This window comes from Lichenostomus cassidix, chromosome 1 (genome assembly GCF_008360975.1).
Source record: "Lichenostomus cassidix isolate B80296 chromosome 1, HeHo_3.0, whole genome shotgun sequence".
Classification (NCBI taxonomy): domain Eukaryota; kingdom Metazoa; phylum Chordata; class Aves; order Passeriformes; family Meliphagidae; genus Lichenostomus; species Lichenostomus cassidix.
Genome location: NC_139479.1, coordinates 85,689,686 through 85,830,749, shown reverse-complemented (window position 1 = coordinate 85,830,749; position 141,064 = coordinate 85,689,686). Strand labels below are relative to the sequence as shown.

The 141,064-nt window shown below is 43.7% G+C and overlaps 5 protein-coding genes across 15 annotated transcripts; 2 read left to right on the top strand and 3 right to left on the bottom strand.

Annotated features, from left to right (window-relative positions):
- Positions 1–2,658: 2,658 nt before the first annotated feature.
- LOC146445085 (homeobox protein NANOG-like) lies at positions 2,659–6,969 on the bottom strand. Of its 3 annotated transcripts, none has more exons than XM_085067286.1 (5): positions 6,812–6,969; positions 5,559–5,642; positions 4,908–5,182; positions 3,631–3,720; positions 2,659–3,229 (listed from the first exon to the last, which is right to left on the bottom strand). In XM_085067286.1, exons 1-5 carry the CDS (start codon positions 6,828–6,830, stop codon positions 2,786–2,788), a joined length of 912 nt encoding a protein of 303 aa, XP_084923412.1. In that variant the 5' UTR covers positions 6,831–6,969; the 3' UTR covers positions 2,659–2,785. The 3 variants fall into 3 exon arrangements, with proteins under 3 accessions (XP_084923412.1, XP_084923410.1, XP_084923405.1); XM_085067284.1 differs by having other exon boundaries at positions 5,559–5,851; positions 6,812–6,828; XM_085067279.1 differs by lacking the exon at positions 6,812–6,969 and having other exon boundaries at positions 5,559–6,133.
- Positions 6,970–26,886: 19,917 nt separating this feature from the next.
- Positions 26,887–43,455, top strand: LOC146445084 (DNA dC->dU-editing enzyme APOBEC-3F-like). Its single transcript, XM_085049708.1, has 9 exons — positions 26,887–27,506; positions 30,950–31,362; positions 31,916–32,034; positions 33,547–33,559; positions 39,637–39,777; positions 41,178–41,202; positions 41,583–41,974; positions 43,130–43,245; positions 43,450–43,455. Exons 1-9 carry the CDS (start codon positions 27,448–27,450, stop codon positions 43,453–43,455), a joined length of 1,284 nt encoding a protein of 427 aa, XP_084905834.1. The 5' UTR covers positions 26,887–27,447.
- Positions 43,456–48,975: 5,520 nt separating this feature from the next.
- AICDA (activation induced cytidine deaminase) lies at positions 48,976–55,465 on the bottom strand. Its single transcript, XM_085067239.1, has 5 exons — positions 55,196–55,465; positions 51,837–51,984; positions 51,094–51,364; positions 50,801–50,916; positions 48,976–50,505 (listed from the first exon to the last, which is right to left on the bottom strand). The coding sequence occupies exons 1-5, from the start codon at positions 55,201–55,203 to the stop codon at positions 50,452–50,454; spliced, it is 597 nt and encodes a 198-aa protein (XP_084923365.1). The 5' UTR covers positions 55,204–55,465; the 3' UTR covers positions 48,976–50,451.
- Positions 55,466–64,226: 8,761 nt separating this feature from the next.
- MFAP5 (microfibril associated protein 5) lies at positions 64,227–76,009 on the bottom strand. 2 transcript variants are annotated; one of them, XM_085067252.1, is made up of 9 exons: positions 75,767–76,000; positions 75,313–75,375; positions 72,563–72,610; positions 71,426–71,452; positions 69,862–69,885; positions 69,050–69,085; positions 68,229–68,316; positions 67,295–67,368; positions 64,227–66,711 (listed from the first exon to the last, which is right to left on the bottom strand). In XM_085067252.1, exons 2-9 carry the CDS (start codon positions 75,371–75,373, stop codon positions 66,593–66,595), a joined length of 477 nt encoding a protein of 158 aa, XP_084923378.1. In that variant the 5' UTR covers positions 75,374–75,375; positions 75,767–76,000; the 3' UTR covers positions 64,227–66,592. The 2 variants fall into 2 exon arrangements, with proteins under 2 accessions (XP_084923378.1, XP_084923390.1); XM_085067264.1 differs by lacking the exon at positions 69,862–69,885 and having other exon boundaries at positions 75,767–76,009.
- Positions 76,010–89,077: 13,068 nt separating this feature from the next.
- Positions 89,078–139,891, top strand: RIMKLB (ribosomal modification protein rimK like family member B). 8 transcript variants are annotated; one of them, XM_085067192.1, is made up of 11 exons: positions 89,314–89,468; positions 90,479–90,987; positions 97,095–97,315; positions 121,442–121,672; positions 123,698–123,784; positions 126,738–126,941; positions 128,410–132,138; positions 132,171–132,978; positions 133,374–135,402; positions 138,629–139,444; positions 139,698–139,891. In XM_085067192.1, the coding sequence occupies exons 3-7, from the start codon at positions 97,141–97,143 to the stop codon at positions 128,871–128,873; spliced, it is 1,161 nt and encodes a 386-aa protein (XP_084923318.1). In that variant the 5' UTR covers positions 89,314–89,468; positions 90,479–90,987; positions 97,095–97,140; the 3' UTR covers positions 128,874–132,138; positions 132,171–132,978; positions 133,374–135,402; positions 138,629–139,444; positions 139,698–139,891. The 8 variants fall into 8 exon arrangements, with proteins under 8 accessions (XP_084923301.1, XP_084923318.1, XP_084923326.1 ...); XM_085067200.1 differs by having other exon boundaries at positions 132,171–135,402; positions 138,629–138,810; positions 139,379–139,444; XM_085067210.1 differs by having other exon boundaries at positions 132,171–135,402; positions 138,629–138,810; positions 139,350–139,444.
- The last annotated feature ends 1,173 nt before the right edge of the window (positions 139,892–141,064 follow it).

Sequence of the window (141,064 nt, the reverse complement as noted above, 5' to 3'; positions counted from 1 at the left end):
CACTCTACCTGCTTGGTATTTTGCCTGTGGGACAGCTGGAACCCAGTGAACTACAGATTAAAACCCTAGGCTACATAATCTGTATAGATCAAATTTATTCTGTTTCGGTGGGATTCTCTGCATCACTGGAACTACATCTGCAGTTTTGACAAAGGAGTTGTCATTAACAGCTGGAGTTTTGTCACTGCAGAGATACTGCTAATGTGCAGTGTATTCCCACAAGCTGTAATACATATGAAGAGTTCCAAATCATCTTAGAGTTTGAGCCTAAAAAGATTTGCTGGCAAGGCAAGTCATGTTTGCAGTGAGCAGAAATCACTTTTACACAGCACACGCACAAGAAGCAGCAGTCCTAGTAGAGGTGTAATGTATCCTAGCAAAAAGAGCTTTTGCTGTCATGCACTTACTTTCTCTGAGGAACTCATACAAATGCTTCTGCAATTATGAAGCTGGAGGCATCTGCATCTCCACCAGTTTTGGTAGTAGTGCCCCATTACCTGTGCAGGTGTTTCACATGGTGATGTGGTTCAGGCATGTCAAGGCAACAGAAGAAATCACCAGCTCTGTGGAAAGGCAGAGTCCTGTTTAATTCCACAGTCTCTAGAAACACTTCCTGAGCTACTAGCAGTCCTTCCAGCCCACCTTACAAAACTCCAACAGCTGCTCCACATGTTCCCTCCAGCTACATGTGCTTGCCAAACTTGCACACAACCCAGGCTGAGCAACCAGGGGAATAACACAGCCATGAGGGAACACTCAATTTCCACAGAAGACTCCCACAGTACATGGAGTAACACAAACCACAACATGCAGAGCAATCAGTCTCAGCCCCAGGGCTGTTTTAGCAACAATATCTGTTTCTGCAGAAGGCTCTCTGCCAGCAGAGTTCTGGCTATCATCTCCTTACCCTTGCAGCAGAAACATGGAAACGAAACATACCCACGCAACACAGGTAAGCTGCAGCAGGCATCCTCTGCAATCATTCTGCAAAGGCCTGTATACCTTATTACTTGAGAACTAAAGATGGCATCTTGAAAAAAAACCCCAAAACATAAGCTACTAATTTTAAGCTAAAAGACATGGCTTAGTATGACTTTTATACGTGTGTATACAGTTCAGCTATATTTTTTCAAGGCGGTTATTGAAACTAATACTATTGCTACAGAATTACCCAGAATTCATATACACTGATATTGGCACATGAAGATCCTGTCAGGATGAGGAAGGATGTCTGTTCTATAATACAAAAAACCATGTGAACTTGGCCTTTCCTCCTCTTCCAGGCCAGATTTACCTTCTGCTGATTTAAGTTTGGCAGCCCACACATATGAGCAACTCATCCTTTTGTCCTCCTCTACATAGGCTCAAGCCTCCACTCTTCTCCTTCCTGTACCGACTGTACCTCACTTCGGGAGCAAAGGATTGCAGTGTTGCAAAAGAGGAAATATAATACTTTGGCACGCAAGCAGATTCTGTTCAGCAAAGGACCTGTGGTACTTTGAGCCTGTGCAGTCAGCTGCCAGTTTAACTAATTGTGCTCAGTGGGAGTACCTGATAAATTGCCCCCATCAGACAGATGAATGGCTTTAGTGGTGCAGTGTACTTTAAAGAACCTGGGAGCAAACCCAAACACATAATTTCTGCTAGTGTAGAGTATGACTCTTAATAGCATCTTGGTTCTGGTTTTGTTTCAGTGCTGGAGGCAGGCGATTCAGTTACTTACTTGCAGAGTTTTGTTGCCATTAGAGGTCAGTGCAAAAGCCCCGAGAGAGCTGCACAAATTATTAGGAGGGATTCCAGACCTCCAGTTGTGACCATCTGGAGCAGCAGCAGGAGGCCACACAATCTCCAGAACACTTTCTTTTGCTCCAGCCTCATTCTTCAATACTTTTTTTGAAGCATCGCTGTTCAAGGGCCGATAGAAGCATGTTACAGGCCTGCACATCACTCCAAGCCAGCAGCTTGTCGAGCTGCCCAGCCCTGGAGCCTCCCCCGCCCTCCTTGCACTAGGCAACACACCTGCATATTAAAAACAGGCTAATAGACTTGTGTGACTTACTCCTTTTGAACAGATGCTTGATCCCACCCCGGGAAGAAACACAGTAGGGTTAGTTTTTTTCCTTTGTTTCCTCAGTACTGCAGGTCTTAACCTGTGTACAATAATCATTCTCGTAGCAAGCTGTTCTAATGCAAGCTGGTGACATCGTGACAACGTTAAAATAAATTTATTTTTAATTCAAACAACTTTGTAAGAACATTAAGAACATTGAACATTAAGCAGAAGTAGTAAAAGACAACATGCACACAACATCAAATATGCTTGGTAAACTGTAAAAAATCCAACAACGAAGGACACCACACTTTATGAAAAAGTATTCTGCAACGGCAAATGTTCACCTCCTTTGCAATGGAAGTTCTGCTGCAAGACACACAGGGCAAGGATCAGAGATCACTTGCTAGAGAGGCAGCAAAAAAAGGTAAAACTCGAACAAACAACAGACTTTAACAACTTCTGCTGCTCACAGCTGTGACATTGCACACTGGCCTCAATGAATGAGGTTCCATCTCACCAATACCCAAAGCATCTTTGCCAAGGGTTAGCTGTGAACAGACAGGCACACTTAAACAGAAAACTGGCCCCAGGCAGCAGGGTGCAGAGCCCCTCCTGTGGTTAAAACAGCAGTAGTGGAGGAGGGGCAACAAAAAGGAATAGAATCTGTATCCCTCAGTCAAGACCCTGAAAATCCCATGGGCAAGCACCAGAGATGGGAGGAAAAAAAAAAGCTTAAACCTGAGACTCATAGCCACTCTGGGTCCCCATGGGATGCCAAGCTACCTGGCATTGATTCTGTATAGGAGAGCTCGAAAATGGTGTGACAGTGTCAGAGGTGCTCTGGAAGTTGAAGGTATCTTCTACCTCTGCGCTGACGTAATCTGCATTGTCGAAGTAGCTGTGATAGAAGTTCATTTGCTGGCTTAATAAACCCATGGTTTGCTGGGTATTGCAGCTCGTCCCAGCTTTTCCAAAGCACCCCTCTTCCTCCACAGACACGAATGAGTACAGGTTCTGCCCACTCCCATAAGTCTGTCCGCTGCCATAAGCCTGGTGCATGGTGGACACAGCCTGGTGCATGGTGGGCACAGCCTGAAAATTTCTGCCAGCGCCAACAGGGAAGCCCTGGTGAAATGTGGGGGCTATGTCCAGGTAGGCAGCTTGATGAACCCCATTCTAGGAGAGACAAAGAAAGTAGTTCAGTAATTCTGAGAACCACACTAACAGCCCATTCTTTTGGATGGGTCCTCATTTCTCCACCAGCCCTCCCTCAAAGCTGAACAATAGCACCTTTTTCATGCCCATTGTCCTCCCAATAGACCAGTAATAGCAGAGATGACAGCCTCTTTAGTTAGTCATCTCCAGCTCAAGGAGAACTCAAGGTGTCTAGGAGCACCACACAGCTGGGGAGAAAACCAGCTTAAAAGAAGTGCCACTGTAAACCCTGTTACGAGAAATATAGCTGGCTTGGTAATATTGAGTCCTGTGCACTGTTTGAATTATCAGGCTGGACAGGATACAGTTTTCCCCACAGACTGGAGGAGCCATGACTGGCGGTGATGGGGAAGTTTACCCACCTGTGGTAGATAAAGCCCTTTTTCCACCCACTGGCTCTCCTTTTGGCAACGCTTAAATTTCATCCGCTGATTCTGAAACCATGTTTTCACCTAAAAGTGATGCAGAAAGGACATAAGAAATTAGAAATTAATTTACAGATTTTACTACACACATCCTTCTGCTACAATGCAGTTTCTTCTTTGCTTCTAATACTGTAAATTTCAGCAGTTAACAATGTGCAGCAGATGCAGGTAGCTGTGAAATCAGAGCTGAGACATGAAAACATTCCTACTCCTCAGATTATCACCGGATCTTTTCTGACTTTAATAACCCTACTTAAAACACTGGCCAAAGACAAATGCAAAGATCAGCTTGTAAAGCATCAGTTCACTGCTGTGCCAAAAATCAGGGCTCAGGACCTCAGAAGTGAGTCGTTCTGTACAGAAAATCACTCTATGAAAAGCCAGTGTCCACAAAGGAGACAGAGGAGTCCTGCATCTTTATTTGAATAAAGGGAGACAGTCCATGGTGCATAAGCCCGCGGGCCTTACTCTCCCGAGGTTTTGGAGGGCACAGCTTCCTTTTATCCTAAACTCCCAGCCTCATGTTGCCCTCTTACTTTCCCCACTGGCCGAGGCACTAGGAAGCTACAGCCTTCCCTAATCCCTTATCACTTACCCCTTCTCCAACCATTCCCCCCCACCAAATTTCAGAAACTCAGGCTTGTGCAGACCCATTTGTTTCAGGACTCCAACTGTCTGGACTCTGTAACAAAGCTGTGGCTTGCAGTTGGTAGAGACACCAAGACCCATTTCAAAGACGCTAACACCCACAGCTTCACCCGTGGAATTGTTTGTGACGACATTAGAACACATCTTTCCTATCAGTTCCTTTGATAAGACACAAGCAGCCGGTGGAGCAAGGACTTTTTCTCTAGGGAGAGACCAAGTTGCCACACTTAAGAAAAGCAACTTGCATAGCAGTCCAGATATCCGACTTTTTACAGTCAGAGACAGCACATGTCCATACAGAACAGTAACCTGACTCTGCACAGCCCTGCTTTGCTGCTCTGCAGGCCCTTTCAAGCACCTGCACGGAGTGGGTGGATCGTGCTGGAACCAAACACGAGAAGACGACTGAGTCATAGATTTGCACACCCTCTGCTCTTACATAAGCAATACGAACAAGATAACGAAAGAAACTTAGCGACAGAAACTTATCTCAGGGGTCTAATAAATACATAAATAACACAAGTCTTCCCCCCCAACCCAGCTGCTGCTCAGAGCAAGATGTTCACCTGTTTGTAGGTGAGCTCAAGGGCAGCAGCCAGCTCCCGGATCTGCTGGGGGCTGAGGTACTTCTGGCTCTGGAATCTCTGGTGTAGGGCTATCAGCTGCTCCTTGGAGAAGGCTGTGCGGCTCTTGCCCGACTTCACCACACCCTTGCCTTGCGCCTTGACCTTCTGCAGAGAGGCGTGGGGAGATGGGCTCGCTGCTGCCGTGGGACTCGTGGCAGAGTCGGGGGTGTAGTACTGGCTGAGAGTGCCAGAGTTGGAGGAAGCTGGAGAATCATCTAGGGAGGGGAAAAAAAAAAAAAAAAAGAACCGCAGTGAGCATAGTAAGGCAGGGAAGATGTAAAAACCTTAAAACTTCAACTTCTCGGGAGAATTTAAGATTGCGGGTGCCCCGGCGACTCACACACCAAGCGGGGCACAGGCAGCCTCGTAGCTGCGGAACCGAGGCGCCTTCCTGCTCGCCCCTTTGGCCCGTCCCGTCTGGGCAGCGGCCACGCCGGGGTCACCGGCACCAGCGCCCGGCCCTGCTCCCGCCGCCCCTCCTCAGCCACCGCAGCAGCGGCATCGCCTCCCGTTCCCGGGGCAGGAGGCACATACGGTACAGCTGCTCGCAGCCCGGGGCTGCCCGATCGCTCGGCCTGGCCGGCAGCGTACCTGAGGGACTGGGCGTCTTGGCCGCGGGCAAGGCGAGGGCGTCCGGCGCCGGAGCCTCCTCGGCGGGCACGCTGTCCATGCTGCCTGCGGAGAACCAGTAGTAGTCCCCATACCTGGCCGCGCCGGGGTAGCCCATGTAGGGCGGCGTGGCTAGGTGGGCGCTCATGGCCGGACTGGGTCCCCCAGCCCCGAGCATGAGGTGATGTGGTGGTCGAAGCTGCCGGCGGCCCGCGGGCAGGAGTCCATCGGGCGGAGGTGGGGGGATGCTTAAATCCTCCCCGGCCTGCCCTTGGCTGGAAGGTATTGTCACGGCCATTGTCATGTTAAAAGTTGGTTGATTGGTGAGGAGGGACTTGGAGGGTATTCAGGGACTGGGGGAGGGTTGGGACACCAGGCCGCGATGCCCAGCTTGGCTTCTGGGTGCCACGGTGGGGATGAGCACATCCCTCCCTGCTGGGGGGTGGGAGGGACATCCTTGCTGGCCCCTCGGGGCAGCAGAGCGGAGCAGAGTCACCTGGTGAGTTGGACAGGGCTTGGCAGACACCTCCCACCCCCACATTTCACACTCTTTCCCCTCACAGCTCCCCACCCAAATAGAAATAATGGACCCGGAGCTCGCCGCGGGGCATGCGGAGACTTTGTGCGTCTGCATTGCAGATCGCAACCATCATTGCAAACAGATAAGCTCTCCAGCTCCCCGCAAGTGATGCAGCCGGGGGCAGGGGGATAGCCCTACAGAGCTGGCTGTATGGCGGGGAAGAGGCCTCAAAGAAAACCTGTCTGCTTCTCCCAGCGGCTCGCCCAAGGCTGAGCCAGGCAGTTCTGTTCTGCATATTTTCCTAGCTTCTTTCCCCCGTCATTTAAGACATTTAAAAAAGCGATATCTTAAAACAAAAATGTAAAAAAATATTTTTGCTACACGGCAGGGAGAGGTGGAAATCACCGGTTCAGATTTGAAAGGAGACAAGAGCACTGCAGCTGTAAAAGAGCTTTACAGATGTTAAGGAAGTTAGGGCCTACAGCCTTCTTGGGGAGAATGAACTGTTTCCCTTGCCATCCTCTTCCCGCCCCAGCTATTACTGCTTACTTTAAGGAAATTAAAAACTTATCGGGAGGATCTCACAGCCCGGGAGTTACAAAACCTGGAAAATCACCTGGAAGAAGTGCAAATGAGGGCATGTGTCACATCAAGCAAATTCCCCACCTCCGCCAGTGCAAGCGAACAGGACACAGGCAGGGGAGTATATACTAACCTGTTGCACTGTTAAACATCTTTAGGACCTGACAGAGAAAGACCTCCCCTGACTTCAATTTATCTCCCTTGACTTCAATTTATCTCCTCCTCCCATCTTGAGTCATAATGAGAAATGAGCCCCGGCTGGTCCTCTGAGCCGGCACGGAAGGGTCCCTTGCCGGACTTTCTTTTGATTATCTCCTAATTAATGATGATTTAGTTTCTCAGAATCCGGACGAGATCCAGTCAGGAGGACTATTACGAATGTGGGAGAAAGTGATTAGAATCCGGCGAGAGGGATGAAAATACCGAGTTAGAGCCAGAGCCTGGCTCTGGCTGGAAAGCAAGCAGAGCCAGCCGGGATTGTAGTTTGGGGCAAGTCGCTTGCTCGGTGCCCGCAGTGCAGATGCACGAACGGAAAGGGATTGTCCCTCGGACGTGAAGCCATCCTGCTGCCCTTTGTGGGGCAGAGAGCCGCCGGTCCCCATGTCTCTTGCTGGCAGGGATGCCCCGGGACACGCTTGATCCCCGCGGGGGCTCTCCGAGTTCGCCAAAACCAGCCCGTTGCAAACGCGGGGAGAAACGCGGGGTCTCTACAAGGCACAGCCCTGGTGTTTGGCTGTCCCAGAGGCTGCAGGAGCCCACGAGTCGCCCGAGGACACACGGCTGGTGAGGATCAACCGCGGCAGAGGGATTAGAGTTTTACAGACGGAGTAACACCGCCTCTGCCAGCAAATCCTCCCTCGGAGAGCTGTGTGTGTGTTTGGAAAGGCAGCAGGACTGCTGATAGTTTGCCATTTTCATACATAGATCAGTTTTCGCACGTATATCAGCTTCTGTCCCAGAGTCAGACCTGCTTTGTAGTGAGCATGGAGCTGATTTAATCTCCTCTCTCTCTTTTTTTATCTCTTTGTTCATATTTTCGTTTTCTCATCCCATTTGTCCTCCATTCCCTTTGTTTTGAGCTTTAACCATCAAATCTCTTTTTCACTGAAAATAATTTGCTCCCTCTTCCCAGCCATACTTCTAATCAGGTGACCAAATATGTATTTTGAATGTCATTGTGAGAGAAATAAGACTCGTGTAAGTGTATAAAATCATACCATCTAAAGTCAGAATTTATTTAGGAAAAGAATTCCAGTTAGTTTCCCCCAAATAAATGATACACATAGAAACATATTGTGAAGGTAAATCCAGAAGTCATACAGACACAGAGAATGCTATGGGAAACATGATGTAGACATTTGGGAAGTTCCCGGGGTGATCAGGTCTGGAACATCTGCCTGTGGCACCACCAGCCTTCAGGCTGGTTATGCTGCCCATGAATCTCCAGAGCTGATATGGTTTTAAAAAAGACATGTTGGGAATGACTCACAGAGCAGATGCAAGTATCCACTCGTGTTTCTTTTGGAACAGTTTTCAGCTGAAACAGCAACACAGGTCAGATCTAGTCTAATCTTGATTTTCCCAACAGGGCCAAATAGCAGGAACAATTTGGTTTTTGACCCTGGGTTGTGTCTCCCTCTCCATTCTGTGGCTAGCCCCTTTTTCAGTTCTTAGCTCATTATGTGCCTAATACCATGGAGCTTTAGTCAGGTGAGTAAGAAAAAGTTGGCTCATTAAGTATGTATGGAAAATCACGCTATGAAAAGCCAGTGTCTATAAAGAAGACAGAGGAGCCCTGCAACTTCATTCGAATGAAGGGGGACAGTCCACTGGGGCACACACCCACAGGCTTTACTTCCCAAGGTTTTGTGGAATGCAGCCTCCTTTTGTCCTAAACTCCCGGCTGCATGTTGCCCTGTTCCCTTCCCCATCGGCTGAAGTACTAGTAAGGTACAACCTCCCCCAATCGCCTATCAGATATTCCCCCCTTGAACCTGTCATTTTCCCCCAAAGTTCAGAAACTCAGGCCTGTGCAGACCCACTTGTCTGTTTCATGAGTCAAACTGTCTGGGCTCTGTAACATATCTATTGCTTGAAGTGGATAGAGACATTAAGACCCATTTCAAAGGCATTAACACCCATACCTTCAACCCGTGCAATTGTTTGTGAAGACATTAGCACACATCTTTCCTATCAAGTATATGGGACTGAATGCAGCCACTCACTGGGCTGTAGCATGCTCTAACAAACCCTTTCTGTTGTGCTTCAGCAGCAAAGACAGAAGCTCAGGTCCGAAAGCAGTCTTGGCCTCTTGGTGTGAGCACAGTGAGGCAGGACTGTGGCTGGAAGACGTTTCATCCAGGAAGTTCTCCCTACACGGATCTCCTATTATTCTCGGTAGGGTCACTACCCTCAGAAGGGCTGAAGCTCAGGCTTGCTCTGAAGTGATGCAAACACACCAGTTTACGTAGATGGAGGCTGGGGAAGCACCAGCTGGCTAATGCTGTAAATCCAGCTCTGGAGCTCACACCACTGGCTCAGAAATGCTGGGGTTTTCCTACCTCAGAGAATTGCTAAACTAATTTTGATCAACAGGATAATGTTATAGTGCTAGAGATCATCTCAGATTTTACATAGATTAGGTGCTTTCCTGCCTCCTGTAGCCGGCTGTAATGTGGGTCACCTGTGTTTTGGTAAATATTGCGAAGTGTCACTGCGTGTCGCTGTGTCATTCTGCGCATGTTGGTGGTGCTCAGCGAGGCAGCAGGATGCTGGCTTGGTATTAGTGATCAGGGAAGCATGGCCTGAGCCCCGCTGCCCCTCGGAGGCTTTCCTGGCAACCACCATCCTCTAACAGGGATGTGTGTGCTTGGGGAAGGCAGCTAGAAATCCTTGCTTTGTGTTCTCTTAAGCTTGTCTGACCTTTTGTCTAAAGGAGGCGCCTTTAATTTTTTTGTTTTATTTTTGTTCAAATTGAACATTCCCCAAGTTAGGCATGCAAAAACACTCCTGCCCTGCAGACCCTCATTACTTGCCCAGCCCTTGGCTTTGGACAGCCTGTCCTCTGTAGCATGGTCATAGCCTGCAGCCTGGACCCAAGATGACAGACTGTAGAAGGAAGAGAATCAAGAAAGAATAACAAAAATTAGGCCCTCATTCATATTAAAATACAGTTTTCCTTTCTCTCGACTCTTTAGGGGAGCAGGCAGAGAGAAGGACAAAGCTTCTCCCTCCCCCTGACAGCCAGTCTCTCAATGCCCTGGGAATTACTGGGTGATGTGGCACTTTGTTAGCAGTGCAGGGGCAGACTGGCACAGGGCATCCCTGGCACAAAGCCAAGTGGCTCCCTGAAAAGGCTGGAAAGCTGCGTGTCAAAAAGCAAGCTGAAGGCAGGCTAGCGAGACAACACAAATTTCTAGGGTTTGATGGGTCTGTTCTTTCTTCACCAATCCTTCATCCATGCCTACCATGCCCGTGATGCCAGAGTGCTGCAGCTGTAAGCACTCACCTCAAGAAGCATTCCCTACCAGTGCCCATCGGCTGGAATATTGAGCAGTCTCCCCAGGGGAGGACTTGCAAGCGGCTTGGAGCCAGGGTTATGAGAAGTCCTGGGGATCATGGAGAGATGGGCATATCGGGCAAAAACCTTCCAAACATCCTGTCTACTCGAATCCTCCCCTCTCCCTGCTATCCCTGTTGTAGTTGTTCCCATAGGCTCAGTTAGGAGTCCTCTCACTAAAAGCAAAGCGTGCAGACATAGCTGTGTTCAAATGCCTTCTGCCATTTCCACCTTAAGGGTGGAATAACAGATCCTGTGTTTCTCACTGTACCAAGGCCCTGTGCATGGCATGAGCCACCTCCCCCACTCTCCTCGAAAGGCTGCTCTACATCAAGCACTTTGTCTTTTGTTCTCCAAACACACACCACTTATGAACTTTGAAATTACACAGAAGCTTTTTTTCTCCCCTCCCCTGACACTTCTTTGTTTGTCTTCCTCATTCTCATAGGGATAGCTTCCTACAAAATCCAGTGATGCCAGTGCCTTCAGTTCAAGTGGGATGCTGAAGCAGTAGCTAAATCTCATGGTCTCTGGAGTTCACTATGTATTGTGGCACCTGCTTTCTTCCACATCTCTCATCTGAGGATGATCCCATGTACGTCCCGTTGTAAATGAGTATCAGAAAAGAACTAATGAGGATTATGTGCCAAGTGGGTGATTGTAATCACACTCGTGCAGGCCATAAGCAGGCACATAGTATGGAAGTGCTGCTAACACATCCCACAACCAAATTCTTCCAAGTTAGCACATACTTTTCAGGCAGGTCACTGTGCCAAATCTGTGCTATCTGGATGTTTGTAAGCCCCAGAAAGTCCCCAAAGGAGCAGATCACCTGTGATGTAAGTGTCTAAGTACAGAGAAGGCTAGGATTAGGAAAAATGATGCTCAGTTTTCAAATCTGTTGGGGGTTGAGGCAGGGATCCCCCCACTGCCTGGCCCTTGCCCCCACCTATAGACCCTCTTCTTTTCTCCAAGACTAGCTCTTGCACATGCATTCAAGAGCGATTAGCAAGTGTTGGAGCCTGAGGCTCCCTGGCTGGCACCCGTTCTACATCTGAATGGTAGAGCCGGGTAAGCCCAGGGCTGTGGAATGGGATCTGCAAGTGGATGTTGTCTGGGCCTGACGGAAGAAAAAGATTTGCCTGCTTTTGTCTGACAATATTTAGATGGCCGACTTGGCTGAGATGGAAAGAGAAAGAGACAAAGAAGAGACCGAACAGAGACTGGAGCTTTTTTAACTGGGTGTCATTTGTCTAGGAATTAAATCCAGTGAAGGGTGGAAAGTGGGTTGGGGAACATAGCATTGCCATCAGTTATTGGTGTAAAGGTTAAAATTGTCTGTACTTCATCTTCTTTAAATTCCATGGAGCTCGAACTAGGCTGTGGAAGCACATCTGGTGGCAGCAAGAAAATACAAAAGAGACCATAGTATGGACTGCACCTCTCCCCAGGGGCAAGATCAGAAGCCACAGAATCATACAGTGAAAGAACTCCAGACCCCAGACTACTGTGAGAAACTAAAAATGCTTTTCCAGCACAGCTTAGTCATGACGGAGCCATGACTGTCTGTTTTGAGAAAAACATTTTGCTAAAAATTCCTTGTCTCACCCCAGTTGTGTCTTTCATGCAAACTCTGGGGCTAAGACAGGCCTGAGAACACTTTCTCTTAACCCCACTCACGACTATATTGCTTTACTGTAGTTGTAAACAGCCTAATAATAGTGCCAAAGTGCCTGCAGATGCGAAGTAACCTTGCAGAATAGTTCATAGCTTTGGTGCAGAGATGCAGGTGTCAAGTTGTGACCCAGCAGGGCCCTCTGACATGGTAGCACCTCAGATGTCTCTCCTCACTCACTGCACCCATCAAACTTCACCAGCTCTCCAGCAGAAATGGTCGAGTCAGGCGTAATTCATCTCTCCTCAGCCACTGCAGTTCACAGACAGCGCACTGATGCAAATCACTGAAGATTTCAGTTTCTGTCAGTATCCACCTGCTCTGTGAACCAAAGTGCTGGAACTCTTTTTCTGTGATTTGATCCCCACAGAACAGGTGTGTGCAGATCACAGGATTCAACACTTGTCCCCTGCATGTGTACTGACCTTCCTGTGGCTTGAGAGAGCTGCTTGGAGCGCCTGAAGCTGTCCTCCAGGTGCTGAATGATGCAGTCATGGAAGTGCCAAGGGCTGCTGGCAGTCTGCTTAACAGCAATCTTCTATGGCATCAGGAAACAGGAGGAAAAGCAAATTCTCAGAATCAGGTTGTTCTATGTAACATCCTCGTCCTATCTTTAAAACTTCCCTTATGGTGAAACACATGAACATCTAGTTTCAGTCTCCTGAAGTCAAGGCCAAAAGAGAGTCATTCCAGTGGGCCAGGTGCTGATTTCTGTTCCCTCTGTGTAACCAGGAGCAGAGAGGTATTTTTGTCCCATGACAGTCAAAGACACACATTGGCTTGGTTAGCACTGAAGTTTGAGATGTTTTCTGTGCTTGTAACAGTGCACCTGTGTGCATAGTCTGACCCTTTATTTACATGTGCCAATAGATGCATTCCCGGACAAAACAATAAAGCGAGACACAGTGAGAAAAAGCTCAGCCACAATAAGTAGAGGGGAGGTAAGAGAAAAAGAGAACAGAAACCCATTTTATTAGGTCCAGGTTCCTAGATTGCCTTCATGGTTATGGTGTCTGAGCATTTTCCGGTGGAGTATTCAGTGGCCTGACTCAGATCTGCCACATGTGGTTCTTTGTCTCTTTCTCATCCTCTCCGCAGGCAGACAGCTGCACATGTTGTGGAAGACTTAATTTTGGCTTAGCAGGCTTGGGTTTGGGGCTTGTTCATAACATGCTGGCAGCTGTGTGTATTTGAGGAGTGTGTTGGAGATGTGCAGCTTTTACTTGAAAGCGAAGCAGTGAGACTGGGGCGTGTTATAGCACGGGCTTCCTACAACACCTGAGACAACTCTGCTTCGTGCTTAGACTAGATTTTCACAGGGTTAGAGAGCTCTCTGCTACAGTACAGTGGAACTGCTGAGACCAGTAGATGTCAGCTGTCAACTTCAGAGCCTTAGAGGAACCTGTGCATACTGGCCTGAGGCCACTGGGTACATCAAGATGTTGAGCTGGGCAGTTTGGTAAGTGGGGGCCAGCCTCAGTTAGAAAACACAGCTGGGATACAAGAAAAAACAAGCCAACAGCGATGGGTGAAACACTCCCCAGTCCTGTCCTTGTGCTGTCCGAAGTCTACTGACTTAGGAGGTTGCCTACACTGTTTGCCAACTGATGTTGGGAGGGGAGGAGAGTTTCACTTTATATGAGTTGTCAGAAGGATAACTGGCCAGCTGCTCTGACACAGTATTTTGGGACATAGAGCACTTAGAATACAGTAAATGTCCAAGCTAACTGAAGGATATCCACTGTTCTACTGTGCTTGATCCATCATAAACCCATGTTTGTCAGCAGACAGCTCCAGGCAAATTTCTATATCAGAGAAAGACCTTACCTTACCACAGGGACTGCTGTTCTAGGGTACATCTCTGAGCCAGCACTTAGCTCTGTGGTTTGGTAATGATGTCGTTTGGACAGTTGGAAGCTAAGAAGCTCCAAAACCCAGCTGAGATGCTGGTTAGACTCTTGGCAGTGATCTGAAGGAGTGGTGTCCAAATTGCAAGAAAATGCAATGCAATAATATTGGATAGTTCTGAGCAAAATGATCTACCCCAGGCGTGGTCTGGTGTGAAGTAAATTATACAGGTATGGGGAAGGACTGAAAGCAACACATCAACTCTTCAGTATAATTGACAAAAGAAAAATACAGCCTTAATTAATTACTTCCCACAAACAGGTCACCGCCTTTCTCTCCACCCTCAGCAGCGCACATAGCAGTGGGTAACTGCAATTACTTTTGTTTGCTGTTTCCTCCAAATGCCAGGAAACTGAGGCACAAGGCAGTGTAGTGGTCCAGCAGTCCTGCATGGCCTGGAGCAAGCATCAGGCAATTCACATGTCTTTGACAATTTGCATTCTTAAGCTGAGCAAGAAGGGAAGATCTGTATCCTAGAAAAGTGAGGAATTGTGCTGGCATAACTTCCTGCCCAGACTGACGTTTGTATTTAAGGAAGGAAGATACAGGGTTCTGACAGTGCTGCTTTCTGTGCCCCAGCCCTGGGCACTGCACAGAGCCAGCAGGAGGCTGTTTGGGTTTGTCACAGACGTGCTATGACAGTGTCTCCCACAGACCTTTGCTGGGACAGATATGCCCTGCCAGGAGGGCAGTGTGGAAGCTGGCTAGTCCCTATCCCAAAACCACAGCTGCAGGGAGCTGTGGAGCTTCCCTTGTGTGCTCCTGCCTTGTGCTGCTGCCCAGGGAGAGGGGCATCCTGGCGTTACCCTCAAATCTCTCCAAACCTCAGGGGAATGCCATTTCAGGCAGAGAATGAGTCACTTCACATCAGTCCAAGTAAGCGCAGTGACCCGAGTATGCAGCTCCTCAGGGGGTTCAGCGTTATGCAATCAGCTCCATCCCACACCCGAAAAGAAGGAAAAGGGATAACCCTGTCTACACCCCAACCCCGCGGTGGGGATCCCACCCAGCTTTGGTGACTGTGACCCTGGCGTGAGGGAGAGCTGGTCCTGGGACACTGTGAGGGAAATCACGCTATGAAAAGCCAGTGTCCATAAAGGAGGCAGAGGAGCCCTGCAACTTTATTCGAATAAAGGGAGAGTCCACTGGGCACACACCCACAGGCTTTCCTCTCTCTCGGTTTTGTGGAATGCAGCCTCCTTTTGTCCTAAACTCCCGGCCGCATTTTGCCCTCTTACTTTCCCCGTCAGCTGAGGTACTAGGAAGGTACAGCCTTCCCGCATCACCTACCACATATTCATCATACCCCTTGAACCTGTCATTTTCCCCCAAAGTTCAGAAACTCAGGCCTGTCAGACCCATTTGTCTGTTTCAGGAGTCCGGCTGGCTGGGCTCTGTATCAAACCTACTGCTTGAAGTGGATAGAGACACTAAGACTCATTTCAAAGCCGTTAACACTCATACCCTCACCCGTGCAATTGTTTGTGAAGACATAAGCACACGTCTTTCCTATCAAGAGCAACAGGTGGAGTAGGACACCTGAAGGAGATCACCCTTCGTAAAAGACAGAGGGGTCGCTTCTGGGAATCCTTAGCCTCCTCCGGCAAGGCCGCTTTCTGGGACAGGCGGAGGAAGGCTGAACGCGAGTGGCCTTGGGATCATCCCTCACCGCGGCTGGGCTGTGCTTCACCGTGCCGCGGCCACCGAGCGGCAGCAGACAGCCGCGCCGGGAGCGGCGGGAGGCTTCCACATCCCGGCCCGCCGGCATCCCGGCCCGCCGGCATCCCGGCCCGCCGGCATCCCGGCCCCCCGGCATCCCGGCCCCCCGGCATCCCGGCCCCCGCCCCTCCGGCGCCGCCCGGCAGTGCAGTACGAGCGGTGCCCGCCTCTCGCGCCTCCCCGCGGGCCCCGAGCGGCTTCGGCGCCATCATCATCGTCGCTGAGGACGTGTCACACGGCAGCCAGGCAGCGCGGTGAACCGGTGCGCGGTGCTATCAGCCACATGAGCACGTAAATCCAGGAATTTGTGTCTACACAGTTTTGCACCCGAAATAGAAGCTTGAAAGCACAGCTTCTCCCCCAGCACAACGTTTTTGTCACTTTCTGTCCTCGCCTGTGCTTGGCACATGATTTCCTGCTGCTGGCAGCAAAGCCCAGACGCAGCGTCTATAAATCGGCGTTTGAACTGGCATCGGTGTAACTCGTTGCGAGCTGGCCCAGCTTAATTGCTGCAAAATGCACATCTTTGCCTGTTTGCACTAGCATACGTGCCAGACTGTAACTGCCTTTTTGCAAAGGAAAGACTGAATGTGACACTAGGAGTTTTGTAGAGGTGTTGTCTTGGCTGTTCTGTTCTCGTTGGCAGCTGAAACTCACTGCCCTTGGGTTTATTTCAGCCTGACAGAGTTACCAGCTCCTGGCTTTGCCACATGTTAGAAATGGCCAAAGGAGTTGACTTTCGTATAAGAATTAATTGTTAAATGTTATATGTTAACTGGTTATTGGGTTAATTATAAGTATATTCAAAGTTGTATGTTTATCAATGAAAGGTTCAAGCACGGTTTTAAGAATTCACACCTCGTGGATCATATTTCACTCGGTTTTAACCTGTTTTTCAACGTTTGTAATGATTTTAAAAGATTGAACTGTAAAGTATAGGGGCAAGATGGCTGCCGGGAGCCAAGGAGAGCCTTTCCAGAAGGTTCTCTCCAGGCGTCCAGCAAGGCGTCAATCCTGGTGCCCACATGGCCCTGACCGTCAGAGGGCATGCCCGGAGAGGAGGAGCCGGGAGAGTCACCTCCGAAGGGCGGCAAAGAACGCACTGGTTACATGTAACAGCGACCCTTGATTGACGCCTGGAAGGATAAAACTGGCTGCACGACCCTCGTGCTTCTGGCCAGACCCGCCAAGAAGCCAGCGCTGTCTGCTTGTCTTGTGAGTATCCCTAATTGTCGGTTTTTCTTTTCTCTCATAAACTTTTCAAATTTTTCTTTTAATCGTGAGGCGTCGTTTCTCACAATTTTGGCAGGCCGTTCAGATTCTCCGCGGGTACTTTTGTTTCGCTACCTGTGCTGCAGGCTAGTGACTCACGCGCTGGAGTTTCCACGGGGCAGATACTCATACAATAAAGGCCACAAGTGGGAGAAATTTCCTGTGCAAATAAGTGCTTCAGCTAAGGGAGTTTCTGAAGATGTTTATCTGTAGGGTGTAAACCCTGGGAGGTATGTGGCCTGAGGTCCTGGAGGGCTTGTTAGCTTGAGAATGAAGCAGGCTAAATGAAAGGAGGCTGAACTTCCCCTGCTTTGGGATGGTGTTGCTAACAGTTCCCAGCAGGGCTGGAGCGTATGCCAGAATCCAGTCTGGCAAAGATTAAGGGCTTCAGTCGCACTAGGAGAAGGATTTCTTTTCCTTCCACCAGCTGTCACAATCTAATGGTCTGTCTCCCCTGTGCATGGACTGAGTCAACTTTGTAGTGTGGACTATCCAGCATTTTCTTCCCCTTGCACAGTCGGGATGGAAGTGTGGCTGTCTCTGGCCCATCACTGATATCCCCTCAGGTTTTCCCACTTATTTTTGTTCTCTCTCTTACTTGCTTTCTCTCCTCTCCTGCATTTTTTCTTGTGAATTTTCTTTTCCAGATGGCCTGTCATTTTAAATTCTCATCTCCCTGTATTTTTTTCCTTCATGGCTGTATATCCTTGTTATATTCCCTTGATTCTGTGTGATGTGCAGCAGTCTGTGGCCAGTAACCAAAGCTAGCTTCATTTAAAGACAAACATAACTGCTGAGAGAGCTGATTTTGAAGCACCAAGGTTTTGAAACCTTGCTTGCAGCTGCAGCTGTAGTTGCCATCATCTGTAACGGTGCAGACACTTTTTTTTTTGTTTGTTTTAGTTTGTTTGTTTTTTTTGTTTGTTTTTCATGAAGAAGGAGAATTCTCACGGTTTTATAGTCCTCCTTCACTGTTGTCCATTTATGTTGTGGGGATAGTTCAGTGCTCTCAGCATGCATGGTGCTGGCACCAAGGACATCAGTGCTGAGAACTTTCCACCAGTTATGCTGCTGTGACATCCTCTCTGGCATGGTGACAATCTGTCCAATTAAACCAGGGAATGGTATCAACTTGGAAGCTTCATCTGCTTTCCAACTCTGCCTCCTAGATCACAGTCAGAATGCATAAGGCTTCTCTGCATGCTTAGAGGAGCCAAATCAACATCAATTTTTTTAATCTCCAGCTTTCATCTGTTTCTACGCTCTTATGTGTGCTGATGCTCTTTTTTTGGTGTCAAAATATGTTGTTCCTTAGATGAAAGCCTTACAGGTATTCCTTTCCTGCCTACTGGTAAAGACGACAGGATCCCAGGAAGGTTCTCTGGCTGTAGCACAGTGACATTTAGGAGCTCACAGCCAGAGGGCAGGAGGATTTCCCACACTATAATGTTGACTATCCATAGTGTGGGTGTTTTCAGTGTGCCTTGGACATTAACCAGCTCAGCAATCTCTTCAGCTCTGACAGTGCTCACTTTTTATTTAAAACTCAGAGACTCCCTCGAGATACTGTCCTGCCCCAGTGGCAGTAATGGTAGGTGTGGAGGACAGCAGGAGATAGCAGACAAGAAAAGGTGTGAGCTTCCTACAGCATCAGTGTCTGATACTGCATTTAGGATGGGCCTCAGCCTTCTGTTGCAGCTGTCAAAATGTAAAATCCACCCATGTGTGCTTAGTCCTAGCTTTGGTCCTCCTCAGACAAAGACAATCTGTTTCTGCAGTCCCTTGAGTTGGTTTCTATCCTGGAGACACAGCACTGCGTGTAGGAATGATAGCTGAGCTGTCCAGGATAGTTTGGTTGTCTTAGGGAAAAGTTGCTTGGACAGAACCATAAGGTTTCTGTGGAAAGGAGATTAGCTGGGTAGCCTGTGTTGGATGAGACTTGGGTTCATAATTCCATTTAAACCTGGCTCTGTAGTATCTCTGCTGCATGCCACAGGCTATCAGCTGTTTTATAGGACAACACAGGGCATGGGGTAGAAGCCAGTGAGAGTGGGTGGGAAGGAGGGACCCTGTTTGTACTGTGAGTCAGAGTAAAAGCATCTCATTAGAGTGAAACTTTTCAGGAAACGAAACTGCTGGTTTATGGCCAGCTGTCCTCAAGCTTGGCTGAAGTCAGTCAGGGAAGGTATTTCTGGGAAAACGGAATTTCCCAGGTTCGTGATGCCTTGTTTCATATCACATTTTGCATGTCCAGTTATTTTTTGCCAAACTTTGCTGGTACTTTGCAGCGCTGCTCTCCAGACTATTTTACTACCTTCTGCAGAACTGACTGGACTAAAACTAAACATTTTAAAAACCTATGGAGGAAGCCATTTATCCTGTCCCTCCCAAGAACAGAATTGCAAGGGTGGCAACTAGCAGCAGAGCAGCAATAACAAATAGCCAGGGATAGCCCTGCTGCAGTCCTGTGAATAGTTTGTACAATAGTAAGTGGAGCTATCCTGCTTCAAAACATCTGCAAAGGTATGATGCAAGCCCAGTAACTTGGACTGTTGTTTTGGGATTTGGACTTGAGCCCGTTTCACAGCTCACTCTGTTCCTTCTTCTTTAGGTATTGCTATAGGATGCCAGTACAGACACAGACTGTTGCATGAAGTCAAGATAAAGCTGTCCTGGCTCATGTTGTGTCTTTCTAAGGCTAAAGATCAGGACAAACTGGGGCCAGAGTGAAGAAAATGAAGTTTCCTCATTCCTTGTCTTACAGTAGATTTCATTTGAATTGGTATTTTTTTCCCTTGCCTTGGGCTTTTGCCCAAACCCTTTGCCCTACCATCCCCTGCACAGCCACTATGCCCTTAGAGAAACTGTTTATCCCCATCTCTTCTTTCACTCACTACTACCCAGTGCTGCAGCTTGGATTTTCCTTCTGGAGGTGCACAGATTCACCAGCTGAGATGGACACAGGGTGACTTGGGGACAGAGATCAGAGACAAATTCCACTGTCCGGATACATTGCCTCTGTGATGCTCATGCAACTGTGTCTGAAAAGAAGCCTGCACTCTTTAGGGTCTAACCACAGGGACAGGGCAGGCAGGGGTTCCCCTAGAGCTGTTATGGGAACAATTTCCTTGATGAGCTGGAGAAGCCAAGGGGAAGTATCACCATTTAGGGCAGTCTCTTGGCAGTGAGAAGTGCCTGGACAGTGCAGGAATGATGCAGAAAAGAGAGATCTCATTTCAAGAGTGAAGGGAAATGCTTTGTGCTGTTGTACTGCTCAGGCAGACTTTCCCCATCTTTCTTTTTTCAAACAGCAGCTTTCAAAACAGAAGCTATTTCACTGTTTTCCCCCATCATCAAAACTCTTTGAAAATCATTAGGGAAGCATATGCTTCATAAAATGATGAAGCAAGCTTAAAAACAGGGATCAGTAATTTTTTTTCTTTCTGGGGTATTTATTTGCCTTTTGATCTCTTAACTGTCCTTCCTGTTCTTTGTCCCTCGGGCCTGAATAAATATATAATGTCAGATGAGTGGCTGTGACGCAGGTCTGAGGCTAGAGGGGCTGACATGTAAGAAAAACCTTCAGAATTTGACAGCAAAGGTCAATAGCATCCAAGAGGCTACAGAGAGATGTGCTGGGGAGTGCTGTAGTTTTTTGATACACTGGTTTTGGTGACAATTATCTCCTATAAAACTCCTGTCTTGTACAGATTCTCCTGTCCTATTCAACTGTGTGAGGTGATAAAGCCTCCTTAACAGGATTTGTAATACATGTGGGGTCAGAAAGACACAGCTTTTGAGGGACCAGGATCTAATACGTACACAGGAAATATTCCCTGATACTCTGCAAGCTTTTAAAAGAGGAAAACAAATTACAAAAATGAATTTATGTTTTGATTTTTATTTGAGTAATAAAGAGCAGCATATTGAATGAGATAAATTGAACTAAAACATTATGACTCATATGTCCCATGACTGAGCTGTCAGAACAAGATGTTTTGTATTTCTGGTTGAGTTACCTCTATGCTGATGACCTCACATCACGTTTTTCATTGCCATATCCAAGCTCTCACTGAAGTAACAAATACGACCAGAGTGCTTCAGAGGCAAAACGACCGTGGGCACATCGTTGGTTTTCATCCTTTCTTTGCTGGCTGCCTGCCAATCTAGTTACCTAACCTGCTTTATTGGTAGCCCCATCAGACCCCTGTAATTAATAATGCTTATTATTTACCCAGCAGACTCCTCAGTATGAATGCCAGACCCAAGCAGTGCTGTTGGTCCCTGGTAGGTGCCGTGGATTTGTTCTGGCTCAGCTGTGGGCCCACAGCAACATTCTGGCAGGGCTCTGCTGACTCCTCCCAGCCATGATTTTGTGCCAGCACATTTTTGTGCTGTGCCCTGCATGTGGGAAGCTGATGCTCCAGGTTGTACTGAGCATGGCTCGTGCTGTGCACTGCAGTGATCCACTCCTGTAGCATGGAGCGGAGCTTTGGGCAGTTTCCCAGCTCCTTCTGAGGGCAGCACCATCCTCTGACACAACCTTAAGTAAAGACATCTCACTCTGCGGTGGGAGCGCTAAAATGTTATCTCTGCAGTCCAGCATGTAATTTTCATCCAGTCCTAGGACACTGCAGCAGCAGGAGGAGGCAGTCCCAGCCCTGGGTGTTTGGAAATTGGAAGCCCTCAGCATCCAGCCTTTTGCTGCCAGCTCACTCAGAGAATCTTACCCTGTGGCTTCACAATAAGATGTGAAGCTGTAGTAGCAAAAAAACCCCATCCCTTTCCCTATGATGTGGGAAATCCAGGTCAGCATGCCATGCTGCTGTTGCAGTTCGTAGGAGATGATTGAAGTCTGAAAGACTGCAAGAGAACCTGACCCAGGAAATGCTATGTTCTTGCATCTCAGTATAGGTTAGTTGTACACTCCTGTGTAAATTTATTTGTTGATGTTGTTGGCATGATGGAGAGCACGTGAGTGAGAATCAATCAGGTAGATTTACTAATCTAAGAAATTATTGCTGTTGCATGCTATATTGTCACCAAACAGGATGAAAGAAACTTATCCAACATCAGTTTGATGTGAATAAGCAGACACTTCTTTATTCAGGCTCTGAGGGTAGAGGAAATAGCTCCTCTGAAAATGTGCTCTACCTAACAAACCAAAGCCAACCCTTTTATATACTTCTGCTAAATTGTTGTGTAAGTTCTTTTACATGCTATGCATACTATGCCCACTCTTTCCATCCAATTCCACCTGCTCCTTCCATCCAATTGCAGGTTTCTGTTCACAATGTGTGGTTTCATTTTTATGTTCTACAATAGTCATATTCATGGTTAAAATTCTCTGTGGAATGGACTCATGTACTGCTATTGGTATGTTTCCTTTTTCAGCCCAGAAATGAAACTTGTGATAATTTTAGTTTAGGAGGTAATATAAAGGTGGATCTTTATTGGAGCTCCAGGGGCAGCTATGGAAGAATATCGACAAAAGCCCACCCTCATATGGGTGAATACAGTTTTATAGGTTTTAGGAAATTAGTACAGTTGATAAAAAGCAGCAGTTAGGAGCACAAGTGGTGATGCAATTCTCCCCAGGTCAAGCTTCCTCTCTGGAGTCCCCCCCACCCTTGATACTAGCTGTACTTGTTTGTGAAAACGTGTCTTGAAGACTTCGTTCTCTGCCTTGGTTCCCAGGAAGAACCAAGATAGGATAGGGGCCTTGTGCTCCCTGGGGCTTCGAGCTCTGGAATGTGTTTAGTCTTCCTAGCTGGGGAAAAGGGTAGTGAAAAGTACTGGGAAGGCTGCAAATATATAAAAGAAAAATGGCAAATATCATCAGGTATCAGTAAACAAGTAAGTAATCTGTGATACTTTCTGTAAACAGGCAAATTCCTGATTAATCCTAACATCAAATTCTCCTCTGGAGTTTTTCTCTGGAGGTAGATTAACTGCTCTGTTTCTGTTTGACTTTTAATTCTCATTTTCCCTTCCTTTTTGATCTGGGTGAGTGCACTTCTTTCCGAATGACTGAGTTGGCAAATCAAATTTCCTTGGTCTCTTTCCAATTCTAAACAACAGCCCTGCTTTGAAGTTTGGTATTCCCTACAAACCAATTATTGTTTTGGTCTTTTTAACACTAAGTCATATCTTGGTCCCCTTTGTTCCTTATTTTCAGTTGTTTGGTAAAAAAAATCATCTTCACTCAACAAATGACACTACTGGCTGCCATCCTTCAGGATGATAAGCATGGCACTGTGCCATTTGCATATGCATTTAATTTTAAAAACAATTATTTTCTATCTCTTTTTCCCAGTTCACTTACAATTTATCAGGATTAAAGTTTGGAATCTGAGTGATATCACACTTCAATTTCAGTGTATCTCCATGTCTTATTGATACTTCTTGTTCAGTTTTCACCTTGCCCCAGGCTCCCAGTAACATTAGTTTCTGAATTTTTGTCACATTGCTAACTAAAGCTCCCCACAGAACTGGATTTTCAGCAGAGGTTGGTGTTGGCAAACAAGCTGTTATGGAAGACATTCTATAATCTGCCCAGATTTTGCACTAACTTTAAAACCACATACCCCTTCCCAAATGTTAAAAACAGTTTCTATTATTATTATTTAAAATATGCAATAATTTATCATCTTCATCTAAATCCAATAAATAATATCCCCCTAGCAAATAATACTCTATACTCAAGAGGATATATATATATGTATATAAACTCCATGGTGTTAGTCAGTCTTGTCTGCTGCATTTAATGTGTGCTTGCTGGTTTTATCCACATGTGAGGAACCCTGGGTTGAATTCCTTCCTACTTGAGTGCAGTGTAGTTTACCAGGAGGACTTGATATGGTCCCTTCCACTTCTCTTGGATTGGTCCAAAATTCCAGGTTCTGATGCACACCGTATCTTCTGGTCAGAAAAAATGCACAGGCAAGTCTAGTTCTAATGATCTGTTGATAACTATGCACTTCTTAAAACTTAAAAGAGTTACTTTCAGTGTCATTAAATTTTAATTTCAGCAAAATCTTTGAGACTCCTTTTGCCTTATTGGTGAACATGGTGAGTTTCTGGCCATCCAAAAAGAAGTATCTACCAATACCAAAATGTACTTATTCCCATTCTGCCCAGGCAATTCTGCAAAATCTATCTGCCCATAATCTTCATGTAAATTCCCATGTTTTATTAGCCCTAGAGGTGGCGTTCTTCCTTCCTTGGGATTATTTTACAAAACAAATCAGATATTTTTCAACAACTGATCTATTAATTTCTGTCATCTTTGTGCTTATTGTATTCCTTTATAAACTCGTTACCATATTTTCTATTTCCTAATGTGCTTCCTGATGTTTTAATTTCATTATCTTAGTTATCTTATACATTAATTGTGGAGGTACAATTTCCTGCCCACATGAGTTTACCAATCCCTTGCTGAGATTTTCCGTAGCTTCCAATGATGTGGCTAACTGCCTGTTCTGATTACTGTAATTTCATTTTTGTTTGCAGACATTCAACTTTTTGCCAGGTGTTAGTGCCATGATACCTTTTCCAGCAACCTCTTTAGCTGTTTTGTCAGTGAATTGATTCCCTGTATTAACTGGGTGTGTATTATTCCAAAACCATATTTTAAATCAGTCCCTATGTTTACCCTTTTTTCTTCAGTGATTTCCAGCACTCGGTGTAAGGTCATTAATTCTGCTTTTTGTGCTGATGTGTTCAAAGGTAAAGCCTGAGTCGAGATTCCCACTGCATAACCAGCTACCCATTTTCTGTTTCATATCATGCACTCCCACTGGAGTGCAGGTCGGGGATAGGATCACTCTTGGGATTCAGTCTGCCAGAACACATTTGTTCAGGGGTTACCATTGTTAGGGAAATTAATCCAAGATGCCAGATGTTCATGTCCAAAAAGGAGACAGAGGTGTCCTGTAACTTTATTCAAATAAAGGGTGAGACCATGGGGCATTTCTCATGGGGTTTCTCAAATTGCTGGAGGATGCAGCCTCCTTTTTATCCTGATTTCCTGGTCGCATTTCTCTCTCTCCTTCCCCACTGGCTGAAGTACTTCAGAGGTACAGAATTCCCGAATCACCTAATACAGACCCTGTTCTAATGAGGATACTCCCCTGTTTTCTTTGTATCTCTGTTCTTTTTCTCCAAGTCCAGGAATTTAGCAAGGCCTTGGGTAAGCAACAGTCTGTGCCAATTAGTGGAATTCCTCTGGAATTTACGGTTCCTCCCACTGTCTATTTCACCTCTCAGTATCTGGCTTTATCTACAAGCAGCCCCACAGTTTGTTTGTAAAAACACATCCCTCTCATTCCTGTCACCAGGCAGTCATGATACAAAGGTCTCTGGGCTTCTCCTGAAGCCTGGGGAAACATGGCTGGGTTTAAGGTAGTGATTACCTTAAGTTCAACATTAACCTGCTCTTTCAGCATCCTGCTGGCAATATCCAGTGTCCTCCTTTCTGTTCCAAACTGGCTGTGCCCATGTAGGGTTCATAGCAGCTTTTGTGCTTTTCTGCAGCTATCACCACTCTCAGGTGTCCAGATCATCCTTTGCTGGCATTGTCCAATTGTTTGGACAGGCTGCTTCCCCAAACATGATCCCAAATGCTGTGCTTGTGTTATGATCCAATTATTAAGGTTCATTGGAAATACCTCTGCCTGAATTAAGGTGCAAACGAGACCATATGCCAGTCAATAGTATGGGTTTTATTTGATAGAAAATATGAGAGAGGGAGGAAAAGAGAGAAAAAGAGAAGTAAGAAAAGAGGTGGGGGGGACAGAAAGAGGGAGAAAAAAAATATCACCATCCGTGGATCCTGACAATGTTGCATTGATCCTCTCCAGCTGGTCTTCTGGGTGGCGATGGTCTCCCCGGAAAGCACAGAATGCCATGGGTTAATATACACTCAGGCCAGGGGCAACGTCCAGGCATGTCGCCCCGGGGGAGGGGACAGTCTCTGGCAGCAGACTCTGCTTGCATCACATGCAGTCCTTTGGTGCCAGGCCTAGCACTTTGGGGGTCTGTGATGGATTGTGACTCCCCCTCAGCTGCCTGTCATGTGAAAGTCCTGAGAATTTCACCGGTGGGGTTAGGGGTTCCATAGCTGGGCTAGTTTGTGTAACAGAGAACCCCAAATGATGGGTGTTTATTGCCTCTGACCAGAGGTGACACCATGCACCCCAAACCTCCTCCCCCCACTCAGCTGGGGGGGGAGTCTGTGTGAACCTGGCTTCTGTGAGCTGTGCTCTGCCCCCACCCCAAACTCAGCCAGGGATGATTCTCAGTGCAGTTGGTGGCTTTGGCCTTTGTGGACACATACCTTTCCCTCAGCCTGAGATGACTGAACAAGAGGTTTCCTTTTATCTAATCTCAGCAGTTTGACTCTCAGTCCAAAGTCCCAACCAGGTATCTTCAGGGAGGCTTCTTTGATTGTAGCTTCTTTATACACTTCTTGTTATAATGAGCAAAACTTTATATCAATGTTTGAGGCATGAGCTATTTCAGTCTCTGACAGCTTGTACCCCTAGTGCCAGCTGCATCCTTCCATGCACAAATAACTCAAGTGGTTTGGGTTCAGTGTGAGAGTCCCAATGCAGGGGTTGGCATTAAGGCTCTTTTAGGGCTTCAAAGACCCTCTGACTCTCAAGAGTCCACACCAAGTATTTTTGGTGGAGGACCATGCAAGGGTTTTGCCAGTACCCTTACCAACACCTGGCAATCCATAACCAACACTATCTGGCTGCACCTAAGAAGGCTTGTAGTCCTTGGCTCTGGGGTGTAGCAAATGGCTTCTTTTCCTCTGCTTCCCAAGCTTCTTTTTACCTGTGAGATCTCAAAACTAAAATGTATTACTGCTTCTTTGTCTATTTGTACCATTTTCTTTAACACCCTCTATTCAAATACTCCCGAGAAATCAAATGCTCCCAAGTAGCATCGAGAAATTTACTTTCAGTCTTGATTGCTGGTAAAATACAGTCTGTACATTGTAGTAAAGTTCTGTCCAGCTTTTCTTTTTCCAGCTCTCCAATTTCTTTTTTTTGTTTCTTTTAATTTTTTTTTATTTTATTGTGAGTGCAGTCCATGTCAGCTGCGTTGTCCAAGACCTCAGGGGAAACCCTACTGGGTTTAGTAGAGAAGGTGGGTAAGCTTTGCTGACACTGTGTGAGTGAAGTCTCTCATGAGTGGTATTTGTGAGCACTTCATCTTTGACAAAGCTGTGAGTTTTCCACAGAGCTGAGCTTCACTTCAGGTGCTTCAGGAAAGGTCTGTACGCCACACAGAAAAGCTGCAGCCCTGGGAGTGGTGTCCTACACAGAAGAATAAATCACATCTTTCTGCCTAGGAAACATTATCATCCTGTTGAAACTTCGAAGCAGGCTTCAGAGAGATTGCTCAGTACAGTGTTTTTTAACTGGAAACGTGTATCAGCCCACTCAGCTCAGATAAGGGGTGAGGAAAGAGCACTGCTAGGGGCAGGCATGTATTGATACGTCATTAAGAGGCAGCAACCGGTCAGAAAAAGTTTTCCTGTTTCTCTTGTTTCCTCTTTCATCGCCCTGTGCCAGCGGAGCCTGGGGGTGTGCTTTGCCTTTGGCCGTCTGCAGGGACAGAAAGGAGGATGGCACCACTGGAGTCCACCGGGAAAGGAGAAGCCATGCGCAGGAGAAAGTTCAGAGGGTAAATTAAATTGCTGACCAAAAAACCACCAAACCACCCCAGCTTCAGCTCTGTGTTGTTGCTGCTGCTTCACCCCAAGGGCACCCCTCGCTTTGCTGGGTTTTCTGTCTGTGCAAAGCCTCTGCCTTGCTTGGGGAAGGGCGAGGGTGATGCTGGTGGCAGCCAACCTCAGTGGGACCTTTGTCCCCAGTGCCACTGCAGGGGATGAGGGGCTGCACTGAAGGCTGAGCCTGTTGGGAAAGTTCCCACTGGTTTAAAAGCTGTTCCGGGAGCCATGAACTGTCGAGGAACAAGAGGCACTGACGAAAACAGGGCAAAGATGGGGGTGTGTTGGGAAAGGGCAAAGGAAGGAACTGGCTTGCCCCAGTGCTGGGCTGCAAGAGAGGCTTAAACACCTCTTCCTTGCTCGGCAGTTTTGAGGTCTTGAGACAGCTGTTCTCACCCAAAATAAAGTGTCTCAGATCATTTTCTGTTCTATTTTCTGTTCCGGGGGCGGGGGGGGGAGGGAGGGGAGTTTTAATGCAAAGCTTAATAAAGAAGCGCCTCTGTTGTGCAAAGCATTAGCAAGGGACAAAAAAAGTGGATTAAAGAAGTTTTGACAAATCTATGCTCATGTATTTTTAGACATTATCATTATTGCTATTATTGTCTTGCAATGAGTTTTAAACAATTTCTAATAAAGTGTTAGCAGAAGGAAAATTATTAAATAACTATAATGATGTTTATTACAGAGTTTTAATAAGAGAGATATTAGTTTTAGGACTTGTGTTTGTAAAATGAGTGCATTTTAAAATAATCTCATTGTATTCCTGTTCAAGTTACAGATGATGGGACAATACTATAGGAAATACATAAATATCACATTTTAAAATGTATTTTGTAAGCAGTCAATACATTTTCAAGGTCTATTGCACATTTACATAGCAGTTGCGTATTAATAGAAAAGAAAAGAAAGCCTAGCAGACAGTTATGTTGGCTGTCATCCCTCTGCCATTTTCTTCCCTAATTCCTCTAAACATTTTAGGGTACAATCCACCTTTCAAATTATTAGTCACACTTTACAATGCATTTCTCTGCAGCTCTCAAATTCTGAAGGGATTACAAGTTCACTTCTATGAGATTGATGAACCAAATTTAGAAAGAAAAATAATACTGTTTTCTTCTTTTTACCTTTTATTATTTGCTAACTATATGTTTTGTCTCACATTTGTATCAATAGCTGTTTTGTGCTTGTTTTTTTCTGGATTAAGCTCTATGTGTATACATGTACCATGCATAACAATGCTGAACAGCAAGGACTGCTGGTGGTAACTATAAAAATTTGAAAAAAAATTGAAGTGATTGCATGGCTTTGGGCAATTTATCTGTAAACTCACAGTTCACCTAAAGTATTCTCTTATCTGGCTTGGGGAGAAAAATGAACCCTGCCTTTCTGCATATATTCTATAGTGTGTGAATGTTTTATCATGATTTTAAAATTTCTCCTCTGTCCTTCTGGTAGAGCTGTTTAAATCTTTGTTAATCTATTATTTAAAAATAGCAAGTTGTAGCCGTAGCAAATGTTTCTAAGAATGCAGACTTTTGGTTACATTGCATAAAGTTGATTACATCATGAATTTCACTTGTCTTAACACATCCTTAAGGTGTCTATATCTTGAAGATTAGTGTATTTCAAGATTGCTCTAAAGAAATACCTTTCTGTCCCTGAAAATATGCACAGGGCCCCTGTTGCAATAGCTTGTCCAAAGTTCAATATTTGATGGTCAAAACACAGGCAAGAGGGTGCTTAAGACCAGTTTAAATAAGACTTGGAAGTTTTAACTTATTTGTATGTCATAATCAGATGGCAACATCTACAAAACACACAAACAAACCAAAAAAACAAAACTTATTTGTATGTCATAATCAGATGGCAACATCTACAGACACCTTTGAATAAATCAGATCTCTGTAATCTGTTGTGATATTGCTTTCCAAAACCTTAAAGGTACCTTCTGTAAAAATTAGATTAACTTTCAAATAACATAATATAAATAGAAAAAAATGCATATCTTTTAACACTTCAAATGAGAAAGCATAAAAATTGAATCTGTGCTTTACTTTTGTCCCTCTTAGTGTTTTTTTAAAACAACATACTAAAGGAGTTATGCTTAATAAAAAAGTTATCCCTGTACCAGAATTAAACCTTTGATGACCTTTACATTTGTTATTACATTTACATAAATTCAATAGAAAGTCTGATAAAGAAATCTGCATGCATGGTTTCTTTACTTTATATAAATGGATTTTACATGTAGATGATAAAGAGAGATACAGTCTGTGGTTTATAAATTGGTTTGTGCACATATGTATTTTAATGTGTAGGAGGCTGGGATGAGGAAGGAGGACAGGGTAAGAAGACAAAGCTTTCTGACTGACTCAGATAAATGAGATTTTTTTTACATAGGTGATAAGTCATGCAGATAGAGAAAATACAACAGTTACTTTTTCTGCAAGGTTTCATTTGTCGGTAGTCCAGACTGGGTTTTTTTGGTGGCTTTTTTCTTTGTTTTGGTTTTGTTTTTGTTCTTGTTTTTGTTACTAATGAGTACTAATCTATAAAATAATTTTCAGGCTTTTTGCTTCTGTGTTCAGAATCTGATCAGTTGTCTACTAGATTTACTCTGAATTATTCTGATGTGGAAAAACATATGTCTGAATTCTCATATAAATCTTTATAAAAGGCAAATGTACAAAAGCCACAAAGAGCATGTTGAGACTTCATTATTTATGTATTATGGATAATTACTGAGTATAAAAATACGAGTATCACAACCAACACTGATAGTCTTTGTATAGGTACTTAACTGACAGTATTTAGAAGTCCTTTATGGACTCAGAAAATATCCGTCCTGGGAGTTGTATCTTTTTGTATAGAACACTTCTTTCTTCTTCTCTCATGTAGGATTGTGCTAACTGTGCTAATCCTTATGAAAATACAAACAGCACGAGAATCCAGTAAGGAGAAATATTCAGCTTCATAGTTTATCAGTGCATTTACTTTCTTTTTTTAGTTTTTAGTTTTTACAACATTTACAGCAGCTCCCTACATTGAAGAGGGCTACCTCGAAGCCTGTTAAAAATATCTGCCACATAAAAAAATGTAGAGAGCTTTTAGAAATACTCCCACTGATGAGGAGGAGGACAGGCACCGGAGGAGGAGGCTGTGAAAGTTCCGCATGCAGCTGTAAACGAGGGGAGGATTAATGGTTCAGGGTTTGGTTCCTTTAGCTCCTTTACCCTGCCTGGTGCCTGCCTCTCCATGTCACTTGTGTTGTTTCTCGTGTTTTGCCCTTCTTAGTTCTCCTCTGATTCCCTCCACCCTCCCCCTTTTTAATGTACTGGAGTACTACTGAAAACAAAGTCGTAAACAGTGATTCCTTGAAGTTTCTCTTCTGTTTCAGCATGTATATAGCTAGGAAGACATTAAGAAAACAATTTGATCCCTCCAATTTTCAACCGGAGACATACCTGCTATGCGAGCTGCGCTGGGGTGAGAGCGTCAACTTTTGGATACACTGGCTCAGAAATGAAGATTACAATTATGATTATAACAACCGCCATGCGGAAGTGTACTTCCTGGAGGAAATCTTTGAGGCGAGAAGTTCCAGGACCTGTCACATGACCTGGTACCTGTCCTGGAGCCCCTGTGAGAAATGCTGCTATAAAATATGGGATTTCCTGCAGCGCCACCCCAATGTGAACCTCGACATACGCGTAGCACGGCTCTACTACATTGACCGCAGAGAATACCGCGCGGGCCTGAGGGCACTTGACCGCTTGCCAGGAGTAACAATTAGAGTCATGGAAATGAAAGGCAAGGCTTCCCATGCTTTGTGGGACTGGGGAGGGGTGAGCTGGTGAGCTTTGTGCTTGGGTGCATTGGGCACGGGCTTGCTTCTGTGGTGCCCTGTGTCCCACCCAGGTTCCCTGGGGGCACAACCATCACCATGCAGTGAATGAGAGTCACATCCAGAAAAAAGATGCTTAAATAGTGCAGGAGAAGAGGGACAGGACCGTTAGCAACCAGATCTGTATGGAAATTCTCGTTTGTTTAGACTCGCCGTCTTTGTGGCACTCCTGAGGGAATGAGAGATAGGGTCCTTCTCCCTTGTCCTAAGGGAATAAATGCAGTTGCTGGGATAAGGCTGGCTGAAGAACTCCTCTGCAGTTAAGGGAGGGAAAAAAATTGCCCAGAGTGAGTGGCATTGATTCTAAATATGGAGTGGACAGCATCCATCAGCTGTCCTATCCCTGGCCAAGCTGTCTCTGTGACATGGACATGAAGAAGAGCTTAAAAAGTCTTTTTCCCTGAGCTTCTTGGGTATCTGAATAAACTCAGGTTAATCATCTTGCTTCTGTTTCTCCAGACTATAAGTACTGTTGGAAGAAATTCAGACAAGGACACGTTGATGATGATTCCTGGCCGCCCAAAAAATTTGAATCAGAGATAGCTAAGAATTGTTCGAGGCTCAAACGTATCCTTGCGGTGAGTACACTGAGAGACAGAGGTGATGCCTGATGATTTTTGCCTTTTCCTTTTTATATACCTTTCATATATTCTCTGTATCCCTAGCCTACATACTTGTAATTTTTGTAGTCTGATATTCTAGCTTAGTGCTGGGGTTCTGCTAGGCAGGGAGACCAAACACCCTCAGTAGGAAGCCAGAAAGCTCTATGCTATCTTAAGAAACTGAGATTTCAACCTTGATTGAAGCTTTCTCTCTGGAATATATTTTGTAAACTGGGCTCAAGCCTCATCTGGGGGAGAAATCTTTAGAATAGAGGGGTATCACACCATTTTATTAAGCTTCCTATTGGGGGATCCTTGTCAGATATGCTGATTTGCAATGTCTGTAAAAATTGTAAAGACGTTGTATAGTGTGTGCATTTCTGTGCTTTCCACCTTGACAAATTGTGTGCCATAAAAATCCTTATTAATAAATACTGAGGTAAAACCCCTTTTATCCCATTAACTGTGTCTAGCTCATAATTTTAGGACCAGAGGAAGGCAACAGAGGGAATCACATTAAATGATTTGCAGTTTAGGGCAACTGAGCTGTAAAGAGCAGGAAAGAAGCTCTTGTTCACATCTAGCTCTAGTTTACACCTAGCTGGATTTTAAAGGGTACTGCAGGAGGCTTTTGAAAAAAGTAATATGGTAAAATGATGGGAACTATCCTGTCCCACTGGGAGAGAAGCACTATGGATATTCTTCCATCATAGTATGAAGGAAAAGCTAAGGGTGCAGTTTTTCCCCTTTGGGCTCCAAAGTGGGAAATTCCTTGATTTTTACCTGGAACTCCAGTCTCATCCCAGAAACTCGCCACAAAAGATTACTTTCTAACCTGGATCTGACCATAGGTTTCAGTTTGCCAAATGATGCTACTCAGCCCCTTTCTGTCACTGTCTGCTGTGGTCTGATAGTCACTGAACCCCTGTATACTTCATTAAAGTCCCTTCCAGATTCCATTCAGTAGCTTCTGTGACTGGTTGGAAGGGTACAGCTTCTGTGAGATGAGAAAAGCTGTTCAAAACGAAATGTCTGTACCCTGGGAAGATTCAACCTTTGTTTTTGTTTTGTGCCAGATCTCCTGAAAGGCAGGAGAGAGAAGAGAGGGTGTGTTCAACAAAAGTGTTGACAGTTTGTGTCCCTGAAGACAAGAGACCCTGCTTGAATGAATAGGTCCACATCCTTGGTCTGGAAGGACTTTTAATTTGTATTTTAAAAACCCCTAACAAAACTAATATAAGTGCTGCAGCATTTTGATTTCAGTGTATTAGAATTTTCTGACAAATGCTATATTTAGTGAATGAGAGTGAAAGAAATCTATGGCTAAATGGGTTATTTGGGAAATCCATTTTATATGGCATATGTGGAAAAGTAACATCCTGGGCTATTACAACTAATAAGACTGCTTCTGCTATGTCTGTTTCAAATCACAGCAGGTTCAAAGTGCAGTTGGAAGATCTAAATGTCGTATCTCTATTTCCATTTCAGGGTGTTTATGTATAGAATCAAAGAACCACAGAATATCTCAAGTTGAAAGGGATCCAAAAGGATCATCAAGTCCAACTCCCTTCTCCTCACAGGCATCGACCTTGACACAATCAGTTTGTACCCATGAGAATTTTAGCATCAACAGAAGCAAGAAACCAAAACAATAGAAGGAGGATGCACAGCTGCTCAAGGGAAGCTGTTTTTTTCCACAGTGTATTTTCCTATCTTTCCTTCTTCCTTTCTTCCTCTGCTTAAAAGTTTAGTTCAGTGCTGCCACAGGCAGTTCCAAGGCTGCTGTCGCCACACGTTGTACAGAAAAGTTTAATCTCCAGGCTGTTCAGAAATGTTTAAGTTGTTGCTGCTACAGGCTGTTGAAACTATCCTAGTTTAAATTGCTGTGGCCTATATAAATAAAACTTTCTAATTAATTCTTGGTGTTGTTTTACCTTAATTTAGCCCAAGGGTATCCCAAACATTGGCTACCTCAGAGCAGGTGGTCCAGGACCACCCTCTCAGGACCTGGTAATTATCAGAATAACTTTCTCCATAGTTAACCCTCTCTATAGTTAGCTGTGTAAATAAGCACTTGTCTCTGTTTTAAACTGATCAATTAATCAGAGTAAGTGTCAGTTCTTGCCATACTAATGTCCCATCATTAATCACTGAAACACCAATCTGCATTTGGAAAACTCTGCTAACCTGGAGGATGTTCCACTCTCTCAGTGGGAGCTATAACACATAACTGACAGCAGCACTTGATTTTAAAAAGCAATTTCAAAAATCCACAGATGCTCTGTTGAACAAAAGCAAATCCTCCATTGACCAAGAGGTATGGAAGGATAATTACAGTATCCATGGTCATTGCATTCCAGCATCTCCACTCAGATAGCTAAAAGGTGTACAAAAGTATTTTTATTTGCAAGTCCATCCTGGACTTGGGCCACTAGATGAATCCTCTGGAACTCCTTGTGCTTTTAAGGTGTTTTTAAAGAGGCAGAGAAAGCTGGTCATACAAGTTGTTACGGGAGGATGGGAAAGAGAAACACAGACAATGTGAAACTGCTGAGCAAAATTTTTAAAGTGGACCAAGTTTGCCCGTTCATTCTCCAGTGTAACTAGTTGTTGGCACAGGCTGCCAGACAAAACAATATCACAGTGCAACCTTCCCAGCATCCTTGGGGGTGGTTCTGTAGCTTGTTGATCTCCTGTCTGTGCCAAGGCTCATTTTCCTTTGTTCTTGTTTACACTGTCCTGTTGGCCTTGTCTTACCACTCTTGTCTTAGCAAAGCAAGCTTGTGACATTCCAAGGTCATGAGCAAGGAAGAACCCAAAATTGTTTTCACAGTAAAAACCAAAAAAAACTACTATGGTCTGTGCTGCTCAGGACTTTTTTTAAAAAAAAAAATTGGTTATCTTGACCGCCCTCACTTGTGGCTTCCACTGACACACTGCCCACAGATGGCCCAGGAGCTAATATGTTTAGTATGGACTGCTATGAAGACAATTAACTCCATGCTTGATGGTGCCCAATAGTCATGATGCCTGGTTCTGGTGGATGTTTTCTGCTTTTGATGGAGGTTTTAGCTCACATGGGAGCTACAGCTTCCAGGTGAATTTTGGGGAGAGTTTAACCATATATGGTTGTCACTGAGCAATCCCTGAGTGCTTGGAAAAGAAAATCTCAGAGCTGAAAGTTTATAGAGCTGCTCTGAACACTTTCCTTGGCACAACCTATAGAAAATCATTGCTTTCTCTCAGGTGAAGTCCACCTGGTTATGTTGTCCCTCTCACATTTAAGCTGAGCCAGTTTTGTGGTGACTGACTCAGGCTCTCAAGCAGACCACAGACACAATCCCCACCGGGTTTGGGGTACTTACTGTTCTGCTCAGTGCTTTGACAAAACATGCATTGAAACAAAGACATAGAAATGAGGTAAAATCAGATAAATACAGAGCTCCTGTGATTCAAAGCAGTGTGAGAAGACTTTTAGAAGGACTGCTTAGAGTAGAAAAACATATTCCAAAATACAGATGTGTTCACTTGCACCTTTTTTTTTTCCCCCACACTGATTCCTTATGAAGTGTCTTTGATGATCTGGGAAATTCTTTGATTTGTACAAGATCACCAGTTAATGTGAAAGAATTATATTACAAGGATATCAGGACGTTTTGTTACTGAAGTCAGCATGCAGGTAAGTCCTTCCCACCAGCCAATTATTTTTCACTTTGCCTGGATCAGAGCTCATCCTCATGGCTGCTGCACATCCTCATGGCTGGCTGCCATTCCATTTCACTGTTCATACTCAGCCTCATAAAACTCACCCAGCAGTGCCAGGGTGGCACCAGCTATCTTAATCTCTTAGTTTCGGTTTCCACGTTGGAGGCTGAGCAAAAGTCCCAGTAAAGCATGGTGACTGTGCAGCGTGCAGAAGAAATGAAAGCAAAGGTACTGGGAGAGAGAAAAGAGCCATGGGTGGGTGTGCTTATCAGAGTTGCAAAGTAATGTGCTGCCAAGGAGATGTATTTGTGTACCTACAAACTTGTTTTTATATCCACTATGGCATTATTGTACGTACACATATATGTAAATATCTGTAAATATCTTCATAAGAGTGAATTCATACATATGGGTTCATACACAGACACATTTTAGCCTTTTTTAAATGTGGAAGTCTCAGAATAAATCTCAAAAGACTCTATGTGGTTTTTCTTTCCATAAAAAATGTAGATACCTACTGAGAAAACTCCATTAAATCCGAGTAAACATACAGTGAAATTTCCTTTTACTGTCAAATGTGTCAGCAGCAGAACACTTGAACTAACACAGGATTTACCATTTCGAATTAAGTCCAGGAGGCAGCCTGTAGGTGGAGGTTGAGACTTAAGCCTCCGTGGTATAAGGCCCAGGCTTTTGTCACATTTAAATTTAACCTTCCTCTTTGCTTCCAGACTTCCACTTGGTGATTCTCACCTCTTTCCAATAGATCATTCAGCCAGAGAATAAAAAGCTCAGAACCTGTAAAATCCTCAGAGATTTGCAAATTGGGATCTTAGCTGATTCAAACCTCGTCCTTTTTCCTCTTCTTTGATGTCTGATTTAACTTTCCTTCTGTGCTCCTCTTTCTTCTCTAAGCTGTCCATCTTCCCTAATATCTTCCATATATTTCCGTTTCTAGGACTCTCTCTCAGTTCAGATTTGTTGCCAGATGCTCATCTTGGGTTTCGAGTGTCAGATAAGCTAAAAGCCCTTTGAGGAAAGGGAGTGGCACATCAGCAAACACCTCTATAACAGTCATGATGCAGAGCTGTTGTGCTGCAATCTCTTTCCTGGGAGACCTCTGCAGGAACTTAGCTCCCTACGGCTCTGTCCACCTCTCTATCACTTAGTGTGCACCCTGGAGGCTCTTTGTGAAGTGTTCTGAAGAAACTGTGAAACTTCTAGATTGTTTTCCCTGGTGAATCTGGTGATATGTATACAGCATGGCTGTACCACCCCCGAAGTGGACATTCCCATGAAGGTCTAAGGAATCTGGTGTTTAAAGGAGTCATGGGTGGGTGTGTGTCCACCGTTCTATTTAAGCTTTGCTGTGTATGCTCCTCCAAAATGCTTTCAGGTTCATGAGGCATTCATATGAAGGTGGTGGTTATTAAAAAAATTCCATTTGCTGGAAGTGGTTGAGATATATTCAGACTTTACCAATAGTTCAGCATCACAAACCACCTTCACATTTATCTCTAACATTACCTTAAGCAACTTCTGTAAGGGGGCATAATTGACTGCATGAGAAGTAGAATAAAAATCTGTGCCACAGTTTTTTCTAGCAATATGGGGCCCCATCTATATAGATAACCCTTGCTATAGACACGCAGCAATTTAAAGATGTACTGGATTACTGCTGGTTGCTCATAAAAACCAAGAAACAGGATCCCCACCTAGTTATATGATCCTTCCAGAGGTTGTTATCCTCCTCTTGACTCACTGAAGTATGGTGTCCATAAACAGAATGTGCAAGTTCTTCTAGAAGTACCAAAATTAACTTGTGTGGCAACCTCGCCTTTCTGATTTTATTAGGGTTAAAGCAACTGCCGAATTTGGAAGGAATTCTTCTTCTCACATTAGGCTGACAGGACTAACAGAGCAATATTTCCAATTTGTGGGGTGGTTTTTTTTTGTTTTTTTTTTTTTTTGGGGGGTGTTGTTTTGTTTTTGTTTTTTTTTTTTTTTTGCTTTGTTTTTGTTGTTTGTTTGTTTGTTTGTGGGGTTTTTTGGCTTTCCACCATCTCATACAGTACATTCAGCTTCCTGGAAACACCTGAAAATGTTGTATTGCTAATTCCCTGCCCCCTGCTTGCATTCATTTTTCTCTCTCCACTTTCTGTGGCACATTGGTGGTTTTCCATCAGGAACTACTGCTGCTGATCAAGCCATAGCTTGCAGATCAGACTAATCATCTCTAAGCCAAATTCACACTTGCTTATTTGTAAATACCTAGTGCAAGGAGAGGGCAGTGAAGAGAGTGCTACAGCATCAAAGCATTCCTGGTCTCACTGAGGACCATGTCCACGAATGCAAAACCACATTAGTCAATCACATTTTTGTTTCAAGAACCTCTGAGTGTTTGAGTTGATCCCCTTCACTTTTCTATGTTGTGATATAGTGCAACCACTCGGGAACAATTCTGTGCTGAGAAGTGAGGAGTGACCTTGCAGCAGCAGAGACCCGAGGGCAGACTCAGTGTTGGCACTGCCTGATGAGCTGCCACAAAGATTCTTTCCCTTGACAGAGAGTCCTGCCAGTGCCTGAATCCCTCCTCCCTCTGAACTCCACTGTTCATGCACTCGTCTGTTTTTTCCTGCCCTGGCAGAAAACTGGATACTTTTTGACAATAGAATACTGCGAGCTTGCTGCAGAGAATACAAATAAATCACTCCCTTAGATTTACAATCCTACACCAGGCTTGGCACCAAGGAAGGCAATGGCTCTGTCCAGGGATCCATTGCTACAGCTTTCATCAGACCACAAAATAATTGTGTCACGAAACCAGAAAAAACTGTAAGACACAGAGACTGATTCTACCTGAGCTATATGAAAAATCCTTTTGTAATCCCGTTCCTCTGCTAGCCAGTTTTGGGTGTGTCAGTCAGAGGAAATATTCTCACTAGAAACTAGCATTATTTCAGTAATTTTTTAGACTAAATGGCAAATATTCTTTTGCTGCGTCTTGTGTGAGTTACAGAACTGATCACAGGAAGGTGATGCCCAGTTCATAATGCTGAGCAGATTTCTCAGGGCACTGGAAAATGTCCTTTCTAGTTACATCAGTGAACTAATATCATGAGCAAAAGCTGCTGCAGATACTCTGCAAGTGGCTCAGGTCTTGTTCTCAGGGTGTCCACGTGAGTACAGAGCTCTTCTCAGCTGTGGTATTTCAAAAATGTTTGGGTGTTCCCTCACAGCAAGGCGTCTCCTGCCGAAACTCTCCTGCATGCTGGGCAGCTTGCTTACAGTTAGCCTGAGAGTGGCTGCCCAGCCGCTGACCACAGCTCACTGGTCACACACTTGGAATATCTTCCTTGATTATGTGAGCACCCAGGCTCCAGGGGGTGTGTGTGATCCTTGGAACTCCACAGGAGAGCCCCCGTGAAGGGAAAAGGCAGTAACCACCACCACCTGCTGGAGTTCCACAGCCTCACAGGCTTTTGTGCATGATGGATGGCTCCTGTTTCCCTCTCTCCGTTGGGTTCTGTCCAACTTCCTCGTGGCATCTGGGTGCCAGAAAAGTGCCATTCCATGCCACAGCTATGTGTCTTGATGCCATCTGTGTGCCTGCTTTTGTCTCCTGTTGCGTTGGGGTGACTAGAGGAGATCTGTTTGCTGTTCTGGAACTGGAGGTAACAAAGAAATGTAATTTCTGTCTGCACCGCAAAAAAGTGGCTCACCTGTTAATTTCAGCTTCTGGAATGTAACTTTGTATTCCAGGCCAGATTTCTGAATGGGATCACCCCCATTTGCAGTTATTTGCTGCCAGAAACTTGCTTTCAGCTTCAGCCAGTGGGGTAGTGCAAGTAAGCATGAAGAAACTTAGATGAGCAGCATTAATGAGGCCCAAAGATCAGTGTTCTGACTCAGGAATTGAAACCGAAACAAATGTAAGACTAATAAAGGCACACCAGTGTCCCAGGAAGCAACACACAAATCCAGAAATCCCCATGGCTGCTGCCAGTGGCAGAGGTAAGTACATTTATGCGAAAGACAGGCTTATTACCCCACATTCAAGTGTAGATATTTACTATAGTTATATCTAAAGAGCTGGAGCTACACACAAATGTGTTTTGTTGGCACGTGAGGATACACAAGGACTGTTGTGGATTTGTGTTTTATGTCTTTGAATACATTACCATATCTTGAGTCTTAGGTCCAGCTTCAAAATATTGATATAATTTTGTTAACCTTGGTATGACAGGAAGAATTCAAAATCCAAAAATAAGTTTACTGTGGAAAGAGATGTCAAAGACTTTTAAGGATGGAGCAACTTAGTTAGCTTTTCTATTCATCTATTTTATTTTCATTGTGATAAATAACTAGAATATTCTTCATAAAGAATCAGGGCAATAAGGCTGTGCAAGGACTTGATCATGTCTCTGTTGATGTGGAAAACTATTTTATTCCTGCTAAAATGTCATTTCACTCTGTATAATTCATAATTTCCCATCTTAAAGAGCTAAGCTGCCGAAAAATGCCTTTAGTATCTTAATTCTAAGTAAATTTAAAAAATTATGTTATCTATAATATATATATAAAAGAAAATTAATTATTCTCATTTTATATACACTTGAAGACTGAAAAAATTAAATTCATTATTTTATCAAATAAAATGATGGTTCCTAGATCCTTAAATTTTCTGTCAGTGGATTTTTACAAAATAAATAAGTGGCCTTGATCACAATTGTTTTCCTCTAGACCCTCAGGTGGGCAGGGATGAATGAGTCATGGGGTCAAAGTTGCTTGCCACCATGAGAGACAAATTGGGCATAATCAGGCAGGTCTGTGTTGCCACCCTGTATGTATTTGTTAGTCGGAAATCACCCTCCTTTCTGTACTGGTATTTTTTCCTTGGCACTGATATTTTTTTAGTTATTGAAAAAGTGAAGAAAGTGAAGAAAGGAAATTGGTTGTGAAAATGCTTTTGTCTAGATTGCCAAAATTATGAGCACCAATGGGAAAATGGCTCAAATTTTGCCTGTCTTGTAGAAGTGGTTTGGAAGATTTAAAGGGATAAGAGATTTGATTCTGATCTTTGATTAGTCAGGGAAAAACAGATGCAGTACTGCCAAAGTAAATTAATTTAAACTTGAGTGTTTACACAATCACCCATAATGCACAAAACTGAGCAAGGGTTCATGCACAACATAGTTTAAACAACCATCAAGTTCAACTTCCAGGTTGGAATCCACACCTCCTGCATCCCAGAGTGCCTGTCTCCCTGTGCAGTGATTACTAATTAGGCTCTTTTAGAGAAAAGAGATTTGGCAGGGAGTGTATAGACTGAAAGGGGTCTGGACAGAAAGTGTAGAGGAAATTTTATTTTCTGACCTGATATTCTCAGTGACTCACAAATTTTTTCTATATAGATCCCTCGAGAAAGAACCACCAAGGGTAAGAGATGTGGCTCAATCACTGACTTCTGCCTGAGCTCCGTGGCTATTCCAGAGAGAGCCTTGTGCCTTGTTTTATTCTTACTGTCCCTTTCCTCAGTCTTCCTTTCCAGTTGTCTTACTGCTTTGACTGGTGCTGATCTCTGAGTGGTGACAAGGTTGCTTACCCACCCAACAGTTCTCAAGGAGCTGCTGGGGGTGTTCTGAAGTCTTCATCAAATTCTAGATTTAGATCGCTAAATGGCAACATTCTTCAAGCTGCTCATTTCTGGGAAAAGCTGGGAGTGGGACGCCTGGCTGATATTGAGAGCAGGCAATGCACAGTGGGACCAAATATCACTGAAGTGTTGGGATCACAGTACTGCTGGTACTCTTCCTCAGGTGGGAGATGGAGCCAGGAGACTTCCTAAGCAGTTATTCACCTAGCCAACATAGGTGGAGAGTGTACCTGCTGTACGAAATCAGGTGGAGTGGAGGACATGCTGTCTGGAGGAACTGGTGCTCAAACAATCCTGAGCAACATGCTGAAGTCAACTTCTTGGAAAATCATTTCAATAACAGGCCACAAGTTCCTTGCTCCATCACCTGGTTCCTCTCAACTAGTCCCTGTGGAGATTGCTCCGAAAGGATTCTGGAGTTCCTGAGGTCACACCCTAACGTGACCCTGAAAATATATGCAGCCAACCTGTTCCGGCACCACGACCCCCGTAACCGACAAGGTCTCCGCAACCTGGTGACCCACAGAGTCACTATACATATCATGAATGTTGAAGGTAACCCAACTACACTTCATCTAAGCGCAGATTAAAAGTTCTGGGATTATGTGCACTCTTGGTTTGTAATAGAGGGGATGACTGGCTTTGGGGAGGACTAGTGAGTGCAAAAATGTCACTGTCTTCTGCCTTGTTTCTTCCCCAGCCCTATACAGCAGCAGGACAAGCGTGGTCATTTCCTCTTGCTAAGCTGAACATGGAGAGTTAGAGGCTTCTCTAGCCATCCACACCTCCTTTATACACAGTGAAAAGTCCTGGGCATAAGACAGAACCTGTCCCTCCTAGAATACACATGCAAATCAGCTTGCCAGCTGCATCAAACAATTGGCTTCCTTTGGTGGCTGGAGAAGAGAAGGAAACTTGTCTAAAGGAGACTTTCAAATGATGCATTACAGAAGACATGTCTTGCACGTGTGCCTTTTTATGTGTGTGTATATCTTGCTTGCCTGGTGACATTTGGCTGTAAAAATAGTCCAGACAAGCAGCTTACAAAAAGGAATGTACATTTGAAGAGATGAACTTACCTCTGGAGTGTGCAGCTACAAAACCCACCAGGTCAAATGTGATCTTAAAGGACATTGCTCATCTTGGGGATAATGTCTCTGGGATTATACCAGCAGAGCACTGACAGATGCTCTGGCCACCCTATCAACAGTAAGATGAATATGAAACTGCTAATGTTAGTGTTCACTCCAGGTTTTCCCTAATCATTGAGATAAGTCAGACAGATTCATGATTGAAGCAACTTGTCTTACCAAAGCTGTGTTCTCAAGCACAAGGCTCCCAAAGGGAGAGGCTGACCTGCTCTGACTGTGTCCCACTTCCCTGTTCAGTTCTGCCATTCCCTAATTCCTTCTCTCTTGGCAAACATGCTCTGGCTTTTTGCCTTGGTATACTATTTGTGATAAGGATTGTCCAAGCCACCACAATGATCAATTTGTCTCTCTGGCAATTCTTTTTTAGACATATTGCTGTCTGCAGAGTTTTGGTTCCCCTTTCCACTAACTTATTTGTATAGTTATTTGTGTATCCCTTGCATGAATATCTTCGTCCTTTACTGTGTTCTTACTGTGAAACAAGTGACTCACTGACATGTGAATGAAGAAAGAGCTGGGCATCCTTTCATCAAGAGTGACTGGGTATCTCTCTTCTTAGATTACACTAACTGCTGGAGAAATTTTGTTGCATACCAACCTGGAGACAATGATTATTCGCCCCAGGACTTCAAGGTAGACATCGATCGGAATTGCAGAGAACTCGATATCATTTTGGTTAGTAGACACCTGAAGAAAACACAAAGAGTGAAAATTTGTGCAAAAAAACCGAGGAAAAGATGGTTTGAATGACCCTGGCAATGGTGTTAGCAGAAAGGATAGTAGGAAAAATAAGCATGGGGTTGATGCTGCATTAGCAGAGGGCCAGAAAGGCGAAAGATTGCCAAAGAACTATGTTGCTACATTGTGACTCTGTGGCAGGAGTAGAGAAGAGAAGAGATTCAGAAGTACTCTCAGATTTTAATTAAGGCAAGGGTACTTATTTCAACCCTTTGCGTGAATCAGCTACCTGTTCATTAGCTTGCTGCTTACCAGAGTTATTTGACTCCAACAGCTCATTCAGCTCTGTAATCATGATTCAAGTATTCTCTTTTTGCCTCTCAGGGCAGGGCCATGGATTTAAGTTCTGAGCGAGTTCAAAAGCCCAGATGGGTGGATTTACTTTCAGGATCAGAGTTTACACATAAGAGTATCATATGACCAAGACCTGCTTTCCCTATTTCTTGCAACCCATGTGACTGCAGAAGTTATTTGTACGGCCTGATATCCTACACTACAAGAAAGATAAGGGGTCTGCTGAACAGGAGAGAAGAGCAGGTCTGGAGTTAACTGCGGGGCTCAGCCACCCTTTGTGGGGCTAGCCAGCTCGGGCTTGAGCTGATCCCTGTCTGCAGAATGGATGGCAGAAGGCAGAGGAAGGGGTGCACACAACTGCAGGAACTCAGAGTCACAGGCACAGAACTAACCTGTTTGTAGGATGTATAAATGCCTTGTTTTATTTCTGGCTGAGGAAAAGGTACACATCACACTTCATTTCAGTTCCATCCACCCCAAACATTACATAGGGCTTCTAGTACCTCAAGACCTGACCTTTCCATTTCTTGTTTGAATAAGACATTCAGGTGACAGGATACACAGTTAGTGGTGATATCCAGTCAATCAGCTGATCTAACAAAGTACTTAATGCAATGTAATGGTTTAGGAGACATTTTCCCCATGGCTTTCAGCCTTTCTGTGTTTCCTAATGCCTGAGATGATTAAATAATTTAGCAGCTTACGCACAATCAAATGCATGGCGTGATGCTTGCTGGGGAGCTGAGCAGAGCTGTCTGCTAAATGCTCGTGAGCACTGACAAACTGCTGCTGACTCAGCACAGCTCCCTATGCAGCAGTACAAGGGGATTCTGCCCTTCAGCTCCTGGCTTTAAAGAGCCAGCTAACAAATTATCTGTCCCAACCAGGCAACCTGGGTGATTACTGTGGAGTCCTGCTGGCTAGGAAGCCTGCTGGAAGTTGGGCACTTGCTGAACTGCTCTGCTGCCTCAGTTAAACACAAGTCATACCTCAGATGAAGGTGAACAGGGCCCATCATCAACAGCTCTGACTAACTACCAACCCTCCTCAGAAGGAATGGGAATGTCTGTGTGCTCAGCTTTGGAGTTAGCCATGCTGCAAACATGATGTTGGACTAGAGACCTCTGGGGGGGCCTTTCCAGTCCCCCCAAAAATCTGCCTTTCCACAGGATCCAACTCCCCCTGCATTCAGCTATGCAAGTTGCCACCTTTTAAATGCTTCTGTTTCTAAATTGTTTGTATTTCTAGGAGTGGTGTACATGGCACAGTAAATTATCAGATGCTACCCTGTTATCTGGAAAAATGTATCCTGAAGGAGATTGTCTAACACACTGAAGGAGAATCAGAGTGATCTCTTGGACTAGATGCTTTATTTTCAAATTCTCTATCATGTTGAAGAGACAGCTTAAGCTTTTGGTATCTAATTTTAATATTTTTATTTCTTCCTGCTAGGGATATCCTCCACTTCCATCAAACTGAATGCTGGCAAGCATCACCACCATGCTTTCAAGCTCACTTGCATCAAGACAAGACCAGAAAAGCCAATCCCTGGCAGTCTTTTCTGCTGCAGCCTTAGTAAGTTTCTTGCTGCTACCAGAGGACTCTTGCCACTGGCTGGGCATTGCTAAGTGTTGGACAGAGCAGAAGGGGCACATGAGAAGGCATCAAGAATCTTGGAAGATGCAGCCAGGCATTCAGGACACAGTGCTCTGGTCTTTACAAAGCTTCCTGAGAGTCCAGTGGGGATGGAGACCATGCCCCATAATCAGGCCTTCCATGTCTGCTGATTCTGCAGTCAGATTCTGCAAGTGCCCCCTTGAGAGGCCAGCATGTAACATTTTTCATGCTCTGATCTTTTCCAAAGAAGTAATCAGCCACGCATTCTTGCTTTCAGAATTTCTTATGAAGATCACTTTTATGGGTACATGTGTATGTTTCAGAAAATACTTCATGCTATTATAGCATTTATACTGTAATACTGTAATCATACTTCATTTTAAGGTTTTACTTATGAGTGTAAGCTTAATTTATGACTGTAAAACTAGTGTAATAAAAGGGAAAATGACAACTCTGTGGAAACTTTGCTCTTCTTGTTCAGCTCCTGGGTACACAACCTTCCCTTGCAATGTTGGTTGTACAGAGATGTAGCTGTTTCTTGCAACCTGGGGGAACAAAGTAAAAAGTCTCTGTTTTGCCATCTGGAAACATGGAGTGGAATGGTGAGGTGGGAGATATTGAAAGCTCTGAGCTATCTCTACAGGCAGAATGCAAAAAGAAGGTAGAGGTGTGTTGGGTCTTGCAGCAGTGTTCAATATGAGCTACACAGAATGTAAAAAATCTGAATGAATCACGTGTGGAGCTCCATGTGTCAGGATTCCCAGCCTCTTCAAGCAGGTGGCCCACTGTGTGATCCTTCTGGGAAATGCTGATGCTGGGATCTGCAACATGCACAAATGAGAATTTGAAGAACAAGGCAGGGGTTGGTGGGAACTATGCCTATCTCTTCTAGTTTATTAATGCTTGTAGCATCCTTTGGCCATGCCAAAATCTCCAGATGTTTAGCAGACCATCAAGACAGCCAGAAAAGCTGCAGGCTGAGGAAGCAGCTCTAGTCCCTGCAGTATGAGAGTGTATCTAAGGCTGAGCACAGCTGGCTGGGGATTGTCTCCTAAGTCAATCAAATAAAATAACTCCAAGCAATGTATAGCACTGCTGAAGTTTTCTTCCCCCTGTCCAGGGCCTCATACTGGATGTCACATGCCCTTTCTGGACGTTATAGTGTTTACTCTTTGTTTCCTTAGGGAGAAATCAAACCACTTGATCAATGTGTGATTGAGTACATCAGGGTCCATAACCATTCATGCCCAGGGCTCAGCCCTTTCCCACTGAAGGCAGGAGAACAAACTTTCTTGGGTCTGTTTGGAAGCTTGCCAGTTCCAAGTCAGCCCAGTGAAGTTTTTCACTCCCGTTTTATCTGCCAGAGTGAATTTGCAATCTGCTATATCCCTGCTGTGCCCCTACTGGCATGTGAGAGCCCAGAGGTGGGTCTACTGCACTGGTAGCCTTTAAAGGTAACCACAGAAGGCAGCTGGTCTGCTCTCATCTTCTTCTGGCCCTCTGGACTGGTAAAAACATTGTGCCAGCTTGTGGAGTGGGATAGTTCTTAACTGTGAGTTAATGACAAGGTTATAGTGTGGAGACATCAACACCCTCCCTGCACTGGAACTTGGGTGCAACAGCAGCAACAACAATGGAGTTTTAGCTGTATCTGATGCAGGTTTGGAAGCCTGAGGGGAAACCTGACTAAGACAGAAGTGTATGAGAGGTTTAAAAGCCAAAGGCAGCCTCCAAAATTCTTGCCACCCTTTAATGCCTCTCCATCTGCTGTGACCTGCTCTTGCAGCAACACACTTTGTCCTTCCCTGGCAGAGGCTCTGCTCATCATGGCTGGCATTGTCTGAACAAGTGGTGTCTTCTCTGACAAATCCCTTCATGTTTCTTCTGTGAACCAAATGTGACTTCCATCACTGTGAATATTCAATACATATGTGATGAAATAATGAAATTTCTGCTCATAGGAATGCTAAAGGGTCAGCACCAGGGAAAGTAGAAAAAAGTACTCGAAGACAATGCTGGACACAAATACATCTAGGCTGAAACCCCCCTGAAGGGACAAGTAGCAAGGGACTGGCCTCCATGACCCTGAAACCCCTTTCTGTCCTGATTTCCAAGTATTAGCATGGGGAGAGGAAGAGGAAGCAAGCGGGGAGAGACGTGCTTGTGTTTGCAAGGGTCTGGAGTGTGTCTTTGCATTGTTTAATGGTAATCTGTTTCTTATTATTACCAAGTCCAAGGACACCGTGTACTGACCTGGAGTAATTCTGTGTGCAGCTGTGGGAATGATGTCAGTGTCCTGCTCTTCAGTGGGCATGTTCTGGGGGTTGTAGAGAAACAGGCTTTGGGAGCTCTTTGCAGCATGGAACAACACTCACCCCTTCAAGCCAACACCTTCCTGCAGGGTGCCAGACACCCCTGTGCACCAGGAGATGGCAGCCATGCCCCGTTTGCCACCCCAGTAGCCACCCCAGTAGCCACCCCGTCCCGATCGTCCTGTTTCCCCTGTAATCAAGGACTGATCCTCTACAGCTACTTGGATGTGCCTCTGCCTTGCTCATTGCTGCAAACCGCGGAGCATTGATCAAGTGAGGCTGGGGTTTTCAGCCAACACCAAGGCCCCTGCTCTGGCTGATCCCCACAGTCTGGGGAGGAAATGTCCTCCCAGAAATCACAAGCCCCCATTTCCCAGGCAATTGGGGCCAGAGGCATATTTGCCACAGTCCCCTTGAGAGCTTAGCTTTTGCCCAGGTGCATAGGAAAGAAGGAGACCTAGAATAGCACACCCACAATCTCCATAAGACTGTAAAGATAAGTGGTCCTCAAGAATATATAAGCAGTAGTGAAATGTTCACTGTATGCACAGTCTACAAAGCAAGTAAAATAGGTTAAAAAAGTAATGTTACTGCATAACAGTCATTCTCCAGGGAGTTATTCTTGGCAGAGCCACCTAAAACATTTGAGGTTGAATTAATTTAGAAAGCCAAATTAAAGAATATCTTGTAACAAACCACATGAATTGGTATTTGTGAACAGCAAAAGTGCAGTTAAAACTTTCTCTGTTGCAAAAGAGCTTAACTCCTCTAGCTGAATCACATGGATTAACTCTAGAGTCCATTCTGAACTTAATCTGATTTATGTTCAGAGGAATCTAAACATAGGATGTAGTCTTAATGTAGTTCATGATCCTTTGTATTTACTCATTGCATTTATTTTCCTCCTGTACAATGCCACCTTTTGCCATATTTCAACAAGTATCTTCAAGTCAGTGGTAGTAGAATTTAAGCAAAAGCCAGTATGTCAACTCCTTTTTTAGAAAATGCTACTTTTCTAACAATTTCACTGAGAAGGACAACGGTGTTGTACAGGTCAATATCGAAAGCTGAAAGACAAAGATTTTTTATACACCTTTGCTTCTTTCCTTGTTTTGTGAAGCATGTTGGGTCAGCACTGCTGTGTCCAGTGTGGTCAATTACGAGTCGTGAATGGGGACAACAGGCTGGCCATCAATGAAAGAAGCATCTCAAAAAACTTCAGAGATTTTTGGTAGTATCTCCAAAGTACCTGAACAATTTATCCGCTTCGACCTGCTGGATGATACTGCTAATAACTTCAAAGCTACAAGTAAAGGTATAAAGAGAGTTTAATACGATAGTTCTAGGTTGTCTCTCCAGAAATCAGAAAGATGACACCTCAATCCTCTGTGTCAAATTTACCTCCCTCACCCACGTGATACCAAAAAAATGCAAAACCAGATGCTAGTTTGTAAGACCTTTATTTATATAAATAATATGCACCATATGAAACAAATATACAACACCATGCTTGCAAATTAATGCTTTGCAAAGAACTCTCGTTGCTATTCCTCGTTGAAATTCCTCAAGCTGAGAGTGTCTCAGGAGCCTGAAGTTGTAGGAAGCTTGTGATGCACCAGGAGGAGGCCCTGTAGGAGCTCTCTGCTGTCCTCCTGCAGCTGGCAGAGCACCACAGGAGGTGTCTTGAGGAGCCTCCAGCCTTATCCAGAAAGGGGAACAGGATGGAGCAGAGAACTTGCAGCCATCATGAAGGAAATGAGCACACCCAGAGTGTGGGACACACTTAGCCTTGTCAAAGCGTCAAGAAGTGAGATTGGAGAGGACAATCCAGCTGTAATTCAGGTGGTGGGAAGGTGGTGGTGAGCAGGCATGCACTATGAACCCATGTCTTCAGCTTGCAGACTGTGTCCAACAGACTAGGTGCTAACGGGGTCCCCTAATGGAAACAGTGATTGCCAGAATAGTTTGATTTTTGCCCCTACAGAAGATATGTATCTACAGCCTACAGAGCTTTGCTTATGCCAGGATTTTTTTCTGGCCAGCTCTCAGTACACTCACCAACTAGCCATTGCTGGCCTTATTATGGGCAGTGAAAGGCCTGGGAAAACAGAAGACTGTGGGACTGTAAAGGTGCCTCTGGTAGAGGCAGCTGGCTGGGGGGGGAGCATGTTGCATGTCTGGTCTAGGAGAAAATGCTCAGTGGATGGAGAGTACTCCACACAGTGAGAGCTGTGGTGCTCTGCACACAATCCACTTAGACCTGCTGCCTTCAAGTGAGCTTTTCAAGCTGAGCTGCCTGCGCTGTCAAGGACTCACTTCAACACTCTCAGCTGAGCTTTCCACAAGCTGGCCAACACTGCTGTTAATACACAGGCTGTATCATTTCAGTGGTGATGGTTTTCCACTTCCTACCCACAACCAGAAGGACAAATAAACCATTTCATCAGGGAGGACACAAAGCAGCTGAGTGTAGTGCAGCTCTAAGAGCCAAGAGATGTGCTCCCCGAAGCCCTCATGAAATGTGCAGGTCAGTGCAGTGCCAGTGAGAGCACAGTCACACACACAGCTCTGCAGGCTGTTGCTCCCACCTGGGCAAGGCTAAACCCAGAGCTCCATTTAGTGGATCTCCTGGATTAGCTCTGCAGGGACTGAGGGAGGGCAAACCACTCTCTGGCAGTGTCACTGCCGTCCTGGCTATTCCCAGTTAGCAATGGATAAGGCATGAGCCTGGGGAAAGTCTCTTCAGAAGATCAGCCTAATTCTCCTTGGATATAAAAAAGTAAGGATAGTCTTATCTCTAGACACAGGGCTGGAAGGGACATGTAAGGAGGGAAAAAGAGAAAGATCTGTTGTAAAGGAGAGAGTTGGAAATCTCAGAACAAGTGTTTGTGAAGTCTTCTGATTGCTGATGACTTTCACTTCAAAGTCCCAGAATTTTAAAGGCATCTCGTAAATCATCTACTTCATACAGCGGCTGCAGGACAAAACATAAATGGTATGTCAGCTGTCAAGAGAGCAGGAACCCTTGAATACAAGGAAGGAATGGCAGGAGATGGGATGAAACGTGGAAGAAGGGAAAGTGAATGAGGAGAGAGAGATGAAGAAAGTTGGAGGAAGAGGCATAAGGGATGTGGAAGGTGAAGACACATAAGTGAATGAAATGGCAGATGGCAGGGATGAGCAGTAAGAGCAAAGAGGAATCATAGTGAAGAAGATAGGAATAAGTTGAGGGAAGAGGCACTGGAAGAAGAAGGAGAATTGGCCCTCACCAGGAGGATTCGTCGAAGTTTCCTGGCGAGATGGACAGAGTTTTCATGCAGCCCTTCCCAGCCTTTGAATGTCTGTTCCCTGTTCTCCACAAATGTGTTCCAGCAGTAGAAGAAATCTGTGCAAGGTACAGGGGAGTTACAGGGTGCTCAAGAGAACATTGACCTCTCCTAGGACCACTAAATCATCCCACTCTGCATCATCATCATCTTCTCTGCCTCCTTGTCCCACCCTCTCCCCCTATCCTGGGTCTCCCTCAGCTCACCATCACCTCCTTCTTGCTGGCACATCTCACCTTTGAAGGTCATGATGGCAATGTGTGCCCCAGCCTTGTGCAGGCGCCGCAGCCCCTCGGGCTCTGCCTTGCGGTCCTCGCAGAAGTACAGGCGGGCCATGAAGATGCGCAGGGTGAGGTTGGGGTTGGAGCGCAGGAAGCTGGCGATGTGCTGGGCGCAGTCGTAGCAGGGGCTCCAGGAGGTGAACCAGGTGATCCGGTAGCAGCGGCCAGGGTCCAGATCCCAGGCTGCGATGTAGCGCAGGAAGAGCACCTCCACGTGACAGCCCATCTTTGGGAAACAGGGAGAGACGGGCAAGGCGTGAGGTGGCAGGGAGGGAGCGCGGTGTCAGAGGGGTGAGGAGGGAGGTGTGGAGTGGATGGGGTGTAAGAGGGGGAGGAACGAAGTGGGAGTGTGTTCTTGGGTCAGCAGACACGGGGAGAAGGCACGGTGGTACATAAGGGCTAGAAAAGCACAGGAGGGCACTGATGTGGAGGGATGGACAAAAGGATGGCTGGGAGCTAAGCAGGAAGACACAGACTGGTAAAGCAGCAGGGAGTATGGATGTGTTGCTGGTAACACGCTCAGGGGTAGCACAAAGCACAGAGTTACCTGGAGGCTGCATCCCTCAAACACTTTGCACCAGTACAGCATCCAGTACATCCAGTACAGCATCCATTGCTGTCACAGCCCTTTGTTCCCTGCCCCAGGCAAACTGGAGCTGCGTGCTCCTCAGACCAGGATGGCAAGGTGCTCCCCGTACCTGGTTGCGCAGGTATCCAAAGTCCAGGGAGCACGACGTAGCGCTGTCCCGGCGCTTTACAACAAAGCACAGGTAGGTTTCCCGCCGGCCCTTGGCCTTGCGCAGGTTCCTGAAGTTGTACAGGAAGAGCCTCCTTTCCATCAGGATGCTGCAGGAGACAAGAGGGAATTTACATTAGCCCCAACCTGGAGCCAGCAGTTTGCCACGTCTTTGTTGAGGGCTCTGCACCAAAAATATCCTCTTCACGTCCAAGCCTCTCAGTACGAGAAGCGTGTCAGTAATTTGCATGAAATGCTCTAGGGAAGGGATGCAGACGTGACTCTGGGGATGAAGAAGGTGACCTTGTCAGTGGAAATAGTATGTGAATTAGCAGTGATTAGTCAAACAGCAACTATGGCTGGGTAGAGTGTGAAAATATCTGAAAATATCCAGAACATGGACACCAATGAGGGAGAAGGATGAAGGCGTCTGAGAAGACCTGTAAAGATGAGAGAGTCTGGAGTTCAGTCATCAAGAGAGATTATTTCTGCTATATGAAACCCTGAAAATCCACTGGGGCAAGGGATGGATCAAATTAGAAACTCTTCAGAGAGGACTGCACTGAATGTCTTCCAAGCACTGCCTAAAAGGAGAGCGGAGTTGAAAGTGTGCAGGACTGCGGAAAGACACCATCCACTAGCTGATGGAATATATAATGGGCAGGCATTCTGATGCCTCTCCAGACACAAGAACCATATCCACAGCAGACAGACACCAAGATTGGAGTGGATCTGCTCCTGTGCCCAAGGATCCTGCTGGGGAGAGACAGCAGGAGCACAGGGAGGGTGAATTAGCTCTGAGCCAGATCTAACAGCCTCAGTGCCAAGTGGAGGAGCACAGGCAGCTGGGCTCATTGAGGTGAGATACTCACCTCCCCCGCAGCAATGCAAAACAGAAGTGAATAGGTTAAAAATAATCACGTCCTTTGTCATCTTTTCCCACTTGTTAGGCTGATGTTCAGCACAAAGGTGGGGTAAGTTTAAGAGATACCGAGCTGCGTTTTCTGGAAGGTCTCCAGTGAAGCGTAGAAAAGGGGAATTTGGGTTTGCAAGGCGTTTAAAACACTTAAATCTGAGAGTCAGAGCACATATCTTTTTGCCAAGGTCACCATAAAGCTTGAGCATTGCAGAGCACTTAATGTCCACCTAACAGGAGCCCCCTCTGCTCCTCCAGGAGCTTCTGTCCCTTGTGCACCCTCTCACATGGCCACAGCATCACAGGTACTCATTCATACAGTCATGCATATCCTCTGGCCTTTTGTTACCTAGTGATGCTTTGAGATTGTGTAAGGCTCCCTACTGCTCCTCACATGAAGCAGAGACACATCCTTCCCTCAGGCACACTTGCTCCCCTGATTGTCCCACAGACAGGCAAATGACTCTTTCCTGCCAGTGTCTCCCTCAGCCTGCAATGCAAAAATACCTGTGCTGCTCCCACGGGAAGAGGAAGCACAGACCCTCAGTTGTGCCACACTCTATACAGCCAGGCTCCTGCAGAAGCACATCTCACAGGGACATGTCTCCTGTCAGAAGAAAGCCCAGAGAGAAAACAAGGTTCTGCAGAGCCCTGCACACACTCAAGAGGGTAAAGCATCCCCACTAAGCATTTCATCCAGCCCAACAACAGTCTGAGGCAGTCCTCGGAGGTCTCTCCCATAAGCACTGTTGCTGTCCTGCTCTGTTGGGCTTGCAGGCTGCGTCAGGAGCAAAGCACAAGCTGATCCCACTGCATTTCGTCACCCCTTTCTCTGGCTGTTCACATTGGGTGTGTGTTTCCCATACTCACTGAATGTTCTTCATCATCTTTCTCCACACTTAGAGCTGACTCACTTCCTACCACCTTAGATTCACCCTATTTCCCTGCCTCTGCGCAAACACCTATGAATAAACACCTGTGTGTATTCCTAACACACACACATGTATTGGTCTCCTCACAAAATTATCAACCAGGGGTTCATTGCAGGTTTCCACCTCATAGATGTGTTACTGGGGATGTGAAGCAGACTGTGCCCCGCAACAGAGATGCTGGAGAGGGGACACTTGTTCTGTGGTGACAGATCCTCAGGCTGTCCAGAAAGGATAGCCCAGAAAATTGCACAGGAAATGTGCAGGTGTGATAGGCCAGAGGCTTGCAAAGCTCTTACCTGGGGTGAAAGTGTCACAGCTGAAGAAAACAGAGCAGAGGTGCTGAGCAAAATGCAATTGCTTGCTGAAGAAACATACAAGGCAGGTGAAAACCAACTACAATTATGTCCCTATTTCATTAAAACCCACATTGCAAAATTGTTTCCATCACATTAAAAACATAAGGGAAAAATTGCTTTCCCTTTTCTCTTTCTCTCTCTCTTTTTTTTTTTTTTTTGGTGAAGTTTTGGGCAAAATGTTTATGATTATTCTAATTGTCCCTTTTCTCACCTCATCCCATTTTTCTCTATTCAATGTTTTTGCCCCGGTAGAGTAGCACGTGGATGCAAATAAGGGTGAAAAACAAGAAATTACCCCAAACCACAGAAAAATAAAATTACCATAATTTAGATTATTTTTCAGTTTCGGAACAAATTGAAGAAAATTTGAACCACAGAAAACATGTTTTCAACTAGAAATGTTCATTAGCATCAATTCTTTTTCTCCCCTTCCTCTGGAGCTCATTGTCTCATGGGTTTTTTTCCAGAGAGGATTTCAGAATATGGCTGGTGCAAAAAGAATAGAGAATGAACAGATGTTGTGAGGAGCAACTGAGCAGATGTCTAGTTAGGAATGAACTGCTGGATACAAATGCAACTCCTATGGCTATAGCATTGCTCAAGGGAAAGTAGCAAGGACACGGGAGCTGTGATTATACCTGGGCATGAAGAAGCAGGCTGAACAGAGATCTCCTCAAATAAAGATTAGTGAAATCAGAGTGAAGCCCCCTGAGTGTGTGCATAGTATGCAATTGTGGAGAGTGATTAGTTGTAATAAGCTCACAGAGTAATTGCAGGGCAAGTAGAGGACTGAGGTGCTTAAGCGGCAGATAAGCGGCGTCCATCCTTGTGTTATCGTCCTTTGTTTCTAGAAAAGAAAAACAATGAAAGGAACAGAGAATAGCCACAAGAAAGAAATGACAGAAAGGGAAAAAGAGTACAGGTGGCAGTCAGTCAAAGAGAAAGAACAACAGAGACACAGAGATGCAAGCTGCAAGAGCAGGACAGGCAGGGAGTTAGATGAGTGAGTCAGATGGGGAAAGGGAAAAGGATGGTCAACACCAAAGAGAAAGCAAGTTAATTTTAACAGAAACTCTCAACTCTCATATGACCAAGAAACTGAAGGCACTCATTTTACCTGTCCATATCTCCCAGGCTCTCTCTCAGATGACGGGATCACAGGGAGGTTCTCCTGCAGGCTCTGTCTGTGCAGCCCTCTGACCTGAGGAACAGAAATGTGGACCGACCTGTGTGTCCTCTCCCCATTCACCCCTATTTACTTGTTCTGGCTTTCATCGGGGTGTGGTTGAGGGAGGAGTTAGAAGGGTCTCTGGAGTTGCAGGAGCTGAAAAGTGTTGAGATGCAAAGGGGCATCAGTTCTGAAAGATGCTCAGCACCCATTGGTCACCACCCCCCACTGCACTCCCTTCTGGGCCCCCCTGCCTGCAAAATTACTCTGAGATAATATCAATAGCATGACAAGGCAGGAAACATTGTCTAGTGGTTAGAGGGGGCCTGAGAGTTGTGTATCACTAGCGTGAACATGGGCAAAACCACATCATCCCTCTGGGCTTCACATCACACAGCTGTGCAGGGAAGGTGGTGACCCTGCCCCACTCCTCCACTGAGGCAGCTCTGTGCAGCACCCTGGAGCCACCCTGCTGGAAGGAGCTCAGGGAACACCAAATTGTTGGCAACCTTTCCCTGCTCCTCTGTGACCCCCTGAAAGGCCTGGTAGTTGCGTGAAGCTACACCGAAGCTGAAGGCGCGAGTGAGAGGGACCCAGCTCCCAGTGGGGAGTGTTTGGTGGGGACAGCCTGGCCCCACTTTGGCACCTGACCATAGCCACGGGTGTCTGAGCCCTGTCAACATGCCAGGAGCAGTGCCTGACCTGCACTGCAAAGCTGTATGCAAAGGACCAGCGGGGAGCGACTCCAGGCCTGATCCTGCTGTTCCAGGTGGTCCTGGCACTGGCACTGAGATCTGCCGGTGGCAGGGTGACTGTCAGGACCCCCTGGCTGAGCTCTGTGCTGTCACAGCCAGGCTGGCACTCAGGATGCCAATGTTTCACTTTGTCAGCATGCTCTCTGCTCCCGCCCTGGCACTCATCCCCTCCGCAGGGCCAAGGGTTAGGACAGTGCCTTGGGATGGGCAGGGTGCTGAGGAGGCAGCCAGGGGACATTCTGCTCCCACATTCTGCTGTTTCTGCCTCAAGCTGGGCATGGCTGGAGAAGCAGGGCTTTTGTTTACCTCACGCTAGGGTAGTTCTTAGTTTTTCTCTGCTTGATTTGCTTTCCTTATTAATTTTACTGGTTTTCAGCATGCTAAGGCTTTGTGAAACCAGCATATGCAAAAACATGAAAAGGAGAGGTGAGTTGCCAGAACAGAGTAGACTCTCTAGCCCAGCACTTGGAGAGGGTTTGTTTTTGAGAGCAGAGAGCATGGCATGCTCCAGGAATAGGAAAAGCACTCCTGGCAGGCCCAAGCATGGGCTGTCCCAGTCCCTGTGGAAATGCCTGGCTAGGACACACGCTCAACAAATACACATTTTGGCAGCTGCATTGGTCTCAAGAGCTGTGGCAGTGATCCTCCTTGAGGATCTGGCTCCTTCTGTATGACCAAAGCTAGAAGAGACTGAAATCCTTGAGAATCCCTGTCCAATTGAACAGAGTCTAAGAGGACACTCCTGCTAATGAAACAGCTATCCCCTTTCAGCCTTTGCTCTAAGGAGCACCTTGTGACAAATCTCCTAGGTCAGAGCTACACATCACACTTTAATACTAGCTTTTCTTTCAATAATTCAAAGAGGACATTTGTTACACAGGACATCAAAAAAAGAAAAAGGAAAAAAACCCCAAAACACTCTGGGAAATCTGCTTCTTAGAGATCACAACTGTTTGTGTTTCATCTGATAAATTAAGGTACTTTCAACTTTATTCTTGTGCTGGCTCTCAATTTTCTTAACCAAAAGACTGCAGAAAATTTTACATAACATTTTCTACTTTGAAAGGAGTCAAGAAATATCTCCATGGCCAGCCTGGTTTTCTCCATAAATTAAATTAGTGCAAAATTATTTTCTCTAAGGTTTAACATGTCAAGTCTCATATAATGTTTAACAAGATTCTTTCTCTGGTCTTGCCTGTAAGTGGAATTTTTTCTTCCATGTTTAGAACATTCTCTTCCCCTTAAATGTTGAGAATTTCTTTGGTCTCCACAGAGATAAAAAAGAAAAACAAACCGAACTGTAATTAATGGCAGGGGTCTTAACTCTAAACACTGCTGGAGGCTTTCTAATGTCCTTCATTTAGACTGTAACTTCCCTCACACATGAGGTGCAAGTGCACAAAGTCAGTGGTAGTGATTCTCTGCCTCTAATCCCCAGAGCAGAAACATGTTGGTGTGGATGTGTTTTAGTGTCTTGTAGCAAGTCTAGGGTGACATTCAGTTCCTATGCAGTTCTGCCTAAAGCAGGAGCTGCACTCTCTTGCCATGGTAAGATCTTGCTCATTAGCAGATGTCACTTTTGCTCTGGTTTAAAAAAAAAAAAAGGTAGTTTGGAAAACCAAGGAGAGGTTTCTGATCCCTGATCTAGTTGCTTGTCCGGCTTCCTCCCTGGCTATAAATTGCCAAATCTTTTATATATGTTAAACATACTCTAGGAGCTCATACACAAGGAGATATGCTGACCACTCTAAGTTTCCTTCCTTTCTGCTCAATGCAAACCTATTTGAAGAGGCCCCTGAAGATGGGAGAGGAAAATACTGAAGATGACTCCATCATATTTCTGATCAAAGCCTGGGTCAGTTAAAGGCTGGTGGGGAAGGCTGGAAAGCGTCCCTATCCTGTTGTGTTTGCAATGTAATTTAGCAAGAGGCACTGCTCCAGGTTTTTGGGATCATGGAAGGATCTCCTAGCATCTTTTCAGCTTTCTTGTGCTTGGGGCTTGATGTCCTGTCTTGGAGTGAGAACAGAGAAATAACAGCTGGCTGAAGAGCAGTGGTTGGGTGGAAGGTGGGGGAGAGGAGGAATAACACCATTACTTTTGCAAAAGATTCAGAAAGCAAACTACCAAGAAATTAGACAGCAAAAGTGCAGTGAATAATTAAAATGATCTAGCCCCAAAGCAGAGGAGAGGTTGCTTGTTTAGTCAACAGGAAGTCATGTGTTGGTGCATACAATTATAAATATATATTTATTTTTTCCATTCACCCTGTGCTCAGAAATTGCCTTTTGAAAGTAGCGCCGCTATCACCAGTTGGTTGGTTTGATGCTGAACACAAGAAATGCAGACACCTGCTTCCCCTGGCCTCAAGAGAAAACCTCAAACAGAAAAACTTTCTCTGCTCCACAAGTGCTGATGCACCACCGACACTTGACTTGCACAGAGACCCTGAGCAGGGGAGTGGTGGAGCTCCTTGCAGTTAGGCTCTGGCAGATAGATAAGCTGATATGATTATTTATTATAAGCACATAGAATATGCTCACTTATTATGAGCCTATACTATGTGTAAGACTATATTAAAGTGCTTACTTATTAAGCACACACTGCACTGTGTTCACTCCACTAAGATTCATCGCCCTATTTTGAATGACAGACCCAACACAAAGGTAGTGCACTTGTTCAGACACCTCTGCCAGGCACAACACCCCTGTTACTCCAGTCCTGGGTGCAAAAATCCCCTCTACACTAGATGTAGAGCAGCTTGGTGTCTAGGGCATAGGGCACAGAGCCTTGTCCCTCGAGCTGCCAACTCATCTTGTGATGCAGCTGCAGATGCCATGCCCAGGGAGAAGGTTTCAGCAGTTGCATTACAAAGTGATTTTCAAAGTGTGGAATATGTAACACCATGGAGATATATAAAAGATGTGAGGATGTGTAAGAGATCTCCCTGAGGTGGACATCACCAGAGAGGGATGCTGTGATGGTGGGGGGTTGCAAACACAAAGCTAAAGCACTGTGGGGTAAGTTTCATGGAGGCTGCATGTAAATTAGACAAGAGCAGGAATCCCAGGTTATGAGAGGGAAGGGGGAAGGAAAGAAGGCAGGAGCTCAGGATGTGTGGAAGTACCTCTGGGAGCGTGGGTTTATGAAACTTGCGCTGCTGCATGCTGCAGGAGTGTCAGCGATGCCACTGATGCAGAATTGAGAGCATCTGGTTGCTGGGTGTGCACTAAGGTTATACATTATTGTGTGTTTTACTAGTAATTTAGCTTTCCAGGCTTGCACTGCAAAATCTTTACCTGGAGACTTGACCCGCAGTTTATTTTTGTTGCACTGTTGAGCTTGTTTTGATGCTGGGGGATGAGGCAAATCAGGGTGAAACTTTTGAATTGAGTATATATTTTTCAACCGCAGCCCCATGAGTGCTTCTCATTCCTGCCCTGCAGCTCTCTGCCAGCCTGGCCTGGGGCTCCTTATAGGAAATAATAAACCTTAATCCTGCTCTGTGATCCCACAATTATTTTCTCTCACTGCCTCTTTTAGTACCTTCCACCTTGTCTCTAGGTCACAGCACCTCCAGCCCTTGCTACCAGAGACTGACACCTGCTAGGATCACTGGCAGGAAAGCAGGAAAAGGGCTGGATTGGGTAGAGGAGTTTGAGACCTAACATGAATGCAGGTAAAAAATATGACCAAAATCCACATACTTATGCTAAATGTCCCTCAGTTTGTTTTCTGGCTTGAGGCTGTGGCATGGTTGCGAGCTTATCTCGTTTAGACCAAGAAAAACAGACTGAAATCAAAGCACAGCGTGCTCTCCCCATGTTGAGAGCTGGGGGGTAAAGTACCCACCAGAGCTGCTTGCACCTTGCTGCTTCCCTTAGCATTTTTTAAAATAAATGTGGATAAATAATTTTTTTTAAAATGCAGGCATTTTTTAAAATGCCTGCAGCCTCAGCCTCCAGCTTGCCTTGCCCATCTCCCTTGGCTCCTGACTCCATGCTGCACAGACATGGAGAACACCCTCTGTGTGCCCAGGGAGCTGCAGGCTGCATTCCAGTGTTACTCCATTCTCCTACAGCTCAGCCTCCTGCTCTGGGCACCCCACACCCTGCTTCAGACCACATCTTCCCCCTCCTTAATGGAAGCCACTCTCTCCATATCTCTGCAATCATCTGCTAGCCACAGGGAGAAGTTGGGTTTTGCACTACAGATTTTCACAATGAGACTCACCTTCTAGCTGTGGTTATGGTTTTGCAAACCAGTGTTACTTGTGATCAGCTCGTGTTTGTGCAGTGCTGCAGCTCATGCTACTCAGTGCAAAAAGAGCTTGCACCTGGGGCCTGGGTGGTAAATCCTGATTTTAACTTCCCTGTTGTCTTTGGAGAAGTGCTTTGTTGGAGAGACTGGGACAGAAATCTTAGGAGTTCACTAAAGAACAGCATGTTGCATGTTCCTTGGCTGTCAGTCCTGTGCTGAGCACCTTGCAGTTGTACAAGATTTCCTTGGCTGGAAGTCCTCATGAGCATCTCTTGGTCTTGCATTCAGATACATAGCCAGTAAATTTCCTTTTGCCCACTCTGTGCTCAACATGGGGACACCAGGTCCACTCCTCTCTTTGATAATTTCTGTGCACGTACAGGTAGAGCACAGGCAAATTTACTTAAAGGTGGCTAGCTTGGTCCCATTCCAATTTGGAAAACTGGGAACCAGGCCAGAAAAGCTTTTAGATTGGTGAGGCAAAAATCTACTGTGAAGCAGAGCCCCTGGGAACTCTCAGGGAACAGAAATTGCAAAGAGGTTTGCAGAGACTGCAAAGAGCTCAGATGCCTTTCCTAAGGTAAGCCAAAGGGAGACTAAAAAGAGAGCAGCTAATGGACAATGGAGCCAAGAGAGTTGGTGTGTGATGACAGTGCTGGGCTGAAGCAGAGCTGATGAGAGGGTCACTTGTCACCCCAGCACGGAGAGTCTCAGGAGCAAATACACTCTCACTGCACCAGGCTGAAAAGAAACTCTTTTGAAGGTGCCAAGAAGGCAGCAATGGCCAAGACCCTCCTGGCTCTTGCCTGGCACTGCCAAGGAGCCCTGGTTGGCTGTGGCTGGGAAATAAGTCCCAAGGAAAGCCAAGAAATTGGCAGCCAGCATGGCCAAGAAATAGCTACAGAATATGAAAATTGACAGACGAAATGAGGCAAAGATCCAGCTAAGGGCAAAACTGTGAAACCCAAGGCCACCAAACCAAGGCAGAGAAATTGAAAGTGACCGCAGGGTGTGAAGGTAGTGCAAAAGAAGTAGATGCTGTGTGAGCATAGAAAAAGTGGCCTGCTGCAGGGACACACACTGCAAATCCTTTAATTGAACCACTGTTTTTTGGTCATGTTTTGCATTTTTTAACACAATTTACCCAAAGGAAGAGAATTGATTTTAATAATTTTATGCCTTGTTTTGCAATAAAACTCACACTGTGTATTAATTAAGAGTTTCTTGTTATTTTCTTCAATTGCCTGCAGCAACATTGTCGGGGAGACAGAATTTGCTCAGAGATGCACAGCAAAAAGAACAGAGGGAGCAGATGAAAGATGCAATAAAGGAATTTCTGATCTGACATCAGGCAACTATTTTCCATCTTAAGCATGGTGCCGCGTTGGAACAGGTTGTGGATTCTCCATTGCCTGCTGACTTTTTCAGAATTCACCTCTGAGGAATCAGATTAGCTTTGAAGGTAGCTCTGTGTGCTAACTTTCAATGTAATTTTATCTGTTATTTAGGTGATCCTAACTGGGAACATATACTTTCTCCATATCTGTATCTATTTTAAAAAATGCCCAGCTTCACATATATTTATTCTTATATTTAAGCAAGTGAGATCTGACATGAATTGTTAGACGCATTGAATTGCATATGCTTGTCTATCACACATTTTTGCTAATTTGTGACCCATTGTATTTGTATGGAATTTGCAATCTTAGTAAAATGCCCAAAATAGCATTCTGATAGATAATTTTTTCATTAAATGATTTTAATGTCTTTCACCAATTCATTTTAATGTCTTTCACCAACATATTTTTAAAAATATATTTCAACATAGTAGCAACAAGCACATGCTGTTTGCACTTTAACCGAGATAATTCATATTATTGAAAATATTTAAAAAATAATTTACACTAATAGCAAAAGTAGATAATCAAATACCTTTGTGATGTTTCACACACATTTTTAAATAACTTTTTTTAATGAGCTAAAATCCAGCTCTCTCTTTTGTGGGAATTTATTCCAACTGGCTGCATTAGAAGGGCTAAGGATGGCAGGGAACAGAGAGAAAGAAGCAATATGCTAAAGATCAGGGAGCAAGGGGTGAAAAGATTCAGAACTGGCATTCAGATTTCCTGTGCCCCAGTCAAGGGGCAGTTCACAACTTGAAAAATGTACACTGTCAAACAATGTCAGACCATGTGGTTCCAGGAGTCAAGACTATAGGATTGTGTACTTTTACTGTCGTTGGAAAAAAATACCCAAACAAACAAACAAAAAATTAAGCTAAAACCCCTCTTGATTTCAACTCAGCTATTCTTTGTCTAGTAAAGGTGCTCATTTTGGATGGGTTGCAAGCACCAGTCCCCTCTGTGAAGAACAAGCCCACACGGCAGCCAGCAGCACTTCCTCAAGGGATCCCTCCAAGCTGAGATGTCCAATGTCTACACACTTTGTTCGTGCTGTGTTGGGTTCTTGTGGACAAGATTCAGGCAATGTGGAGCTTCCAGGTGACATGGCAGCTGCTTCCAGCAGCCTCCTGATGCTTTTCAGATCCATACACCCAGCAGTGAGGCACTGCTTCAAACTGGAGCACTGCATTGAAACAGCAGCCTTCAAACTGGTCACACTGGTTGGCACTGGGGAGCTGTGACAGCAAAAGGAGCAGGTACAGCCATTGTGTGGGAAGTGACTAACTCCTGCTACAGGCAGAAGAGTTTATGGGAATCAGCCACAAATGCAGAATCATGCTTCTAAAACAGGGCTCTGGCAGCTTTCCATGTGGCTACACCAACTGCATGAGCAGCACACCTAGCTGGAGCTGTATTTAAAACCACTTCCCTGGCTTGCAGAAGGCACTGCCCAGATACCATGGCAATTCAGGTTGGAATGGCAGGGGAGATAAATCTGTGTATGGAATAAGTGCTATTGAAGAGTGTGCAGACTCTAGTACTGTAAGGAAAAGGAAGAATAAACTGAATTACAAAAAGTTGATGGCATATATTGTGCTTGGCTCATGCAGCCAGAGGAAAGTGACAATAGAGGGACACTGCAAAGGCCAAGAGCTCATGAGACTGAGCAGGGTCCAGCCTGTGTAGGTGGGAGCAACATCTCCAGTCACTGGGGCTGAGGCTGTATCCATTAGAGCAGTCTGAGATCTGGACACCTCAGCCTCAGCCAGAAAGGGGTGTTGATTCCAGAGGAGAGCATTGTGCAATAACCTGCATTGTGTGGTTTTGTCCTGAAGATCTATAGGGCACTCTCAGAAGCAGCTTAATGGGTAATTTGGCCCACAGCCACTTTTGTTCTAGAAATACCATCTAAATGCAGACTTGACTGCTTGCACATGCAGGCGCTGCTCAGGGTCTCACACATCTTAGTGCTACATCTTTTCAACCAAAATTTGATGTAGTCAGTGCCTGATGAAACTATGCAAAAGTCAGAAAATCAATGAAAAAAGAAATTTTCCTAATCCTTTTGACCTAGATGTGTAATTTTTAATGCAGTCTTTCAGTTATTCCCATTATTGAGTTAAATGGTTGCAGTGAACAAATTCTTCTCTGCTTATGTGATATATATTACAGCTTTTCTCTTATTTCAGTCATCTTGCCATTTTGCTTGGAGATGTTAACTCTCCACCATGAAGCTATGGCACATGCACAGTGAAAAGATGTGTCCTCAGCACAAATTTTGTGGACTGGGAGGAGTTATCCCTGTGTTCAGCAGCTACCAATTGTCAGTAAAATCCAGCACAGCTATACATGGTAGAAAAAGTGGTGGAGAAAATGTTATGTTTCTCTAGGAAAAAAAAAAGTGTTCCCAGGAGGACCTGTGATTCATGAGTGAGGGAGGGACTTAGAGGACTAAGCGGGCAGGGAATAAGAAGGTCCAAATGATAGATTCGTGCTGGAATCAAGTCTCCCCACAAATCTGTAGGAAATACAGCGAGAGACAAATAAACCCAAACACATGAGAGTTGCCAAGAATAACAGGAAATAAATTTTCTTTTAATATGGATTATATAGAATCTAGCATTAAAACAGTGCTCTCCTGGACAGGAGCACCTCTTCCTGTCCCTGCTGAAAGCAAGCAACAGAAAGACTTCTAACCACTTCCCAACCTGCATGAAAGTTAAATTTCTATATGCTGTACAGTAGCTATGTTACCCAGTTATGTATCTATAGCGACATATATTCACCTCTAAATACAGAGTGGAGACTTGACCTAGTCCCATTTCCAAGATCTGTCTCTCACATCTCATCTCTATCCTACCATCCTCTACACAGGCAATTTTCACAGGTATCCCAGCATGGAAGCCAGTGGCTGCCAGTGGCTTGAATGTCTTTGAGATCAAGCTCTCAGTGCCCTCCTCTCCACAGAAATGTGCACCCTCTCAGTACAAAGAAATCCCTCCTTCATTCCTAGGCTCATGAACCTGGAGTACTCGAGAGGAGCATCATCCTCTGCATAGGGGTGCAGAGCTCCTATGGGTAGGACAAAATTCTAGTCATGGCCTAACTTGGAATTCCTTCTCCTGTACAGTGGATTAATATAGAGAGATTTAGTCCATCTAGGGCCTATTTTGACCTCATATGGAATCTGTCTGCACAGGGTGTCTTCCCCCCCACAGAGGATGTAACCAGCTTCTTGCTGCATTCAGCAGAAATGCAGGTCCTGGAGAGATGGTCCTACATGAATTGTTTTGCTCTGTTTATGAGACATCTGCCTCCATGCAGCAAACTGTCCCTGATACTGTGTGACCCTGGCTCTGTGCAGCAGGGCAGTGCTCCTGCAAGGCTGAATGGTCTCTGTTCAGCAGAAGAGTTTATTATGTGAGGGGGGTGAATGTCTAATCTAGCAAACTGCCTTTTGGACAACTGGGAACAACACAGAGGTCCCAGAGACAGGGTCTTGCTGATCCTCTGCTGCAGTGATCCAGTGTCCCACAGAACCATGCCACTAAGATTGATTAACACAATTCAGACTGCTCTTCCTCACTTACCCTACCCAGCCTTATCATGAAAACTGCCTGGAAATGTTCTCCATATATCTAGAAAACAAAGTTCTTGAGCAGACCAGACATCCAGTGCTATCAGAGTGAATTCTTCTGCCCAGGCTGGCCTGTCTAAGTGCTTATACCAGCAGGTATGTTTACCTTCCCCATCAGCACCTGGCTCTGTGCAGGTCAGCACAGTCAGAGAATCTGCAGGAAAATCCCAGGTCCCAGATAACCAGGAATCCCAGATAACGATTCTGCTCCCACATCCCATTCCAATTTGTGACTCCTTTCTGCTGTGTGCAGGAGCTTCCAGGTCAGGAGGTTCCAATTCAGCTGAAGATATTGAAAGCAGGCACAGCAATGGGCAAGTGTGGAGGTAGCCAGACCCAGACAAGACACCAAGATAAGATAATTCATTGCAAGTTCTCAGTAATGTCAGGCCACACAGGCTCTTCATGGGCTTTCTTAGGTTTAGGAGTGGAGGCTGCTGTAATTACTGCTCCCTGGACTTGCCTGGAACGGGCATCAAGAGATATCTTCAGTGAGAAGGGAGGAACGAGAATAGGGGAGAGGAGAAGAAGGAGTAGAAGAGGCAGCACCCTGTTCCAACACATTTATCTTGAGAGAAATATAATGCCATACTAAATCCAGAATTCTTCCTTTTGGTAGTAGTTGTGTGTGAGAGAGGCAAAGGGCTTGAGACAAAGAACTTCCCAGAGGTAGTTATAAATGATTTATTGCCATTCAGGGACAATGAGGTTTGCCTTGGGTTCAGGACAGCTCATCTCCCAGTTCTGTCACTTCCCTGAGGCCAGCAGACACAAGGAGGAGGCTGTGCTATCACACAACAAACTCAGTGGCTCAGGAGAATCAGAGAGGCTCAGGCTGACCAACCACATCTGAGCTCCTACGGATGCCAGGCAAGAAATCTAGGGCAGGAGTCCTAGGGCATAAAGATGAGATGAGATGCAGCTTAGGGCATCTGTACCACTGGGGAGGACTACATCCTGTCCCCGTTTCTGTCTCTCTCTAGGGGCAAAGCAAGAGAAGGTGCAGCACATTTATAAGGACCTCTGGGAAATGAGCAGCTGACAGCCTGCCAGGCAGAGCATGAGAGAAAAGAGGGGAGCATCCCACATCCTCAGCAACAGATTATAAAGATGACTACAGCCACCATGACAGACTAGCAGAGAAGGTACTCTGGGTACTGCAGCACCTGAAGAAGAGGATGTAGGGGAAGGCACAGAAGAAAGGAAATGGGGGGGAATCACAAACAAGAAACACTTGTCTTGGCTGTAGGCAGTGGATGATGACTTCTCTCTTCCCCTCCTCCTGCTGGTAGCTCACAGAGCGTCAGGCCTGCCCTGCTGCTCCAGGAGCTGTCTGCAAGGGAGAGGCAGGGGCTGCCCGGATCGGCGGAGACGTCGAGGAGGAAGGCCAGCCAGCTGGCGACAGATCTCATCTGAAGACACAGCAGATACACACAGGTTGACACATAATCAAAGCTTCCTTCAAATCCTTCAGCAGCAGAATAGTTAGAGGTACATCCTTCACTGCATCTACAGAAACTGTTGAAACTGCTGAATCCTCATAAGCATGAGGCAAGCAAAGCAAGCCCTTAGGCTTTTATGAATTTATTTTGGGCTTTATGCATGTACAATACATATTTAAACCACTTGTATGTTGCTGCAACAAAGATTGCATAAAAAAATCTAGACTGGATCCTGCTTCTGTTCATGAACAGAAAGACTGAGATTTACTCTTTAACCTCAAAGGAGTACAACTTTGAGTAAGGGTGTGTCTGGGACTACTAGACCATGATCAAGATCGAGGAATAGAGAGCTATCATATTTCTTGGTAGTACAATATCTACTTCCCAGGTTTTTTTTATCATGGCATGTGTATTAGATTCAGGACTGCACTGCGTTAGAACACTTTCAAAGTCCAGGGAAACTACTACATGTGGATTAGGGTCTAAGCCAGCTAGTTAGCTTGGAGACTCAGCTGGCTGCAGCTATCCTAGGCTAGCCTGTGCTCCCACTCACCTTGCATGACCTCATTCTCCTTGCAGACAATGCGAGTGCAAACCTCCTTGTTTATTATGTACATGCGACGCACACTGCAGGATCACCAGGGTCAGCAGTGAAAGGCACAGGGACACAAACAAACAAAAAAGGGGTATCAGAAATAAACATACATATTCACCAATGAGCAAGAAAATCCTAAATTTTTATGATTACTTAGCCTAGAATAAGGCTGCTCAATAGCAAAGTAATCTTTGTAAACACTTCATGAAATATTAGAATCATGGGCTTGGGTTGGAAGGGTCACCAAAAAGATCACCTAGTTCCAAACTCACTGCCATAGCCAGGGATGCCACCCACTAGATCAGGTTGCTCAAGGTGCCACATCAAACCTTGCCTTGAACACTTCCAAAGATGGGGCATCCACAACTTCCCTGGGCAACCTGTGCTTTCTGTTGCCCAGTTCTTTCAGAGTAAAGAATTTCTTCCTGACATCTAATCAAAATCTCTCCTCTTTCAGTTTAAAACCATTGCCCCTTATCTTATCACTATTTGCCCATGTAAAAAGTTGTTCTCCCTCTTTTTCATAAGCCCTTTTAAGGTACTGGAGGCTGCAATGAGTTCTCCTCTCCAAGCAAAACAACTCCAGCTGTCTCAGCCTGCCCTTTGTAGGAGAGGTGCTCCATACCTCTGATCATTTTCATGGCTTTATAAATGGCCAAACACCTTAAATATGGGTTACAATACAGGGCACATTACAGCTCCTTAATGCTGCACAGAATGTGGTTGTTGTGCTGTTTTAAAGATCACTCTAAAAGGACACTGAGGATAGGATTCATCTCACCAACTGGTTCCCAGAGAACACCTCTAGTCTTCAAAGGGAGCAATTGCTGAACTGGACACACCATTTCTGGACAGTTTTTAGGGTTTTTCTTAGGGAGTGCTGGTTTCTTACCTTGTAACACAGAGGTAGCTGATACACTGCTTTACTGGCTTGTGAACAGAGTACAGACGTGTGCAAGGGAACTTTTCCTCACGACAATCTGGGAACACACACACAGACATGGAGGTGCAATCCAGCATCATGGCCAGGCACACTCATTCTGGCACAGATGTAATTTAATCACTAGGTACAGTCCTCCAGGCTTCTAGGGAAGGACCCCAGCCTCTATTGTCTACTCTCATGTGAGAGAGTTGGTTGGTTGGTTTAGAGAAGATGAAAATAGTGAAGACATTTCTGATCCCCTTGCTCCATAAGACAAAAAGAAGGGAAAGTTGAATGAAATGCAAACCAAACCTACTGGACACCTAGAATACAGAGGGCACATGCTATACAGGGGACAGACACATATAAACAAAGCGTAAATTTTAGTTGCATATTTAAGAGGTATGTTTCTAATAGACGTGCAATGATCACATTTCAGGACACAATTCTAGTTCCTTCCTTTTCTGGACAATCAATCCTGTAGCTAACTACAATGAATTTCCGTGCACTTCATTCTGAAATGCCAGGTCTTGGCCACTGACCATGACACAATATTGATCCCTTGTATCTGGTCTGCTGATCTGCCAGCTCCTCCCTTCCCTGGCATGCCACCCAGGAGAAGGCTTTGGCTTCCACTACCATCATTATCCACTACTTCTAACTCAAGGAACAATTGGAAGCAATTTTCCAGGAGAAAAAGTTCTGTGCCCTGCCAGAACTGGCCCAGAGAGTTAACAGGGTGGGTGGAAGTGGGTCTGGGAGGGGGTGCAGGCAGCAAACTTAAAACACACCTGATGAAGCTGTTGCCGTTTCACTGTCAGACGGAACTGGAAGACAGAGGGTGGCAAAGTTAATTAGTTACCATGATTCCTTCCTGGACATCAGCTTAATCAAAACAAATACCTGGAAAGATTTTTCAAGAGCCTGCCAATGTAACTTCTGATGTGGAAAAAGATTTCATTGTTACTGATATGAAACCAAAAGGTACAAATCCAATCTGAGTCTAGTGCCAGCTATGCAGTCAACAATGCTAAAAATTCACCTAAGCTTTCCCATAAAGCATTACTGCTACTGTTCAAAATTAGATTGTAAGGACATTATGACTTAAAATTCAAAAGGTCAGGTAAATTTCTTTAGCTGCTGTAATTATCATTAATCTTGACAAGAGGCAAAGGAGCCTGTGAATGCCTTTTCCTAAGGAACAGTGACACCTTTAAGAAACATAATCCCCAGACCACTTGTTCTTTAATGCCCTTGACAAGGGGTCAAAAAGAGGCTGGTTTGTTATTCCTTCTGATAAAGTAACCCATCTGTACCACAGCAAACCAGTACATTTTATAATTTACCCAGCATCAAACTGGAAAGGAATACAGAGAACTGACTGCCAGGTGCAAGTTCTTATCAAAAATTACAGAGGACTTCTGCTCAGGTGCCACAGTGCCAGCCAGAAGCATAGACAAAACACGTGTAAAAGAGAATGAATCTTTTGGGTGTGGGGCTTCAGGGCAGTCAGAGAAGGCAGGATTTTGGGTGTTCAAGGGATTGTGTGAGGAGAGGGAAGGAGGGTCCACAAAGTGTGGCTGTGAGCTGAGAATAAACTCACCAGGAGGAACAGGCACAGGTGGACCTGGAAAAAGAGAAGATGTGCTGAAAGGTCTTAATCTGAGCTTCCAGTCTCTTTCCTCCTACCACTGCTCTGCTGATGGCTCACCAGTCCTGACCAGCAGCCATCTCACATCTGGTTCACAGACAATGCTGACTGTGATGTTATTACCTGACTATCTGAGGAAGTGCACACTTTGCCTGCAGATATACTGGGTATCCTAGAGCTGACAGGATGCTGCAGAGCAAAGATGGGTCCCAACGGCATGTCCTTTGGGAAGAGTTTTGCTTGGGCCCCAATAGTAAGCATTTTGAAGCCCAAATTTCCTGTAAAGTCTTCACTTTTAGTTTTGAGTTTTAGATGTCGGTCAGAATCCACCATTTTGGTCTGGACACTAAGTCCTATTGACCCCCCTACAGACTGTCAGGCCTCACACACTGAACACAGTTGCTTTCACCTCCCATCATACCCTCCGTGAAGATCATACATCTTGTATATACAATATTGTGCTTCCACTTTTATCTTCCAGCGTAGTCAGGGCAGAGGGCAAACTATGGAGCTGATCTAGAGAACAAGACACCACTCTCAGATGAGCTCCCCTACACTCAGAGAACACTCCCCAGAAACAGCTATGCATAGCTGCCTCTTTTTGAACCACAGCATCAAGCAGATATGTTCTCACTCTCCCTGCCCTGCCTGGACTTCCCCACATCTGAGGGATGTGTTTGAGAGACTGCTCCAGCAGAGAGAGAAACCATCTTCAAGGCTAGTGGTGGCAGATCTGAAATTAGAGTGGGGTTGGAAAAAGTGGGGGGGCTCCTTCTCAAGCCTCTTTTCCTCCCTTGCCCATTGCTGCAAATGCCTACACTCCTGTCAGCTCTGTGTCCTTCTCCTGAGGTGATCTCCACTCTTTAAGGAGACACACTGTGTGCTTTCAGTGCACATTGTCCAAGTTCTCCATCTACCCTTCCTTTCACAGACATTTTGCTGCCCCCCTGTGACACTGCCGCAGGCACGGCGGGAAGGCAGTACTGAAAGAACAGAATTTCCACTTCCCCACACCAACAGTGCTCAGAGTTTGCTTTGCAGGGATTTTATTTTTTTTGCCACCTCTGCCTCCTGAACACTGAGGCATGTCTGCTACCTGTCAGAAGACACACATACACAACCTGTGTCCCAGTGCTACCCAGTTTGAACCTGTCCAATTTCTCACCCTTATAATTTAATCTCTTTGTTCCTGCCACTTTCTCTGGAAGCCAAGACTGTGTGAGCTTTGAATTTCATGGCTTCCTGCAGTGAAAACATCTTCAGGGAGCCCTGGTATGCCAGGTGAGATTGGCATTTCCTTGGAGAGCAGACCATTAAGTTCCCTTAAATTCATCTCCCTCCATGGAGCACAGAAAGGACTCCCAGACAGCCATAAGTGCTGGAAGAATGCTGCTACATGTCAGAAGTGGGAAGAGGAGCTACTGGGCATAATGGGCAGTTGATTTCTGGGTCTGTGTAGGCAGGAGTAGTAAAAAGGGAAAAAGAAGTATGAAGATGCCAAGAGATGGGAACTTACCAGAGGTGCTGTCAGCTGTAACATCATCTGAAAAAGAGAATGTCCTTGAAAACACTTTTCTTTATGGTCCCTTACACAGCTAGCCAGAGCCAGCTTGAATTACCTCTGCTGCCCTCATAGCCTCATGAGACAGTGGGATCCAATGCAGTAAATACATAATCAAATACCCCCAACCCACCCGTTTCCACTCCCCTTTCCAGTGACTGGTCTGGGACTGAATTTCTTAGTGCACATGTTGCATCAACCCTTATGAATTCTGGATACATATTCTGACTTCTCAGATATGGCCACTGTTGGCATCTTGATGGGAAAGACTTCTGAAACAAAGGTGCTGAGGGCTCTTGCAGCAATAGGACAGAGAGCTGAGGCACCCATTGCAGAGAAGGAAGGAGGCAACTCCAAAACCTAGCCTTGACTGCAGAAATTCATCAGCACATGAGTTTCTTTGAAAAGCAAAACAGGGGTAATGCTGGAGGAGTAAAGCGTGAAGGAAAGGAAACTTGGAGGATATGTTCTGGACTGGCTTCTGAATAGTTTCTGGGAAACTCCAGATATTACACATGACAGGATCATAGCTTGGAGATGTCTGAAGGCTTATATAGGGACTTCAGGTCTGAAGAAAAGGCAAGCCCTTGTGGTCCTTTTGGGTGCTGAGGCATGATGCAAATACACACTCATCTTACCATGTCACAGAAATGGCTAAAGCATCAGAGGGATCAAGCAACTCATCTCCAGCAACACAGCCTGTAAGAAGACCAGTCAATATCTTTTCCCAGTGGCCTCACTGTTAAAGCACCTTACCACTTGTGCACACCATTTTTCTTACGATTTTTCTGAACAGCTGTAGAGTTCCCCAAGCATCTCATGGTTGAAGACTAACCAGCTTTTGTGGATCTCCCACAGCCCCTGACTGTGAACACAACTTCATTCACTTCAGCTAAGTGTTCAGAACCCCTACACTACAACACTAAGGAGGTTGTTTTGGTGAGCTTCTTTAATTTTCACTGGAAGGTAAGCTCACAGTGTCAGAGGCAAGGAAACAAAGAACAGTATTTTCTAATACACAGGCTGTAACTCCACAGGACAACTGGGTCACATGAGCAATCTTCAGCACATTAACACATCTGTAATACTTACCAGTTGCACTGTCCACTTCTTGCCCATTGACTACCCATGGAAACCATTCTGCAATAGAAGAGAGGGGTGTGAAGAAAGACAGATATTTATGCAGGCTTTGTGAAATTTTAATGTTTATCTATCCAGGAATCATTACTGCCCTCTGCTGAAGGAAGAAGTGCTCTCCACTCAGCCTCAGCCTCCACTGCTGGCTGGGTTTGCTGTTTAAAGGCTCCTGGATACAATGGATCCTGATCCTATCCCTGCTGCTTCCACCAGGGTCAATGGCTAGGCACAGGGACAAGTCAGTAAATACCTCCAGATCTGCTACCAGATTTTGCCCCTCTGAAACCTCTTTTGATGCATTATGAAAAAAATCCATGTGGCCTCCCAGCTGTGGAGTCTGGGCAAAATCCCTGTTTCTATTTTATAAAAAAGGAAACTGAGTCACAGAAATTACTCACTTGGTGTCATGAATTGAGTCATTGGTACAGTAAAAAGCAGACTGCAGGTTTTGTAGCTCCTTAGGCAAATCATCCTGCCTGGGTATGGAGCACAGAGCAGATAATCTTTCCCCTCTCAGCCCCTGGGTGAACTGGAGAAGGGGAATGATGAAGACTTGGCTGTGCATGCTGTGTGGAAGAGAAGAAATTGAAGCTGGGCTAGACTGTTTGTTTGTTCAAATATAAAGGGTGACAGAGCTGCTTCCTTACAGCAGCCAGGAATAGGAAAATATTTCCTGCTAGCCACAGACGAGGGAAATGTCTGCATAACTGGGGTGGGATGAAGGAAGGAGTTGGCAGGAAAAAGTCAGTGGTCTGGGGCACTGCAGGGATATGTGCATGACCAGCCCAAAAATAAGTACACACCGCTACGTCTTGTGAACTCAGCCTGTAGCTTTCTGCTCTTAATGGGAATACTGTGTGGGTAAAAACTATCAGGTCTGGGGTTTTTGTCATAGTTCCTCCACATTCCAAGGGCAGTTACTTGCAGGCCACAGGGGGTCTCCTGGGACCCCTACATAATCCTGCTCTACAGCATTACAGGAGTTGCTGGACCCTGATATTCCATTCCCCACCCAGCTGCCAGCAAGGGCTCAGCTGCTGGCGATTAACCCAGGGAGAGCCAGACATCTATAATAACTTAAGTACACGATTCAATACAGCCCAAAACTTTCCCTGTTCCAGCTAATCTCTTAACTGTAACAAAGTAGAGAAGAAAATGGTGTTGAACACTTTCTCATTTGTTCCTGATACAAAAGGAAGGACAAAAATTCTGAAGCCATTGCAGAAGCCAGCAGTGCTGGATTTGAAGAGACATGTAGAAAAGACAGGGAGGCTCCTCCCTCTTTTCTAACATTGAAAAGTCAGCTATTATGAATCTTTTCCCCCTAGGAGTTGAATAGAAAACCAGTCCAATTCTAAAACAACAGGACATGAGTGAAGTGAAATCTCCACATACAAGGCAAGGACACAAAATGGGTGATTTTCTTATCCCACCTTCAGTCACTTAAATTTATATGTGCTATGGTACCAAATAAATAAGCCTTATAAACAAATGGATTTTTTTATCCAAGTTGCAGTAAATTCATCCTTGAGGTCTAGAACTGCAACCCTAACTCACCCAATCTGTAGCTTATCCAAAATCAGAAGAAACAATGAGACACCAGCTGGTGATTCTTGTAATTTTCCAAGTTAAAACAAACAAACAAATAAACCCAAACAGAAGTGCTAAAACAAAATACACAAAAGTAAGAACTATTCCTTTCAGGCTTCCTTCATGCATCATAACAACTACAGCTTTCCCCCCACCCTTTCAAATCATAGTCTACCTATAAGCTCATCTCTTGGATGCCTCAACTCCTTGCTTCAGTCATAAATATGACATAGTCTATTGTGCACATTTACAGGAAAAAGTGCTATTTGGAGCAGAATCAGGCTTCAGCATGAGGGGAGGACAAAGAAGGGTATTGGAAAAACCTGATTTGAACGTGATAGGTAGTCATCTCCCTGCTACATACAGTCTTTCCTGGGTAAAGCTTTATCTGCTCACTGAAATTAATCTTCTTTCACTATCTATCCTGAGTCTTTTGACTATAATATCTGATGCTCTTGTTTTGTTTTTTCTTATGCTTTTTAAAAAAAACCCACAAATTTGATCTGAATTTTTGCCAAAGTGGATCCAAGCAAATAAAGTAATGGAGAGACAAAACAGAATAGCAACAACCACCCTACCACAAGCAGAAAATGCTGAACAACACAGGTGAGGTTTCTCGAAACAGCTGTACAAATACTACAGAACCTCCCAGCAGTTGACTGGCTTGGAATGAGGTCATTCCAGCAGGAGCTGCTAGTGACAGCAAATGTGTCACAACTAAGAGAGAACAAATTTTGCAGAGCACTGGGAAATGCCCTGCAGATCATGCATACACAGGTGGTACAGCAGTAAGCACAAAGCACACCTAGCCCTTCTTCTCAACTCGATCTGGATGTTTTGCTTACCTAAACATACTTGCAGTAGAAGCTGTGGACCTCTGTCTCTTGTGACACCCAGTAGCTACTGGAGAGTGTCACAGATGGGAAAATTTCCAGTTTCTAATTTTATCCTTACAATCCTATATCCACCTTGCCTTTCCTGTTCAGTCCTTCCCCCTTCACTACCACTCTACATATCTCTGTCTTTGTCCTTAGGTCATTGCACATTATTCTGTGAAGGAAACTCCATGGGGCCCAGATGAGGAAGAAATCCTTCCCCTGAGCATAAGGACTCACCAGCTGGGGACAAGAAGAGTGCTAAGAGACAAAACAGTATACAGGTTCCAGAGGTCTTCATCCCTGTGGAGGGGAGGAGAGAACAGAGGAAAGGTAAGGCAGGAACAGGTATGCCCTCCCTTATACCTCAGAAACGTTGCTTGTTGTCCCCATTTTCCACTCAAGACCATTTGGTCTTCCCAGCCTCCCTCCTGTCTCCCTCCCCATGTGGTCAGTTTTCCAGGTATTTCTGAAACATTCTGCACTGAACTTGTAACACCGCCTGCTTTCTTCCTCTTTCCATCTCCTTTCTCCAGTCCCCATCTCTTTTCCCATCCAGGTGGCTAAGCCCTGCTCCACACACACCCTCAGCATGCAAAGAAAAGTCTTCCCCGTGTTATCTCCCTCCATTCTCTTCTACTTTTCAGTTATTTCGAGGAGCACTGAGAGAAAAGACAGGGTCCCCATCACTTACTGCAGCCCTCAGCTTCCACTCAGTTCAGCAGCAGAGGCTCTGTTTTTCCCCTTTGGCGCCCCCCCACTTTGGCTATTGGGTAAATCACATGCAGCCACACCCAGAACATGTTCTCCTTTTGCTTGTCTTCAAAATACAATTTCTGGGAAAAAGGGAAAGAAAAAAAAAAGGAAAAAAACCCCCAAGATGCCAGAGAGATGGAGGGATATGGTATCATCATGCATGTGGAATGAGAGGGGGGGAGTGAAGACCAACAGCCCACACCCTCATTCCAGAGTTTATTGTCCTCGGAAGGGGCTCCTCCCATTCCCCCAGGATGGCCCAGCATCAGGGATGGATTTTTGGGTCTGCGTTGCACACTGGTGTCCCATTTCGTCCTGCCCTTCCATGCAGCCCGGCTTCTCCTCAGGCCGCTACCTCTAGCCACGTTTCCCGACTCAGCTGCTGCCTCTCCCCACGCCAGTCCTTCGGTCCTGTGACACAGGGACAGTGCGGAGCCCGCACCCCCTTCTCCCGCGGGACGCTCCCGGATCCCGCCGGCGACTCTCCGCCCTGCGGGACCGAGCGGGGCCGGGGGGCAGACGGGCTGGCAGGGGGACATCGGAGGGCGGCGACAGCGGTGACAGCACCCCGCTGGTCCGCTGGGATGGAGGGAAGGGGCTTCCCGCTGGAGCAGGCTGGTGGCGGGCAGGCATTCGGGGAACGGGAACAGGTACGGGCCATGGGGCCGTCCTGCAGCGCCGCTGCCCTTCTGGCCTGAGAAAGGCAGGGAATATGAAAAAAAATAATAAAAAAAAAAAAAATTAAAAGTGGGAAAATGAGAGAGGCACGAACTGAGGAGGAAGACGACGAATGGGACCTGACCTTCACTGCCATCCTTCTGACTCCCCTGTGCCTCCAAATATTTTACGATCAAGGGAGGGGCAATTCCCGACGTCCCACTGGAATAGCCACTCTCCCCTAGCCCTTCCTCCAACAGCTCTGGATCCGCCCCCTCGTGTTGCTTTCACTGACTTCATTTTGCTGCATCTCTAACAACTCCGCTGGGCTTGAGGAGGCACTAGATGAGCTCCAAGACACAATCTCAGTCCTGGAGCCAAGGAGCAAGCTAGGAAATGACCCCATCCCCTTACCTCATACAGCAATGAAAGACAGAAACCTTGGAGGGAAAAGCCGTGTCCCCTAAGGCTCATCCTAGTAGCTTGGTAACCCTCATTTGTTCTCAACAAATTGCAAACTAGAAATAAAATGCTATACTACCTTTTACACAACCAAACATACGTAGCAGTATGTTTGGGCAACAATTTTCCTCACACCTTGGTTTGGTGTTTGTCTTTCTCTGTGCCTCTGTGTTGTCATTTGAGTCTGTTACTGCTTAACTGGGTAACTAAAACATCCTGAAGACCCTGTGAGCTTTGAACACATTTATGTGGAAATTTTCATTGATGCCAAATGTTTTGGCCTACCAGTGTGTTGATGTACCACCACCTCCCACAGAGCACAGGATCCACAGCCAGTCCTGGGCGGGGTTTCTGCTGATTGCTTTTGAGCTTTAAATCCTTCTTTCAAACTGGAAGACTACATCCTCCCCCAGCTGCTCGGTGCGGGGAGACCCCTTGTGCTAGCAGAACCCCTCCATTTGGAGAGCTTGGTGCGGATGGCGGCGATGCTGCTGGTGATGAATTGCTGGCTGGGAAGCTGTTCAGCATTTCACATACCAGACAAGCCGCAGAGAAATAGCTGGAGGTATCCTGCTGCTCTTGCTCGCGGTGGACACCGGAGGGAGCCGCAGGCCACCGGCATGCGAATGCCCCTTTTTTCTTTTGCAGTCCAAGGACATTCTTCAAGAGATGTGGCTCTGCGTCTGCAGGTCTTCATCTGGCATGAAGGGTCTCCTCTTAGCTCTCCTGTTTTTCTGTCTGCTGGATCAGCAACTGTTTAACTTGTTTTTCGGTTGTTTTTTTTTTTTTTTTTTTTTGTGATAGAAAATAATCTTGATTTCTTCTCCCCCTCCTTGACCCATGATATTAACAAAGATTGCCGGACACCCTTCATGGCTGGGAGATATGAACAGTTAACATCCTCTGCACGTTCCCTTCTCACTCACGTTGCTGTTTTCGGCTTTGCACGCTGCTGTCCTCCATCACAGGGTATCTTGGGGGACAACTACAGCTGATGACTCAAGGTAAAGCACTCTTTCTTCTAAAAGTTCAGGTGTCAGTGCCACAGTATGGTGTGAAGAACTATGCCGCAGTAAATGGCATGGGTGACTCATAAAGGAAACACTTCCATACAAAAATTCCCTCAAGTGTTGATCCCAGTGCCTCTAGGTGTTTACCCAAGATCAGAAGCAGCGGCAGTGATTCAGCAAAAACTTATCTTCCTTTCCAGTTGGTACTGATCCCATTATGTTATCTGGGATGCTGTGGTGATGGTAGCATATTTTGGATGAGATACAAAATCAGCCTTCCTGGAAATGAAAATCTCCTGGTGCATTTCACCCTGGAGACTACTGCGTCTAAACAGACAGTTAAGTGATCCTGAGCCATGCTATTTGCAAAGGTCTTGGACACCTTTACCTCTCCTCATTGTTTCCCTAGTCTTCACATATCCTCATGGTGACAGGGCATTAAGTTACATCTGAGTGATAAGAAATTAATGAACTGCTGTGAGATCTGTGAATGCATCATGTCAATAATGCAGCTCTACTAGTCAGTGAATTGGGACTGAAACGAATTTTCTTGGGATCCCCACTGCTGATGGGGTCCTTTAATACCTGAGGTCTGACACCATCCTGCAGTTGTTCCACTGGTGTTGCTGAGGTCGTCAGTGGGAAAGGACATGAGTTCAAGTCCTGATCCATTTATCCCAAATTTTGGGAGCTTCACACCCTCATCACATTGTAGAAGAGCGAACACTGCCTAGTACAGGAGCCTAGACACACAATTCATCTCCTTTTTACTCAGCCATGCTTTCTGTTGTCCCATCTACAAAAATAAGAAATTCTTCACCCCTTTATTTCCAAATCAATGAGGCAGTGCTTAGAGGGCAGGCAGCCTTGCAGTCACAAAATACACTAAGGTAGTCCATGAAACTCTAATTAATGTTGGCCCAGCTCCTTCAAATCAGTTCAGCATTGTGAAGAACTGAGCACAAAAAGAGGAAATCAGTGAGCTCTTCGCTGTTTGCTTGGTGATTCAGCTGTGTGCTTTAGGCTCCTCATGGCTGGGGTGGCTATGGTGAGTTGTCAGGGCCTTCCTTCTTCACTTGGTATGCTTTGGGGTTTCCTTCTCTGCTCTTTCTGTAGTTCTTGCTATCACAAACATCCTTATTTTCTGATCCTTTGTACTGTCTCAGGGTTGATTCTTCCTGGTTGTTTCACCTGTTCCTCCTGTTTCTCCAAGGATCGGAGCTCAAATACAGCTTTTCTCAGGGAACTTCTTCCAAAACTATTCTCTCAGGGGGTGCATAACACTTTAAGCTTAACAAATATATAAATCCCTCTTGCATGCCCAGTTATGTGTGTCCATACAGACCCTGGAACACAGAGAAACACCGTATTTAATTCAACTGGTGCAAGATTTCATGCAGATGAGGCTGCAGACACAGGTAAAACACCAGCAAGGACACGATGGATTCCCCCTCCCCTTCTCCCATATCTTCTAGACATCACAACCCCTGGAGCAAAGCCAGCAGGATTAATCCTCCTGTTGCAGCACAGCGATTGTGCACTGGAGCAGTAACCAGAGCTGGCTGAAGAAGTCACTGCGGGGAAGCAGAGCTGTGTCTTACACCTACACAGAGAGGTGAACCAGAGCTGCTCCAGCACAGATCAAGTCACAGTTTAGCTTTCCAAACAATACTCTTGAAGTCCAGACTCTTGTACCATTTTATTGTCTTTTAGTAGTTCTCCATGGTGCGAGAGATTTTAGTGTTTTTGCCTACCCTAATAGTCTAAACCCAGCAAAACTATATTAATTATATTTAAAAATAGGATACCCTGTAGGTTTCTAAACACCGTTGAAGGGGGCAAAAGCGGCAATTTTAAAAGCCAATTGCTTTAAATTCTGTAACATTTATAAAAGATCTGTTGTCAAAACCTCTTTTAAAACTGGCTGCACCCACAATATGGAAACTGTTGAAATCCTTCTCAGTGTCAGCATTGACAGCACTCACCCTGCTTCTGAAAGGATTTAAGAAACAAATCGTACTGAGTAGAAGAAATACAAGTGATGTTACATGTTAGAAGAAAGCTTGATAAGATTTCACATTGTGCGGAAATTAGGAAGCACCACTTTCAGGTTTGCATCCCTCCATTTCCTCTACCTTCACAGGGACTGTAAAGTCTGACTTAGATAGTCATTTATGTTTTATTCTATAGTTGACATTACGGGAATCTGAACAAATATTTTGGGCATAACTGCAACTGCATTGATATAAATCACTGTGTCACCTGTAGGTACTGCTGACTTCAACCAGATCAATTGAATTTTCTTCAGACCTTCCCCATGTAGAATCACTATTCTAACTTGATGGCAGACTGAAACCAAGGCAAGCAATGTTGATGCAAATCTGTTCTAATGTGAAATGTATACATGTAAAGGGCCTGCACTGCTTTAGCTCACTGTAGTTTTCAAGATATGAAAACAGCAACAAATGTAGACCATTCTGTATCAACATCAACAGCACCTTCACAAGATGCCTGTAAAAGGGCAACACTGGTAGCTGAAAAATCTTATTTGGTACTATTCCAATAATTTCTTGCCTCTGTCCTTCAATGCAGCTGCCCTGATACATATACTTTTATGAAAAGGATTTCAACTATTCACCCATTAAGTTCTTGTTCTTAGAATTAAAAAAACCACTGGAATTTTATTTGCATGCAGCTGTATAGGATATTTGCATTCAAATCAAAGCCCACTGGTTTTGCTTGTTAAAATATCTAAATGTTATTTCGTCACATCAACCTAAGCTCTTCAGCAAGGCTCCTTTGGTTACACATTGTACACTCCTCTTGGGGTATACATAGCATGCCTGCCATCTCAGTTTCTCTCCGATTTCATTCTTGGGGATTTTTTGCTATGTTTTCTTTTCCCTGCATCTAATATTTTTTCTTCCCCTATTTCTGCATTTATGCCTCTGTTTCTGTATATGCCTTTTTGTTTCTTTCTTTCCTTCTCTCCTTTTTATTCTTTTTCCCTCCCCCCAATGCTCTGTCTCCCGGTTTTTCTATCGGAACAAGCTTTTCTGACTCCGCTGTTCTCTCTGTCTCCTTGGTTTCCTTTCAGTCGCCCTCACTGGAATGTTGGCAGAAACATATTTTTCTTTGAAAACAAAGAGACTAAATAAGTAAATGAATAAATAAAATAGCTGGAAGCAGATGGGAGGTCTCAATTCCAGGAGGGTCTGCATTCTGCGAGTTTTTCTCACTTCCTAGCAAAGGAGGAGACAGTTGTACTCCCTGCCCACCCACCCCCAGCCTCACAGGGAGCCAGGCTTCCCCCTCCCCTGGCGTGAGGACCTTGCTGGGAGTGATGGATTGCACTGCAGTGAGGGCTGGGAAGCACTGCAGGGAGAGGAGGGGGAGGGATGGGGAAGGAAGGGAGGCAGGGAAGGAGGGAGGAGACACGCTGCCAGCGTCAGGCCAGGAAGGATGTAACGGGGCTGATGAGGAGAGAGGAAGGGGGATTGGAAAAGGAGGATGGGGAGGGCATGGCTGGGAGAGCGTGCCTTTCTGCAGGCAGCACGGCTCCGATCAGACTGGCGAGCCCAGGAATGATGGAGGCACCAGGCAGTGGGGAGACTGGGCAGCGGGGGAGACGGGCGGGGAAAATGGAAATGACATAGGGAAAGGGAGGAGGAGAGAAAGTCAGAGCTAGAGAAAGTCAGGGTTGTACAGCAACGACAAAAGGACACAATTCTGGCAATCTGGATTTCTTTGGAGCTGTAACAGAGGAGGCAGTGTTGATGTAGAAACACTCAAAAGGTCAAACAAAGCATGCTGCAAACTACTGAAATGGGCTTTCATTGTACTCCGAAGGGTGCTAACAGCATGACCTTTGGGCAGTAGCGAGGTACATCTGTGCGGTCAAAGCTACTGGTGATGGCGAGCTTGCAGCGTCTGGCTGCAGCAGCTTCATTGCCCTGTGGATTTTGGCAAGGGGGACGCGTCCTTTTTTGCCTGGGCACTGTGAGGAATGCAGATGACCTCCTCCCCACTGAACCAATTGCAAGTGCTGAAACATCAGTTGTCATTGTTTGTTGCCTTTCACGCTTCTCTTCATTGTTTTTTTCTTTTTTTTAAATATACATTTCTCCATCTGTTTCTCATTCATTGCCCAGATTTTTTCTCCATCTCTCCGTTTCCATCCAGCCTCCTTTCTCCATTGTTAACATCCTTTTTTCTCAATTCTCCTCCACCGTTATTTTCAACCCTCCCTTCCTCTCCCTTTCCGTTTCGCGGACCTCCCGCTGCCCACTCCCAGGCGCAGCGCTGGGAAGGGGCTCGGCGGGCGCCCGGCGGCGGGAGCCGGGGGCTCGGGGAGGATGGAGTGCGGGCCGGGCGTGCTGGAAACCATGCGAGCAGCCTGCAGGACGCTGTCCCGCCCCTGCAACTTCGCAGAGAGACCCTCCCCCCCTCCCGCCATCCCCTCATCCCCCTCTGGCTATAGCTGCCTCTCCGCCCCCCATCGCAGTGCACCAGCTGCGGTTTGCAGCTACACTGACCTAGTTCTGGCCTCCCTGTGAGGCACCTCTGTCCCCCTCCTCCCTTAGCACCTGGCGCAGGAGAAGGGAAGGGGAAGGGTCCCCTGGCACCGCAGGGAGCCTCCTGAGCACTGCTCCCATCATGGCGCCGGACCCTGCGAGGGGAGAGCAGAATTGGAGATGCAGGCGCCCGCCCCCTAATCAGCTCCATCGGCTCAAGGCGGGCAAGCGGAGCTGGGTGTGTAAGCACTCTTGCTAGCGGCGAGAGGGGGCATCAGTTAGATGAAGAACAGGTGAAGAAACCGCTCCCCACGGATGAGAGAAGTCTTGATAAAAACCCTAGCTTCTCAGCTCTCATCAGCCCTGGTGACAGAACTGCCGGACATCTGAGGAAAACACTAACACGACTGGGATAAACTCGAGGACATTTAACCTGCTGCCTGAAGCGCTTTAGCTCGCAGGGCAGATGTTTATCACATTTAATGCAGCGAAGTGCCTGCGAGATATAGCCACCCTGTGGTTGCATCAGATCCTTCCCAACAGGCACTGAAATCCAAAGTCATCGCTGCAATAGCATTCATCAAACGACAGTGGAGAAGGAGACAGAAAAGGGCAAAACGGGAGTCAAAAAAGAGGTAAAGGAGCAGGAAACAAAGGCAGGCAGGAACTTTCTCAAGATGGTAGAGAAAAAATGCAGACTGAGAAAAACAGCTGGAAAAGGGGCCAGGCAGACGACAGGGAGTGGGAGAAGAGAGATACAGAGAAAATGAAGTGTTTTCCTTTCAAATGAGTGCATCGAAAGCACATTCATCCTTCTGTCCAGCTCTTCACTACTGTTCTGTTTCCTTGCAGCAGAACTGCAGCTCGGCTGGGAGAAATGCACTCCTGTCTTGTGGAACTGGGAGCTGCTGGTTATATACCAGTCTTTGAAACTTACCAGCTGCTATTCATTCATCCCTTTGTTTCTGGCTGCAACTCTGCCCGCCTGGGCTTCTTTGTGTCTCTCAGTCCTCAAACTGTGCCCAGAATAAGGATAACAGAAGCCTCTGACCTTCTCCAAAGTTACCTATTCAATGAGATGCATGCACTCCTCCCTTACGTCCCCAAACGGTTGCTGTCTGGCAAGAAAGGTCTCTCAATGCCCCTGCAAGCCCTTTTCTTCTGTCAAGATTGTACCCTGAGCCTGAGCCTCGTCTCAAATGCTGGGAAGAAGGGGGTTCCCACTCCTTCTATTCCACCACCTGCACACACCACTGTTATTTTGTCACAGTATTTACAGCGAAATAATTATTTCCCCCGCGGTAGCCTGCTGGCTCGCTTCCCACTCCCTGGCATAGGAAACGGGCAGTCGCCCCCTCCCCCTGCCAGCGCGTTCGGCACTGGCCGCTGCTCCAGCCCAGGAGCGCTCTCCATCCCAGCAGGGATTCAGGGCACCCTGAACGGGCTCCACGGACAGCATCCCCCGTGCTTCCCTGCCCCTCTGCCGCCACGCCGCTCCCCCGTCCCGGGCCACTCCCGAGCCCGGCCGCCGCTGCCGCTGGCGGGACGGCGGCGCTGGCAGCCAGCCCGGCGGCAGAGACCAGCCGGCTGTCACGGGCAGGGCTGGTCGCCCCGCCACCGCCACCGCCACCGCCACCGCCACCGCCACCGCCACCGCCACCGCCACCGCCACCGCCACCGCCACGGCCGCCACCGCCGTCCGCAGCGCCCCGCCCGCCCGGCCGCGGCCGCGCACGGGCGAGGAGGATGCGGATGCGCGCTCCGGGTGCGGATGGGCAGCGGAGGCAAGGCTTGGGCTGGACCCTCCGGTGCCGGAGCCGCAGCCTCCCCGGCCCGACCCCTCTGCTGCCGCTCGGTGTGTCCGTGTCGGCAGCAGCAGCGGGCAGTCCCCACCCGAACGCGGCGGGCAGAGGAGCAGCTCGGCACTTGGTGCTACGCGCAGCTAAACGTGGGGAAAAGGGCCGCCCCCGGCATGGGAAGCCCTTGTGTGTAGGGCAAGGGACAGTGTTTATTCAGAGATATCGGTGGGTTCGGTGTGCTGAAGCACGTGGAGCCGGGCACATGGGCGACAGACCCACCTGCAAGCTGGGCTGTCACATTCTAGAGGGCATGGTGTGGGATTGAGTTCAGTGAAACCTGGAACCTTCTGCAGACCCCCTTAGCTGGGATTCCTTTGTGTTAGTAGTAGTTTCTTCATTTTCTGCTATCTCACAGTAGTTTATTCAGAACAGGAATTAGAGTAACAGCAGAACCAATGAGAAGCTGAGGTTGTATGAAAGTAAAGATGATTTTGCACCATTTGGCAGAGTCCTCATTTTGCATGGTATGAAAAAAGAATGATACGGCCATTTTTTCTGTTGAAACACAGTCCAGAAGCTGTTTCCCTTCACTGGACCATCTGTGTTCATATGTGAACCCAAGCATTCATGCATGAACACAGGCATTTACCTTGTTTTATAAATTTTTTTAGAAAATATTATTATTCAGTCATCCAAGCAGGAAGCAGAAACATTGCTATGATACTTAGCTGACCAAATGAGTAGCTACTGAAGACACAGGGGAGCACACAGTCAGCTCACAGGAAAATGAGTATAAATAATTAGGCTTAGCAACATTTGCAAGCTGGACTTTCCATCATTGTTCCATCACAAGGTCATATACCCAACCAGAGACAGTATATGAAACTTTACAATGTGAATAATGGGATAATGTCCTGCAGATTTTGGCTTCAGGACTAAACAGCTGGTTTGCAGTTGTAGTGAACTCAGTGACAAAAGATGTTTCATGGAATCAACCGTGAAATCAGATTTTGCATACATTAAGGCTTTGGACCAGTCCTTACATGATGCATTACAGAGTGCATGGGAAAAATCTCAAAAGAAAGGTGCCAGGATTCGTTAGTGTTCAGAGGCATCCATTCCTTGTTGATACTACAATTACAATTCTTCCCTAAAGGGTGAAGCTTGGTACTTAGGACCACTGACACTGAGGGCACTGTCCAATACTGATGTTGTGCTATAAAATAATAAGAATTTTGTCCTGAGAATAGATTTATGGATAAAAGGAGAGACTATGCCTTCACAGGGGAAAAAAAAAAAAAACAGAAAAAAGAAAAAAGGTTTTGTATGATTCTTGGGAACTATAACATCTACATGCAACTCAGTTGCAATCACAACTCTTTAAAAAAAAGAACTCTTCTTTTTTTGGATGTGCCTACTGCTGCAGAAGCTTTTAGGCACTCTTCTGTGCCTAAAAGCTTCTGCAACAGTAGGCACATCCCAGGTGGGCACATGCTGAGTAATAAATTGACCCTTTCTCCTGCTCTACCTTTCCAAAAAAGGGCAAAATACTCTCATGACTCTTTCCAAACTCACTTAAGTTTCTAGATTATGGAAAATTGTTCTAGAGATATACGTTATCCAACCTATGTCAAAGTGCAACATACTACAATTCCAGCAGCAAAACGAACAGTGATAAAAAGGATACAAGGCTACATTTTGCATGTGAGAGAGCTATGAAGGTAAGTGGTAGTTGGAATAAATTGTTACTGATAATCATATAACCCAGCTGAAGTATCCCAAATGGTTTGAGATCAAATATCTTACTGTTACCATGACAAGTGTTTTTCCTGTGCTTGTAGAATGACTTCCTCTCAGATGTCTTATAACCAAACATGCATTTGTATGGCCAAAAATCTACATTCCTGAATTCCCCAGCTGTGCAATTCTCCTCTTTCCACAAACTGCTAACCGTGTTAGCAGAGGCACCTGCCTTACCACTTGGCTCCTTATTGAAATATAAAAGAAAAAAAAATCTGCTATTACTGTGTCACTGTAGTTATAGTTACATAAATCCTAATGCAGACATTTTTCTTTCCTCTTTGCTTTATGCTGTCTTAAAACCACCATGCATGAATCCAGAAGAATTCTTACTCTGAAATATGTGTGCATGCTGGGCAATGCAGTTGTTGCTCAATCTTCAGCAGAGCAGTGATACCACAGTAGCTCTTTGTTAGCAAATTCTCTATGTAAACAAACCCCGTGCACCTCACAGCCTGAAGTTACAGCTTTTGAAAGTGTGAACTTCGTGAACATGGGAACTTTATTCTAGAAGGCTTTAGAGTGTAGTAATTCTGTCAAATAAGGTAATATTTTGTCACTGTCAAAACAACAAAAATACTGTCTAGCATTTTGGTGTTCTTTATCTATATCCATTATCTATTACTAGTTTACCCTGCTGCTACTTGCCTATGGTTGCCTCCTGCTCTCAAGTTGTACTTTCAAGTTGGCATTTAAGTGAGTGATAGAGTGTTTTTCCCTAAACTGTTGCACAGAGTCAGAAGAAGGGGAACCTGGAATTTGGAAGTGGTCTCTGGCTTGAAGCTGTGAGAAAGCAGAAGTCTTGGCAAGCAACCCAAGCAGACAGTAGAGCATTGGATGGTGTCTGGTAAATAGGGATTTTAGCCTCTGACATCATCTGTGAGGTAGCCTTGCCTCATACTCAGTAAGCAAATAGTTTTCAGAAGAGCTGCCTGAATCACATGTGAAGTTTGGGAACTAGGACCCAGATGTTTGCAGAATAAAATTAACAGTCTGTCATTCAGTTGAGAGAATTAAGATGAGTAGGACAGCACCACCACTGAAGAGGCAGAAGAAAGCAGGTTGAATGGGAACATTTGCGGCAGGATGGGTATTTGGGAATGACCAGTGGCTATATCTCATATTTGAAAGGATGGGATTGCAACAGGTTAATGAGGAACACACATGGTGCTCCCCTGGTGTGCAGTGTGTGTGTTGTGTCTGGAGGTTCTGAAAGTTGGGTGAAGGAGAAATTCACACAGGAAAACATGAAATATCCAGCTGATACAATATAGTGAATGAAGAGGGTGTGGTACTGAGGAAACAGAGTAGGTGTGCCACAGAAACTGATCAACAAGGTATGTAGGTTGATAAAGGGGTTGTGTCATATTTGTTTGCTGCCAGCAGTTATTATTTTAGAGAAGTGACAGCAGTAAGGGGTGGTGCAGCTCTGGCTGCATGCTGGGTATGTCAGGCACATGATGGTGTACGGCATGTGGCACGTGGGACATGTCAAAGGACATAGGACAAGAGGACACAGGCTTAAACTGTGCCAGGGGAGGTTTAGGTTGGACATTGGGAAGAATTTCTTCAATGAGAATGTGATTAGATATTGGAAAGAGCTGCCCAGGGAGGTGGTGGAGTCACTGTTCGTGGAGGTGTTTAAGGAAAGACTGGGTGTGGCACTTAGTGCCACGGTCTACTGCCATGGTGGTGTTCAGTCCTATGTTGAACTCAGTGAAGGCAGAGGTCTTTTCCAACCGAATTGATTCTGTGGTTCTGTTACACTTTTACCTGTCACATGAAGTACAAGGGTTCTGGCTTTGCACACCACGTGCCAACAGCAGCAGTGACAAGCACAACAGGTGTTGTACGTTTTGCTGCACTGCCCGATGGCACAGCTGCTGGGGCCGGTCACCTGTGGCAGTGGCCTGGCATCTGCACCCTGGAGTGGGCAGTCAGGGGTGGAAGGTGGGGCTGCAGGAGAAGCCAGGTGGGCATGGCAGGACCTGGGCTGGGGTCTGCCACGGCAGTGGGAGGTGGACCAAAGCCCAGTCTGGGGTGGGGGAGAAGAGCAGGAGTGGGTGTGAGGAAGAAGAGCACGAGAAAGAACATTGTCAGCAGGTTGTGGAGCGTGATCCTGCCCCTCAGCCTCAGTGAGGCTGCATTTAGAGTGCACTGCCCAGTCTGGGTTCCCCAGTAAGGAGACACATGAAGCTCCTGGAGCAGGTGCATTGGAGGGGAATGAGGATGACTGTGGGACTGGAGCATCTCTTATGAGGAAAGGCTGAGGGAGTTTGGCCTGTTCAGCTTCGAGGGGAACCTTAATGTCTGTAAGCAGTTAAAGTGGGATGCCAAGGCGATGGAGCCAGACTCTGCTTGATGATACCAACCATTAGGACATGAGGCAATGGGCAGAAACTGATGTTCTCATAGTTCCAGATGAATATGAGGGAGAACTTTGCTGTGCGAGTCACTGAGCACTGGAACAGATTCCCCGGAGAGGTTGTGGAGTCTCCCTCACTGGAGATATCTGAGAACTGTCTGGATGCAATGCTGGGCCATGTGCTCTAGGATGGCCGGCTGGAGCAGCGAGGTTGGACCAGATGACCCACTGTGGTTCCTTCCAACCGGACCCATTCTGCGGGAGGCCTCAGCTGTTAGACAGGGGCGACCTCAGCCCGCGGGTGGTGCCGCCGCTCACGAGCAGCGGTTCGGTTCGGTTCGTTCCGGTCCGGTTCGGCACTTTTCGGCTCGTTCCGGTCCGGTTCGGCTCGTTCCGGCCCGGTTCGGCTCGGTCCGGTCCGACGCACGCCGGCGCCGCCCTCGCGCGCTGCCCCGCGCGTGCCCCGCGCCCGGCCCGGCCGTTACGGCACCGCCGCCGCTTCGCTGTGAGGCGGCGGGAGCGAGCGCGGGAGGCGGCGGCGGCGGGCGGGGGGCTCGGTGCAGGGAACAGCCGCGGCCTCCTCGCCTCAGCCGCGGGGAGGAGGGACACCGCGGAGGGGGGAAGGCGGGGTGGCGGCGGTGGTGGGGGGGACGAGCAGAGCGTCGCGTCGCTCGCTTCCCTCTAGGACCGCGCCGCCGGCGGGGAGGAAGGGGCGCGTCTCCCCGGAGCCTTCGTCGCCCCGCGCCCTCTCTTGCCAGGCCCGGTGCCGGAGGGGGTGGGGGCGGGCGCCCCGCGGGTCCCCTCAGGCTCGGCGGTGCCCGGGGCGGGTGAGATGTCGGGCTGAGCGGGCGCGAGCCCGCGGGGGTGGGGTCCGCCGTGCCCGGGGAGGGGGCGGGCGGGGGGTGGTCGGGACCGTCCCCTCACAGCCGTCCCGCCCCGCCGCGCTGCGCCCATGGTGATTGTGCTGCATCCCCCGCGCGCGGAGCGGGGCGAGCTGCCCGCGCCTCCCCGCCGCGCCCGCCGGGGCGCCCAGGTGGGTGGCGGAGGGGGGGCGGCGGCGGCGGCCGCTCGTTGTGCGGGGAGAGGGCCGGGAGGGGCGGGAGGATCCGCGCCCCCGGTCCGGGACCCGCGTTCCGCGGGCGGGTCGGTGGCGCTGCGAGCGCGGGGTGGGGGCCGCCGCCCCGCGGGCTCGCACGGCCGCCGCGTCCCCGCACAGGTCCGGGGAGATCGGCGGTGGCCGTGGGGGCTGATCCTCACGTCATGGAGCCAGGGGTGTGTGTGGCTGGCGTTGGGTCTGGCAGTAAGATCTTCCCAACTAGGTTTCCTCTCCCTTTTGTTTTCCGGTGTTTAAAAAAGAGCTGGTGGCGCATCGGTGACTTTAGTGCCTGGGATCTTACCAGGTTCTCCGTTTTCCAAGTGTGTCACTGTTAATCTTGGATTGATTCCATCATTTAAGCAAGCATCCTCTAGACATGTTATTTTGGTTTGGGTGATTTTGTTTTTTCTTTTTTTTTTGTCACCGTTTATAAACCGCTGTTTATTTTCTGTGGCAGAGTGTGTTCTAATGCATAGGAATACATGCTCCTGTAATGCATAGGAATACACACTTCTGAACTGAAACGTACTTTTCTTCAGTCTCATCTGAATCCTAAAGGTTGTTCTGGGCGAGAGTTCTAAAGATTTAAAGATTCACAAATAAATAGGAATAGTTTTTGTAGGTTTAGAAACTTAATTTCTTCATATGTTCCCATGTAGGAGTGGATTTATCTATCCATTGAGCACACATTCTTAAGTAAAAGAACAAACTGCTTAGCCTTGTGGGTTTCTTCCCCTTAAAATTGTTTTTTGTGATAGTATATTTGTATAAAATATTTAAAGTTGCACATTTCCCCTAATTATGTTCATGCCTCATTTTCTTTGACTTTGCTTACTGTTTTGAATGGCACCTTTTCTTCCTTAGGGATTTAGTCTATCTTTATTGCATACCTGTATATGTTTATGTCTAATAGGGATGCTTCTTTTTTTTTTCTTTTTCCTCCCTAGGTGTTGGTGACTTCAGTCATTTAAGGGTTTAGTTCTGAGGAAGTAGAGACACAAGGATTGAGTTTCTTTTACATAGAAAGCTACAGCAGCTCTTCACCAGTACTCTTTTTACTCCTTCCCATCTCTCCCTGCTCCGTAGGGGAGAACAATTTGGGAATTATTTTAAACATTCATTTACTCCCCCTTCCCTCCCTCAGAGATCTACCCTGGTCCCAGAGGCATCCGCTAGACAGTGCCTGACAGGACCAGGAGAACGTTATCATCGCTTGCTTGCTTTGGGAGCTTCAGTAGTGCCCTTCCTTCCCTCCTTTGGGGTGTAGTGCAGAGAGGCATCCAGAAGACTTCCTTGCCACCCTTTTTGGTTAGTAGAGGATCCAGCAAAAGGGGTACCTAGCAAGACACGTGACCTCCTTAAGGGAGCCAGAACTGAAGCAGCACTTGGCACGCTGAAGGAAACACCCATCTTTAGTGTCTTTTTCGTCTTCCACTCCTTCCTCACCAAATTTCTGGTAAGTCTCTTCAGCCCATTCATTCACGCAGTGCATGTTTCCCTTCCCCCACTCCAGGCGCTGGGAGAGGCATGCACAGAGGCTGTGGGGTGGGGGAAGGGAGGAGGGAAAACTGGCTGTGTACACACGGATCGGGGAGGAGAAGGGGGTATTGTACCACACTGCGGGGGAACCTGGCACAGGTGGAAAAGAGGCTGATGTGGGAGGAAATAGTGTATTTTATTTGCACACCGGCGTGCGTGCGCACACAGGGACAGTGGAGGGGCGTGAAAAAGCCGAGAGCCTGTTGTTGGAAAAAAATACCAGGACCAAAGTAGAAGGATGGCTGATGCCGCCCAGTATTGGGCTCATGTTGCAGGGAGGAAAGAGAATGGATTATTCGATGGTGATTGGGAAGTGGGGTGTGTGAATGAGGGATCTTGTACTTGCGAGCACGAACACAGAGGAGGAAAGATGGGGGGTGTGGATGTCTGCCTTTCAGAGGCAGCTGTGCCTGGGAGGATTGCTGCTAGCATCTTGAACATCACTCAATGCAAAGGTGGAGACAAGGAGATGAAAGCCATCGTGGGGAGTGCAGTTGCCCATCTGCAGGGGTGGGAATGAATGGGAACAATTAATATATTCCCATATCCTTTGGCTGTTGCAGTCTACAAATCTCAAAGGGAAAAGGAGGTGAATACTGTGATGTGCTTTCAAAGAGGTGTGCTTGGGGTTCACCTGCCTGCAGAGACTTTCCATTCTCCGATGCATGTGTAGAGGGTGGATGATAATGCAGCAGCAGTGGACAGATTGCGCTGCAGCTTTTCAATATATTATATAAAATGCATTTAAAGAAAGATTTTAATTTTTCAGATTCTCCAGCTTTTAAAAATGTGTTCTTTCCAAAGATTCTCAGTTATGTGACAGGGTTAGGAAAACTAGTTTCTGATACGTAAAAGAGGAATTTTTCTTGATGTTGGCCTTAAGCGTCACCATGAAGCAGCATTGTCAGGAATGAGTTGATTTATCTTGGATTTATTTTTCTAAAGATGTCAGTTCTTTATCACCATGTGATGTATTCATCATCCATACATATTTCCTTAACATTTTCTTTAGATGGTCATCATTCTGTATCTTTGTGTGGAAAAAAAATCACTTGTGCTTTATGCTCGAAACAGTTATGAAGTGTTTTCAGACCTGCTCTCCTTATGACATAGAAAGTCCTTTTTCTGGGATGCTTCAAATACTCCTCTCTTCTCATTAAGATGAGACAGAGACTTCCATGACAGTGTACAATGGATTACATGCTGGGTCATGTGCTGGATGACTGTTCATTAGCTGTTTAACTGGTGTGCTATCTAAGATTGACTTTATAATTCAGATCTGCCGTGAGGTGTCTCCTGAAGGAGATGACTTGCAAGCATCTACCAGCCATTCTTAGTCTTCACTGGCTTGAAATGTGGCCTTCCAGCCATTCTAGAAACTGCTGTAATGGTAGAGACGATTGGTTTATTGGGAATGTGGACTCAGTTTCAAGCCTTAGATAATTCATGATGAAAAGGAAGTCAAAATACCTTTTCCAGCTGGATAACACTGTTCTGGAAATAAGTATTAAGGGATAAGCATTAATGGTGTTATTAGTGTTACTTGTAGTGAGATGAGCGCTTGGAGCAATGTTTTTCCTAGTTCTCCATTTCCCATGGCAGTTGTGACTGTCAGTGTCTTGTTCATTCCTTCTCACTTCCATGGGATTTTTATTGTCAGTATCTCAGCTGTAGGGATTAAACGTGCCTAGAGGTTTGCTAAAACTAAGGTTAGCTTTTACCTATTAACTGCTGAAATCTGTGGAGTTTGTGTTATCTGCACAGTGCTCTAACTGAGAGTCTGAGCCAAGCTCTAAAAAAGCGGAGATTCTGGGAGGGGCTGCTGGTAATAACTGTTCCACTAACTTGTTTCCCAGATCCCACTGTAGTCAGTGGGAGTGTGCTACAACATCAGATTGCAGGTCGAGCAGTTGAAATAGCTAGATCACGTTGATCCTTGATGCTATGAAATGTCTGGGATTCCATTTGTCATTCCCACAGGGAAGACACAATCTAGGCTTTTTAATTTACAAAAGCGTTAAGTAGTTGCATTCTGAACAAAAAGAATACCAAACTTTTTTCTTTTTTTTGCATACTAGATACCTTTTATCTTACACATTTATCAATAATACATAAATTAATTAGTATCTCCTAAATAATGGGTTTCTTGTTTCATCTTAAGGGAAATACTTAATGATGAAAAAGGAAAATAAACTAGTCTGTTTTTCTCCTACTTTTAGTGTGTTGAAGACAGGATAATGAGTAAATGAGCCATGGAGACCAATCTCCCATTCCTGGAGGGAGAGGGAGGTCTCTAATATTCTCTGTGAAGAGAGCACCCCCTTCAAGGCAAAAAGAGCGGTCTTCAGGGAAGATTTCCAGATCTCTCTAGACAGCTGATCTGATTGGCTGAGTTCCCTATTATTTCAATAAAGCATATTCATATGTGATGTAAAGTTGAAAAGGAACACAGTGAGGGCTTTTGTTAGAACAGCTGCTAGAGGTGTACTGCAGATTGAAGAAATGTGGGAGGAAATAGGTTTGCATGTGCTGGGGAGGGAAGGAAGCTGCTGTGTGATTGCTGGAGTAAGGCCTGGCTGAAAGTGGAGGTGAGCGTTCATTCCCTCTCAAAATTCCAGGGAATCTGTTCCATGCAGTATCTTCCTGAAGCAGTTGTGGCAGTGTCAGCTTGGCTGGCATGACACGGTTTGATTTTTATCACAGACCTGTTATTTTGATACCACCCTTTTCCCCTCGCCCAGTCTGTTACATGCAGTTAAGTTTATGGTTATTTTTTGCCTCCTAATTTAATAAATCTGTGAAGTAGTTATTGAAAGATTATACTTATTTTGGCTGTAGTAGCTTTGAGTGAAAACTGCACTTGAAGTGGCCATCTTGAAGTTATTTAAACATCTGCTCTTCCCCTTATGTATACCATAGTTAGTTTGCAATAGATGTTAGGAAGTATTCTATGCACACCCAGCATTGTCTGAGGCTGTGTCTTTTAGATTGAAATGGGTGGAGTTTGTTTTCAGGGAAGGATTCTGGCAGTAGTATCCAACTTTAGAGCTAAATGCTTTTGTGAATCTGACTGCAAGTCCAGCTTTGCTCCTACAAACCATTTTCTTGAGCATGTGGGAAGGATTTTTAAGATGTTTGGGTTAGTAAGGTAAATTTCAGGTTTTGTTATGTGAGACATCTTACACAATCGAGATAGATCATAAGGTGAGGCTGAAACTGATCAGTAGATTTTGTTTCTAGGAGCAGAATGTTAGTGTGAGAAAGAGATTATTTTGGGTGGGAAAAAAATGGTATTGGGTTGGAGGCGAAGGATCCAAGAGTTAAGATTGCTAGTTTCTGCCTCTGCTGCTGGGTTGTAGCTTGTTCTAAAGTGAACTTCTTAGTCTTTGCTTCCAGACTTGAGATTGTTACCTGCCTTTCTTAGGATAAGATGGGAGCTTTTGTATATATACATTTATAGAACCATAAACATTTTGAGCAAATGAGGCATAGTATTAGGAGGGAGATGAATACCCATACCCAAGACATTTTTATACACCTGCTGGTTTAATGTGCCCATTGATATGTATGGATGGCTCTTCTTGACAATGTTGGAACTTCTTCAAAAGCAGAAGATGGAGGAAAGAGAAGGATATACCTTTGTTTCTTTCTTCTTTGGCCCCTTGCTGATTTTTAAGAAATTAAGTGCTGAAATGACAGTCAGGGAGAGATGATGGTGTATTTAAGGGAGTAGAGGTGGGGCCATGTAGAGAAGAAGTTTGAGAAATATTGAAGCAGATTGGCAAAGAAAGCAAAAATGGGGAGAAAATACTTAGTTCTTATACCAGCGTTAGAACCAGTACTGAGGGTGAAAAAGCCTCAAACCACAAAAACCCGAACTAAAACCCCAAGCAGGCTGAAAATATGTGATGGTTTCTGATTTACGGGTTATTTTTTTAACGCTGAGGAAGTATGTGGTGTGTTTTTCCATGCCCTCGGCGTTCTCCGGCCGTTCTCTGGGATGCTCCCGTCCGGCCCGGGGCAGAGCGGCGCTGCCCGGGCGGGGCGGCAGGTGGCGCTGCTCGGCCTCGCCAGCCCCCTGCAGATGGCAGTGCCCGTGGGCTCTGCAGTGGGCTGTGCGGCGGGGACATTGCTGCTAAACACTGCCTGTCCCGCGCTCTGGCCGAGCATGTCGTTCCAGGAAGTTTCGTGTAAACCATCCAGAAAGCCATTGTTGAGGGAGACAGAAGTGGGGCAGGATCTGATAGATGTCAGCCTGCCAGCCCGAGCCTCATCTTGCCCTTTTCACTTGGAGCTGCTTTGAAGAACAAAGAGGTTCTTTGAGAGATCAAAAGATACTCCTTATAACCTCCTACACTCACTTTTCTGCAGGGAGCAAACCCTCTTTTTCCTGCTTTACCTTGAACATCTTGACTGCTGTCAAGGACTGGTCTGGATCTGTGATTGTCTTTCCCTAGCTTCTGCTTTCTTTAAGTCTGTTAGTATGAAGAACTGAAGTCCTTGGCTTTATTGTGGCACTTTATTTACCAAATCAATGGAAAAAACCGCACAGTCTTTGCTTGTTGTTACTATGGTTTTCAGTAACAGGAATAAAAATGTCCAGTTAAAATTTTATCTTCTTGTTAAGAAAAAGCTGTACTAGTAGCAAAAAAAATGTAGAAAAAACTAGCTAGTTCTTATGGTTGTAACTAACCAGTCTTTTTGTCCCAAGACCTGCTGCAGAAACTAAAATTCTTTGTAATATCAAGGGATAGCAATTGTATACTAAGGGTGTTTTTCTATTTACATTGTCTGCTGGCAGCAGTCATTAGGACTACCAGGCAAAACTCTTGTTTCTATCCCAGAGTTCAGTTCTGCTAGGAACTCATGTCAGGTATATTGGTGAAAATGATAACTTCTGCCTCTTTATTTTAGTAACAAAGTCTAAATGTGACACAGAAAACCATTCTGGTTTTCTCTGGAATTCTTGTTCCCTACACCATGCTTGTCTTTCTTGAGTGTAAAGGAGTAGTCTATTAATGTACCTGTAATTGTTTCACAGCTTTTAAAATATTTCAGTAAAAATATATTCAGTCAAAAATAGCTAAAGTCCTCTATATTCAAAGCAAAAGGAGCTGTAACTTGCTGTTATCAGTTCTAACCCCATTGAAATTCTTCAATTTGAACAGTGTTTTCTGTTATTGGTCCTGAATGCATTAGTGCTGTTCATGTATAAAGATGATTTAAAAAAATTGATTTGAAGCAAGAAAGGGGTAGCACTGAAATTCTGGCCTTGATTTTACTTTTTTTTACATGTGCTAATATTTTGTATTCCTGGCATTTTGTTGGTGCTTCTTGTTCCATTGGTTTTTCCATTATTATGTGTTCTGGAAACTACTAAATATATTTCTAAGTATATCTCACAGCAGATGTGAGATATTTGTAAGAGCAAATCAGTCCTAAGTAGTTATCTGGAAGATTCTGTGGTAATGAACTTCTGTTCTCATGGTGTGGTTTTTTAACATAAAGAGTTTGTCACACTCTATTCTCTTCCAAATGTGGTGGAAAGAGACTAACCAAGTCTGTCTTGGTTTGGTACTGGGTGTTTTGGCAGTACCTAGGAGAGGGGCTGAGTTATTTCAGTTAAAATTATCCTGATCATGAAGTTGGAATTCTGGCCGTCAGACATAGCCATTCAAATTGTTTTCAGTTCTTTGCATGTTTCTTAGTACTGTCAAGAAAGAGGAATACTACTGCCAGTACCAGTAGTGATGTCTGTGTGTACTTCTTGAGGAAAAAGCTGGGATGAGGACTGAGAACTAATTTCTAACATTTAACATTCCATGGAATGTAAATGGGTTTGTTTCTGTTGTTGGTACTTTGGTGGCTGATTAGGTGTAGACATTATTTTACTTCTTGGAGGATGGAAGTTGCAGTGTCTTGAAACAAACTGACTTGTGCAGAGGAAGTGGGACTTAGTATTGCAGGGATCATGAAGATAGGAGCTTGTGTACTTAACAGAGTCTCATCTTCTCCACTGTCTAGCAGTTCCATTGGAAGGAGACCTTGAAGGTTGCAAGACAAGTCCAAGATGTGCAGTTCAGTTGCTCCCAGGCTGTGGTTCTTAACAGACCGTCGCATCAGAGAAGATTACCCTCAGCAGGAGATCCTGAGAGCACTGAAGGCCAAGTGCTGTGAAGAAGAGCTGGATTTCCGGGCCTTGGTGATGGATGAAGTGGTGCTGACCATTGAGGATGGAAATCTTGGTGAGAATGAGCTAAGGCTGGGAGTGTGCTGAAAGGGTACTTGGAAAAAGATTGTAAAATGGAGCATCTGTACTATTTAATAATGAATTTCATGTATGCCAGACTACCTATCATTCGTCATCTGATTCATGTAGATGTGCCTAATATATTTTTTTTTAGCATTTATTATGTTAATCAAATATAATTGTTAAATTTGGTAATTTGCATTAAAACCATTTTTGCCTTCCCTTTGCTGAAAGGAGAGGAGGGTTGTTTCATTTTGGTGAGTCCAGAATAAGGACTATACACCTCTGAATTAATAAAAAATCATGGAGCTTAATTTTTGCTTCAGTACTTGAACTTTGTGGGTCACATTTAAGAGTTTCAGAGGGACTTCTTTCTTCTGTTTGTGTTCTGGCTCCAAAATAGAAAACACTGGAAATAATCTAAAAGGAATTTCCAATGAACAGTACAAAGTGTCATGGAACTAGAGGTTATTGTGTGATGTAACTAAAGCACGCTGCTGTACGGATGTGGAGTTATGTGAATTCCAAAAAAGAACAGAGCTGATAAACAAAGTATGTGCATCAAATAATTTGAACTATTACTACAACTTACAGTGTTTAAAACTAAATGGTAAGATTTCTGTTCTATTTTCCTATTAGCTTTTGTTTCCCATGTGGTGATGAAAAAGGAAAAGCAAGATGTTTAATTGCATTAAAAATGTTAGGTAAAAGGATTCTGTAGATAATAAGTTTATGTGATAGGAAGACACTAATACCACCAATGTCAAGCTGTGTAACACATATAATTTATTTTTGTTTCAACATATTTTTATTTGGATTTCCTAAAGTAAGGAGACTGCAGTGTTATTTTTTACCTTTAACTCTTTCATTCCTCTTCCCCATGCATCAGTCAAAAAATGTATTGCAAAAAATCAGTCAAAAAATGGAGACCCAGGGAAGAATTGCATTTCTGAAACTTGTATTAGAGTAATAAATTCTCTGTGGGAAGAAAATACAAAAGTACCATCAGCCATGAAGAAGAGGCTGCCATGTATACCTTGTTTCTCTTTGGGAAATCATATGTAGGAAGGGAATCATAGAACTGACTCTGGGGAAGAGCTTTGGTCAGAATTTATACCCTATTTTGTCATGGATCAATCAAGTATAAAACATACACATGGTAAAACCAGTATTTTTTATTCTGGTATTACTAAACATCTGTTTACCTATTTTGTCTTTTAATCTGAGGAGTCTTATGATTTTTATCACAGATTGAAATTCTGTAGGATGTCTTCAAATCAAGGTAACTTCTTGTCAGAAAATCTGAGCTCTGAGTGTGCTTTCCTTTGGACAGTGTGTAATGGGAACACAGCCATCCTGGACTGTAGCTGCAGTCTCTGGGATGTATAATTAGTCCTCCAGCATTTCAGTACTGTTTTTATTTCTTGGTGATTTCTTCTTTCCTGTCTTCTGTCTATTTTTGGGGAATTGAACAAGGCAAGTGTAAATTGTGGACCTTTCTGCTCTCTTCTAATGTCTCCTAGTGCTTGTGTCTCTTGCAAGGAAAAAAAGTAATACAAGTTGGAAAACTAATATTGAGGAATATGTAGTACAAGAATGAGAAAAATCAAGAAACTTACTAGAAAAAATGTAAGAAAAGGGAAATTATTCTTATACAAAGTGTTCATTCAATATGATGTAAATAACTGACCATTTGAAAAGGAGTGAGAAAAAAGTGCTGCAGGATTGTGGATAGAAATTTTGTTATAAATAGTCTGGACGGTCTAATTGTGGGTTTGTTTTTTTTTTTTCCTGAGGGGTGGGAATTGTCTTGTGTCAAACAATTCTTTCCCTTGGAGAGAGATGAAAAATCTTCCCTCTTAATTTTCCAGTTCTGTTTTTTCTAGAGCTTTTGCACATGTTTTGATAAAGATTTCTGCTGGAGGACATGAGCAAAAGCTTTGTGTTTCATTTTCCTTGTTAAAATCCTCAATTGGCCTAGGAAAAGGTGTCCTGGAACAAAATCCAGGAGGCAGTGCATTCTGTACCCTTCTTGTTATCTACTGCTGTGTGAGTGATCCAGGTTGAGTAAAATTTTCTATGACATAAAGGAGTTGATAAAGAGAATGTATCTTCAGTGGATAATAATGTGCTTTTGCTTCTTTTTCTATCATTATTTGTCTTGAAAGCTTAGCAATTCAAGGCTCAAACTCTGAAGGTAATACATGATCTTGGAGGAAGTAATAGTTGGGTTTTTTTTCACGTATTCACACTTCGACTGGGGCTTTTTTTGTCCTTTAAAACCAAAGCAATTTCTTAAGTAAATTGTTAGAAGTATGTTAAATTTACACAGTCAAGTTGGATATTACAGGATGCTATTTAAAACTTCAAAAATGTGGTATTTCTATAGATGATAGAGTCAGTAATCCTTCTTGTGGACTTGCTGACTGTCAGGAACATGGCTGGAGACTTCAGAGACCAAAAATTCAGCACAGGGTATTAAAAAGCTTGAAATTATTTCCCTCACAGGGCTAGAGTGGAAAAGACACTTCTAAACTTAGGAAAATTGAGCAGAACAGTGGGATACATACCAGAAATGAAAATTGTCCCTTCCACAAATCATGTGGTGTATACCTTGACAGTGGAGCCCACTGATGTAACTGTCACTGAGGCATAGAGCCGAAGACAGATGTGCAAAGCTGTTGTGATGCTGAGATTTACAGAATTTGTGTCTGTCAGAAATGATAAGATTTGCCATGGCCGAAGGGAAAGGGGGAGGAGGTGGGGTTGTTTCACTCAGTAGACTCAGCAGCAGCGACTCCTTGGGGCAGGACTCTGCTGTACTGCTGGGGTGGATGGGAAACGAGGCTGGATTCCCAAGGCAAACCAACAGTGTAGGCCCAGCAGTCCCTGCTGCTTCCTTTTCCTTCACAGCTGAAACTCAGGGTGACCCAAAATTCCAAGCATCCCACACAGCCCTGGTATCACTGGCCACATGATGAACCTGCAGGCAGCTCAAGATCCACATTAGATACCTCAACACAGCATGAGCCTAGAAGTGGTTGTAAATGCAAGTTAAGAGATGTAGAATTAAGGTTTTTCCTTTCTAGTCTAAAAGGACATTCTTGAACTGATTTGTGCCTAAATGGTTTTGGAAATAAGTTCAACAAGTGTTTTTTGAAAATAACTGTGGTTTATGTCTTGCTTAAATAAGTGCCTGCTTACCCAATCCATGCATTCCTGTTTCCTTTACACACTGGCAGTACTATTCCATAGATTTCCAAGGAAAAAGCTGAGATAAAATAAGTGGAAAAGTAGAGCTGTATAAATTGATATTATTTTTCTGCTTCTATGGTGGTTTGAACCCACTGAGATGGTTACTGAATCAGATGTGCACAACATTGTTGCACAGAAATGGATAGGAGTGCATGTGTGGAAAAAAATGGGGAGTGATGCTGGGCTCTTTTGATTTAAACTGGCTCCGTGTAGCTGTAGCCTCAGTTTCTTAAGAGCTAAATTCTTGAAGCTAAGCCAGTCTAGTATGATTTACTGCTGAATGGAGCAGCTGTGTTCCTCTGTCCCTTTCCTGTATTGCTGTTGCTGCTTGCCTTGTAAAGGACTGTGTCTCTCTTGGCTTGCTTTTATGTTGTACCTAAGCTAAAAAAAAAAGGTTTTCCAAATGGTCTGCTGCTTTGCAGGGCCTGGCATTTGTGTGAGTTGAGTTGGCTAACCCAATGGAAGCCTAATTCTACCGAATATTTATCAGTTTTCTGTTGGAATATTTTGCTGCACCAACCTATTTTATGGTCACACAATTTCTAGCTCTGGTACACATAGGCAAGGAAGAATGGGGTTGTTCTTTTAGGGAATGGCTTGTATTTATGTTGGTTTAGTTATAGCTCCAATGCATACTTCAAAAGAGGAATTTTCCTGTGGTGGGGATGCTTGATAGTGTCAGCTTTAGGATTATTTTGTTTGTGCATGGCATCTGGTATTTACTGCTGCAAGGATTACAAACTGAAATGTCTAGTTTTCTAATCTAGTTTAGCAATTCCTAGATTCATCTGAAATACATAGCAAGGAATGTAACAAAACTCTGCAGGACATTTTTTAGACATGCATCTGAAGTCTTAGCAGTGAGTCTTGTCAAAATGTCTAAGTTTGCTAATGCACTGATATAACAGGTTTGAGGAATTTGCAGCTAAACAAATTAAAGCTTGTGAGCAGGAGTGTGTGGCATGGGATGAGGTGAAGGTGGAGGAAGCTGGTAGGAAAATCCCACCCTATAGGAGGGACTTAGTGGACAAGAGACAAAACATACCCATGGGTTGTCTCCTCATTCTGAAAGAAACAATACTTTCTTCTTCCCTGGGACCAGGACTGAGCAGTACCTTTCCCCACAGACTGCACACCGTGCCTGTAGGGTAACACAGCTCAGGAACTGTTCTTTGGTGAAGAACATGTTAGGGAAATTTGTATTCTTCCCTCATTGAAATGATATACAAAAATATCTCCATTCAAATTCTTTGCTACCAGAACAGCAGAAATTTGAATTCACTGAGTCAGCAACTTACCAATACCTTTATTGTAGAGTTTTGGAATCTCCATATTTTCTGTTATTGTCCTGTGAAAGAAAATAGTTTAAAGGAAAGTTGCTTTCATGAACTTTCAACTGTTAAAGATGCTGGAGTGACTAAAGTATAAAACAAAGTAATAACTTTTCCTAAGACTTTCCTGGCTTTTCCTTTGGGAATGTGAAACCAAGTGATCTAAGCTGCTTAGGTGGGGAATAAAAAAGGGTGTAATAGTCATTTCTTCTAAAACAGTAATATGTTGTGCACAGTCAGCTGGCTGTTCTTAAGTCAGATAGGTGCCATCTGGAAACAGATCTCTTACCTTCATTGTTTCTGCAGAGGAAGTATTTGGAAGATAGATTTTTTTAATTTGGTAAAGGTTGGTGTGCCGATTTAGGCATCTGGGTTTCCAATGTGGGCCTGAACTTTGCAATGGAAGTCAGTATTTTGTTTAAGTCTTTCATCTTGCAAGATGTGATTTTGTTTCGTATGATCTGTCCTTCATTTCTTATTTAGTGTGAGCTAGTAATGAGTAGTTGTGGTCTTTGATTTTTTTTTTCTCACACTGGATGAGACAGCATTGGAAATAAACACAGAGGAATTGGGATAGTTGAAAGATTTCTGTAAAATCCAGAAAGCTGGGAAAGAAAAGGTGAGGGAGGATAACAAATTCCTGTGTTTTCATGTAATGGTAAGGAAAACACTTTGGATCAGCTAGATCCATGGTAAGAGAGGAATTTACGTATATGAAATGGTTTCCATATCAAAATATCAAAACTCTTAATATTTTTGAATCATATTTTAAGTCACCTAAAGACTGTCTGCTATCACACAACAGGGAACATGATCCCCTCCTCTTTCTTCTGACTGTTTCAGTAGTCCCCTGACACTTGTTAGTCCAGCAGTGCACCTTAATGTAAGAGCTTTTCCTGCAGCGTTCAGCAGTGGCTTTGGGAGTGATGGAACAGTGACAAGCAGCCTTGGCAAAGTGCCTTTTTGAGCATTGCAGAGTTGGCCTGTTTCCTGCTACTAACTACAGCCAGAGCAGCCATTACTTCCTCTGCAGAGTTGGGAAATTGGTTTGTAACTCAAGTGAGAGCTGGAGAAGGAACTGCGTTGTGTGCAAAGGACTGGAAGGTGGTTAGACATGAAGTGGATTTTGTGCTGTGGAAAGTGCTGGGTTCAGAATCACTTGAAACAGTTTCTGATGTTCTTTCACCATGGAAATCGATCACTTTCCAGTCTGATTGATGTTAAACCTTATGAAGCCATAGGCATTACTAGTAGGCAGCTATGGACTATATATAGAGAGGATTCTGGAATGGTGTGTTTAGAGGTGGGTGTGATCCACTATGTGACACCCCAATATTAGATACCCAGGATAAACAAATCTTTAATTAAAAAAGCTTCAAACATTTGCTTTATTGTCGTATTTTAATAACAGTGCATTTCAACAGCTGCTATATATTTTAAGAGGAATTATTTTGGATTTTTTTCAGAAGAGTGGCACCAGAGACAACTTTTGTAAAATGCATATAGAAAGAAAGGATTTGTACTCTATAACCATCCTGGGTGTTCTTGCAATTTTCTTCCTTCCTGTCAGGGATTTCTATTCTTATGTGAATGATTGTCATCTTAAAATGATGCTGAAATAACAAAGGCTAACAATGAATTTGATCTTCTCAAAATTGTTCTGTTTCTTCAGTATATCATCAGTGGTAGATAAGGGCTCAGTCCAAAGTCACCTTGCAAGGTGGAGGGCTAGGAATGTTTCTGCACGGAAATATTTTATTATGTTAATTTCAGAGGGCTGTGTTAAGGTCTGAAGCTTTTCATTTGCATGTGTTCTAGAACAGCCAGCTAGGAAAATCAGACTTGTAGGGCACATCATCTTGAACATACGTGCATGTCATCATATCTGAAAATGCCAGAAAGCATTGCCAGATTTTTAATTGTTGTAAGAATTCTCAGGAGTGGCCATCTGGATGATAAACAATGCAAAAAGGGACAAAAGCAAGATGAAGGAAGTGTTTTCCATACATCCTAGGCAAGAAATGAAAATTAGCCTAACATTTCACAAGACAGTCTTTAACTGGCTGGGGGTTTCTGTGTCACTTTTCCAACAATCTCTGTTCCAGTGCTGTGTCACCTAAGCAAGTTTTGCTGGCACATTTGTCTGAGCAGTTGTATTGTGAACCAGGTCTGCATACTGATGTAGTTTTAAACCAGCCTGTTCTTGGTGGCAGGTGTTTTTTTTAGACTTCATCAGTCCTGTGAGTCAGGGAACAGCGTGGCTGCACAAACAATTCTACAGCACTTAAATAAGAAGGGCAAACTGTGTGTTGGAGTGTGAGAGATTAGGAGATAGCACAGGTATTGATGTGAAAAACTTAATCTTATGGAACTGATGGCTGTGCTTGCTTTCCCAGATTTGTGATCAGAAAAGTACTCTATTACCTGTTCTTTAAGCAATGACAGTAGCTTTGGCTTTGTCCACCGTTTCTCAAGTCTGGTGGTTGTCCATTTGGGAATGATGGGCAGTTGATTCTCAGTGACTCTGAATATGAGAGGGACTGGTACTGCTGAACTTCAACCGGTATTGAGATGGTCTTCTGGTGTGCAGACCTGTGTTTAGATTGATAAGGACTTCTAGGAGTACTAGTGTCCATGGACAAGTCCCTTTATTATTTTTATAAACTCTTACCTGTAAAATGGGATGAAATACCAGTTTTAAGAATTACAGTTTCCTTTTATATCTGCTCTTTGCTACATGAAAAGAGTGGAACAAAAAGCAGAACAACAACAAAAAGAATGCTACTACTGAAATGATCAATTATTTTTTATTTCCTTGCATTGTAAATAATTAACATTTACAATGTCACAAAAATCTGTAATGGTATCCTTATAATCATTGTTCTTTGAATGGTAGAGCTTACATGATTTCCATATCTGTTTAAAGGTCTAGTCCATTTTAGAATTAAAAGTGTGATAAAATGCCTTTGTATTTGTCAAAAGTTTAAGCAAGTTGAAGCAGAATGTTTTATGTGTGCTCTTGACAACTTGAGTAGAATACCTGAGAGCAAAGGTATTCTGCTCTTGTTGTCAGAGAAACCCTGCTGGAATTACACTAATTAATTAATTAATTGCTTTAACTTGTAGAAAGCCTTTCCTATTATACAGAAAGGTTTTCTTGCTCTGTACTTCCATATAGGGCAGGTATTGAGCTGGGGACTGTCTTGCTGTGCTTGTTACTCATCTTGACACATCTGTGAGTAAAACATGGAAGAACAGATATTGGAAGAGACACACTAGTGATTTGATCCATTTTGTCAAAGTGTGAAGTAAAAAGACTAGATATGCCAATGCTCTTGATTTTTTAGCTCTGAAGGGGGTTGGACTGAACTGACACAGTTATTAGGGTAAAAGATTTTGTTCACCTTAATAGTTGCAAAGTAACACCCATGAAATAATACGCTCAAAATCCATGCTATCAAATCCTGTTTCTTGGCAGTTTCTGTCTAAAGAATAATTAGATCTGGTAGGGAAACACAGCAGTCAGAAGATCAATAAATATTTCCCTTGAGTTCTAAGAACTTGATTTGAAAGTATCCTCTAGGTGTCGTGTCAGCTGCCTCGTTGTGTTGGTACAGCACTGTGGAGCTTTGAGGGGGATGATTTCCTTTTAAGTTAAGTTTTAAATTTTTGCAAGGAAAGAAGAAGTTTTTTGTAAAAAGCTGTGTAAGTGTTCTTTTTAGTTGTTTGAAAAATACAGCTATTAATTATTTGTCAAGCAATTTAGAAATAGAGCATAGACAGAACTGTTGGAGCACAGTGCAAATGTGATTCTCATTACACGTCCCTTTGATAGGCTCACTATCACAGCACTGGGCATTCCCAGTCCCTGGGAAGGCATAGGGGGGTTTAAGTCAACTCAAGCCCATTGATTTCTTCAAAACTTTTGGCCAGTCATTCAATTTTTACCCTCTAGGTTGGGCTGAGTCCTGGATGCACTCCCCTATGCTGGTCTAGTTACCTTGGGAAGACATTCACAGGCTCTTGCTGCTCTCCTAGACATACACTTACACAGTTGATTCATTCAGCTGAGTCAGACAATCCCCTAACTGTTAAAAACCTTTATCTTAAAAGCCACCTTTCAGCCCCCTTTGTCATAGAATGGTTTGGGTTGGAAGGGATCTTAAAGATCATCTAGTTTCACCCTCCCTGCCATGGGCAGGGACACCTACTGCTAGACCAGACTCCTCAAAGCCCTGATCAACCTGGCTTTAAATACTTCAAGGGATGGGGCAGCCACAGCTTCTCTGGGCAACCTATGTGAGTACTTCAGCACCTCACAGTCAAGAATTTCTTCCTGATATCTAATCTAAACCTCCCCTCTTTGAGTTTAAAGCCATTCTCCCTTGTCCTGTCACTACATACTATTGTAAATACTCACCATCTTTCTTGTAGTCTCCTTTCAGGTACTAAAAGGTGGCAATTAGGTCACCCCAAAGTCTTCCCTGGGCTGAACATTCCCAATGCTCTCAGCCTTTCCTTGTGAAAGGGATGCTCTACCCTGCTAGTCATCTTGTGAAATGATAAGGTCAGCTTTCGTACCCGCAGCTGTGGTCAGTTCACTTCCCATATTTTCCCAGAGCTTCACAGGCATGTCATGTTTGCTCATCTCTGCCAAACCTTCTCAGGAGTTTACTGATCCATCACATGGAGAAAAGAGTTGTGAGTGCATAGAATCTGGAGTTTGGGGCATTTGCATGGATGTTAGAGACTTGTATAACATTTTCTGTCTTTGGTTTAGGTAGTAATGGAGTACAAGTATATTTCTTCCCATTTCATGCCCTTCCCTTAGTGATGGAATATTTTCATCTTTGACCTGGTAGATGTATGCTTTATGTAACACAAACAGATTGATATGATACAGAGAGACACCAGTTTAGGAAGACTCTGTGGTCTAATGATTGTGTAAATATTTGGGTTCCATATCCAAGTAACTGTCCTTGAATGATGAGGTAAAAGGGTATCCTCGCTACCACAAAATGCTTACTGTGAAAAGTGCCTGAATCCCTTTGTGAACCCAGTGTGAAAAGTCAAGCTGCTTCTTCCAAGTTTCTTGTTATGCTCCAGATAGTACTGTGAAGGTCTTGAATAAATGGATACAGTCTTTTGTATTCCCCACCCCCAATAAAAGTTACTTGCTTTGACATCTGAATGGGTGACCTAACTGCTGAAATTGCTGATGTCCTGACATTATGCTTACTTCCTGTGAAAGTCAGGATTTATTTAAAAGTATAATTTGAGACGCTCAAGATGGTAAATGGATGACATGTCCTAATCTGTAATGCCTTCTTCCCTGCTTTCCAGTAAGAAGAGCATACTGTTTTGCTCTCTTTCTGATGGATGAAACAAAAAAAAAAAAAAGTGGTTTCATCTGTTGGCCAGACAGGTGATGCTGGTACAAAACTGCTCCTTTGCTTACTGTGGGTGAGGAAGTTTTGAGTTTTACTACTGGTTCTAAGTGACATAGTTATCAGATAAAATACGGTAGGAGAGTATCTTTGACATTGGAAATGGGTCTTACATCACCTATCCTAATACTACAGGGGGCTAAACCTTTGCATCAGATTTTTATTGCTTAGCATTTGCCCTTCCTTGTTAATATAGATCTGACTCTTAAGTCTTAAATGCGTCTTTGAGGGAGTCTTGGGAATTTTTTGCAAAGTCATTCAGTGGAAGGAGGGCACTTCAAGGAAAAAAATGTTTTTCCCTAAATCTGTAAGGATGTTTTTGGAAGACTGGTTTGGAACAGGAGCTCAGTTTTGCTGAAGTGGCTTTTGCTAGTGAAAGTAGCCATCAATGTGTCCCAAATTATTGCCATTTAAAAAAATAATCTGTTAAGCATTTTAGAGACGTGTTTAAGCTTCACAGCTAAAACATTTGAAACATGCATAATACATAGCCCTATATTAGGTAAAAAAAAAGGACTAGTGTTGTGGCCTTCTGTCTGCTGTGGGGTGGGAAATACAGTTTGGTTTGAGCACACAATTTAAAATAGAGATCTTCTTTCATGTTGGTTATACCTCTTCTCACTGACACAAAGACCTGAGTGGTCCATTGAAATATCGTGGGGACAAGATGATTGAAATTGGTTTGGGATTGGGGACTGAGGTGTCAGTGGAGAAAAATCTGCTGTGAAGGCAGTGTACTTGGCAAACCTACTGGAACAACAAATGGTAACAGGAAGTGATTGCAGAGAAACTCTTGCTAGATAAGGAGTTGCTTCCCTCGTGAAGGAAATGGGAGATTGAAATTGGTGTGAGCATGGGTTGTGTGTTGAAACTTGCAAAGCGAACAAGGAGCCTCAAATGGAAAACAAGTTTGAAGGCAAGGCAGGCAATTGCGTGGTTACAGTGGTATTCAAAATTACAGGCAAAGAAACCACATGACAGTAGAAGAAATCAGTGGTTTGGAAATTAACTGGAAAAATAGGGAGCACAGAATGAAGGTGGGACAGAAGCACAGTGGAAGCACATTCATCTTGGGGATGAATGCTATTGGGAGAGTGAGTGGGGAAGTGAGAATTTGGGGCAAAGCAAGCTGCTTGCAGTAGGTGCTGACTTCTAGTGCCTGGAGTGGGGTCAGACCTTCCAGAGACTTTCCTGCAGGGAAACATTCCTCGGCCAGTTGGTTACATAAATTCTTGCGGAGGGAGGAGCCCATTCATCTTTTAAGTGCTGGTCCACAGAGAGGCTGCTGACACTTAGCTGTCAGTTTGGGTCTCAGAGCCTCTGTGAAGGCTGGTCTCACTGGAAACTGCTCTCACCCTCATGTGCTATTCTGCCGTGTCAGGTGTTACTTACGTGCCGAGGATGAAGTTTGCCTTTGATTATCTGCAAGTAGGAAGATAAAATACTATTATGAATAGCCACAGCAAATGACCAAAACGTAGAAACTGGCAAGATCAAATTTGGAATTTTGTCTTCTTTGTTGTGTGTTTGTTTTCAGCTACTACACTTTAAATTACTTAATTACTTGCTACATTTTTGTCAGCCTTCTTAAAGTACAGGGTGTTCTGCTCTAGAAATGTAACTTGCAGTATGGTGGAGAGAACAATTTGTAAGATGCCTTTTTTGTGATTACAGGAATTTGTGACAATTGAAGCAGAACATTGCTGGAAGAAAAGTGGTAGTCTGGTGATTTAAATTAAACTGCTCAGAAATTGCCTTTAATTGCATGTTTTTGCATTTTCTGAGTGCCCAGACTTTGGATACTAGGATCAGCTTTGTGAAAGTACTGAACACTTAGATCCTCAAATAAAGTCAATCAGAACAGCATGAGCAACTGAGGAATCATGGTTTCCCAAAATGTGGCATCCAGAATTCCTTCTTCAACACTTATCTCTGGGTTTCCCTTCCCTAAATGGAAAATGAGTAGAACATTCACTGATTTCCTGTGGTGTTAACAAAATTAATTGGGATTGTGAAAGCCTTAGATATTACTGTGATAAGTAAAATAAATAAAACTCAAGAAGAAATTAATAGTGATGTGTTTCAAGCAAGGATTTCAGCATACAGATCCATGGACTACACACTAAGCAATGTAGAAGAAAATACAGTCCTCAATAGCTGCTTGTTAGTAAGAAGTGCTGTACCTTCTGTGCACGTTAGGTGTCTGCTGGGGGGAAAAATAATGTTTGTTTGTGTAACTGAAGACAGTATGTGTGTGGGATAGTAAATCAGTGCTACAGATACATCTTTAGTTGTGGCTTTTTCTAACCTTTATGTTCTTGACTTTGTGGCTGCAATAGTTTTGTCTTAATGTAGCTTTTGAATGTAATATTGAATACCTACATTCTTTGTAAATAAAGTATGTGCACACAGGGACTGTGCTGGATGCATCAACACTGTTTACTATCCAGGTTTTGAAGAATGTAGATGTAGGGGAAAGCTGGAGTGCTGGAATGATTATTTGGGTAACCTAATACTTACGTCTTCAAATAGTAGTCCATGGATAATTTACATTCAAGATAATATGTATTCTGTCAGTGAGACAGAGGAATTTTACCTGTCTAAGTACCTGGGAGGTTGCTCTTGTACCTTGTTCTCCCTCATACTTGTTTCATGGATATGTAAATTGGCATGTCCCCATTGTTACTGTACTTCTCAGCTACTTTGGAAATTGGCTTATTCCATTCATGGAAGTCAGTTTGGGTTCTTTTGACAGCACTGCTTTCAGTGTTTATATTTCATATTTTATGAGGTGCCTTGCAGGCTGTTTTTCATGGTTATGGATATCTTCATATATATAAAAGTGTAATATATTACTTTTGGACATCAACATGAAGTGTTGGGCCTTCTGTTCCTGGATGAGGAACAGACTCACAGTGTGAACTACATTCCTAGTTCTGTGGTCAGGCAGGGTGCCCTGCTTTGAGATGAGATTTTTCTTAATATGAAGTAGGAAGGGAGCACTTGTGATCCTGGCTGAGCCTGCCTTGGCAGAGGCAGTTGGTTGTTATGATTGTGAAATTATTTTTTAGGAGCTTCAGGATTCCTGCAGCAACCACACTGTTCTAGAAAGCAGACCCATGCAAATCTTGCCTCTCCATGTTGTGGGGCAGCTTTCTTTCCTATATCATGCCTTTTTCTTCTCAATGAAGGTTGTTGGTAATGACAAAAGAGGCCATACCAAGTTCTCCTGCTAGTGTTACTATGTGTCCTTGTTTCTCTGACTCAGGCAACACTCAGGAATATCCTGTAGACTCAGATTAAAGGTTTAAGTTTCCTTTGTCTAGAGTGCAGTCCATCTCTGCTTATTCCCAGTGAGACAGAGTTATGAGAAGTGTACCTTAAAAATCTTTTAAAAGTTTGAAGTGGCTTTTTTCCCACAAAACTGGACTCAACTCAGGACCTAAAGGGGATTACCCTTTGTGTCCCTGACAATCTTCTGCGTCTGTATCTTTCTGTGAAGGCCTGTCTTGTTGGATGACTGCTTCCACCAGGAAAAGGAAATGCTGGTGTGTGAGGCCCGTTTTTTGTTGTTTCTTCAGAGCTTAACAATAAAAGCTTCACAGCTTCTTTTCCTGCTTTGTTACTTCGCTTTCCAGACAGGGTTTGCCTTTACCATGTATTGAATTTCTTCTTTGATCTCTTCCCAAGTTTCCTTGTGGTCAGGGAATCAGGCTTTGGGTCCTGTCTGCCCCCTGCAATTTTCAAACCTATAAAAGCAATTTCTACTTTCAGAATAAAGAACTTGATTTTTAACTTTTTAATGACTGTAAGATGATCTTGATAATGTGAAAGAAAGAAGGGATGTTGCGCAGTGAACCCACTGATCTAGTTTGAGCTGTGAAACAGGGCATTGTGGAGCAAGCATCCTACTGTTGCAGCCAGGCATAACAATAAGTAATTTAAGAGGCCAGGCATACTGCAGAAGAAGGCCACAGAGAATCATAGGGATAATTGAGTTTCAAAGGGACCTTTAAAAGCCATCTGCACCAACCTTCTAGTCACAGCAACCAGCTTGAAAGCTGGATCGAGCTCTGAAGTTAGATCAGGTTGCTTGGGGTGTATCAAGTCAGGTTTTGAATATCTCTCAAGGATGAAGCTTCCATAGCCTCTCAGGGCAGTCTGTCATAAAGTTAGACCACCCTCATGGAGTGGGTGGTCCATATATATGGTCACAGTGTGTTAGCATGCACTATCAGTTGCTGGGCTCTTGCCTAGCTCTGTGCACTCCAAAGCAAAGCTGCATGCATGTGATCTGCTCCTTCGTGTGGAGCACAAACGCTTCTCATATTTACAGCCTGACCTTGTAAAAGAGCCTTTATCCATTCACCACAGTACCTTAGGCATGCAAACTATCCAGCTGCCAGTTGAGGAGAGATTACAGATTGAAGTCATGGTGTAAGTGCAGGTAAAAAGGTAGAAATAACATGGTATTACTGAAATTTTTGAGATGTGCATGTTCATATCATGCTTTCTTTTGGTTTTTTGTCAATCATCCCAGGATCATTTTGGCCTAAGACTGAAACGGTTATTTGTTCACTCCTCCTTACATGCTTGGGACTAAAGGTGAGGCAAGATTCTGAAAGTGCATGCCCTTTGTGGATGCTTTGATTTGAGTAAGTTCAGTAGGTGCAGGCAAAAGGGATACTGTACGTGTAAACTGCATGTCTTACTGCTTGTAATTGTTAGTCCTGCTAGAACAACTCTGGCAGCTGGGCTTTTGTAGCAGTTTTGCTGCAAATTTTTTGTAACCTGATGGAGTGGAAACCACTGGAGAATGTATTTACCTGCATAGGTCAGGAGGACAGGAGTTGGAAAAACAGAAATCAGTCTGATTGGTTTGTTCCTACAGAGTTGGAGACCAGGCTAGCATAGTGACCGTAGAGTTGTAAATATAGAAAGAAAAATACCCACCTTGCTACAGAGAATTCTACAGTCTCCTGCAGTATCTTGACAATTTAAACTATTCCGATATTCTTGCTGTTGTTGCTGTGATCCAGGTTTCTCTGTTGCAGTTGACACCTGGATTGTTCAGACCCTACATGTAGCGAGCTTGTTCAGCTTGCAACACCTGCAGAAATTGAATTCCATGAAAGAAAAGAAGAGTTTCCTGATGGTGTAGGAAGCTTAGCAGCTCACCAGTGAGTCTGTGTATGAGTGGGAGGGAGTGGGTGGTACTACATGCCACTGTAGGATTGCATAGAGCTGGAAAGTAAAACTTTCGGCAGCAACAGAGACTTAAATTGTCTTAGAACCACAACCTTATGTGAGTGCTTTCTCCAGCACAGGAATTTCTGAAGAGGTGTTCATTTCTTCCTCTTTCTTGCTTGGGTCTTTCAGGATTCATAGCATGCTGTTAAACCTTTTCCTTTCAGAGTTTTTAGTATTTTTAAATTGGTAGAGGCAGAGTCTAGGAATGAATGTAAATTGCACTTCTGTTACTAAGAACAGATCAAGAGTGGCATTTGGTAATGAAGTTCCATGATTTTGTTGCTGTAAAGTGGAAGAACTTGAAGAAAAATGTAATCTGCAAATATTTAAGGGCGATTCTTCAAGGAATCTGTGGAAGAGATGAATGAACTAAGGAGACATGTCATACCTGAAGTGATAAAAAAGCTTGTGTTTCTCTTCTCTGCCATTGACTTGTTTGTGATGAGAACTGTAGCCCCTTCGTGATTTTTGTTTCTTTGTAAATTGAGCAGACAATTACTTCAGAAAAGACAAGAGGGCTTTAGAGCTTGCAGTGTAGAGTAAATGTTTATAAAGGTACTTAAGAACTTGTAGGGACTGGTAAACTCAGAATTACCCTTACCACCTAGAGACTAGAGGTAAAATGGCTGATCTCTTAAATGTGTTGCCTTCAAAGGTCAAAACAAGGTGACAATAGGGGATGTCCCTTCTACCTGCTTTAGCCTGCTGTCTGTCAGTACAGTACTACCACTGCATCATTGTTTTATTTGACTGGACTGGTTGGAAGGACTGTGTACCTGTGTAATAACAGGGAACATTTTCTTTTAAGAAGAAGGTTACAGAGTGTATGGAGTGTATTAATTAGGGAGCGTACTAAGTAAGTATGTTAATTAGTTCATGTTTTTTGACTAGGTGGAAGCTTCTGCATCCAGATCAGGTGAGGAGTAATACTGTGGTCTTATATCTGTATTTTCATGACAATATGGGCAGGGAGCATGTGTCCAACTACTGCAGTGTAGTTCTAACCCTCTAAAGGCAGAAAGAGGAGACAAGCTCAGGGCGTGTGCTTAAAGAGGTGTGGGAAAAATGGAAGTCTTCCTTCTCTGGGTTTGCTTTGTGAATAGCTTTATGTTAATGTCTGTCAGAACTAAGAAATTTTGGTCTATAGCTTTTCGTCTAGAACAATTTTTTTGGGGAGTGGAGGTGCTGCTGTAGGAAAATACTGAGCCCATAATGACACTTGAAACTTTTGTATACTGTATGTCTGAGTACAAACTTTTCTCTGACACATTAAAAAGACAGAACATACAGAATCTCCCTTTTGAGAGGAATTGATATTATCTCTGCAAGATTTAGAGTCAGTTTCAACTCAGTTTTTTCCCCAAATGCCACAGTTAAATTCCTTCCTTTAAGAAGAATGCTTTTGTTTCCAAATAAGTGCTTCCAGTTCATAAATTTAATGCAGTTTTGACTAGAAAGGCCTTGGACTGCAATGACAGGTCAAAACAATAAGCTGAGGGGATCTTTCCATTCCCCAGAGTTCAGGCTCAGCTGAACGTATGTAGGACAAATTGGAAAGGACAAGGAGTTGGGTATAATTTTTTAAAAGTTTCTGTCAATGTAGAAGTGCTTCTAGGTGTGTTTTCTGTTATGGGAGACAGATATGAAGGATCTGTCTCTTCATTACAAATTGAAAACTCACATCGGACGCTTCTCCACTTTTCTTCAGCACTTGGCTTAAGTAAAAGAAGGGCAAATCACTGAGATGTAAAAAAGCATTGTTTGGTAGCAAAGAGAGGGGCATTATGCTATGCATTTAAAAGGTATTTAATAGATTTTTGATATTGCTGAAAAAATTCAGATTCTTCTTGGATGGGAGGAGAACCTGTTCTGGGTTGCTTGAAATCTTCCTTAGGATTTCCTTCTACTTTTGTAAAGTTTTCCAATCACCTTTTTTTCCCCCCCCCAGGTGTGTCCTTAAACTTGTTTCTTCACCTGCTATTCCAAATGAACAGACACTGCATATGTAAAACATGGGAAAGACTGACTGAGTGTTAAGAGTGGAGTGAGTTTACAGTAAGGTTAGTTTACATATTTAGCAGTGTTAGGTTAATGGTTGGACATGATCTTAGAGGTTTTTTACAGTGTTAATGATTTGATGATTCAGTTCTTGTTCTGTTACACTGAAGACTTGCATTTTAGGATGGGATTGTTTAGTGTTTATGACTTTCTGTATGGAAGTGTATCTCAATGGGAATGACTTGATTAAGTTTTTGTGGAGAAGGAGGTTGAGGTCATATTAAACACGTGGGGATGAATGCCAGCACTTGTTAATTTGATTTGAAAAAACTAGCGGGTAGCATAGGAGGGGAGAGAATATGAATTTAAAACACCCAGCTGATATTTTCTGGTCAGATACCAGAAGTATTGTAGAAATACGTTTCTGTGGACACTAGAGTGAAAAATAGCTTGGTAATACTAGATATCAAAGAGGCTTTTACATGGCAGTGTAATTTTGGAGGAATTGTGACAACTTAATGTTCAGACGAATAAACCATGGCTGTCAGGTGATCAGTGATACAGAGAAAATTCCTGTGCAACTTCAAAGGGGGAAGTTCAGTTTGGTGTTAATAACATGGTGGTTCTCTAAAATTTCAGTGCTTAGCTGCTTTTCAGAGGTTAAGTTTTGGTTCAAATAAAACTGCATTTAAAGTGTAATACTTTATCTAGCCTACAGCTGCCACAAGCAGCCACTTCTCAGAAGAAGAATTTAACTTCTGTGACTGTCTCTGTCTTTGGCAAAACCCCCAGGAATTGCCAATTGCTCCAAAATACTTAGATATTTCAATCAAGTTATGTTTTTCAAACAAGATTTGAAAAAAAAAAAGTGGAAAAAAATAATGTTTGTCACCCAATTTCTGGGAATTTTATGTTGTTTAGAGTTAGGTTATAAAATAGATACATAACATTAAATCAATCCGGCAGCAAGCTTTTGAGGTATAGAGTACTATTTTGTTAGTGTTAATTCTACTTCTGTTAATTACTCCTAAATTCTGCCACAGCCTTGGCAGAATGTATGTTTGAAGTATGCTGAGTTTTGAAAATTTTAGAGATTTAGTTGTGGTTGATTTTAATGAGGGAATGTATAACTTCTTATTGCAGTAATCTGCTATTAAAGTTTGGGATATCTCCCTTTTGAGCTTTAAGCTTGCTTTTACATGGCAATTAGGGTGAAACACATTTAATTCCCTGCAAGTAAACTGTAAGTAATTATTAAACACTTTATAATGATTTAATGCAAATATTATGCAGTGTCTTGTGGGTGACAGATACTGGGAGGACAAATGAACCAGAAATAGAAATGCACTGATTTGAGACCAGGAGTGAGTCCAGGCTTGTAGAAAAATTCAGTGATGTCTCCGAGAACAGCTGATGAATTGTGAAGAGCAAGTAGCAGGATGTAATATCATCAAAATACGAGGAAAGGTTTGTGTGATAGAAGGCTTGCCTGGTTTTCCCAGCTGACTGAGTTGAATTCATTATAGCCTGCGTGCTGAGTGACTGTTCATTTGGGAAACGTTAGCAACTCCATGGATGGGTGGATGAATAAATTTGTATAACAAAGTTGTGAGAGCTGGAGACTTTCAGGATAGCATACAGATCTCTGAGGAAAAATCTGAGTAATATATCTGGAAGTTCCCAGACCCTGCTAGCTCCTGTTGGGAATGTGGTGTGAGCTGGTGTATGTTCTGTGCTTGTGAAATTTGATTCAAATTCTATTTTTTGTAATGCTGCCTGCATGATGACCAACTATTATTCCACTTGTATGCTACTATGCCTGTTAGAAAAAGTATTCCACATACTGAATCTGTCTGAATACTGAAGCACTTTTCTCCTGATTTGTTTTACTTATGTATTTCAGAGAGCTGGTATTTATTAGGGGTTTTGTTAGAGACAGAGGTAGTCACTGAAGTTAAAATGGCAGCCTGTGGCAGCTGAGGCCACACAGTGAGGATTTCTTGCCTAGTTACCCATGTTCTCCATGGAATAAATAACTTTGCTGTCACATTTAGGCACTTCTCATAATCACACACTTCTCAGACAAATTCTGTGAATTGTATACATTTAGAAGTCAGTTTGAAAAGAAACGTAATGACTAGAATGTATTAAGTTGCTGAATTCATGGCAGCACTGCATAGGGAGCTTTGGCAAACCCACCTTTTGTGCATCATTCCTGCTCTTTTGATCCATTTGGTCAGAAATGTGATTTGACAGGTCATGAGCTTCCATTGGTAGCAAGGCAGTTTACCAGCTGTCTTCCGGCACAGTAAAAAACTTGGTCTTCTGTAAATTTATTTAATCTTACTAAGGTTTAATCTTTTGTTAAAAGTGCCTGATGTTTGCTAAATCAAGATGTATAAAACAGTTGAAATTATTTTTGATGTCCCTGCAGTCTTTGTGTTTGTAGACTTATCTTCTGAAACCACGTTCTGTGTGTGAAAACATTTGCATTGTTTCAGATAAAAGTACAGTTGCTTGTAACATGCAAACTGGACATGAGATATTGCTTTGCAGTAGTTACTAATCTGCTGATGAATGATTCTTGTAGAGATTGGAAGGGATTTGTGTAGGTTGCAAACCGAATATAATGAATATCAAAAATGTAAGCAATTTGAAATACTGCTTGGATGTGAATTAAAATGTTCAGAAGCCACACACAGTTGCTTGAAATCTTGATCCCTTTTAGTCATCCATAATGCCATCATTGTGGTTTTTTTCCCAAAGTACGTGTCCACCCTAAAATTGTACTAAATCAGGCTTCTGACAGGCAGCTGTCATGCTGAGCATCTGACTATGCAAATGGGCGCAGCCATGTTGGAGTTGAGTGTCTCAGGGAGTTTATGAGGGTGTAGATACACATCTTCTGATCCCACAGGTAACAGTAGTAGTCATCTCTGCCTCTTCCGTCTGTCTTTAGTACAGTTTAATGCTCTATTTTCTGTGGTTTTCACAGGTTTGTGTGATGGCTTCTACCTGTTTGGGTAAAAATAACCCTTTTTAGTGGAGACCAGCTACTTTGCATTTTAAGCTTGCCTGCTGTTTTTTGGGAGTGAAAACTAGGAGAACTGGTTGGGCCAACTGATGAATAATCATGCATTTACCCACTCAGTTCTATCATGTGCTGCTTTGAGCTGTTTTTGAGAGAAGCTTGGGGCTCTGACTTTAAGGGATATGGTGTAACTGGTAAGTTCATTCCCAGGTGATTACAGTTCACATTGCAAAAATTCCTTTTGTACTTTGAATACTGTGGTGATTGGTGTGTAATGTTGCAGTTGTACCATGTTCCGTTTTAGAGAATTTTGTCTTGCAGAAGAAGAACAAAGCTGGAACTGAGTGAAAGAATAGGTCTTGTTCAAGAGCAGGGTTTACGGCTGCTTTTATTGTGTGATGTTCCAGATCAGGAATCATTACATCATAGAACCAAAGAATACCCAGATATTTTATGATAACCTAAAAAATTTTTCCTCAGGCACTGGTAAGGTGGTTGTTGCATGATGAAAAAGTTCATAGTGTTGGATAAGCTTGAAATCTCCCTTTCCTGGCTGATAGTACTGATATGTCAAAGGACTGTATAGCTATCTCTTTGCTATGTCTGCTGTGTCGTGGACATCCACTGAAAAAGTCCACAAATGGACCAACTTGTTATTAGTCAAGGTATCTCTGTATGATCTGAGTGAGAGTTTGCCTTCTGTGTGTTTGTGAGGTTGGTTCCTTGTCCACAGACAACAGTGAGTGTAACCTGCTATTACTGTTTTGGGATCAGGACGGCTCTGTTACTGCAAAGAAAAGAGGGTTCATCTCAGCTGCGTGCAGTTTTTGTGCCACCTTGTAAAAAAGGTCACTTGCTTTATTCAGCCTGGAGAAGAGGAGGCTGAGGGAAGACATTGAGTGGTCTGTAGCTTCCTCATGAAGGGAAGCAGAGGGGCAGGCCCTGATCTCTTCTCTCTGGTGTCCAGTGACAGGACCTGAGGCAATGGCCTGAAGCTGAGTCTGGGGAGGTTTAGGTTGGATATTAGGAAAAGACTCTTCACCCAGAGGGTGGTTGGGCACTGGAACAGCTCCCCAGGAAATTGGTCACAGCCTCAAACCTGACAGAGTTCAAGAAGTGTTTGGACAATGCTCTTGGGCATATGGTGTGGTTCTTGGGGTTGTACTGTGCATTGCTAGGAGTTGGACATGAGGAGCCTTGTGGGTCCTGTTCAACTTAGGACACTCTGTGATTTAAAAAAAAAATAATTACCTCTCAACCACTCTTATCTCTGTAACATCTTTTCTTCCTTCATTCCTCTTTGCATTTGTGAATTGGTTCTTTGGGAAAAAAATTAACTGTACACATTAATATCTTCTGTATTACCGCTTTCAGCACATCATAGTGAATAAATATTATTCTATCAGCCCACTTGGCAATAATGACCATTAACCTGATTGTTAACTGATGGGTCTGAGATGGAATGCTGACTGCATGCTTGTTCCAAAATGGCAGAATCTGCCTCTCCTTGTACTGTAATAAAGCTGCTTCTGTTAGCAGCACTGTGTTGCTGGGAGACTGCAGCTAATTTTTATGGCGCATGTCAGTAGTACTGATTCAAATTATACATTTCATTGAGTAGCTCTTCTTTTTGTTTGTAAACTGCCTTCTACAAGGGGAGAGAATTTTTTTTGTTCTGGGGAGAACAGTATCCAGACCAGAGAATATGACTGAATCTGGAACAAAAGCTCAGACTGTTCTGTTGATAACATCATTGTACTTCCAAAGTCATTTAATGGGGGATGGTGGCCTGGCTAAATTTACACCAGTCTGACAGTCAAGTCTAACACAGGTATACAGGAGAATTCCATGTGAGGCAAACACATCTCCTCAAACTGCTGTTTTTCTTTTTCAGACTCCATGGTGCAAAACTTCAGCATGTGGCGTGACTTTAAAGCAAAACAACAAAATAGACTGAGAGATTATGAATTGGAAAACTTTGTCGTTTTGGTTCACAACACAGATAACGGTGGCAATTTTGGGGCTGTGTAGAAAATGTAGTTCTTTTTAAAATGATTGTTGCACAGCTTGCACGTGGATCAGGACATGCATGCAATTACATTGGCAAAAAGTGGGTGTAATTGGGCATGCACCTAAATGGAAAATACATGTGTAAGGTGGAATCTGACTAATAAGTAGAAAATCTTTTGCTTGCTGAATCTGTACTCCTTTTCTGGCTAAAGGAGATGGTAGTCCGTTCTGTGCTGTTCACAGTCTGCTTAGGTTTGTAGCAGTGTCTTGTTTTTAATCTTGCTTGAGATGCCTCTCTAAAATGGGGTGTGTGTGTGTCTGAAGCCTGCTTGCTTAAACACGCGAGTCATGTCAGCTGCAATGCGGCAGTGCTTGGTGCTAATGAGGTGAGCAGCCAGAGCACCCGTCTGCTTATGTTTGCTCATCTCTGTGCAATTATGGCTGTGGGGATTGGAAAAAGGGATTTGTATTGGATGTGGCTCTGTTTTGGCCTTTCCAGAGTGTGCTTCTGTGTTCTCCTGAGGACTGGGCAGCACGTTTCAACTTCCATTTTGGGAGTTAGGTGGTTGCTTCATTATATTTAATGCAAGCTCTAAAATACATCTTGGTTGGGAGAAGAAAAGAAAAAAGGGAAGTACAGAGAGAGGAAACACCCCCTTCTTCTCTCTCCCCTCCTCCCCAGTTTCCCCCCAGTCAATTCTAATGTACCTGGAAATGAAATAAATTGCCTGGCGATCTGTGCCTTCAGGTAGAGTAGTACAAGCCTGTATTTGTAAAGCAACATCTTTGGAATAGAGTAATCAGGTAACAAAATTTGGTTAGATCTCAGTAGTTGCAGCTGGCCTTTGGTAGGCACAAAATGCAGATGCACTGAGATTTCGAAGCTCACTTTTTTTTTTTTTTTTAACCGTTAAGGTGCTGACAGCAGTGTGAGCTGAGTATTTTGTGCTGGAGTCACAAAGTTTTGCCTTGAACATAAGACAAATAAAGTGAATATCAAATCTTGTTTGTCTTTTCCTGTCCTCAGATGCCAGACTGAGCTTGATATCTTCCCGTCCAATCCTGTCATAATTCCTATTCCTGCAGCTTGTCTTTCAGTGTTTCTTTTTCAGAGAATTAGCCTGTAAAATTATAGGTCATGATTAAGTAATATATTGATATTGGTGGCAAAGCTGGCTTTCCTTCCTTCCTGCCTTTGTCACAGGGTGCTTCCCTGTTAGCTGATAAAGTTATTTCTGAGTTCTTATTTAATATAAATCAGATTGTTGAAATTACCTGTTAAAAATACTGCTGGTTTTTTGTGTTTTTTTAAGGATCGTATCTAGTCTCTGTTACTTTGGCAATATGTTGTGTAACGTGATACCACAAACAGAGGGATCAATACAGCTGGGACTGGGAAAGGTACGAACTGCATCCTGTAGGCAAAAACCAGCGGTGGGAGGCAGAAACCTCCTGAGCTATTGATACAGCTGATGTGAATGTAGTGTGCAGCTAACACCCACAGAGAGAGGATGGTGTGTCAACCTATAAAAAGTGTACTTCACCCTGGGAAGGAGCCCAAGCCTGTGTGCTCTAATAAAGTCTGGTTTTTGCTTAGTCCTAGTTTTAAGTGGGTTAAGAGTGACATGTATGAAACAGCACAGCTGACAAGATGCATGCTAGGAAGAGTTGTGCTGTTTTAGCACTTGCTGTTGAGGTCCGGTACCTCTGTGATCACAGCACAGTATTTCTTTGCCTGTTTACCTTCTCCTGGAGACCTTATGACTTAAGACTGGGATGTTTTTCTCTCCCTTCTTTAGGTCTCCGGGTGAAAGGGGAGCTCATTACTGCTTACCCACAAGTGGTGGTTGTGCGTGTGCCAACGCCTTGGGTCCAGAGTGACAGCGACATCACAGTCCTTCGCCACCTGGAGAAGATGGGCTGTCGATTGATGAATCGTCCTCAAGCCATCCTCAACTGTGTCAACAAGTTCTGGACGTTTCAAGAACTTGCTGGTCATGGTGTGCCTCTTCCAGACACTTTCTCATATGGTAAGGCTGTTGGATCAAAAGGATAGCATAGTTGCCTACCACAACTGCTGCTTTTGCAGTGCAAAAGGTATGAGTCAAGTTTTGGAAATCCATAGAAATTTAAGTAGCATGAGGCCAGTTCCACAGCTAAATGTTGAGTAACCAGATAAGGAAGTTAAAGTTGTAACACCCAGATTCTGGTTTTGTCTTTGTTGATTAGACTGTGATGCTTTGAAAAGAGTACTTGGAATGTACCTCAGCCTTCCAAGCAACTGACTTTGGCTGTTAGTGCTTAAATACTTTCTGCTCTTTTCCAATTGCCTGAAACAACGGACAAGAACTTGGGGTACTAACTATCATAAGGCACTACAGACAACTAGACTTTGGTACAACCTGAAAGTAGATTAAACCATATATATCATAGTTTAATATCATAGATTGAACTATATATATATATAGTTTAATATATATATATATATATAAACTATATATATATAGTTTAATATCATAGATTAAACTAAATGAATAAAAGTATCTGCAAATACATTCATTTTTGTGAAAGGACAACAATAGCAAAGAGTACAAGCCCTTGTGTTCACCTTTTAACAATAGTTTGGAAAATTTGTTTCTCACCAAAAGTTAATTGTTTATTGTGCCTGCCTCTGGAATCTCTGGTATGTCTGGTTCCTGACAGAGTGCTAGATTAGAGGAACCATTTGTCTGAGCTACCCTGATGCTATTTCTGCTTTTAATTACAATCTGTTAGAGAACTGAAGATACCTGTCAACCTTCCTTTCCTTCTGGAAAATACCAGTGCTTTCCTCCCCTTTGTGTGATTGCATCAGTAGGCTTTTGTAATGGGAACTTGACAAAATGAGAAGAAAATTGACAAAAACAAAACCTTGGCTTTCTATCAATGACTATGAATTACTATTTCCATCAATTACCATGAAAACACTTCTGAGAAGAAACATACCCTTTCTTTATACATGTGGTTGCTCTAACTCATTGAGAAAGGAATGAGTTTTTAATTTTTTGGGGGAAGGGGAGACCATGAATGATGCTGAATAATTGCAGAACATACCTGTTTGATCATAACTCCCTCCCACTTCTATTAGTCCCTGCCTCTGGAATTTGACAGAAGCATGACTTGCTTATATTTTTTTTACTACAATTATCAAGTTATCAGGGAGAGCTGACTTTGCCAAGTAAAGCAGGATGTGCTGAATGACATGTTACTCTATGACATGCATTTAACTCCATGGCAGGGTCATGATGGCTGCTGCTGGCTTTGTGACCAGTGTCTTGGCTTGACTTCTGCACTCCACTGCACGATGTGTTAGAGGGGGCTCGTCCCTTTGTCTGCTGACTTTTCTCCTCTGTAATTCTTGTGCTGTGGTCAGCCTTCTTTGAATTGAACTCAAATAACCTTGAAGTATCCACCGTAATTGTGTGAATGGCCATTAAAAGCAACTCTCTAAGGTCCTTACAGATGCAATGAGATTAAAAGGTTGAAGTACTACTTCAGGATGTAGGGAGAATGAGATACAGGAGACTTAAGCCTTCAAAAGAGGGGAGTGGACTGACAAGGGTTGTTCCTGCTTTCTGCATTATGCCTTGTCAGTGTATTCTGTGTTGCTTTCCTGGTTAGTAGTTTGGATGGAACTGTTACCAGTGGTATGTTTCTGCCATTTTCCTGTTAGACATTTGAAAAGATGGGAGTTGATAAAGTAAAAGGGATAAACTGGAACAAGATGGTAGAATTGGGGTATTTGGATTTAGAAGATTAGCTTGACCCTTTTGGGGTTGTGATCAAGAGGCCTTTGTCAATTTGTGTCTTTAATCCAAAGGAAGTAGGAGTCAGTATCCCACACATCACAAACACCTTCAAAGTCTGGTCACGCTCCATGACCAAGGTCCTCTTAACTGGTAGTTTTTCCTGCATTATCTAAGCTGTATGGGTGGGAGGAATGTATGGCAATTACATCCCAAATTTGGCCACACCAGACTGGTGGCGCATAATGTTGTTGGTTTTCTTTTTGCCAGGTGGTCATGAGAATTTTTCCAAAATGATTGATGAGGCGGAAGTGCTGGAGTTCCCTATGGTGGTGAAGAACACGCGGGGTCATCGAGGTGGGTGTGAGGTCAGGGGTAAAGGCAAGGAGTATTCTGAGCAGCACTCCAAGATTGTCTCATCAAGGAATGATAGTTAAGAAGTTCTTCTGTTAGGTGTTGGACTTCTTTCCAATGCATCTAAATTCTACCATGCTTTGAATTCTGAGTATTGAATAGATTGCAGTACTGGGAAACAGTTTTAGTAGGACCCAGTCTTGCAAAAGCAGAGGGGAAAGAGTTCAAAATTAAGGTGCACTGGTGACTTCTATGAGGAAAGCTTTGAACTGGAATAATGGGAAGTCTGGCCTTTGTGAAGTTCAAAGAAGCCTGGATTTTAGGGATGTTTGTAAATAGGCGTAAGAAATGAAATCTCAGTTAATTCAGTGACTTTTTTCCTATTCTACTTCGTCTATAATTAATATTCTGATTTAACAAAATCTTATGCATGGTTTGTCAAACCTGGATCTCTGTTTTTTGGAAAAACACCTCTGACAGTGTTGGTGGTATTACAACAGGTTCACATAAAATTGTTCTTAGTCTTTTATGTGTTGAATATGAAACAAACATCAACTTAATTTAGACTTAGATAGTGGTTACTAAAGGAAAGCATGTTTAAATCAATTTCAGAGGTTATTTGCACAGGAAGATGCTCTGATTTTGATATACTTTAAAACAAAATTATGAATACTAGATGTATAAAGAGACTAAAAATGAATTTAAAGCACAAAACCAGGAGTTACTCTAAACAAAATCATGACTAAAAGACACCACTTCTTCCTTCTTTCCGTCCATCAGTTTGCTCCCACTCTCTGCTGCTCCGGTGCTTCTCTTCTGCTGGCATGAATGCTTCTGTAGCCACGTAGTAAATGGATTCAGGAACTGATGTTGAATGGATCTAGATGGATCTTTACTCAGATTAATTCCTTACATGACTTAGCATTTACTCGCACAAATGCTTGTGTTGGTGTAATGGAAGAATGAGAACAAAATGCTGGGGCTGAGGAAGATCAGACCTGCTGCTGTTGGCAGCAATACCTGTTAGTGTGGTTTTAAAGTGTGGGTGGAGCTCTAAAGCCAAGGTGGAGTTTGATTTTTCAGCAAGCTGAATTTGACACCTGTGGGATATTTGAGACAGTGGATTTGACTTGACACTGCCTCTTGTGAAGATCTACTAAATAATTTTAGAGTAACAGCTATTGACTTTCCTTTCCTTTTTTTAGCCATGATTCCTGTAAATCTGTTTACAAGTTTTGCTTTAGAGCACTTTAAATTCTAGGCATTATAATGCAAATTTATGCAAACTACATGTCTTTTCACATTAAGAGAGCTGGGGAAACTTTTTCAAATTAATTGAAGAGCAGCCATTTGCAAATTATGTTTAAAATAAATAGGGAAACATGGTCATAGGTACTGGCTGATGAATAAAAGCCACACTCTTCTAGGCCCATTTTCTTCACAGTTTGCTGCTGCAGAAAATGGGCCAATCCTGGTTTTGCCAAGATGTCATGATGCTGCAAAATTCCCAAGAACTAAGTAGTTCCCCTCCAAGGTATCATCCTTCCTATTCCATTTCAGGTATACAGTAGGATTAATTGCCTGTAGGAGAGATAAAGTTTGGATGTCGGAAAGGACATAGAGATTTTTTTCTTGTCATGAATTTTAAGCTTACATTCTCAGTTTTCTGTAATGAGAAATTCCATGTTCCTCAAGCAGTGTTCTGTGTTATGGAAACCTTAAATCCTGTCTAAACAGAGGCTGCTTCAGTTTGGCTTAGGAGCACTTGTTGGAATTCTTTACACATTATTTATCCTAGTTCTGCTACTGCTGCACTTCTGTTCCCTTACTTAAGGAGGGCAGTTTATCAATTTATTTTTGTACTCTGTTAACATCATAACATAATTAAATTACAGTTCTGCCACAAGAGAAGTTGTACAGCCTTATTGCAAAACATAAATCTAATATGACATGGAGCCCTTAAGAAAGGGGAAAAAGAGTTGGGAAATGTAAGTAGCAGTGGAAAGGGATGCAGTCTTGTGAGACTAGAAATTAGATAGAAAGTGGTAGAGTCTGTTTCAGGAATGATTTTAACCAATATTAATACAATTGGAAAAGAACAAAGAAGTCTTTGGTGTGCTCTAGAAATGAAGGGGAATGAAATTACTTACTTTAGGCTAAAAAAATCCAAGTCCTAGAGATGTTTGCTTGAAGAAAAGCTCGTTATTTGTAAAGAAGTTTTTTTCAGTTGTAGGATATTCTATTCGTTTTATGTCTTGTGGAGTCTTCTGCTAAATTATCTTGGATACTGTGGAATGGAATGTTCTTCTGTGAATGTAGCTGTTCCACTGCAAACCTCATTCTGGAGTTGTGAGCCCTTTTAAGTATTGGGAAGAGCAGCTCTCAGGAACTTCCTAATGGAGAAGTGGAACTTCTAATGGAAAAGTGGAACTTCCTAATGGAGAATGGAGAAGGGTGGTTTTGCAGTGACACACTACAGACTTCAGAGTTCTTAGTTGCCCATTGCTTAACAGTTTCATGTTGTTGGTTCCTGTGTGTCAAAGCTGTAGGCTATGGGTCCCGTTCCTCTTGGATGAACAAAATTGCTTTTAATTAAATGTCTACTGCTCTTTAAGTATTTCTTCCTTTTTTTCTCTCACTAAGGGCTTGTACCAAAAGAAGTTGAAACTGCAAGACCACCTCCTTTATCTAAAGCTTTTTTCTTTTTCCTTGCTTTCTTTTTTGTTTTTTCAACTTATGTCTCCTCAGCTCTGTCAGTACATGAACACCAAAAACCACTGAATCAGTGGAGCACTGTTGTCCATGGAAGAATTTGTAAATGGGTATAAGCTACAGATGGGGCCTGTGAAAATGGGCAGCATACTTGGTCAGAGGCTTTACTTTCATGTGCTGAATCACTGATGCAGCTCAGATGGGTAGCTGCTTTCAATATCCCCATGTTTTTTCCTCCATACAGGTAAAGCTGTGTTCCTGGCACGAGACAAGCACCATTTGGCAGACCTAAGCCATTTGATCCGTCATGATGCGCCTTACTTATTTCAAAAATACGTTAAGGAGTCCCATGGCAAGGATGTGCGCGTCATCGTAGTGGGAGGCCGTGTGGTGGGCACCATGCTCCGCTGCTCGACAGATGGGAGGATGCAGAGTAACTGCTCACTTGGTAGGAAAAACATTGCTCATAGTTTTGATCAGAATTTTTCCATCCAGTTGAAAAATCACAAAGCCGACTGAAATAAGCTGCAGGTGTTATTTTGTGTTAATTGTGCTTACTGCCTGGGGGTTTGCAGGGGAAACACGAGAAGAATAAGGATTAAGTAAGAAGCATGTTGAGCAAACAGAAGGAGAGACAATCTCTGCTCATAGTATTAGGTGGATAGGATAGATGATGAGCAGGGAAAAGTTCTAGAACACAAATGGAGCAACTGATGTGGTAATGGCAGTTTGATACTAATGCCATGTTATCATTTGTTTCATGCTGTTAAGAGGAACAGAAAAAGAAGGAAGACAGAAAGCAACACTTAAGGGAGGTGGAGGAGGCAGTCAGTTGGCAAGAGGGTAGAAGAAAATGTTAAGAGAGGAAACTGTTAAAGGCAATGAACATTTGGATTGCACTGTGCATCTTCTGTGCTGTCTTAAGTCTGTCAGGTTCCTCCCTGCTACCTCTTCCCCCAAAGATCATATCAGGGAGAAAAGAGGAGGTTACTGCATTGATTGTAGCATACTGAGAACTGAGATTATGCATAGCTTTGGGTGTTGGACACGATGGTTTCTGAGGGTAAAAGGAGGAAGGACAGTTGAGGGTGCCTGGCTAAAACTGTATTGAACCTGAGCAGGGTCAGATAAAATGTGTTCATGTGTAGTGCAGTTTTGCTTAGTCAAAATGCCTAAGAGGTTTGAGTTACTATTTGATGCAAAGGAAATACAGCCTGAAAGATTTTTATGCTAAATGTTTGGGTTTTTTTGTTTGCTATTATTTGGGTTATTTTTAAACTTCAGTGTTGTGATAGACGAAGTGTGAGCCAGTTTGTACTTGGATGATGGACTGTGGACCTGGCCAGCTGAGGTTCAGACATAAATATTCCCTAATTCTTGCTTTGGAGACAGTAACCTGTGATAGGAAGTTGAGAGAGATGTGACCTGATGATAATGTCTTAATCTCCATCCCCCTCAAGTATATCTACAGTTAGAGCTGTAGTCTTATATCTACAGTTAGAGCTGTAGTCTTATCAAGAGCTCTAGGTTTAATTTTGCTGAAAGATTTCTTGTGATAACTTACAAACATGTAAGGAAAGCCTCTACCTTAGAAGGAGCAAGGGTGGCTTGTTAGTTCATTTTTTTAATACCCTGGGATCATAAAAATGTGTATTTTTTTCTTGACTAAAAAGTCATCACTTAGTTGTTTCTTAAATAAGTCATAATCTTGACCTGCCAAAGGCAGGTCATAATTTTTTGAAATCCTGCTGAGGCATGAAGTTCATTAGTAGTCACTGTGCAAAGGAGGTTGCTTTCTAAATGTGCTTGCAGGCTCCCTTTGAAGCTCCCCAGCCGAAAAGCACCGACCACTTGAGAAGGATGTCAATCACCTGTGACCTGAGCGCAGACAGCAAGTCTTTTTTCACTTTTTCCAGGTGGTGTAGGAATGATGTGCTCGCTGAGCGAACAAGGCAAGCAGTTGGCAGTCCAGGTGTCCAACATCCTGGGGATGGATGTGTGCGGCATCGACCTGCTGATGAAGGACGACGGGTCATTCTACGTCTGCGAGGCCAATGCAAATGTAGGTTTCATTGCCTTTGACAAGGCTTGTAATTTAGATGTAGCTGGTATCATAGCGGACTATGCCGCTTCCCTACTGGCCCCCGGCCGCTTGACGCGGCGCATGTCCTTGCTCTCCGTGGTGTCCACGGCCAGCGAGACTAGCGAGCCAGAGCTGGGCCCTCCAGCTGGGGCCGCTGTCGACAACATGAGTGCTAGCTCCAGCTCTGTCGACAGCGACCCTGAGACCACGGAGAGAGAGTTGCTCACCAAGCTCCCGGGGGCTCTCTTCAACATGAACCAGCTATTAGCCAATGAGATCAAGCTCCTTGTGGAGTGATGCCACGTGTAAATAGGTGACCAACAGAACTCTCTCTTGTAAATTTTTTTTTTTTAAACCAACTTGCAATGCTGTTTATCAGAGACGCTCAGAGGGAGGAGGAAAGGGGCGTGGGTGTGTCAGTCAGGAGAGCAAAAGTAAAAGGCACACGTGCTGTGATTGCTGTCCCTGCTCTTTTGCAGAACATTAAATTGTCTTCATTCTTCATCAGTTTTACATTGGAGATGCTCAGTTCATAACCAAGTGGCAAGTTTATTTGGATGCTGCTTTGGTCCCCAGATAATATTGCAGTTCATGTGTCTTCACAGGCAAGCACTGAAGCGTGATTCACACTTGAAGATTTTCAGAAATTTGTCTGGCATCTCTCTAGAAACTTCTGTGAATTACTGCACCAGTTAAATCTCTTCTACCTCTGTTAGGCTTGATCCTGTAAATTGCTGAGTGCCTCAAATTCTTTATGTGAGTTGAAGGTGTTAAATACCAAGTATTTCAAAATTCCTGGACATGTACTGTTCCTACTCTCGTAGATGGGAGCTGTAAGTTCAGGATCCTTTTAAAGTCATCACTTTCTGACCTTGCAGGATATGGCCTTTCAAATGATGAGGCTGAGAGAAGTGTCAGTTGACAATGTGAACTTTCTGTAAAAATCTGTAAATTGTACCATCTTGGTATTAAGTGGCAACTTTGTGTCTAAATTTCTTTATAAAGCTTTTAAAGGAGGATATTAGTACTTCTGTTTTTCTCATTTTAAATCCTGATTTTGGAAGGTATGTAGGGGAATTGGTCATATTCTATTTGCGGGCAGAAGTGGCACGTTTTTAACTTTTTTGCATGGTTGGAGGAGATAAACAGCACTGTAATGTTTGGCATACAAAATGATGTTTAATCTAATGTGAAAAAGAATTACACTAGTTTAAAGCAAACGTGCATCGACTTGTATTTGTTAGTGTTTTAGTCTTTCTGAGAGAGATCTGCAATGTTAATGTTCCTTTTTCTTTAATACATGCTAGTCCAACACTCCCTTCTCTATGCCTGCATCTTTAACAGTGGCCAAAGTGAAAACACCGCAGACTCTTTGTTAAGAAAACACTGAGTTATAGCCTGTACATTGGTGGGGGGGCTGTTTGTTTGTTTTTATTTTTTGCTTTCTTTTGGAGGGAGGAATGTGGTAAGGTGTGGAGGAGGGAAGAGCTGATTAAAAGTGATTAGTCATCCAGAGGAACTTTAGAATAAAGCTGGAGTTCATACAATACTTACCAGGCTTACTTTTTCCCCACTGAACATAAAAACTGATGTTGGCATAAATCCAAAGAGTATAACTGGGGAGAAATACTCAGTTCTTAGCTTTGGGAAACATGTGACAGATTTAAAAAAGAAAAAAATATTTAAAAAAAAAGAAAAAAAGAAAAAAGAGAGCTCAGCCAGAGTTAAAAAAAAAAGACAAAAAAATAACCTTGGTCCACAAACAAATAAGGGATTGATCCTGGACCCTTACATGTGTGTGGTGTGAGTGCACACACTTGTGTGTGTTTGTGTGTGCGCAATTGTTTTACTTTATTTTTTTGAGGGTGTTGGCTGTTTAGCTCCTGATTTTTTTCCAGACTTCCTGATTTTCCTTAATCCTTCTGGCTGTGCATTTTCTCATTAGCTGGTTTGGAAAACAGATAACCAAAACAGATACTGAGTCCATTTTTCAGTCCCTGTCTTCCTCCTCCTTTTTCCTCCTCCTTCTCCCTTTTCATTCCCCTCTTATTCTAGGGGTTCATAAAGCCCTGGAACTATATATATATAAATATATATATAAAGATAAGCCTCTTTTTTAAAAACAAAAAGTAAAACGTTTACAATTGAAAAATCATCTTGTGAAAATAGGTTTGTTTGGAGGGGGGTTGTGTGTGTGCAATGCTGCTGTTTTCTGGATACTTTAATGGAGCATGTCCCATGTACCCTCTGAAGTTCTGCACTGCCCACCTCTGTGGCCCTTCCTCACCTCTCTGCTGCTCTGCTGTTTTACCTTCACTTGGACCTTAAACACAACTCACGGACACTATGCAGAGAGTCTTCAAGAGGCAATAAACAGAACAGTATTAACCTGCTTTATGGAGGTTTGATCATGCTTCTTTGTACAGTTTGGTTTTTTTTTATTTTAAAAGGAATGTAATAAAATGGCTTTTTTTTTTGTAGAATTAAATATTATTATTAAAATCAAGTGAAAGGTTGACTGTTGGTGTTAAGCAGGAGAGTGGGCCAGCTGGTCCAGCAAAAAAAAGATCTTCAGCTGTAAAGGTATTTTCAAATCCTTCTTCCTGAGCCTTCAAGTGCACAGGTTATACCTGAAGAATATAGAGGTCTTCAACTTCCATGAAGAGTTGCAGAATGACAGAATGTGAAAGTAGCCTAATCTTAGTCACTGAGCAGTAAACTGTCTCTTCCAAGAGCTCTACTTCCCTTGCTTCCCTTGCTTTTTTATCCAAGGGGAATTTGGGGTGGAGGGTGGATTTTTTTTTTTTTTTGGTCTCTTCCTTTTTACTGGTAGGTGCCTGCAGTCCTTGAGAGGCTGATAGGATCGATCCTTCCCTTTCTAGCTGTGACATACATTGAGCACATGTGGAATAACAGCAGGGAGTAAACATGTGCTAGTTTGGTATACTGGGGCCTTTGTGTTTCTATCACAGGAAACATCTTTTAGAGGAAAGAGCTGTTAACTGAATGTTCTGGATTGGTTTTTTGAGTCCCTGTAGTATCTTGTAGCTTGCAGAAACCATACATTTCTCACACCCTTTCAGAATGTCTAGGTTGCACCTCACAGTAGAAAAATTTGTCAAGTAAACAAGGTTTTTTTAAAAGACCAAGTGGATTGAGAGATTTGCAGTTTGACTCCCTTCTGAAAAGTTGCTCATCTGGTTGGTGCTTCCATTACTAGTTTGCAGATAAGTCTATGCACAGTGGTCACAGAGGGAGAGAGGATTTGAAACATCACATACGTTTGTTTGGACATTGGGTATTGATGCTGCATGAAAACCTTGCTTGAGGGTTCATTTGTACAAATGGGCACACTTGTCTCATGTATTTACTCCCTGCTTTCCCATTGCTCCTGAAATAGTGAAATACAAAGAATGGCCTGGGAATGAAAGGGGGGTGTCTTGTTTTTATTTAAAGAAAAAAACACCAAACAAAACTAGCCCATGATAACCAGGCAGTGTTTCCCATTGACGGTGAACTCCACAGATGTCAGCTTTATACACTTTATTTTCTTCAGTTCCGTGTGCTGAAAATTCCATACAGTTGCACAGTTAGCATGTGAAAACCACATGCTAAAATTCCATACAGTTGCACTAACACTCCCTCCATATGTGGGTTTGGAAGCATGTGCTGAGAAAATGGTCAACGTAGTGGTGGATTACAATAGTGCCAATACAGCTGATGGTGATACAACTATTTTTGTATATTTTAATGTTTGAAAGAGTGAGTTAGAAACTCTTGTTTGCAAGAATAAGTTTCTTAAACTACATCTGATGAAATTTTGTTCTTTGTAACACTGGAGATTTTCTTCTGTTCAACTTACTATGTGTGTAATTGATGTCTTGCTGTCAATGTATGGATTGTATCTTAATCCTTGTATTTAATGCTTTAATGTGTTTTATAAAATCTTTTCCTGTAATGTTACAACACATCATCTGTAAAACAGTGTCAGTGCTTGATGCTTATATTGACTGTTACATTTTTTGTTCTGAGCTGACGGTTGCTCTTGAAGCATTTTCTCCGACTCCGTGTGCTATCTTTGCCATGTGATATTTACTCAGGAAGTAACTACTGGAACATCTGGGTGTGTCAGACACAAAGGAGATACTTCTTCAGATGTTATACTGGACTACAAAATCCGACAAATGAAACCAGTGACGCTTGCTAAATTCCCTCATTGCAAAAATCTGTCAGTTAAATACATAAGGGACCGTAAGGGCTTAGAGAGACTTTGAAAACAGATCGCATGTGCAGTATCTTTCTCATGGCTCACTCTTTTTGAGAAGGTTTATGGGCTTTATGGCTGGTGTGAGACACACGACCCACTCCTGTTCTCTCTATGGAATAGTAGGTGCTCGGACAGGTAACTTCTGTTGCTACTGTCTTTTTTAATTTTTAATTTTTTTCACCGTTCTAGGAATTGTTTTGAACTGAACACTGCAGGATTTATAACCAGGTGTTTGCTGCCTTTTCCTTTGTTTTATTTCTTTAAATCTTTCTTAAACTTTGAGGGTGACTTTTGGAGCATTCTGATGGCAGATCTTGGCCTGCTGTTGGAAGTCTCCAAGCCTCTCATGTTTCTAATTTGAGTTGAAAAACTTTTATTTTGTTTATTTGTTTAAAACAATGACACAAATCAGATGCGCGGATTTCGGGTGGGATTTGTTGCGCTGTTTCGGGTGACTTTTTCTCCCTTTTTTCACAGAAATGTGTTCTAACAGTTCACACTTTGTTACTGTTCTTTGCAAAACTTTTCAGGAGCCAAAAAAGTCAAACAATCCAGAGAAAACCCCTTCTCCCCTTTCCGATGGCAAGAGTGAGAACTTATGAAAAATCCTTGCGAATGTTCCTTCCTAAACTTTTCCCCCCAGTAATGCAAGCGGGTAAAATGGTAAACGCAGCAGTTTGGTGACATCTAAAACCGACCTGTTGTCAGGTAAATTGACACTTTTCTGCTCTTACTCTAACATTCATAAGTTTGCTAACTTGTCTGCCCTCCTTTCTTCCCATCAGTTCATTTTGGAGATACTTGTTGAATGATTTCTTTAACTGGATTTAGAGGAAATTCTGCTTTACTTCCTCATTTCCCCTCCTTATACTTGTTGTCTTTTAAGAAAGCTGTCATTGTGCTTTGCTTTACTCAGGTGAGACAGAACTGAGTGCCGCACACAACTGTATCAGGGATAGTTTTGTGATACATTGTCCACTTCCTTTTTATCAATTTTAGATCGTTTGTCTTCAAGTGTACTGTTTTATCTTAGATTTTTGAAAGATGTGTTGCTTTCCATTTGCAAAATATAACTGCAGAAGTTAGTAGTTGATAGGAATGAAAAACTAGTACTAAGAATGTTAAATCTATTAAAATTCAATAGAGCAGGATCCTGTAAAGAGGATAGATGGATGAATATGTGTGCTAAAGAAAAAGACTGTTTGGCTGATTATTTCTATTATAGGAGGATGGGGTGACACATTTTATCTTGCTCTTACTGCTATATCAAAGCATTTACACATTTTATCTTTCTCTGGTAACTCTCTCCCTTAATCTCAAACCATGTAAAAGTACTGGGTACTTAATATGTTGTACTTAATTTAAGGAGGAGAATCTTGTATTTTACTCAGAGGTAAAATATCAGACAATTGGAATACCATTCCAAGGAGCCTACAAACAGGCTTCCAAGTTTCCTGATGCAGTATTATATTTCCCATGACATCTGTAAAGAATTAGCACTTGTTTCAGATTATTTTTCTGTGTACATTAAGTACTCCTCTATACCATCATAAAACAGTCTATTTTTCATAGTCTCATTTTATATTTTCCTGAAAGACAGCAAACTTACCAGCAATATAATAAACTGCGACTTCAAATTAAGGTGGGAGGGAATAATTTTAGAGCCAAATTTTGCTCTCAATTACACTGAGATAAACCTGGAATCACTCTGAAAGTCAGTGGAGTGATATCCGATTTCACTGGTATAATTGAGTGTATAATTTGTGTCTTTAATTTTACTTGCAAGGTAATTTTACAAACCTGTTATACTTATGTTTCCAATGCTTTTTCCTTTCAGACACACCCACTTCTTGCGTCTCAGCATTGGGCAGGCCTATTCCTTTATTTGTGTATATTTTTGTGCATCAGCTGCTATAGGACACGGGTGTAACACTTTCAGGCATGTGGTTGGGTGTCGTTTTGGGGTTTGTAATAATGTCTAAAAATAAGAATTTCTTTTCCTCAGATTTATTAATTAATTCATGTTGGATCACAGTTTTGCATCTCTAACCTGATTTTAGATACATATTTTGTGAAGATTTTCTTGAAAGAAATACAGTACTAGTTCTTTGCAGAGTCTGCAATTGATCTTTGGTGGGGAGAGTTAACCAAAATGTACTACGTTCTGCAATAGTTAATGCTTTAATATTTAATGTTGCTTGAAAGGTGATTTTACAGATCATGCTCCTTCCTCTTTATGGAATGGCTTTCAAAGCCTTGTATTGATCTTGGTTGTGCCCAGTGCTTTGCCTAGTGTATGGGGAAATGTAGAATTTGAATAGGCCATGACTTCTTAGACAAGGGATGATGATTATGTGCATGCTGAACAAGAACTTCTTCTATATGCCCTTCTGCTGCAACAGAATAATAAAACTGGTAGGTGGCAGCAGCAGCAGCAGAAGAAACTCATGACTGTGACCTGAGAAACCTCCAGTACTGGGAGAAATGGATTGCAAAATGCTAACTGGAGTAAGGGGAACGGAGAAGAGAGGCAGAATCCCTGAACTGTCCCTTTGAATGGTGAGTCTGATTTACAGAATTCTGACCATTGAAAGACTGCCTGTAATACAAGGGGCACATTATCTATCTCAGTTGGTATTTGGTTCCCGGATGTCCTAAGTCTCATCTTTGATTCAAAATTCCATTTTCCCCTCTTTCTTTGTAAGGCACAGTGCATGTCTTAAGAAATTAAACTTCACCAAAATAGCCACATATGGAAAATAAAGCTGTAAGGAATTTATTTAGCCCAATCATTCTCTGCTCCACAGGAAGACTGATGATAGTTGTGCCATTGGTGAAATCTTTTTGTTGCAACCTAGTTTAAAAACCAAGCAATAAATGAGGAAAATTCTGCAGTCCTATGGAATTTTATTTTATGAAGGTAAAAGGCATCCTTACTGTCAGTCAGTGACTAGCCTCATAGGCTGAGAGCCCAGCTGCTTTTTTTGCTACTTAAAATGCAACACATATATGTATATACACCTTAGAAATGCCATGATAATAAAGGAGAGTATTAAATATGGGGATTTCCTAAATCTCAAGGTGGGAAAAAAAGGTTCGGATCACCAACAGTTACAATTCTTTTTACAAGTGGGAAATGCAAAATACATAATGTTTCTGACTTAGTGGTTAAAAATTGGTAGTTTCAGCTGCCTTTTCAGTTCTCTAGACAAATGGCTCTAAAACTGATTGCACATCCCTATCAGAAAAAACATCTTGAGCATGCACCCTAATAAATACTTTCTACAAGTTACATACATGTGTTACTACATACATTGTAAAACTTACATAAACCCAAGAAATTGAAAAACGATGAGATAAAGATGAAATGAAGACTATTTTTGAAACACTTACTTAACTGTATTTATTAATGGTGAAAAAAACATTTTCACCCTGCAGCCTTACAGATTGTCTTGCAAAGCTCCCTGGGAAACATGGGCTCCCCTTTGGAGACCACCGATGTAGACGCCATAAATACTTACTGTTGCACATGTCATCAGGATGTTCCACCATAACAAAACCTCAATTTTAAGTAGTTCTGCTAGAGATTAAAATGCTGACTCTCTCCTTCTGAAAAGAAGGTAAGAGGACAGAGCAGCAGGTTATGGAAGCACTGATGAACTGTCTGACATAGGAGAAGTTTGAATCTGGATCAGCTGAAAATAGGGAGAAACATGTCCAAGTGGATTGGGAAGAAGAAATTGTGTACAGAATATATACCAATATGCAGAATGCAGTAGTAGCTTTTGTATTTTCAGAAATGTTTCTACTTCACCTACAGCTTAGTATTAGTTGATAAATTCCAAATTCTGTTGCCTGTTATTACCTGGGGTAGTCATGCTAAAATCAGGAACAACATTTATGGGAACTGAGCTGGATCGGAATGTTGATATCCAGGCAACTGAATAGTCTGCAGTGCACATCAGGTACCACTTAGGACTGTGGACAACTGGTGTGCTTTTCTCATTAGCTTTTCAGTTATCATACAGCCTTTGAAAGTATTCTGTGGACCACAGGCTGGAAATCCCAGAACTGAATTTTTACAGCGTGAAAGGAGATTGCGTGTGCAAAGTGGAAAATATTTTGGTTGGAGAATTGATTAGAATCTTGTAAAATAATGATGAGCAAAGTCTGTATGTGAGGTGAAGCTGATAGAGAAAGGGTTTAAAATCCAGTCAGGCTGGAAATGTGATTAAGAGAAAGTAATTCTGGAAGTAGAGGCAAAGGAGTCTGAAGCTTGTGTTAGTCTGTCATCAGAGATAGAGATGAGGCAGGAAGAACAGCTTTTGCTGATCTTGAGCATTCCCAGTTGCTGCACCAGACTTTCTGTACATAATACATGCTAGGCATACTAGCCTTTGGGAACTGGATCTTGAGGAGGAGAGCTGAAAGTTCCATTGATATACAAACTGACTGTAGCACCTGCCTGCTTGAATGGGTGGTCATGTGGATTAAAGATGTTACTGCACTGAGTTTACATGACAGTAATATTTGGGAAGAAGGGTGTTCATCTGGCCCTGAACATGGGCTTGTTTGCCTCTATACACCTGTAACTCCTGCTTCTTGGTGTAGTTGGTTTGGTTTTTTGTTGTTGGGATATTTTTGTTTTGTTTTGTTTTTTGTTTGTTTGTTTTTGATTTTTTGGGTGGGGTTTTTTGTGTTTTTTGGTTGATTTTTGGTTTTGTTGTTTGGGTTTTTTTGTTACAAACAAGAAGGTATTTAGAACACTCTTTCAGTTCCTCCACAGTTCTCCATGTGGCTGTCAATACAAAAGAGGTTTGGTTTTGTTGTTTTTTCTTTTAGATGTGACATAGCAAAGCATCCTGTTTTTCTGCAACTTTGATGTGGTAGAGATTTGAAGAAGAAAGATTATTTTTCACTGTTGTCATAGACTTCCACGGGCAGGCAGGGGGTGATGTGTTCGTGAAAGGAGGGAACGGATAGGTTTCTCACACTGACTGAATAGTAGATGATGGATTAGGCTGATAAAAAAGTTAACATTTACATTGCACCCATGCAAGGCATTTTCAAGGCATTTCTGCATCCCTCCTTTGTTCCCTTTAGAAACAGTACAAGTGTTACTAGAATATACAGAGTCTGCATAGTAATATGTCAGTGTATTAAGCTCTGCCAAGTCTGTGCATGAAGGGCTTATAAAAGATTTATGTGAATTTCTGTGTGTCTGCCTTTTTATTTGGATGCAGGTTGCTGAATGCAACTATGTACAGTATTATGTCTTAGGGTAATAGATAATTTTTTGTTTATTTGGAATGAGGGAAGTGTGTCTGGGCAGTTAAAGATATCATTTTGTTAGCCATTTCTATAGGAAGCAGAATGGCTAAGAAAAAGCATTTTTGTGTTAGACAAATTGCAATATAATTGAGATTTTTTAAATATGGGAATGAAAAAGAAGTGTTTTATTAGAGGTCATTGGAATTTTTTTCAAGAAAGTGTTCTTATAGCAAAAAACTAATTCCACAGAATCACAGTTTCAGTTAGGTTGGAACAGACCTCTGACATCATCAAGTCCCAACCTTTGAACGAACACCATCTTGTCAGGTAGACCATGGCACTAAGTGCCACATCCAGTCTTTCCTTACACACCTCCAGGGATGGTGACTCCACCACCTCCCTGGGCAGCCCATTCCAATGCTTGACAACCCTTCTGTGAAGAAATTCTTCCTCATGTCCAACCTGAACCTCATTGCTTGCTACCTTTGGCCAGTTGTGCATTTCTTCTATGCAGATTTCCTGGAAGCGGTGATACTACTGAGCTTCCTTGATGCTAAGTTTATCTGTGTCATAAAATACTTACATTTTGGGGAGAGAGGAACTGGAGAGGTGAAAACTGTCCAGGGTGTCACATGGGCTGAACAGGAAGGTGCTCTGAAGCAGAGAGAGAAGACCAAGCAGTAGCTCTGTGCACAGGTATCCTTTCGGTTCTGTCATATCAATGTAGTGGGAATCCAGATGAATGTTTCAGTTGTACCTTGATGAGGAATGGGAATGTCACATTGACTGTGCAATTGTGTATATTTCATCTCTATAAATATTTCATTTACGAGAAGTGTGGTTTGTCCGAGAGGGTGTGTGCAGTTTCCCCTCCTCACTGCTGCTGTGCAAACCACTGCCTGGTAGTCTTTATTCTCTGGATTCTTTCTGTTTGGTGGTATTGTGCATTAAGCCTGAAACTTGCATTTTGTGAGTTTAAGGAGGAAACGTGTGCTTGTGTATATATTTTCCCATGCATCTAACAAACACAAGGCAACAGAAGCAGCACAAATGTTAGGGTTACTCTTCCCACCCATCTTTATAACATTGTATGGGAGGGGTAGTGCAGTTGTAATGTGATGTAGGAATGCTTGTCCATGCCCAAATGTTTACTACATGGCAAATACTGAAGCTTTATCAGTGGGAGAACTAGGCAGGAAAAGTCTACAGTTTGACTTTGCTAAACTTTTACACAGTTTTTCCTCCACGTGAAATATTTCCACAGGAATCTAATGCGTGTGAAAGATGCTGGAACATCAGTTGCAGAGATTGAACTCTACCCACTGGAAAGGTAACAGGAACTAGATTTTATCTTTAGAACACAACCTTCACTGCATCTCACTCCTTGACCTGGAAGGGCCTTTTCCAAGGTCAGAAGAGGAGTTTGGTACTCATGACTCAGTCCTTGGTGTGTCTGTGATGCAGCTATCAAGGATGCCAGATAGGTGCTGGATACAGAGATCTTTTGTTACGATGTCTGCTTGCATTTCTGATGTTCATAATTTGGAGCAAAGACTAACTTCTTCAATGGTTTATTTCTTTAGGTTTTTCTACAGCAGCAGGAGGTCTTCTCTTCTCGTGGGAACACTAAGCCTTTTGATAATGCCTCCTTCACAATGAAGGGAAGAAAGGATGGATCAGAAATGATGTGGAATAGAGTGGTGTCCACATGTGGTGTTAACAGGCATGATCCCTGTCCTACTAACATGGAGAATTGAATAAAAGAGTTGAATTGTAATTCATGAGAGTGCGAGATTCTTTTTGGTACCTTTTGCACCATCTCCTCTTTCTTTAAGAGCTGGTTAACTTCTGAAATCTGCAGCTAAGCGAGAAGAGTAATTAACCTTTTTTTTTTTCCTCCAGGAATTTCATTCCTAAGAGTTATAAATGGTTTATATTGACATAAATAATCTTCCCAAATGCCTTGGAAACTTTAGCATCAGACCTTTGGTTTTATCAGTCATGTTATGAGTTCACCTAAGTCACTGAGGATACAAGTCTGCTGAGTTTTAAAAGTGAGATCACCATACTGATCATGCTATATTTCATAGTCACTTTGGTGACTGCTGAAGAAAAAGAGATGCAACTTGGTTAACCTATCAGAGATAATGTGCCTTTGGATTTTGAATCCACAGTGGCAGGGCTTGTTACAGATATGGGCATGTACATTCTTACTATCTGCTGTTTCTGAAGAGAGCCAGTCTTTAAAACTATAGGTTATAGATCTTGCACATGGCTCTCTTGGCTTGTTAGTGAAGCACTGTAAAGAACTAGACACACACTGATGGTATTTCCATGACATGCCTACTTGAAATTTGTACAAAATGTACAAAAATGTACACAAATCTGAAGCAAAAAAGGGAAGCAAGATACTGAGTTGGTATGTTATCAGTAAATACCTCTTATCCTTGACATTCTTGCTGTTCATTTCATGGATATTCATTTCATGTAAATTTTAATTCCTGTTTTCTGTGTGCTTGTTCTAGCTATTTACATGTGAATGTAACCTAGGAATGTGGCTGCTAGCCTGTCTGCAGCTATGCCTTTGCTCCAGTAGCTGCAATTGATAGTTGGTTTTTTTGCAAATCTGTGTCACACCGTGCCTCTGGTTCCTCTGTAAGCAGGTGGAATGGCTGCCCCCACCCAGTAGTGGCCATTTCATTTCCTGTGGTTCAGTGCCTGCTTGTGTGCTGATGCATATGCTGATGCTTCCGTAAGTGCTTTTCTGCCTTAATATTTCATGTTTAAAAAGTAGAACAGCTGAGAACTTTCTAAGTTCCTTCTTAGTCTCATATATCCCATCTTGCTAAGCTGCTTGAAGGCCCTGTCAGTATTTCAGTTTTCTTATTTTCTTTGTTGCGTTCAGCAGTATTCTTTGTTCTGCTGCCTCAAGTTTGCTTCTCCTGCCTTC

Excerpts from the sequence above, each read along its gene's own strand:
- AICDA (XM_085067239.1), bottom strand. Across the intron at positions 50,917-51,093 it reads TGCCATCATGACCTTCAAAG|ATTTCTTCTACTGCTGGAAC; the intron begins GTGAGATGTGCC and ends TACCTTGCACAG. Across the intron at positions 50,506-50,800 it reads AACTTCGACGAATCCTCCTG|CCGCTGTATGAAGTAGATGA; the intron begins GTGAGGGCCAAT and ends TTTGTCCTGCAG.
- LOC146445085 (XM_085067279.1), bottom strand. The coding sequence starts at position 5,880 with ATGACAATGGCCGTGACAATACCTTCCAGCCAAGGGCAGGCCGGGGAG. Across the intron at positions 3,721-4,907 it reads TTGAGCTCACCTACAAACAG|GTGAAAACATGGTTTCAGAA; the intron begins GTGAACATCTTG and ends CATCACTTTTAG. Across the intron at positions 3,230-3,630 it reads AAGGGCTTTATCTACCACAG|AATGGGGTTCATCAAGCTGC; the intron begins GTGGGTAAACTT and ends TGTCTCTCCTAG.
- LOC146445084 (XM_085049708.1), top strand. The coding sequence starts at position 27,448 with ATGGCACCACTGGAGTCCACCGGGAAAGGAGAAGCCATGCGCAGGAGA. Across the intron at positions 27,507-30,949 it reads CGCAGGAGAAAGTTCAGAGG|CATGTATATAGCTAGGAAGA; the intron begins GTAAATTAAATT and ends CTTCTGTTTCAG. Across the intron at positions 41,203-41,582 it reads TCGAGAAAGAACCACCAAGG|GTGGGAGATGGAGCCAGGAG; the intron begins GTAAGAGATGTG and ends ACTCTTCCTCAG.
- RIMKLB (XM_085067175.1), top strand. The coding sequence starts at position 97,141 with ATGTGCAGTTCAGTTGCTCCCAGGCTGTGGTTCTTAACAGACCGTCGC. Across the intron at positions 97,316-121,441 it reads CATTGAGGATGGAAATCTTG|GTCTCCGGGTGAAAGGGGAG; the intron begins GTGAGAATGAGC and ends TCCCTTCTTTAG. Across the intron at positions 126,942-128,409 it reads GCAGAGTAACTGCTCACTTG|GTGGTGTAGGAATGATGTGC; the intron begins GTAGGAAAAACA and ends CACTTTTTCCAG.
- MFAP5 (XM_085067252.1), bottom strand. The coding sequence starts at position 75,373 with ATGAAGACCTCTGGAACCTGTATACTGTTTTGTCTCTTAGCACTCTTC. Across the intron at positions 69,886-71,425 it reads TACAGCTGACAGCACCTCTG|GTCCACCTGTGCCTGTTCCT; the intron begins GTAAGTTCCCAT and ends CTCTTTTTCCAG. Across the intron at positions 69,086-69,861 it reads ACCTGTGCCTGTTCCTCCTG|TTCCGTCTGACAGTGAAACG; the intron begins GTGAGTTTATTC and ends TCTGTCTTCCAG.